General features: G+C 51.6%; 1 protein-coding gene and 1 long non-coding RNA gene across 7 annotated transcripts; one reads left to right on the forward strand and one right to left on the reverse strand.

Annotated features, from left to right (window-relative positions):
- Positions 1 to 10,695: 10,695 nt before the first annotated feature.
- Positions 10,696 to 82,785, reverse strand: RASGEF1A (RasGEF domain family member 1A). Of its 6 annotated transcripts, none has more exons than XM_070433128.1 (13): positions 82,499 to 82,785; positions 21,078 to 21,278; positions 19,104 to 19,226; positions 17,371 to 17,508; positions 16,815 to 17,036; positions 16,112 to 16,186; positions 15,626 to 15,709; positions 15,038 to 15,140; positions 14,878 to 14,957; positions 13,983 to 14,174; positions 12,992 to 13,115; positions 12,468 to 12,540; positions 10,696 to 12,207 (listed from the first exon to the last, which is right to left on the reverse strand). In XM_070433128.1, exons 2-13 carry the CDS (start codon positions 21,270 to 21,272, stop codon positions 12,183 to 12,185), a joined length of 1,434 nt encoding a protein of 477 aa, XP_070289229.1. In that variant the 5' UTR covers positions 21,273 to 21,278; positions 82,499 to 82,785; the 3' UTR covers positions 10,696 to 12,182. The 6 variants fall into 6 exon arrangements, with proteins under 6 accessions (XP_070289229.1, XP_070289223.1, XP_070289226.1 ...); XM_070433122.1 differs by having other exon boundaries at positions 15,617 to 15,709; positions 82,499 to 82,632; XM_070433125.1 differs by lacking the exon at positions 82,499 to 82,785 and adding an exon at positions 39,375 to 39,461 and having other exon boundaries at positions 15,617 to 15,709.
- Positions 40,053 to 45,908, forward strand: LOC139022089 (uncharacterized). Its single transcript, XR_011473605.1, has 3 exons — positions 40,053 to 40,323; positions 42,665 to 42,833; positions 45,612 to 45,908. It is a non-coding gene; the product is annotated as an uncharacterized lncRNA (long non-coding RNA).
- Positions 82,786 to 137,243: the final 54,458 nt, after the last annotated feature.

The following is a 137,243-nucleotide window of genomic DNA, read 5'->3' on the forward strand; positions in this document are numbered from 1 at the left end:
GCAGAGGGCACACCCAATCCCTAGGTGCAGCCCCTGGTCAGGCTCAGAGCAGGGCGGATCGGGAGGTTGCGATGCCACCCTCAGTCACGCTCAGGGTAGTGCCGATTGGGGGGTTGGGGCACCGCCCCCTGTCACACTCAAGGCAGGGTCGATGGGGAGGTAGCGGCGCCACCCCCTGTCACGCACAGAGCAGGGCCAATCAGGGGGTTGGGGCGCTGCCCCCTGTCACTCACAGAGCAGGGCCGATCAGGGGGTTGGGGCGCTGCCCCCTGTCACTTATAGAGCAGGGCCCATCAGGGGGGTTGGGGCTCCGTACCCTGTCACACACACAGCAGGGTCGATCAGGGGGTTGGGGAGCTCCCCCCTGTCATGCACAGAGTAGGGCCGTTAGGGGAGTTGGGGCACCGCCCCCTGTCACACACAGAGCAGGGCGGATCAGGGGGTTGGGGCGCTGCACCCTGTCACACTCAGGGCAGGGACAATGGGGAGGTTATGGCTCTACCCCATTACACAGAGAGCAAGGCCCATGGAGTGGGGGTTGGGGCGCCGCCCTCTATCACCCACAGAGCAGAGCTGATCAGGGGGTTGGGGCGCCGCCACTGTCACACTCAGGGCAGGGCCGATGGGGAGGTTATGGCTCTACCCCATTACACAGAGAGCAAGGCCCATGGAGGGGGGTTGGGGCGCCGCCCTCTATCACCCACAGAGCAGAGCCGATCAGGGGGTTTGGGCGCTGCCCACTGTCACGCTGATCCCGGTGCCTGGAGGCCTCACTGCTCCGCTGATCCCGGTGCCAGGAGGCATATTACCCTTTTACTATATAGAATAGAGGCCTGGTGCACGGGTGGGGGCCGGCTGGTTTGCCCTGAAGGGTGTCCTGGATCAGGGTGGGTGTCCCCACTGGGGTGCCTGGCCAGTCTGGCTGAGGAGCTGAAGGCTGTTTTCAGGCTGGCGGGTGACTGAAGCTCCCAACTGCTCCTTTTTTTCTTTCTTTTTTTTTCTATTCTGGGCCAGCTTTAGCTCTGAGGCCTCGCTGCTGAAAGCAGGTTTCTGGCCTTTACCTTCTGTATTTGATACAATGTTGCGGTCCGGCGGCTGAAGCCCGGCTGACTGAAAGCTGGTTTCTGGGGTTTTGTTTAGCTTCTATATTTGCAACATAGTTGCTTAGAGTTGCAGCTGAGAGGCGGGCAGCACAGGCAGGGAACGTTGGAGTCTGCCGTCACTGGAGCAAGCAAGCCTCCCTGTTCGCTTCAGTGCATGGCTGCCGGCCGCCATCTTGGCTGACAGTTAATTTGCATAAGGATATGCTGATTAGCCAATGGAAAGGGTAGCGGTCGTACGCTAATTACCATGTTTCTCTTTTATTAGTGTAGATATAGATTGCCAGATCCAATTTGCATACACACAGACACTTGCACGCGCGCACACACGTGCATATCTATGTATTTTTTTTAAATATATTTTTATTGATTTTTTACAGAGAGGAAGGGAGAGGGATAGAGAGTGAGAAACATCAATCAGCTGCCTCCTGCACACCCCCTACTGGGGATGTGCCCGCAACCAAGGTACATGCCCTTAACCGGAATCGAACCTGGGATCCTTCAGTCCGCAGGCCGATGCTCTATCCACTGAGCCAAACTGGTCAGGGCCATATCTGTGTATTTATGTGTACGTGAGTATGTGTATTTCAGGTGTTTTTCATGTATGTTCATAGGTAAGAATGCCTCAGACCTTCCTTTGTCATCCTTGTTGACCTTTTCTATTAAAATATGCTAGCTTATGAAATAAGTTACAAGTGTTCCTTCTTATTCTGTACCTAGAAAAATTTCGTAAGACTGGAACTACTTCCTTCTTGAATATTTTCCAGAACTCCCTGAATGCCACCTGGGCATGGACTTTTCTATGTGGAAAGATTTTTTTTATCGTTGGTTCAATTTATTTAATGATTGTAGAACTATTCAGATTTTCAATTTCTCCTAGTCAGTTTTCATTGAGTTCTTTTGAGTAAGGTGACATTTTCTAGAAATTTATACTATAAATTTGAAAATTTAGATGAAATATCTGAAGTTGTTGCAGTGTCCTCTTTTTATCTGTGTAGTATGTATGAGAGCTGTAGTGATAGCCTCTCTTTCATTCCTGATACTGTTTATTTGTGCCTCTTTTCTTGTTAGCCTTGCCACAGGTTGGCAGATTTTTCCAATCCTTTCAAATAACTGGCCCCTACAAGCCACATGTAAGAGATCCAGCTTCACATCCTCCCAAAACAGTATTTTCAATGTTTTTAATTTAGACTTTTTAATTTCTGTTGGGTATACAAAGGTGAGCAAGTGTCAGTTTATTTATATTGTTCATTATTATCCTATCTAATAAAAGAGAAACATGTAATTAGCCGTACGGCCGCTACCCTTCCCATTGGCTAATCAGGGAGATATGCAAATTAACTGCCAGCCAAGATGGCGGCCGGCAGCCAGGCAGCTTAAAGCTAACAGGAGGCTTGCTTGCTTCAGTGACGGAGGACTCCAACGTTCCCCACCTGCCGCTGCCAGCCTCTGAGCTTGCAGTTTGAAACATTGTAACAAATATAGAAGCTAAACAAAACCCCAGTAACCTGTTTTCAGTCAGCCGGGATCTCAGAGCTGGAGTCACAACAAAGTTTCAAATACAGAAGGTAAACAAAGGCCAGAAACCTGCTTTCAGCAGCCGAGCCTCAGAGAGAAAGCCGGCTCTCAGCTCCAGTGACAGCCATAGAAGGTAAAGAAATGCCAGAATAAAAAAAAAAGAAAAAAGGGAGAGGTTTGGAGCTTCAGTCGCCCGCCAGCCTGAAAACAGCCCTCAGCCCCTCAGCCAGACTGGCCAGGCACCCCAGTGGGGACCCCACCCTGAAGCAACAAGATGGCGGCTAATTTGTATACTGGAGGCAGGTGGCAGCAGGCAAGGCTGTCCGAGGTCCCGGGAACAGGATCTGTGACCCTGCCAGGCGGGGGGCAGTGCTTGAGGCTGTCCGCGGTCTGGGACCTGGATCCATGTCCTCACAAGTGGGGCGGCAGTGCTTGAGGCTGTCCGCAGTCCGGGATCTGGATCTGTGACCCTGCCAGGCGGGGGGCACCTCAGGAGGCTGCAGTCCGGGACTCGGATCTGTGACCCTGCCGGGTGGGGGGCAGTGCTTGAGGCTGTCCGTGGTCCCGGGACCTGGATCCGTGACCTGGTGGGCAGGGGGGCAGCATGGGAGGCTGTCTGCAGTCCGGGACCCGAATCTGTGAGCCTGCTGGGTGGGGGTCAGTGCTTGAGGCTGTCCACGGGACCAAGACACGGATCTGTGACCCTGCCGGGCGGGGGGCAGCGCTTGAGGCTGTGCACAGTCCTGGGACTCGGATCCGTGATCCTTCACGGCGGGGAGGCAGCCATCAGCGCCCAGGAGTGACTGTGCAAGATCCGCCTCCTGGCCCAGAAGGTGCAGGATCGCAGGGACAGCCACCGTGGCGGGCCAGACTGACGTCCTCCTGGCCGCACCACGGGGGTTTTCGGATCTGCAAAGCCAGAGGCCTCCGGTGTGCACATACCCACCTGGCGTGCGAACATCCCCCAGCACACTGTCACCCTCCCACGCCTGCAACAGTTGCAAACCAAGGCGTACACAAGTTCCCCCCGCCTCTTCACCGCACTTCCATCAACCCGGCATGCCTAACACCCCCACAGGATGTGCACACATCCCTTCTGATGAGCTCACATCCTTTGGAGAGTGTCTGGGTGTTCTGGGTGCTGAAGGTGGGCGCCTGTGAGATGACAGTGAGAGGGCGGAGTGGTGATGCCCTGTTCCCACAGAGGCCAGTGCAGCTACGAGATCACCTCTGAGGGGTTAATGCAGGTGCTGAGGCAGGAGCAGGTGCAGACAGACACACCTGGTGGGCGCGGGCGGCCCTCTCTGAGGTGCCTTCGGTCAGAGTTCAAGATCAAGAACCCAGAGGCAGAGAGGAATTCCGTCCTCTCAGTGAAACAGTGGGATAGTCGGGGCGACTGTAGAGGAGGAATGTGCACTTTGGGTGCCAGCACCCATGAGTGAAGGCTGACCTGACTGAGCCTTGCTTGCTTGGGGCCTAGCGCACTCCTGCCGGGCAACGGGTGACAGGATGTGCTTTTCCGAATTAATGAGAGAAAACGTTGATTCTCCTGCTGCCCACGAAGGTGGAAAGTGAAGTGGGGAGACATGTGGGGAGTGAGCAAGGTTCCCTGTCTGGGGGTTCCAAATCTGCTGTTGGTTTCTTTCATCACTGACTAGAGATATACAGGTGTCCCCCCAAAATGTATACACACTTTGAATACTTACTAATTCCAATGGTTTTAAGCATAAGAAAGGAACAACAATGGAGCTGTTATCTGTTAAAAGTGTGGGCACAAACAGGTAGTTGGACATTCCCTGAGGGGTCTCAGATTGGAGAGGGTAAAGGCCAGACTGAGGGGCCCCTTCTCCCCCCCACCCCCCCACCCCAGTGCACGAATTTTGTGCACTGGGCTACTAGTTGTTAAATAATAATGCAAGAAAATAAACTGTTTCATGCACTCACACTGTAAAACTACTTCTGTCAATCCGTGTATACAGTTATCGTTTTGGTTTTACTATTTCTGTTGTAAAGTGAGCTATGATACTCCTTTGTAGGTAATCAAACTTCTTTTTCCTTTTTATCTCTGTTCTGTGCCACTGTGACATATCTGTGTGCAGATTTTTTTTTTTTTTCTGATCCTGCTTGAGATTCTCTGGGCTCCTTAAATTGTTGCCTTTTATCAATTCTAAAAGATTCTCAGCTGTTATGTTTCCATTGTCTCTGCCTCCTTCTCCCTCTCCTGTAACCCTGATGACATATGTTGAACTTGTTGTATCCTCTGTCTCTTAACCAGTTTCACTTTTCCCAGTCTTTGTCTCTGTGTTACATTCTGTAATTTCTTAAGAATTGTGACCAAATGCATCTGGGAAAGGACTTCTATTTGTCCTGGCCGGCGTGGCTCAGTGGTGAAGCATCGACCTAGAACCAGGAGGTCACGGTTAGATTCCCGGTCAGGGCACGTGCCTGTGTTGCGGGCCCAATCCCCAGTGGGATGTGCAGGAGGCAGCCGATCAATGATTATCTCACCATTGATGTTTCTCTCACTCCCTCTCTCTTACTCTCTGAAATCAATAAAAATATAATTAAAAAAAAAACTTGTTTGGTTCTTCTAGAAATGAAAATTACTTTTTAAATCCAATCAGTGGGTTTAACAGATTAGACACAGTTCAGGAGAGACACTGTTTCAAACTAGAATACAGGCCAGAATGTTCGCTTCCACTGCATCACTTGGGGCAGAGCCATTTCAGGGCCACATTAACCAAATTCTCGACTTTTTTTTTTACTAGTTTTTTGACTAGAGTGATTTGTGTTGCAAAACATAATAAAATTCACTGACTTGTGGTTACAAACTATCGGGGGTAAAATTGTCCTCATCTTCATTCGTACTGAGGTTCAAAACAGGCCATTTTTTTAACCTTGGTAGGGTTGGGGTGGAGTATTTTAGTTCACCTTCACTGTTATGCAGAGGGTGCCAGCTTTATGCCCGGGGGCCTCCCATTTGACCCTTCTGAAGCAGGCTCTTCTCTATCCTCAGGGTAAAAGCTGTTTTCAGAGTGTCCCTAACCCTCTGGGTTCCTGCCTCCACTTGGACTTTTTAAATTTCACAAAACATCTGTTGATTTCCACAGGCCAGCACTCGGTCTTCCACACTTCCAGACACGGACAGGTGTGCCGGAAGCCGGTCCATCCTTGCTGCTTGACACAGTTGCTGCAGGGAAGAAACATCTGCACCCCTGTTTCAAGGGTCCTGGCGTATATGGCATACTGTTCTTGATATGTTTGCTCACCTTCTTGGTGCTATGTGTTTTAACCAAGGTCACCTCTCCGAGAAAGGTTGTTTCCCCAGGTAGGGATTTTCCCCTGAAGTTAGGGAGGGAATAAAACCCCTTAACTAAGTGCCAGGCGGGTAGTTAATCACTTTAACTAGGAACAATCACGCTTAAGCTACATAATCTTTACTCCCAGGAATGGAGATAAGAAACGCCCTAACCTTTGGAATAGAAATTGATAGGATTAAAATCAACTAGTATAAATACAGATGTAACAAGACGACAGAACCTAGAAAACAGAACCTAGTGAGAGAACCTGGCTGAAGAACCTAGAGACAGAACCTAGAGACAGAACCTGGATAGAACATGGCAAAAGATCCTGGACAGAACCTGACTACAGAACTTGGCTGGAGAACCTAGACAGAACATGGCAGGAGAACCTGGAGAAGCTGGATGGAGAACCTAGCGAGAGAACATGGCTACAGAACCTGGCTGGAGACCCTGGCTAGAACTTGACCAGAACTTCGCTGGAGATCCTGGCTAGAGATCCTGGCTAGGCTGCTGATCAACTGAACGCTGTCTCCGTGTCATTCCTTCTTTGCCGACTCCGTCCACACCTTTGGGGACCCCTGGACCTGCTGGGGTTGGACCCCAACACAGGTGCATGACTCTCTTACATCCTTGACAACGTCATTTCCTCCCCACGTTACTGCTGATCTGTACCCGAGGGTCTTGGTTGCGGGGATCTTTGTGGGGTGTTTGGCAGCTCTTCACCTTCCTCTCAGTATCATGACTTCCCTTTTGGGAGTTAAGATAGAAATGGTGCCCTAGCTGGTTTGGCTCAGTGAATAGAGTGTCGGCCTGTGAACTGAAAGGTCCCAGGTTCGATTCCAGTCAAGGGCACATGCCCGGGTTGTGGGCTCGATCCCCAGTGGGGGACTTGCAGGAGGCAGCTGATCCATGATTCTCTCTCATCATGGATGTTTCTATCTCTTTCTCTCCTTCTTCCTCTCAAATCAATAAAAATATATTTTTTAAAAAAAGATAGAAATGGTGTTGGCATAATCTGAGGTTACCACCCTGTGAGTGGGTAGTAGGTTTTTCATTCAGGAGGTAGTTTAACTCCCCAATTTGTGCCAATGTTTACATGCTGGTTAAATTTAACGCGCAGTGACTCTTCGGTGGCGCTGGAGTGTTTGTGTGGCCGGGGCTCCGCCGTCCTGTGGGCACTTAGTCCTGTGCTCCACCTTTCCCAGAAGCGCCTGCTCTCTGCTTTCAGGGCCAGCAGAGGTGCCACTGCGCATACCCAGCTACCACCACTGCTGCTCAGGACCCAGGTGCATGCTTCCTGCCACATAACATTACAGCAGCCCATCAGATGGAGAGCGTTGTAATTCCACTTTCATCACGAGAACATGGAGACATAAAAATGTAAAAAGCTTGTCCAAGGGCACTCTGCTGGGAACTGGGAACTGTAACTCAAATTGTCTTACATTTACAGGTGTACAGGTTAATAATGCGGATTCTTTTCAATTGATGGAGTTAGACATATGTTGATATATATGCGATTTGATATGTATGCTATTTTGTTGTATTGACAGCAAGCTTCAAAACTTCCTATGTCAAATTTTCTGAAAGTGTTAACATCATAGATATTTTTACGCTTAAAAATGTCAAAATTCATGTCAAAAAAAAGAACATTTGTGGGAAGTCTTAATTCATTACTTTATTTTGAAGAAAAGTGCTGCTGAATACTTCGGGAAGCTTATGGTGAACATGCTCCATCTCGAGATACTTGTGAACGCTGGTTTAAATGCTTTAAAAGTGATGATTTTTATGTGAAAGACAACATCCAGGTCAACTGAAAAAATTCGAAGACCAACAATTACAAGCATTATTGGATGAAGATGCGTGTCAAACTCAAAAACAACTTGCAAAAAGATTAAACATTGCTCAGCAAACAATTTCCGATCATTTACAAGCAATGGGAAAGATTTTAAAGGAAGGAAAATGGGTGCCACATGAACTGAACGAAAGACAAATGGAAAACCGAAAAGTCATCAGTGAAATGTTGCTTCAACAGCATGAAAGAAAGTCTTTTTTGCATCGAATTGTGACTGGCGATGAAAAGTGGATTTATTTTGAGAATCCCAAATGCACAAAGTCATGGGTTGATCCAGGTCAACCATCAACATCGACTGCAAGACCAAATTGCTTTGGAAAGAAGACAATGTTCTGCGTTTGGTGGGATCAGGAAGGTGTGGTGTACTATGAGCTTCTAAAACCAGGTGAAACTGTTAATACTGATCGCTACCGACAACAAATAATCAATTTGAACCATGCTTTGATCATGAAACGGCCAGAATGTGCCAGAAGACATGGCAAAGTAATTTTGCTTCATGATGATGCACCATCACACACTTCAAAACCAGTTAAAGACACGTTAAAAGATCTTGCCTGGGAGGTATTAACCCACACACAGTATTCACCAGACCTTGCTCCTTCAGATTACCACTTGTACCGATCAATGGCACACGCACTTTCTGAGCAGCACTTCAAAACATAACGAAGAAGTGGGAAATTGGGTCTCTGAATGGTTTGCCTCAAAACAAGTTCTATTGGGACGTTATCCACAAATTACCTGAAAGATGGGGGAAATGTGTAGCTAGCAATGGACATTACTTTGAATAAAGCACTTCTGATGTTTCTCTTGAAATTATCCTGTTTTCGTTGATTACAGAATCCGCATTATTAACCGGTACACCTGGTAGCCTGTCTCGCCTCCCTAAGGAATCAGACATACATTTTACTCACAAGGGTAGTAGGTGTATATTTCACAAATAATCTTAGTTTTGTCACAGAAGTCTCCTTGGCCTTAGTGGAGATCCTTAGCTTACCTTCCAGTCACATCTGGTCTGTAACACAGAGTTGTGCCTGAAACGTGTGTGAAGTGAGGGGTGACATTCAGTCATCATATGACGTTGTTAGCAACTGCACGCGAGGTTGGCCTCTAGCCACACACGGGGCTCCCACACAGCGAGAGCCGAGGCGTGTGCAGGAGGCGGGCGCCAGCAGGGTAATGTGGAGGGGGACAGGGCCTGGGGGAGCAGAGCGTGCCCCACCAGGAAGATGTGAGGAGGCTCCAAGCACGTGAATGTGTGAGAACAGGACGGCCCTGTCAGGACGGTGCAGGCGTGCGGCCGGTTTGAGGGTGCTGTGTCTGAGACGGTTCCTGGGAGGGGTTGTGAGGGTGAGCAGGAGCCAATTCCTGCAGAACCACTCCCCGCCACCCCCGCTGCCCGACGCCCAGGTGTGCAGTGGGGCCCTGGGCATAAATTCCAAACAAGTTCCCAGGCTGCGGGTGACAGGGAGAGCGCCAGCCAGCCAAGCGAGCCGCTGTCCACTCCCAGCCAAAGTTCCATGTTTAAGACACAGACCCAAAATGTGCTGCTCTTCTCAGATGAGATGGGTAGAAACTTCCAAAATTAACTTTATCAAGAAATCAGGAGGCCACTGAATTTAAAGACCTAAAAAGTGATGCCATTTACCCCAAATTCACATCCTCACAGGTGTTCTTGTTTGTTCCACAAGCCCCTGAGCACCTAGTGTGTGCTGACCATGGGCCCTGGGGAAGGAGGCAGCCTTCTGTCCAGTACAGTGGCCACCAGCTATCTAAACGCACACCCGGGTCGCCTGGCTGCATGTCAGTGCTCAGGGCTGTGTCACTCACAGCTGCTATGTCGCTCACGCTGCTGTGTCACTCACGCTGCTGTGTCACTCACACTGCTGTGTCACTCAATAGCTGCTGTGTCACTCATGTTGCTGTGTCAATAGCTGCTGTGTCACAGCTGCTATGTCACTCACGCTGCTGTGTCACTCAATAGCTGCTGTGTCACTCACAGCCGCTGTGTCACAGCCACTGTGTCACTCAATAGCTGTTGTGTCGCTCACGCTGCTGTGTCACGCTGCTGTCACTCACAGCTGCTGTGTCATGCTGCTGTCACTCACAGCTGCTGTGTCACTCACGCTGCTGTGTCACTCAATAGCTGCTGTGTCACTCATGTTGCTGTGTCAATAGCTGCTGTGTCACTCACAGCTGCTGTGTCACTCACAGCTGCTGTGTCACTCACGCTGCTGTAAGGACATGCAGACACAGGACATTCCGTCTCAGCACAAGGGGCTGTTGGGCAGCGCTAGTCTAGTGGGCACAACAGACCCTGCATACATTCAAATGGGCTGGTTACTCTAAGGAGCAGGAAGGGTTGGTGAGCTCTGACTGTGAACCTCGTGGGGCCCGGGCACTGTAAACAAGTGGCAGTGGGACCGGCCAGAGAAAAGCAGGTGGGAGTTTGGCTTCCCTCCTAGTCTCCTTGTCCTTCAGTCCCACAGGCCCTCACGTGCCCCTACCCCCTTGTCTTCAGTGCTCTTGAAGGCGCTTCATTACAACAGGACTGCGTTCTGCAAACTGCCCTTAGGGAGATGCCACAGGTGCCCAGCCTCCCCCGCCCCGGAAGAGACCACAGAGCCCTCGACTCTGCATGTTCGGTTAGTCCTGCAGTAGAGGAGCCCTGACCATCTCATTGAAGTTGGGTTTTCCACACTGAACATGGCCGTGTCACACAGCAGCCGCTGACATCTGGGATCTCACTCTGAGGACCGCCGACTGGAACCTGCCACCTGGGGAAGTGCTGTTTCGCACTTTTCACCCGCGAAGCCCTCTGTCAGGAAGCGGTGTGGGTGAGAGCGGCCTGCTCCCGTTGGAAAGGCCTCGGGGCCCTGGCAGAGCCGGCCGGCCTGGCTGCAGAGAACAGGCACACGAGGGGAGCAACATGTTCTTTTATTGATGCAAGTATGTCCAGTCACACCAACAGCTGACATGCTGTGTTACAGTACAGCGTGATGCTCACAGTTCATCTCAAAATACCAACACATCACAGTCAGGAGATGGACCCAACTGGGAGGATGAAGTGGCAGCACAGACAGGTGAGGTGAGCACACAACTGGGCCCCGAGACGTGGAGGCGACGGGAAACTCCTTACACGTGGACAGAAAATGCTCTAACGCGTATTCCAAATATATACTCTCAGGTTTAAGCCTTTATCTCAAATACATAAACAAAGCGATATGTACTATCAATATACAATATGTACTATCTAGGACATCTGGAAAGTGCAAAAACACTGTGACAATACAGTGTAAATATTCTCGCTCCACCCAGTTACAGGTGACGGCAGCAGCGACCACAGAGCCACCCCTTCCTGAGGCCTGGCCCGCGCCTCCGGGTGTCCTGGGAGCGGTGGGAGCAGCAGCTGGCAGGCCTCCCGCTGGAGGCGCCTGCAGAGCCAGGCGTATGGAGAGACCAGGGTGAGGAGCGCCACAAAGGAAAGCCGCCACGAGGGCCACGCAGTCCGCGTGGATGGCCACCTCCCGCTCAGGGAGCAGGGCGGCCCCGTCCACGGCCAGGACGTGCCGTGGAGGGTGCTCCGTGCGTCTGGGAGTGGAAACTGCCTCCCAATGCTGGGCAGAGTGTGTCCCACGTACACCGAGAAAACGGACAATTGCACAACTCCCTCGCCTTTCGTTATTTTAGATTTTCTATTTTCCTAAAATGTAGTTGAAGAAAGATTGGCCAGACATGTTCCAACAGAAAAATATGCCGCCAGGTGTCCCCGTGCCCCGCCCCCCCGACCCCAGAAATCCCTGATAAAGGAAAAGGAAATGTAAACTTTGGAAAGCCCGCACTCAAAGGTTTGCTTCCAGAAGTATGCGAACGAGACCTCCTGGCCTCCCAAGGCCTTGTGGGAACCTGGAAGCTGCGGCCCAGGCTTCGTGGGCCCAGGCTTTGCAGGCAGGCGCCGCCGGCCGCGGGCGCAGCGGCCTGAGCAGAGCGGGCCGCCCTCTGGGACCCTCTAAGGCACCAGCCCTGACATCCGAGACACTGGCTGGAGGGGCGTCCAAGCAGGCAGGGCTCACATTGGTTTTGGTTGGGTTTTTTAAAATATTTTCTCATTCGGTGAATATAATCAAAAGTAGAAAATAAAAATCTACACTTCATTAGGCCAAGATGTGATCATGGATGCCATCTCCCATGATACTCCTTCCCCACCCCTCCCTGAACCAGGGCGCTGCCCTGTTATTTAAAAGGAACAAAAACACTTTGCGCCAAAGGTTGATGCATGAAATAATTACCATTTTTTCCATAAAAGTTATATACAAAATGGGCCCCAACCAGTGAGGCCGCCCCATCTCCACCCAGGTCAAGGTTAAAGCTCGGTTCACGTGCGTGTCCTCGGTCGCAGGCCGCACCCACGCTTCAGGCTCTGTTGAGGAGAGTGGTCCTAGAGGGGACGGGCACAGCGGTCAGCGGCTGGCAGGCCCCTCCCTTGCGGTCGGGAGACCTGGACTCCAGGCCCCAGCCATTGGGGGAGGAGGTGGGACATTCAAACCCAGGTCCTCAGCCTCCTTCCACTGGCAGCTGCCTAGACCCCTTCCTCCCGCCGTGTGGAGGTGCCCTCGGCTGCCTTCCAGAAGGCAGGTCCATGGTGCCCGTCCCCGTCCTCTCCCCTCCTTGCCTGGGCGGCCCCTTCAGTTCTCCTACCTCAGGGTCTTCCAGCTGTCCTTCTCCATGTGGTTCTCCGGTCCTTCGCTTTCGAAGGAGGCGATGAAGAGTGCTGAGAGACGGAGGGCCGCTCAGATGCATGTCCGCATGCAGTCAGCCCACCCCGTCCCTTCTCCAGTCCTCATGGCAAGGACAGCAGGGCTAAGAAGGGACTCCGGGACCCAGGGGCAGTGGCCTCTGGCGGGGCTCGTCCACAGATCTCTGCCGTTGGAGGTCCCAGGCCCTTTGAGGCCCCGCGCTCCCAGCTACCTGTTCGGGGCCCTGCTTGGTGCCGGGTTCTGAGCGCTGGCCCGAACCTGCCTGGCTCTCAAGTGGCCTCAGAGACTGGTCCCCTTTGTCCTTATCCTTCTTCTGTCCTCTGCCCACCACCCCCCTCACGAACTCACCTGTGGCCGGGCTTGCCCTGTGTGGTGTGGGGATAGTGATCAGCCCCCCATGGAGACCAACAAGGGGGAGTCGGGGCCAGGTGCTGTTGGGGCTGCTGCCAGGCGGGGCGGCCTCACCTTCCTCGCTGTAGATGGGCGCCGTAAGCAGGTAGTTCTGAATCTTCTTGTCCTTTTCAAAGGGACACTCCACCCGCGTCCAGGTCATGAACTCGTGGATCTGTCTGGAGATCTCCCAAAATTTCTGCAGGGGCAGAGGACAGCGGTGTCCCCGTCACCTCGGTCAGGGCCAGTGTTGCTCCCTGCCCGGTGCCAGCACTGGAGGCGGAGGCTCTGCACAGCTGACTGCGTGGCCACGAGCACGTTGTGCAGCGTCAGAGCCAGCAGGCCTCCCAGAGCACACACCGTCCTGCCCTCCACCTGGGCCATCAGGCTGGCGGCAGGGTCTGCGCCTCCCCTGCTCAGGGACCCCAATAGGGCCCCACCCCTGACCCCGAGCTGAGGCAGGCAGCCCAGCCAGACCAGACAGCACCACCAATCTGAGCACGTCATGATGCCACTCTCTGGGGCCCATGTGGGAATCCATAACCCCCTCCCACCCTGACCTGTGTGAGGTGAGCACTGGACACCCAGCCCCCCCTGCACCTCTCCAACCTCACCCTGACCTGTGTGAGGTGAGCACACAGATCCCCCTGCACCTCCCCAAGCACCTTTGTCCTACCCTCCTGCCCTTGGCCAGACAGGCCTTTGCTTCCATCTGGAGTTCTGCTGCCTCATCCTCCCTGCTCGAGTCCCTCTTACCTAAAGCCTTCCTGGTTCTCCCAGTGGGACCAGTGTCAGGACCAGTGTCCTGGGCTAATGGAGGTTCCTGTGGCTCCAGGCCCTATAACTCGGGCATCCACCCAGAAGGGTGGGGCCAACCTCACACCTCGAGGTCACACAGTGCGACCACCTTGAGCTGCCAGTCCTACAGGCCCTCTGCGCAGGGCCATGGCCTTGCTGCTCTCCTGCACACGTGGGTCCAGCTTGCCCTGGGCGGCCGGGAGGCCTGCCCTGCTCTGTGCTGGGACAGCCCAGCCCTCCCTCTGGGCCACAATGGGGCTGAGCTCACCTTGAAGTTGATGTGCCCGTTGGGCAGGTGGTTGGTGTGGATTTTGTGCAGGAAGTAGATGTCCTTGACGAAAAGGTTGAACACAGGAATCACAATCTTCTCTCGGCTGCTGTTGGCCATCTGGGACCTCTGTGTGGCCCCCTGGAGGGCCGTGCGGTAGTTGCAGAAGTTGCTGGAAGGATCCATGTGGTGCTGTGTGCGGATGGGAGGGAGGGAGGGGGGAGGATGCATGTGGTGGGCAGCGCTTCCCCTGCCCCCTTTGCAGAGCAGAGAGCCCGCTGATGAGGAAGGCACTTCCCCTCTGGGCAACTGGGACTGTCACCCAGGAAAGGCCTCCCTTCCAGGAGGGGGCCCAGAGGTGCCGGCTGAGCACAAGGCCGTCTGGGTCTGGGTCTGAGCATCACAGGAGAGCTGCAGAGAAGCCGCACAGCCCCCAGGCCTCTTCCCTGCCCTGCTGGGCCTGCTCTCTCCCCTTCCTTTCAAGCCCTCCTTTGCCCCCCTGCTTAGATGGACAACTCCCAACTCCGACCAGCTCCATAGACACACATTTGCAAAAAAACGAACTCTGTGATCAAATACATCTGGGCCAGGCTGTGTGTGAACTCACCCGTCAGCCCCGGGCCACCCGGAGGGTCTAGTGCCTCGGAAAGTTGGGCCAAGAAAAGGTCCACGTCTGCTGAGTCAGCATCAACCACTGCAGGGCTCAAGGGCCCACTTTTGTCAAACTCTTTAGCAACTACCCGCCCCCCCCAAGAAGCAGCTTTAGGTGATGCCAGATCTGACTGAAGGCAGCCCAGCCCCAGCCTGCACTGCGGGCAGCAGGCCCTGGGCAAAGGGTATAGTGTGGTGGAGGCCCACCTCCTCAGGCCAACACAGGATGAAGCCGGGTGCTTACCTCCAAGACATCGAACTTGGCTGTCTTAACTTTGGACCATGTTTTCTTCAGCCGAGCCACAGGACTGAGGTTCATGCCAGCTGCAGAGAAAAGCGGGGAGAGTCAGGGCGGGCAGGTGGGTCAGAGAGGAGCTGGATGGGCAGCCCGGCCGGACACTCACAGATGATGGCCATCATGGAGTTGAAGTTCCCGATGTTGAAGCACTCCCGGGCCACGTCGATGAAGAACTCCAGCATGCGGGTCCGCTGCTTCTTCTTCACCACCTGCGGCAGCCAGCAGCCTCAGCCTGGGCCCCACGAGGGCCGTGCCCTCCACCACCCGCCCCTGAGGGCCTCTGCTTGGAGCTGCCCCAGGGCCCACAGAGCTGTCAGACCCAGGTGGCCGGGGGGCGGGGGGGGGCTGCAGAGGCAGGAAACACAGCTGTGGCGTGTCTGATGTGGGCAGGAGGATGGCGAGAGGACTGAGGGGCCCCCGATGAGCTCATAGACTGTGCTGGGCACAGGGTGCACTCCGTGATGGGTCTCCATCGCAATTTAAGGCATCACAGTCGGACGTGTGGGGGGCAGGGGGGCAGCAGCTCAAGGCCCTGGCAATGGAGTATCAGCTCCCCACAGCTCCTTATCTCCACTTGTAAATTGTCAACGTCTGAGGGGCAGGAGCACCTGAGCGTGTCTCGGGCAGCCCTGTGGGGGTGGGGAGGAGACGGCCACCCTGCCCGTGGCTGCTGTGCGGTGCGTACCCGGCACACCTCGGTGGCCACCAGCATGCTGAGGCAGTTGAACCAGTTGTCGTAGGCCTCCAGGCTGTAGGTCTTGGTCAGGTCCCCTCGGCACTGGGGAGGACACATCAGGTCAGGGGAAGCCCAAGGACGCTGCTGGCGCTGCTGCCCAGCCCTGGCCCAGAACGGAGGGGCAGGGACCTTGTCCCGAGGAGGAAACTGCAAGTGATAGTGAGTGGGGGCCACTGGACAGGTCCCCTCGGCCAGCCTGGGGCTCCACAATGCCCAGGGCTCGCCTTGGAGGCCAGGCTGGGTGCCCCAGCCCCTGGGAATACTGGGCGCCCTCCCAGCATGCATCTCCCTGTGTGGCCTCCACTGACCCCCTGGAGTAGGTGCCAGGAAGCCAGACCACATCCATGGCTCAGACACTCCAGAGGAGCTCAGGCGAGCTGCTGGGGTCTCCGCCCACCCTGCACGGGGTGCAGGTCCAGGCCCACCTGCAGGCCAGCCCCTCACCCTGTGCTTGTCCCGAGAGTCCGTGTGGCTGACGATCTGCATCAGGTCCTGGGGGTGGATGCTGCTGACCCTCTCCTGGGGCAGGCGGGAGACAGCACGGGAGTGATCAGCCTCCGGCCTCGAGGCCCCCACTCGGCGTGCAGGACGTGTTCGGAGCAGCGGTCAGAACTAGTCTGCAGGCGTGTGCAAGGGCCCCTCCTTGATCCGAGCACCCCACCAGGGGGCAATCCCTGCCCGGGCCCCTCCACAAGCACCCAGGGGCCTGGAAGGTCCTCCTCTGGAGCGGAGGGAGCAGGGCTGAAGGAGTGGGGTGGGAGCCTCGGGTCCATGGCTGCCATGTACAGGGGACCTGCTCACCCAGGGGACAGGTGGGATGAGGCAATAGGGTGGGAGAACTGGCTCTCCCCCTCGAAGCCCCTCACCTCCATCCTGGGGCCACTTTAGTCCTGGCCACCCTCCCCTCCCCTTAACACAGGGCTGCTGTGCCCCCCAGAGGCCGGGGGCCAGGCACAGAGAAACCTGGTGCTAGGTGGACACATCGGCCAGAGGCAGTGATCGGGCGGGAAGCAGGCCTCCCCGACACCCCGCCCGCCCAGCAGGGAAGCCTGTGGTGCTGACACTGAGAAAGCTGTGGGGGCTCTCATGGCTCTGGACAAGCAGGAGTCCGCGCACCCAGCCCGTCCTGAGCGGCTCGCGCACTGACCAGCTCAATGTGAGTCAGCTGCTGGGCCAGCACCAGGGGGTCACAGCACACGCCCAGGATGTCCTTCTGAGAGGCCGGGGGCTTGGCCTTGAGGATGGGCCCTTTATCCACAGCCGGCGAGCGGAGCTTCTCCCGCAGCTCCTGCAGCTGGCTCCGGGCAGCCAGGGACAGCAGCAGGCTCTGCGTCAGCTGGGCAATGGCCTTCTTCACCGTGCCGTTCTCCTGCGGGCAAGGGAGCGTGGAGGTGCCAGCACGGGCTGGCGGCAAGACCACACGTCTCAGGAGGACCCGCCCCATCTCCAGGGACATACCCAACGCGGAGCCCACATGCCCGACCCAAGCCTGCCCTGAGCACCTTGGCCCGGCGGAGTGGGGCACAGTGTGGGCCCCTCTGAGGCCCTCTGCACAGGGGCTTAGCGGGCTGTGCTGTGAAGAAGGGATCTGAGGGCCAGAGCAGGGCCAAGCTGTCCCTAAGGAACCTTCACCCCTGTCACGCGTGTACACACACACACACACACACACACGGAGCTCCACCTGAGCCGAGGGAGGCCCTCACCTCATCACACTGCATGATCCGGTGGGTGATGGCCTTCAGTTCAGCCATGGCCTTCTCGTCCTGGAAGTCGCAGGGGAAGGCCTCTGTCCACTCCTTCAGCAGCTGCACAATCTTGGCTGAGAAGGACTTCAGCATGGCCTGGGGGTAGGCACAGGTGGGGCCGACCCACCAGAGTGAGCGACAAGACGAGTGGTAAACCGCCCCAGGCCCGCCGTGCTCTGCGGACGACCCCCACAGGGCCACCGGCAGTTCGGTCATACCTGCGTTGTTGCATATTCGCCTTGGGGACCCTGAGAAAGGAGATGCCTACCCGGAGGGCTCCTGGTAGCTAACTGGGCTCACATTTTTGAAAAACAGCCAGGCAATTATTTCTAAACGGGGGTCTCTCACGCAAGCCACACGTCAGGGAGAAGCCTACACTGAACTGCCCATCTGCACTGTGTTCCTACGTTGGAGCCAAGCCTTATAAAGGAGTTCCTGGAATCCTAGTTCAACCAACAGGACTGACACTTTCCCCATCCAATCAGAGCTGCACAGCTATATCTCCATTAGCACCAGTCAGAGCCGCTCCATTCAGGCCAATCAAGACAGTGCTTTTTGGACCAATCAAACTGTGAGGGTTTGGAGTTCTCATTTGCATAAGGACAGACCAATCTGGGACCAGGGGCGGGGAACTCTCTCTATATAAATCAGCTCCCTGTTGCTTGGGGGGCTTACCTTCCCCTTCCACTGGAGATTGTGTTTCCCTGGCTGGAGCTGAAACATCAATGACTGGCCTGAGCACCCAGAGCACCCAGAGCCGCCTCACAGCCGTGCTGCTTCAGAACTGAGCTGTGACACTATCCTGAGCTGGCCCACAGCTGTGCTGTAGCCACAGCCATGCTGTTTCATAATTGAGTTGCTTGCACTGAATAAAGTTTCCTTCTTTGCCACACCCCTAATTAGAGATTCGCGTTGGCATTGAATTGGTGCCAACGACCATCAGTTGACACCCTTAAGGTAGTTCTCTTTTTCACTTAAGTGAACTCATTTTCAGAAACTCCAGGCTTCGGCCAGTGTCTGTCCCCATGGTGCCCACAGAGCCCGGGACAGCCCCTCTCAGGAGGAGACTCAGAAGGCCCAGCTTCACAGGCCTCTCCCCCAAACCCTGCCGAGCGTGGCCTCCGGGAAGGTAGAGGGAGGGTCATCAGTCCCCAGTCAGGCCAGCTCTGCGCAGCCCCAGGAGGCCCTGCCAGCTGGCTGACAGCTTGCCTGCCACCCTCTGCACCAGACCCTCGGCTTCTAACACCTCACCTAAGACCCAGGGCCTTGGAGCTGCGGAGTCTTGACCATCCTGACTGCCCACAGCCTGGCTGTGTCAGAAGGGACAACAGTGGCAAGCGGCCCTGTTTGAGTCGCTGAGAACTCCCAGGAGCAGACCCCAGCCTGGGGGTGCTGCACCCCACCCCCTAGAGGAGGCAGGGACCCAGGCCCCTCTGGCTTCTTTTGCACCAATGGAGCCAGGCCTCCACTGGGGGGTACTGGCCCTGAGCAGGAGAGGGGGTCGGGGGTGAATGCCCACCACAGCAGTTATGCCAGCACCCTGGGAGGCGAGCACACCCCAGGACATCAGGGAGGGCCCGGCCAGGCTCAGCCAGATGCTGCCAGCTGGCGCTCAGCATGCTTCTCTTGGAGGAGGCGTGGGGGGCAGCCAGGGGCACCGGACAGGTAGCATCGGGTCAGCACGCCTTTACCTTCTCAGACCCGGCCTCCAGCTGCTGCCTCTGCTCCAGGTAGATCTGCCCCACACGGGCCAGCAGGTCATGCGGGGGCATGAAGACCCGGGAGCTCAAGAGAAACGTGAAGATGTATGTTCTCTGAAGAAGAAAAGGAAAGGGGAGGGAGAGAGTGCGAAGTGTGGGTCAAGCCTGGTGGGGCCCATGCCTGCTGCTCCCCTCGGCCCTGCTGGCTCCCAAGCCCAGCATCGCCAGGCAGCGGCCATGGTTCCGCGTGGCTTACTTCACTGTGGATGCCCCGTGGATGCGAGGCACAGATCACCCCACTTCGCAGCGGCTCAAGGCCTCCCCAGTGAGCTCAGCTCCCAGCAGTCTCACTCCACGGGCTTCTCCTCACCCTCCGTCCTACCCCAAGATGGGCGCTAACCAGCCTTGGATGTTGGCAGGACTCTCCAGGCCTGGGCGAGCCTGCTGCCCAGCCCACCGTGCTCCCTGGCCTGGCTCCAAGCCTGCTTCTTCTCCAGACCCTCACTGGCCTGCCCGTGGGCCCGGCTGGTGTGGGGAGGGGGGTGGGGGTGGGGCCTATGCCTGTGTCAGGGACTGTTGCCAGGCCCTGTGCTGTCACTAACCAGCAGTGGGCTTATGCCAGCTGCCAGGCCAAGGCCCTGTTCTACCCCCATGTGCCCTCACCACCGGCTCTGCAGTGCAGGCTCGGAGGGTTCCTCAGATCTGGGCTGAAGGGAGGCAGGGAGCAACCCCAGCAGGCCCTGAGAGGGGGTTGTGGATGGAAGGAGCGGGTTGTGGATGGAGGGAAGGGGGTTGTGGATGGAAGGAGGAGGTTGTGGATGGAGGGAAGGGGGTTGTGGATGGAAGCAGGGGGGTGTGGATGGAAGGAGGAGGTTGTGGAGGAAGGAGGGGGGTGTGGATGGAAGGAGGGGGGTGTGGATGGAAGGAGGGGGGTGTGGAGGAAGGAGGGGGGTGTGGATGGAAGGAGGGGGTTGTGGAGGAAGGAGGGGGGTGTGGATGGAAGAGTAGACAGCACCCCAGGAGGGAGGTGGTGTCTGACTTGGTGGGTAGACCAGGACTCCCCGGAAGCTTCATGGTCTCCAGCACTGTCAGATAAAAGCTGGAGGGCATGGGGTGGGGGTCGTCCTCCCCCACCTTCTTTTTTAAAATAGACTTTTATTGATTTCAGAGAGGCAGGGAGAGAGGGAGAGAGCTAGAAACATCAATGATGAGAGAAAAATCATTGATCGGCTGCCTCCTGCACGCCCCACACTGGGGATCAAGCCCGCAAACCGAGCATGTGCCTGACCGGATATTGAACCTCAATGCTCAACCACTGAGCCACACCAGCCGGCTTCTCCCCGATGTCCCATAGGCGACGCCTGACTCACAAAGGCCGGAAAGCCCAGCTCTGCCCTGGGGACGAAGTGGCACCGGAAGGGCCAGCCCAGCTTGGGTCTGAAAGGGAGCAGGCAGGCCCGCTGCTCCCAGAGGCAGAGGAACCCACACGTGACAAGGGAATTCTTTCTCTCTGGTCCCGTCTGGTCCGGCCATGCCCGTCTCATGCTGAGGTGAAGAGGGCGGATCTGGACGGTAGGTGGAAGCGGCCCTGCAGTGCGGGCGCTGGCGGGTCCGAATGCTGGCGGTCGTGCAGGGCTGTCCCCTCTTCACTTCGGACTATGGCGGTTCATGCACAAAGCGAACCTCCCAGCTCAGGGATGGGACACATACAAGGTGAGGCCTCACAGACTCCACAGCACCTGCTGGCCCTTTAGACTCCTCTTCCTCCCCCGGGCCCTGCACAGAACCTGTCGCTTGCTGGCACCACCAGGGCCATCTGCCACCTTCCTGGGGGCCACAGGGAAGTCCCTCCCCCTGGCCCGCCATGCCCCTCCCCTGATACTCCCTCCCAGTCAGGCAGCAGCTTCCCCTGCAGCCCAGGTCACCCCCCTCCCCACCACAGCGTTCTCCAGGCCCAGCACTCACATCAGGGTAATAGTCCACTGTGGGGACCAGGTGCTCCATCAAGGCCTCCAGGGACCCGGAGATGAGGCGGCCATCCTGGAAGATGAGGTCCCCGGAGCCGCTGGCCCCACCTCCTCGCTCCCCCATGCCAGGCGGCACCTGTCCACTACAGCTGGGCCCAAGTACGCTGGAGCAGATGATGGACGTCTGGGGCATAGCTTCCTGCGATAGAAGAACAGGCCATAAGGCATCAAAGGAGCCTCCGCCAGGTCCCCCCTGGCCCTCACGGTGAGTAGGGTGCCATCGGACGTGAGCTCGAGCCCTGGCTGCTGTGGATCAGTCTGTTGAGCATCCTTCTGTGCACTGAGAGGTGCGGGCTCGATCCCTGGTCAGGGCAGATGCAGGAGGCGGCCAGTTTATGTGTCCCTCTCACAGCGATGTTTCATTCTTTCTCTCTCCCTTCCTCACTCCCTAAGAATCAATTTTAAATCTTTTTTAAAAAAATCATGGACATCAGCTCAAGCGGACGGGTGTGCAGCCGCTAGGTGTCTTCAGCACCTGCTCCATGCACACCAGGCCTCATTCCAGGTGACGGGACACACAGCCATGCCCCCTGGGGTTAGATCGCACTGGCAGGAAAAAGCGATGCCCGTGCCTGGGGGAGAACGTGAGCACGCGAGGTGGGGGTGGGTCAGGCCGCCTCGGGTAGGGGGCCTTGGCACACACGGATGGCGCCAGCCGTGCAGCTCTCTGGGATAAGAAAGGAACGTTTGAAGCATAGAGAGAGCAGGTGCCAAGGTCCTGAGGCCAGTGTGTGTGGAGGGGATAAGCAGGTAGAAGGGTCTGAAGAGGGACCAGCCGGGCCGTGCACACGCCCAGGGCCAGAGTGCAGCCTGCTGTTTCTCCGAAAAGGCAGGAGGTGTGGGAGCTCTGAGCACAGGAGTGGCCCGACTCAGGGTGAAGGTCACTTTGGCTGCCATGTGGAGACTCAGCAAATGAGGGACCTGAAAACCAGTTGGTGGAGAGATTGTGCCGGTCAGGTGGTGCTGAGACAGGTAGTAAGCCCGGACAAGTGGAATAGGGAAACTGAGACAGATACTTAACCAGCCCACCAGTTTACAGCCACCTAGTAAATCCCAAAATCCTATCTCCCCTAAGCAAGGACACTTAAGAGTAGATGGCTTCCCCTTTCCTCCCAACCAGAGGGTAAATAGCTTAAACCACCCTATTCAGAGGGACAGGGAGCAGAAACCCAATTAGGGCCATTTGCCAACCACACCCATGGACGGACAAAGTCAGGGGAATCAATCTCATTTTGGCTCATCAGCTTAAAGCTGGTGAATATTCTACTGAGATCCTCCCCTAAATGCCCTAAATGCTCAGCCTTGATTTTTTTTAAATGTATTTTTATTGATTTCAGAGAGAAAGGTAGAGAAAGATAGAAACATCAATTATGAGAATCATTGATTGGCTGCCTCCTGCACGCCCCCTAATGGGGATCGAGCCTGCAACCCCAGCATGTGCCCTTGACTGGAATTGAACTGGGGACCCTTCAGTCCACAGGCTGAAGCTCTATACACTGAGCCAAACCAGCTAAGGCAATGCCAGCCTTTAAAACCCTCCAGAGAAGGACCCAGCAGGGCCTCTCCCTTTCTCTCCCTCCCTTCCCTGCAGCATGTTACCTCTGCCTTTCTCCCTCCTAAGCTCCAAGGGCCCTTCTACTACCTCTGCAACTTTCTAAATAAACTCTCTTAGAATTTGCCGAACTCTAGAACCGAGGTCCAACGTCGCTGCCAACACCGCCAGCAACAGCAGAGGAGGAGGGCCGACTTCGGACACTACAGGATGGCCTCAGCCCGGCGACTAACCAGCACGGCGAAAGCATGAGCGTGGGGCTGAGGAAAGATCTGGAACGTGCGTTGGGGCATGCTGGATTCGACATGCCTATTACACGTAGATGTCGGGCAGCAGTCCGGGGACTGGATGCTCCCGTGCTGAGGCTGTCCCAGTGGCCTGGCCATGTGGGATGGAGCAGAGGGTCCCACCTCACGCCACTGTCCCCAGGGCTCTCAGGAGGCCTGGGAGAGTCGAGTCCTTGGACGGCAGTGTCCTCACTGCCTGAGGCAGCAGCCGCACCCAGAAGGGGCTCTCTGGGGATTTGCCAGCCTGAGGCCTTGAAAGCTAGCTCTCCCTCATGCTGCAGGTGTGGCCTGACCCCCCCCCACACACACACACACCTACACACACACACACACACACACACACACACACACACTCACACTCACACACATACATACACACACTCTCACACACATACATACATACACATATACATACATACACACACTCTCACACACACACTCACACACACATACACACACACACACACACACACACACACACTCACACTCACACACCCTTGCTCAGACAGCCCCACCTGGGAGGGCAGGCGGGCTGAGGTCGGAGTGGAGGAGCCGGGCCTTCCTGCCTTGGTGGCGCCATGGTCAGGCTGTGCCCTGTCCGGTCACTGGCAAGCAGGTGCCCTGCCCCAGTGCCTGCCTCCCAGGCAGCCACGTGCCCTCCCCGTCCCGGGGCAGGCCTCCCTTGGCCCTCAGTGCTGACCTTGCAATGATGCCACTGTCCCTCGCCCCAGCCTGCTCTCTGACCCAATGGGCTGAGCTCTGAGCCATTCTGGCCTCAGCTTCTCTTCTGTGCAGAGCAAACCGTAGTCGAGATTATTTTCCTGCCATGAGAGGGCCCAGGCTGCTGCCCTCCTAGGAGGGCACAAACAGAACGAACTCCCTCCCAAAGCACAGCAACTGAGCCTCCTGGCCAGACACCTGGAGGCGCCTTAGAATCCTCCGGAAACCCTTGGCCAGGAGGGCAGAGCTCAAGGCAAGTCCCGGCACACGGCAGGATGGGAAGGCCCCGGCCCACGGAGGCTTCCCTCCAGGATGGGGGCCCGGACTCACAGAACATGTTACATGCACACCCTCGGGCCCTGCGGCCTCCCGGGGTTCCGATGCCGGTTAGGCCGAGAACCGCTGACTGGAGCCGTCCTGCATTTTTCAGATGTTGAAACAGAAGCTCAGTGGGAAGGAACTTGGCTGAGGAAATCTTAGGGTCTCCAAGTCCAGTCCTGGTGTCACTACCTCCAGGAAGCCTCCCTGGGTTAATTCCTAAACTACTGGATGCTCGAGGCTGAAAATGACCTTCACATCCTCCTGCCGGCTTGAGCCTGGCCCATGGTGCTCGCTGGGATGAAATTTATTACTGGTTTGAATACAGTTTGCTGAAATTTAAGTTTGTTGTTTGTGGGATGAAATAACAAAGGCGGGCTCCCCAGGCACCTCAGCACCCTCAGCTGCTCTGCGGTGCCGTCACTGCTTCCCGGGGGGACTTGAGCCCCAGCACTCCACCTGAGGCCCATGTGCTGCGGGCATCTCCCCAACAATCACATAGTTCTGGTTTCAGAAGGTGACCCACGGGTGGTTTCCTTGGTCAGCTGGTGCTTTTTGAGTCACTGGCCTCTCCCACTGTGGAGGCTGCAGACCCTCTGGTCAGGAGGTACCAGGGAGGGGCACCATTGCCCACTGACTCACACAGTCCCTGAGGGGCCCTCACAGGGCAAGACCACCCTGGGTCCAGCCTGCAGGGGGCACAGTCTGGAGCTCTGAGTCAGCACAGCTCAGGTCGGAAGCTCTTTGTGGGGCCTCAAACAAAAACTTTAGCTTCTGAGCATTTGCAACTGCCCTACATCATGCACACAGACACAGCACACAGCGCACACATACAAAGCACACAGTGCACACACATGCACAGTGTACACACAATGCACACATGCACAGTGTGTGCAAACATGCACAGTATGCTCAGCACACACAGCATGCACACACAGCACATACACAGCATACACACATGCACAGCACACATACAGGGTGCATACATGCACATCATACACAGCACACACAGTGCACACACATACAAAGCACACAGTGCACACACATGCACAGTGTACACACAATGCACACATACACTGTGTGCGCAAACATGCACAGTATGCACAGCACACACAGCATGCACAGAGCATGCACACACAGCACATACACAGCATACACACATGCACAGCACACATACAGGGTGCATACATGCACATCATACACAGCACACACAGTGCACACACATACAAAGCACACAGTGCACACACATGCACAGTGTACACACAATGCACACATACACTGTGTGCGCAAACATGCACAGTATGCACAGCACACACAGCATGCACAGAGCATGCACACACAGCACATACACAGTATACACACATGCACAGCACACAGCATGCACACAGTATGCACACAGCATACACACATGCACAGCACACACAGCACACATACACGGTGTGTATACATGCACAGCATACACAGCACACATACACGGTGTGTATACATACACAGCACACACAGCATGCACACTGCATACACACATGCACAGTACACACAGCACAATACACAGTGTGTATACATGCACAGCACACACAGCATGCACACAGTGCACAAGTGTATGCACAGTGCGCACACATACATAACAAACACGGCATGCACACACATGCACAGTGCACGCACACATGTGTAATGCACGTGTGTGCACACCTGCTAGGGAGCACATTGCACCAAAGCATGGACAGCATGGAAGCCGCCTGGACTGAGGGCCCAGGGGCGAAAGAGGGCAGCTCAGCGGGGCAGCCTGGGTCTGGAGACTTCTGAGCCTTTCAGGAGAGGGAGAGGAGGGATCTCAGGCAGCCCCAGTGCTGGGAGAGACCCTGGGAGAGGGGAAAAGAGAGTTTTAGGGGCTTCTTGCAGATGATTATGAATGAAATTCCCTTTTGCAGCCTCCTCAAGAGACTTTAACTTGAGATTGGAGGCCCACTCCCTGCTACGGTGCTTTCTCATGTGGTTTAAACAAACTAGGGCCTTGGGGACCCAAGCCTCTCCATCGGCAGCAAAGGAGAGAGGAGCGTACCAGAGCCCTGCACACCCACGTGTACACCTTTTGTGGCCTGGGGCACCGTCCTAGTCCCAAACTCGGGTTGTGCCTGAGATGGCCTTCGGCGACAGACACCCCATCCATCATCCCAGGAGCCCCTGGTCCCAGGAGCTGCAGCTGTGGCAGAGGCCAAGCCCGGCTTTCCTCTGACAGCGAGCGTACAGCGTGCACCCAGTCAGAGCACCCAGTCAGACCCTGCTGAGAGCACCCAACGGCACAATCACTACACCTTCACATCCCTTTACACGCACTTGCACTTGCCCCCCGGGTAAGGGTGACGTCCTTTCCCGGTGCTTTTCCTGCCTCCTGTACCACAGGCCCCACCCGGTCCTGGGAGGCCTGACACCGCCCAATGGCCTCCCATAGCTGAAGTCACAAACAGCACCTGGGAAAGGATATAAATGACGGTGACTCTAAAACCCGCCAATCCCTGCAGGATCCCTGTGCCCACAGCTGCTCGGGGCAGCCCTGCCACCTCCCTGGGGTGCCCCTGCCAGGGTCTGCTCTCGCAGGGAGCTCTCAGTCCTGCGTTCCAGCCCTCAAGGGCGAGGTCCCTGCCCAGGAGCAGGATGGCAGGGAGGGGGAGGACAGAAAGAGGCTCAGGGTGGCCAGGAGGGACAGGGGCCTCGTCCTTCAGGAGCCACATGGGAGGGGTCATTCTCCGAGGCCTCTGAGGGCAGCTACCTGCTCCCACCAGCCCTGCTCCAGGGCACGTGCTGGGGAGAGAGGCAGGGCTCAGGGGCATCCACCCCCAGCACCCGGTGTCTGCAGAGCCCACCTCTCGGCCCAGACGGCCTGGTGGCCCCCGTGGTAAACACTGGCCTCAGGCACAGCCAGCTCTGCCCCAGCTGACGGTGGGTGACAGTGGGGAGGGGACAGTCTCCTGCTCAGCGGACAGGGACAGTGTCAGGCCTCCACTCAACCGTGAAAAAGAGGAGCTCTGGGGCAAGTTCCCAGGGCACAGCCAGAATTTTCGGACCCCTTCCAGACCCTACAGTCCACAGTCCGGAAATTTCAGAGAAACACGAAAGCAGAGCCAAGCTTTCTTTCGTCGGTTCGTCCTCTGGAGTTGGAGCCACTGTGTGCTAAGCGTTACACATCTCATCTCACCGGATGCAACCCCTCTCACCGGGGGCATGCAGACCCCCATTTCTCAGACGAGGACTGGCACACATCTGCCCAGGCCTGCCCGCCTCGCAGCCCTGCTCCTTCTCGGAACCGTCACCTCCCCCATCGTTGTCCTTGGCCTGCACGACTCTCTAAGCATCAGGCAGAAGCCCCCACCTGTGCACAAGGGAAAACGCTCGTTCCTGGGCATTCTGCCTGATTCCAGGAACGAAGAGGCTCCCGGAGGCTCCCCGCTTCCTGGACACCAGACAGAAATGGCCCTCAGGCCCTGGCCAGTGTGCTCAGTGGTTAGAGTATCAGCCCTCACACGGAAGGGTTGCGGGTCTGATTCCCAGTCAAGGGCACATACTGGCTGCAGGTTCATTCCCCAGCCCTGATCAGTCCACGAGTTCTCTTGCATTAATGTTTCTCTCTCCCTCCTCCTCTCTTCCACTCTCAAAAAAATCAATGGAAAAAAATATCCCCGGGTGAGGATTAACCAAAAATACATAAATACATAAAGGGCCCTCAGGGCTCATCCTGCATGAGGCCCCAGGAATCTTCCCGAAGGTGGAGGAGTGGCCAGGAGCCCCGCCCCTGCCAGGCTGTGCACAGGGCGCTTCCCTGAGGCAGCGCACACGCTCACGCTCACACACGCGCACGCGCTTCTATTTTTTAACCTGCTCAACAAAACAGAGTATTTTTAGCTCAGCAAGCTGTGAGGCATCACAATTAGCAACTGAAAATTACACACACTGCCAGTCTCCCTTCTGTTATCTGGGAGACACCGAGACGGCGCCCGGGAGGGAGCAGGTTGCAGCCCTGTGTCCCCACCCTGGGGGCACTTAATCAAGAGGCCAGACTTTGGCAGAGATGTTGGAATAGGTGCTTCAGTGGAGCTGTCTCGAGTTTCATCTGGTTCCAAAACGCTCCCGCCTCGAAGACGGGAGCAGGGCAGGCGCCACACTGCAGCTAGAAGACGCTGCAGGGGAGAGAACCGAGCTGGCTGGTTGGACCCGGCCAGGGGCAGGGGAGCCCAGCTCTGCCAGGGACCCTGGCCTCCCGTCCCATCTGCAGAGTGGACTCCATCACCTTCTAAAGGCTGACTGATTCTCTGAAGTCATGTGCGCTGGGGTGTGGCAGGAGGCGGGGTGCTCCACAGAGCCCTACCCTTGTCCATTCGTTCACTCACTCACTCATCCACGCTCACAGGCCTGCCTGGGCACTGGAGGTGCAGCAATGGAGGACACGGGCCTCCGCCCCGCGGAGCCCACAGGAGCCGGCTGCGGCTGGCTTGCTCGAGGACCACAGGAGGAGCCCTGAGTTGATGGGTTAGCAGCGGTCGGTGCCCTAAAGAGGAAGAAGACCCTGGCTTCCTGAGGAGGGGATGTCTGAGCCTGAAGGAGACTCCTGGGAAAGGAAGAGCCGGCGAGAGAGGACGGGCGGGCACCAGGCGCCAGGCCTGCGGACCTGCCCGCCTTCCACCTCATTTGCTTTCTGGAAAGTCTGCCCTGGAGCACTTCCACTTGCTCACTCACTCCAAGATCAATATTTCCTAATCGCCTGTGTCATTCTCGCTAAACGTGGATCTGTGCCAGGCTGCCCCTAACCCACCCCAGCCCCTGGAGTCAGGTCACATGGAGTCTCCTCCCACAGCTCTGGAGGGGGGAGAGGAGAGGGGGGAGCTGGTGTTCACTGATGAGTCTAGGGGCCTGTGGCAACATCACAGAGGGAGTGGTGAGGGTGCTGGGAGGCATCCTGTCTGGACAGAGGCATACAGTCACACTGGGGACAGGCTGCAGTGCACTGTGCCTGTCTTTTCTGCACTGTGAGACGCTGGCCTGTGTCTTGGGCTTCCTCCCTCTGGCCACACAAGATGGCAAGAATCAGGTTTCCCACCCCCCGCAGGCCAGGCCAGGTGGCAGAGGCAGCGGCACCACCGTATTCCCCCCTCATCTCAAGTAGTCTTCCATCCTCTGATCCTGGTGTCCCAGCTGGGCTCACAGACCAGAAAATGCAGCAAACACTGCAGACCAGCAGTGAACAGTGGCTTCACCATGGCCTCTGTGGTCCCACCTGCAGTGCAGGGTGCTGGGGGAGAGGCAGATAGAGGCAGCAGGCGCTGGGCCCTCTGGCTGGAGGAGCATAGGGCTGCCCACCCCCAGCTCAACCGCCTGCCCTCTCAGGCCCTCCTTCCTCTCCCCTCTTCTCTAATTCTCTGCTCCTGAAAGCTCAGTGTCCTTCCCTCCTCACTGCACACCACCCCCTTCCCACTCTGGAACCTGAAGTTTCTTGGAACTATTAGGACGTAGTTCCCGCTGGCCTCCATCCCCACCTGGGGCAAAGTGGCACTCGCCCAGGGACCTGCCAGTGCCAGGCCCTCTGGGAGTGTCTGCACAGGGCACAGGCAAGCAACACCTACTTGCAAGTCTTCTTGCTTAGCTCACGATCATTTCCAGAGATTCCAGTGGGTGCAAGAGGCTCTGGGAGCCAGGCCCCTGGAAGCCAGGCCTTGCATCTGCCCCAGGTGGCCCCGGGTCTGTCTGCCCTGCAGCTCAGGTGGTTGGATCCCAGAACCCTGGGGACCCACTTACTACAGCTCTGCTGCCCATCCTCCTCTGCATCCTCCAACCACAGGGATGGAAGGGCCCGACCTCAACAACTCCCAGCAACTGAGGGGTCCAGGCAGGAAGCTCCCCGCTGGGGGCTGTCCCTCCCCCTCCAAGTCCCAGGTCTCAGCTCTTCCTAACTTTGAGCTGAAATGTGTCCCCCTGAGCTCCAGAAAGCCATGGCCTAGGGGTGGCTGCTCGGCCGATGCTCGGGCTGGGGAGTGGCAGGGGTGACCCGCCTCTGACAGGACTCTTCAGTTCTCACCCTCCTCCCACTCACCCCTTTGGACTTTCCCCCAGGGAAGTCCTTGGGAGGACACGCTGGCCCCATCCCTGCAGCTCCCACCTCTGCATCCTTCCAACCCACTGGGCACTAGGTCCAGAGGGCAGCGGGGGACGTTTTCGTATAAACCAAGCTTCAAGAACTCACATTCACAGATGCCATGAGGGTGGCCAGGCTCACCCTCCCGTGCCCTCTGGGCTGTAAGCCAGACTCCAGCCAGGAGGCCGCTGCCATGGGAACGGGAGCTAGGCAGCACCTCGCCAGCACCTCCTCTACAGAGGACGGGCCCTGGACGGGACAGATGCTGATCAGTAAGGCTTTGTTGCAGATGCATGATTCATATTTTTCTTCTGAATCCCTTCCCATTCCCCAGTACTCTCTGCATTGACTGAAGGAATCTCGCCCTCTCCTCTTCGCACTCCTAAACACCAATTCTGCCGAGTCTGGGGTTTTCGTCTTCTTTTCCCTCCTTCTTTTCTTCTTTTTTGTCCACTCAGCTTCTTACGCGGCTGCCCAGGGGACAAAATGTCATTGTCCACAATAACATCCCATTATTGGGACAGAGCGGCCGAGGAGGCGCAGGGAGGGTTTCAGAGAATCCCTGCCCTTTCCCGCGAGCCACTGGCTTCCCACTCAGGTTTGTGGGGGTTGGGGGAGGGGGGCCCATGGCAGGGGAGGGGGAGGGAAGGGGAGCCTGGGGCCTCCTCTCCCCCTTCACCTCTGGCCTCTTTCCCTCTTGAGCCAATGCCATCAGTCTCCAGGGGAGCCCCCAACGCTCGGCATGTGGGTGGGTGACTCGAGCTCCTGGAGGCTGAGCGGGGCACAAGCTAGCACAAGAGCGCGTGCAAACGGAGGAAACCTTAGGGCCAGGCCTGTCACTTCTGCTGGCCCCTCCAGGTGCCTCTGAGGCGGAGGTAGGGCCGGTGCAGATCCCACCTCAATGGAAAGTGCTCCTCTTGGACCCCTTCCAGGCTCCGGCCAAGCAGGTGCTCCCACCAGGAAAGGAGGAGGACCCAGTTTCCGGGAGGGAGCAGCTCGGCAGCTCCCCTTCCCAAGCAGCATGGCCCTGAGCCCTGAGCAAGCAAGACAATGAAGGGCTGTCAGAGCTGAGGGTCCTGGAGGGCAGGGAGGCGGCCTCTCTGAATGAACAGGTGGGGGGCAGGCCTCCACCCCCCAAGCCTACCTGGGGTGCTGGCGTACAAAAAGAAAGAACACAGTTCTTTTATTTTTAAATGACATCCAATTAGGCTGATACTTTAAACAATACTTTTCCTTAAAAACAAACAAAAATCCATTCCCTTCCCTTGAATTTCATCCTCCTGTCCCTGGGACCTCACTGTGCTTCAGGAGCAGAGGCAACTGGTGCCACCTGAGGGGTCGGGGGAGGGAACACACAGCCCCCCACTGGGCCCAGAGCCAAGGCCTCGTCCAGAGGCCACAGTCTCTCAGAAACAGGACCAGGACACCTGTCCTGACCCTCCAACAGAAACCTCTCCCACCTCTGTGCCACCCCCGGTGCCACCCCCAGTGCCACCCCCGGTGCCACTCTCTGTACACAGGCAGCTTCCCTGCTCCATGCCCTGTGTCCCCTGGCCCTGGAGGCTTTCAGCCAGGCAGCCAGGCGGCTGGAACCTGCCCAGCCCCCAGAAGTCCCACCAGCACAGCCCCTCCAGCCCCACCCCCCAGGGCAGCGCACTTCCCCACACATCACAGTTCCATTTTTCTTGTTGCAGGAAGGGCCCCTCAGGGCCCTCAGAACTAGGCCCAAAGGGCTGAAGCCATCAACCTCGGTTAAAAAGCTCCGAAGCGGGGGCAGCTGGGGTCTGAACCCTGGGGAGTGTGACCATCACGATCTGATCCTAACCCAGGGCCAGCTGCGCAGACTCAGGAGAACGACGGAGAGAAGCAGGTGAAGGCCAGTGGGGGCTGCCAGAGCCCCTGCAAGATGGATGAGGTCTGGCCAGAGCCAGAGGCCCGCCGTGCAGTGCCCCTGAGGGGCCCTTCCTGAAACAGCCCGGCTCTCTCACTGCCAATGAGTGACGTTCACAGAGGACTGCCCACCTACTGGCACCCACACATCCCCACAGCGCCCTGCAAGGCGTTGCTGCCTACAGATGAGGGGCAGCCCTGGAGGCTAGGACAGCCTGAGGCCACCAGGTTGCTGTGCCCAGGAAATGGGCCCAGTGCCCAGCACAACGCAGGGAGCTCCTCCCCATGGGCCAGACAGGAGCCAGGACAACCAGAACTTTCTACTCTTCCTGACACTGGGAGATACCCAAGGAGATACTGGGGGGAAGGAATGGAAATACTGCAGTGCATTTTCTCAAGGGGGTGGGGAGGGTGGAACCATGAAGAGACAAATGCAGGAAACACCACGCCCCACACACAGGATGGCACGTCCTGATCAGAGTGTCCATCGCAGCGTTTACACAGCACAGCACCAGAGAAGCCCCGGCGGAGTCCCAGGCAGGAACGCCCAGGGCAGCGTGACATGGACACGCCCTGAACATCAATAAGCGAACGGTGAACCAAAAGCATTCACCCACTTCACAAAATCTTCCCTAAATCATGTTTGGGTTCCAAACAATCAAACTCCAATTGCAGACACATCTTTATAAGGAAACTCCTTATGCAATGTGATGTGGCTAAAGCTGTACCCAGAGAAAAATTCACAGAATTCAGTATATCTTAAAGAAACAAGAACAGAGAAAACGAATGAATTAAGCTCTTGATTCAAAAAGTTGAAAAGAGCTTCTAAACAAAACAGACATCAGCAAACTGGAGGAAGGAATTACTGAGGATAAATTAGTGGATTTAATGAAAGAAAGAGAATAGAACTTGCTGGTTACACTCAAGAACTGATTTTCTTTGAAAACACAAATTAGAAAATCAACCTCTGGCAATTCTAATCAACAACAAAAAAATGGAAGAAAGGAAGGAGAACGGCAGTGAGGGAAGGAAGAAGGGAGGGAGGAAGGAAGCTGGGAGGGAGAGAAAATGCAAAAATAAAGCTATTGGGAATGAAGATATGGAGAAGAAACTTAGAAAAACACACTATGTAGATCTGCACTAGAAGACTGAAAGCAGTTTGAACTGGGATATTATCTAGAAAATATAAGTAACCAAAATACACTAAAAATGTTTAGAACGCAAAAAGACCAATAACCATTGTACAAATTAAGTAAATTGACAGCCAACTAAACCTCAGAGAAAAATAAAAGCAAGCCATAGCCGATACAGTTTCTAAAATGAATTACTTCAAGCCTTGGAGAGTACAATGATTTTATATTATATTTAAACTAGTTCAACTACACAATTCATGTTGAAAACCTTTCCTATTCATTGTATGACGCTAACATAACTATGATTTATAAACGTGACAAATATGCCCCCTAATAGAAAATTACACGGGCCCTAAGTAAAGCCAAGGAGGAAATATAGTCAATAATCCTGTGATAGCTGTGCCTGTGCCAGTGGGAGCCATAGCAAGGGGAACACTATGTAAAGTATACGCTTGTCTAACCACTAAGCGGTACACCCAAAACCAATCCATAACAATAAAAAAGGAAAGTACAGACGAAAAATACCCTAAGCATCAAATCAGTGCAATGCACCTGAGCACATTCAAGCACAATCCAGCCTGACCCCTGGGATTCGGGCCAGGAACGCGGGATGATTTCGCTCAGAAGAGCTAATACGTCAACACGTTAACAAGCCCACGGAGACAGAAATGTGATGGTTTTGCTGAGCACAGGAAAGCTTTTGATGAAACTGCATATGAATATCCATTCTTGGTGTACACTCTTGGCGATTAATGTATGAATGGAGCGTACTATTCATGAAGAAGAATATTTACTTGAAATTTAAGGCCAAATTCAGACTTAACAGTAGAACATTAGAGGCCCTCTCATTAAAATAAAAGCAAGCCAAGGCAACTGTCATTATTTAATGTTGCTCTGCACCTTTTGGAAAACACAGAAAATAAATAAAAAATACATTAGAAATGGAGAGGTAGACTGTATCTTATGTGCTGAAATGGGATTAATTTATTGGGTTTTCCCAGGAATCCAAACTGAAAATCTGTTCCAGCTAATGAGAGAGTTCAATTATCAATTACTTAACATACATTTTAAAAAATAAATAGCTTACCTACCTGTCCCCCCTGGGTACAGGGTTCCCCATCCCCAGAGACGTTCCCACTGAGTCCACGGGGAGCAGAAACTCTAATGCTCACTCCAGTGGCCGTGAGGGAGGGGCATGTGTGAGCAGGTGCCTGCATGTTGCTGGCCCTGGGTCCCCCTGGCTCCGTGGGTCTCTCAGCCATTGGCCCGGGACACGTTCTCCCCAGTGGCCTGCTCTGTCACCCAGGTCTTCCACCCGGCCTGTAGCCTCCTTCCTGGCCCAGACACTGCACCACTCCGCCCTCTGGGCTGGGCCCGGCAGATTTCCAGCCTCCTTTAGGAACTTGCTCTCCCTCTTCTAAGGATGATGCTCCTAGACCGGTGCCCAAGGGAGAGCAGGCTCTGGGGTCAGCCAGTCCCAGAATGCATGTGGGCTCCCCCTGCTCCTGGTGCTGCTGCAAGCTCTGACCCCTGACCCCCTGGCTGAACTCGGGGAAGCTGGGCCCTGAGCGCCTTAGTTTCCCTGTGTGTAAACCAAGGAGGCAGAACCAGGCAGAAACAGGCCACACGCTGTTTCCTGACGACAAGCTTGTTCTTTCCTTTCTTCCCTCACTTATTCAGTGAACAATCACCCACGGGGCCCTGCTGACCTGTGCCTCACACTTGGAAATAGAACCCAGGGACCTCAGTGTCTGCCAGGGGAGACAAATGTAACACCACAGTGCAGTGTGAGCAACTTGGGATCAGGGGTCTTTGCTGGGTGCTGAGGAGGAACAAGGGCGGGAGAACTAATGCTAAAAAGAGAAAGCAGGAAGGGCTGCCTGGAGGAAGTGATTATTTATGTTTGTTTGTTTTTAGGAGGTGATTTTTTAGATGGGCTTCTAAGGATGACCAGGAGTTTTCCAGTGGGTTAAGCGAAGGAAAAGCAGGGCAACATCACAGGTCTCCGGCTGACACCCCAGTCCCGACAGACCTAGCCCTCCTCTGGTCTCTCTCCCGCAGCTACCCTGAAGGGTGAAGTCCAAGGAGCCCAGAGGTGTGGAGGGTGCAGGCAGCTTCCACAGGTATCACAGCTCCATCCTGCGCCCAAGTCAAACCCTGCCCATCCCAAAGCCAATGTGTGGTTCTCTCCCCACAGGGGCCTCCCAGGCTGCTCAGCCCTGGAAGACTGTGGGCCCTGGCCTGATGGGTATGTGACCTGCAGGTGAGGCTGTCCCCTGACTCCCACACCTCAGCCAGCCCCCAAGGCACACAGCAGCCAAGTCATACCTGAGGAGCGGCTCCCTCACTCCCTCCCCTCTCCAGGTGAAGCTCACTGAAGGGCCTCCCGTCTCCTTGCAGGAAGCCCAGCAAGATGGGAGCGTGGTGCTTGGACAGGCCAGGTCCAGGGCCAGGCTGTCCTTAGCAGCAGGTACAGGGGTAGGCAGTGTGGCCAGGAAGTGGCAGGGGGCCCACAGGGCGGAGCAAGCTCAGGCTCCAAATTAGCCCTCCCGGCCAGACCTCTCCCGAACCCGGGACTCTCCCGGGGCGATGCCACCTGGCTGTAGGGTGGGTAGTCTTGCCCCCGTTGCCACCTCCAGGACCCTCCACCCTGCATGTCACACACAGAAGCCCTACCTGGGGCTCCAGGAACATCCTGGATGCCTGCTCCCCAAGTCTGTCCACTGCCTCCCACCCACCCCCTGCTCCACCTGCACCCTTTCTCACCTCTCCACCTGCAGCACCGCACCCCTGCAATCAGTGAGGCCTGGGCATCACCTCCTCTCCTCCACGGCTACCTCCCTGCCTGGCGCCTCTGAGCCCCTGCACCTGCGCTGGCCCGTGTCCTCACCTGCTCTGCTCCTGACACCCGCCTCCAGGCTGACCCCTGGACACTCAGGTGGCTTCCTCCTCAAAACCCCACCGGGTCTTTTCCTGCCCGGCCCCTCTGCTCCCGCGGTCGCACCGCAGGTCTCCCCTGGGTCGGTCTCCGTGCACAGGCAGCGCACGCTGAGGCCTTCCTCGTCCACCTACCCAAGGTGCAAACAGCTGCCCGCACTGGCGGTCAGGACTCTGGGCACCACATTGTCGAGCCAGGCTGAGCAGGATTGTCATCACTGGCCCAGTGAGGCCCTCCTCTGGTGCCCGGTCTGCAGGTCAGTTCAGAGCGAGCGAAGGGGGATTGGAACAGAGGAAGCACCTGTCACACCGCTGGGTGCGCCTCCAAGGCAGGGCCTTGGGAAACAGCCATGGGCAGGCAACCTACCCTCAGGGCAGGGCCATGGCCTCCCGCCAGCAGAGAGGAAGCTGCCCGCACCGGGAGCTCAACTCTCCTGAAACCCACCGGCGTTTGTGGCCTCAGCGAATCCTGCCCCACACACGCCTCCCCTCTCTCCCACACACACCCTTACATAAGCAGCAGAAGTTTCACATGCTCTCATCTCGCCCACGTGCCCTCTTCATCACAGGCCGCCCCTTCCCTGCCCCTCCTCCGGGGCTCACAGGCGGTTCCGGACCCCTGGAGTCTGAGGAAGGACTCGGGGAATCTTGGTTTTTACCCTCCTGACTGTGCCGGGCCCAGGGCAGCCATCCTGTTTTGCACCTGCTCCCAGGACGGCCGTCTCCTGCCTCCCCTGGCCCTGTTCGCCCACAGGAGTCCCTACCGGGCTTGCTGGTGCCCTCGGCCATAGCCCATCAGGAGGGCAGTGGCGGCCGGGCCATCCCAGTCCTGAGCCCTGGGCGCCACCCACCTGGCAGCAGGTGCCCCGGGAGATGACGCAGAAGCGGGGGGGGGGGGGAGGGGGGGCTCCCTCTGGGCCAGTGGTTCCGGAGGGGACGGTCGGGTCGCACTCCCTTCCCCAGGTCTGCGGCGCAGAAACCGCTCGCACCGGGCCTGCTGCCATCAGGGGGTCGCCCGCCCGGCGCTTCCCAGCGGCTCTGCCCGCAGGACCCGCCACCTGCCTGTCCCGCCCCGCGCCCTACCTGGGACTCCAGAAACATCTCGCTGCCTGCTCCCCGCGCGATGCACTCCCCACCCTCCTCCTCGCTCCTCCCTCGGCTCGCAGCCTCCGCGGGGCGGAGTCAGGGGGGCGGGGGAGGGGGTACCGCGGGGACCAGCCGGGCCAGAGCCGGGAAGCGCCGGGCGGGAAAGGCGAAGCCAGGCCGGGAAGCGGGCGGAGGCCGGGTGGGGAGCGGGCGGAGGCCGGGTGGGGAGCGGGCCAGGGGCCGGCAGCCGGAGGGCCGCAGGGGAGGCGCAGGGATGGGCGGAGGAGCGAAATGCACGGCGCTCCGGCGGCGGATCGGATCGGTGCTGGGCGCGCCGGCTGTGCCCGACGAGGGCGCTGAGGGAAGGGAGCGGTGGTGTGGGTGGGACCCCGCTCTCAGAAAGCCCTGCACCCCCTTTCCTTTCCCGAGCACCTCCCCTCTCCTCCCTCACCTGACCTCGCTTCTCGCTGTCCACTACAGAGCCACGGAGGCGCTGGCCCCGCGCGGGGCTTGGATGCGTCCCCTGACGGGGTGCTCACTCCACCAGCTCTGCCCTTCCATTTCCTCGAGTGAACGCGGGGACACCAGCTGCTCCGGTGGGAGGACCAATCTGAGACACGCGTGGGGCGGCGCTGGCACATGACACTGAGGCTCATTCCACCCCCCCAGCCCGAACGCTCCGAGGAATCCTGTCAGGTGACAGGTCTCCCCTCCGCCGCGCTCCTGCCCCCACCCAGGCTGCCAGGTCCTATGAAGATGGGCCGCCCAAGAGCGCCCTCTCTGGAGACCTGAGCTGGGAGCCCAGAGGCTGAGTGGGGAGAGGAAGCAGGAGTGAGATCCCGGGGACCCATCACTAGAGCGGAGCAGGGACGTCCTTTCTTCCTCTCGAGGAGGAGCAGGGAGGCCCCAGAGGAGCTGAGCCAAGCCCCTGGGAGCTCAGGGGCAGCCCTGGGCGGGGCGGGAGGTGGGGACCCCTGTCAATATCAGGGGGTTCCCAGGATGTCCCCCTTTGCCCAGAGCTATAGAAGACAGCTGTCTCTCCTCCTGGCTACCCCTTCTTCTTTGCCTGCCATCTGACCAGTCACGAGATTAATTTTTGAAAACACAAGTTAAAAAATAATTGACAGCCTGATTCCCAGTTCCTCCATGGCTGTGGGCCCGGGACAAGGCCCGTTTCGGACCTCAGCCTCTGTCCCCATGCAATGGAGAAGGGGGACAGCCTCATCCCGCTATTTGCCCCGGGGAATGAGGGGCTGTGCTGACCAAGAGGGGGCAGAGGCTGGAGCAGCTCCTTTTCTTGAGCTCTGTCCCAGCCCTGCTTTCTCTACTAGGCCTGGAACTCAGCTCTCACGGCTTCAGCGCCTGCAGACCTAACCATGGGTGGGCAGTAGGGCAGAGAGGGGGCACCAGGCAGAAATGGCCACGGCTGCCCTGACTGAGGGGCTCAGTTGGTTGGAGCATCATCCTGTACACCAAACAGGTCATGGGTTCGATTCCCAGTCAGGGCACATACCTAGGTTGTGGGTTTGACCCCCAGTTGGGGCACAGATAGGAGGTAACTGATCGATGTTTCTCTCTCACATCAATCTTTCTCTTCCTTTCTCCCTTCCTCTCTCTCTCAAATCAATTAAAAAAAAAAAAACACACATCCTCCGGTGAGGACACATTTGTAATTCCTTAACTAATAAAGAATTTAAAGATTTAAAAAAAAAGAAATGGCCAGGGCTGCAGGCTGCTAGCACACCAGCCCCTAACCTTCCACACTGCCCTGCTCCCCTGCTGCCTCTGCTGCTCACGTCAGGCAAAGCTCCAGTGGCCTCTGCCAGGGACTGTGGCACCCTCAGGCCAGTCGGGCATTTGGGTCCTGGGCCTGCACGGATGGCTACAGAGCACCAAAGCGGGTGAGCCCTGGGCCTGGCCCTGGAGACGCCTCCAGCCACCTGGCCCCGCTGTCCTCAGCCCTGCCCCACAGCCTTGCAGGACATCTGGTCCCTAAGGTGTCCATAGTATTGTCTCAGGGAGCCCATGTGGGCAGTTAAAACCCCTGCTGCCACAGGCACCCCGAGAAAGCCTTCCCCTCTGCCTCTCTGTTACACAGCCAGAGGAGGTGGCGAGCTGACGTGTTGCAGCCCCAGGTGCCTCCCTGTACGGCACAGAGTGTCTCCCAGGTGTGCTCACCCACAGAACTCACCTGCTTCCCACGGGCTTCCTCGGGAGGAAGGAGGGCCCTCTGCCCACTGTCTCTGCCAGGAGCATCCTCACAGACACGATGGCCCTCTCCTTCGCTCACAGGGGTGAGCTCGGCATTTCTGTGTGCGCCTGGACTGCATCTACAACCTTCCTGGTGCCCAAGGAGGCGGGGAGACAGGAGTGCCAGCTCTACCCCTGCTGGGCGTTCCCCTGCTCGAAGCTGTGGGAGGGGCTGGGCACAGGGAGCAGGTCCTGCAGGGAGAGCCGTGGGCTCACACAGGAAGCCATCGCCTTAGTTAGGCTCCTCTAGGGAGAGTCCGAGCTCCATGAGGCAGGGCCTTCGTTTTGTTCACTGCTGTGCCCCAGTGACTGTGACATGTTTGCACACGGGGGCGTGACACCTATCTGTTGAATAAATGTGTGTGTGTGTGTGTGTGTGTGTGTGTGCAGATGTAGAAATACTAGTATACTAAGTATATCTAGTACAGGCCTTATGTCCAGAATATAAAGAACTCAAATCAAAAGTCAGAAGACCTGAGTGTTTAAAATGGGCATAAGACTTAAGAAGATATGTCAAAAAAAAAAGGATATGCAAGTGGATGATAAACATAAGAAAAAATATTCAAGTTCATTGGTTATCAGGAAGGGAAATCAAAACCACAGTGTGGAAGATGGCGGCATAGGCAACCACCGGAAATTGCTGCCTCCCACAACAAATTCAAAAATACAACTAAAAGACAAAACGGACATCATCCAGAACCACGGGGAGGCTGCTGAGTGGAAATTCTACAACTAGAAGGGAAGAGAAAAGCACACTGAGACTCAGAGGAGGTGCGGAAGTGCAGAGGTACGGAGGAGCACACGGCGAGAGCTGGCAACTGAGGACGCGGCTGTCTTTTTGAATCGGGAGGGAGTCACAAGCCCCTGACTGCTCTGAACTCCAGTTCCAGGTGAGTCTCTGGGGACCTAGACTCATACAGGAGAAACTGGACTGTCTGGCAGCGGGCAGAACTCAGAACTCAAGAGCGGCTTTCTCTCAGAGGTGCTTGCAGCGATTACCGGGATGCTGAGACTCAGGGCCCCTTAGGGCAGGGCTGAGGATCAGCCATAGCTGTTTGCTCCACCCTGTTGATTCCCTGAGACCCCGCCCCACCCAAGCTGTGTGCAGAGGCTTTTGCATATGAATGACCTGGCCCTTTGAGATCTAAACTTACCTAACAAACTGCAGCTGGGCCAGACAGACCCAGAACTTCCAAGAGAAGGCCCAAGGCCCCACAGCAGCTTGCATTGCTTCACAGCTGGGCCTCATCTGGGCACCTCCAAACCCCAAACAAGGAAGGGGAATCTGCAGATCTCCTTGTAGCTCCTGCTGGGTAGCCTCAGGCAGCAGCTAAATTAGCACCTCCTTAAATCCAAGAGCCAGTGTACCCAGTGGTCAGAGTGGGACCATCCAGATTACAACTCCTCAGATCCATAAGGGAAACACTCAGCGGGCAGACTCAGTGAGCACCAAAGCTCCACTGAAGCAAGTCTTGCCTCATAAGGGTGTCTTCAGCACGGAAGTTCTCCCACCATAGACACAGCTGATTCTCACAGCCAATTGGCCTGGAGGTCAATTCCTCCCAGTGATACCTACAACAATCAAGGCTTAACTACAACAAGACTGTGCACAAAGCCCACAGAGGGGTTCACCAAGAGTGTTCACCTCAGGTAATTGGGGAGGCTGAGCCACTGGGTCCTATAGGACACCTAGCACACAAAGCCACTCTACCAACACAGGGAAGCATAAAAAATGTGGAGACAAAGAAACAGGTCACAAATGACAGAAATGGAGGAAAGCAAACGACTGGATATAGAGTTCAAAACCACACTTTTAAGGTTTTTCAAGAACTTTCTAGAAACTGCCGATAAATTTAGTGAGACCCTCAAAAAGACTGGTGAGACTGCCCATAAATGTAGTGAGACCCTCAAGAAATCTAGTGAGACCCTCGAGGTTATGAAAAAGGGCCAACTAGAAATTAAGCATACACTGACTGAAATAAAGGATATTATACAGAGACCCAACAGCAGACTAGAGGATCACAAGAACCAAGTCAAAGATTTGAAATACGAAGAAGCAAAAAACACCCAACCAGAAAAGCAAAATGAAAAAAGAATCCAAAAATATGAAGATAGTGTAAGGAGCCTCTGGGACAGCTTCAAGTGTACCAACATCAGAATTATAGGGGTGCCAGAAGAAGAGAGAGAGCAAGATATTGAAAACCTATTTGAAGAAATAATGACAGAAAACTTCCCCTACCTGGTGAAAGAAATAGACTTACAAGTCTAGGAAGCACAGAGAACCCCAAACAAAAGGAATCCAAAGAGGACCACACCAAGACACATCATAATTAAAATGACAAGAGCAAAAGACAAAGAGAGAATCCTAAAAGCAGCAAGAGAAAGACAGTCAGTTACCTACAAGGGAGTACCCATACAACTGTCAGCTGATTTCTCAACAGAAACTTTGCAGGCCAGAAGGGAGTGGCAAGAAATATTCAAAGTGATGAATGCCAAGAACCTACAACCAAGATTACTTTATCCAGCAAAGCTATCATTCAGAATTGAAGGTCAGATAAAGAGCTTCACAGATAAGGAAAAGCTAAAGGAGTTCATCACCACCAAACCAGTATTATATGAAATGCTGAAAGGTATCCTTTAAGAAGAGGAAGAAGAAGAAAAAGGTAAAGATACAAATTATGAACAACAAATACACATCTATCAACAAGTGACTCTAAAAATCAAGTGAATCAATAATCTGATGAACAAAATGAACTGGTGATTATAATAGAATCAGGGGCATAGAAAGGGAGTGGACTGACTATTCTTGGGGGGGAAAGGGGTGTGGGGGATGCGGGAAGAGACGGGACAAAAATTGTGCACCTATGGATGAGGACAGTCGGGGGGGGGGGGGTGGTGACGGCAGAGGGTGGGGTGGGACCCGGGTGGAGGGGAGATATGGGGGGGAAAAAGAGGAACAACTGTAATAATCTGAACAATAAAGATTTAAATTAAAAAAACACCACAGTGTGACACTGCCATACACCTACCAGAGTGGCTAAAATGAAAAGGCAGACAATGCCAAGTGCTGACAAGGGTGTGGCCCAATGGGAATGCCCAGCCACTGGTGGGGTGTGACCTGGGACAGCGCAGGGAAGAGGGTCCCACCATGCGTGTGAAAGCCGAGCATATGCAGGCCCAGATTCCCTTCCCAGGTGGAGACCCACCAAAAATGCTTATTCACTCCCACAGCAGCCACATCCCGAGCACTGAGCGGTGATCTTCACCATGGCTCCAGGCGGAGCCACCAGGCGGCCCTGACAGCAATGAGGATGGACAGAGACAACCACGGCAAGGACCTCCCACCCATCACGTGGACCACAAGAAACAGGCACATCCATCCGACTCCATGCACATCCAGGTCAGAGGGTTGGCGGGGGGTTGGGGGGCGGGCTGCGGGGCTGGATGCCCGTTACCCACATGTTCACCCCCGGAAAATCACTGAGCTACACACTGAAGACTCATGCACTTCTCTGTATGTCTGTTACACTTCGGAACAATTATGTTTTAAAAATAGTTGAGAGAGAAAACAAACAAACAAACAAGAACTGGTGTGCCAGACACTGCCAACAAAGCTGTCTGCGCCCCTCCCACGTCTGCGGGGCCACCTCAGAGCAGCTGACTCAGGGAAGGAGCATCTGGGGACACTGGGCCTTGGCCTCCTTCTCCTCACGCCCCAAAGACCAAGGCAAAGGCGCCTCTGGTGCAGGCACTGCGCCCACCTTCACAAAGGTGCAGCCGGAAGGTTTGGGTTCCAGAAGATGGAAGGTGGCCAAGGGCAGAGCGATGGGCCTGGCGGAACAGAAGTAGGCAGCTGGGTGCCCCACCGGGGTTGTGGACAGGATCAGACAAAGACCCTACAAGACTAGGACCTCCAAGGCTTGGGTTTCAGGATGGGGGAGGCCAAGGGGCAGCCGGGCTGCCAGCAGCACGGGTGCAAGTTTGTACTGTGCCCCAGGGACCACGCAGGAGCAGGCACTGAGGACGAGCACTAACCACCCACCCCACCCCACTCCCTAGGAGAGCCGTTCAGGCAGAGCTCGGGTTCTACCCCTGAGTGTGAGGGGTGGGCCAGCGAGTGCCCCCAGGGCTGTCTGAGGCCTCGCTCCCGCCCTTTCCACGCCTGACCCGGTGTCTCAGAGAGCCCACACTCTGGCTCCTGCTCACAAAGAAATTAATTCATTTCTCAAAGCAGAACTTCCTTTGCACAGCTCCCCCTCGTCAGGCCTGTTCTGGAGTGAGGCTGCTGAAGCCCAGACCAGCCTCCCTGGCAGGTGCCAGTAACTCCCCAAGGTCAGACTCCGCCCAGACGGGGCCTGCACGGCCCACCTGCAGGAAGTCTTCCTGACCCTGGGAGCAGCCTCAAGGGCCTCACCTTGGACAGCCAGCCTACGCACAACATGCACCTTACGCCCTAGTCTTCCTCCCACCACCTCGCAGGGAGGGCTAGTGGCTCCCCCCAGGCCTCTCTGGAAGAATCAGAGCTCCTGTCTAGGCTCCTTGAGTCAAATGTTCTGTGTTAGATTAGTGCTGTCTGACCAGGTGAGGGTGTGGGCGAAGGAATCACCTGGGCCCTGGAACTGCACTCCTCCTTTGTGGGTTCTTCAACAATTGGCTGGTAATTTGCATTCCACTAGACCAGTCACTTAAAAAAAACACATTTTTATTGATTTTGAGAGAGAGAGAAAGTAAGAAGGAAAGAGAGAAACGTCAATGTGATAGTGAAACATTACTCAGCTGCCTCCTGCACGTCCCCTACCAGGGATCAAGCCCACAACCTGGGCATGTGCCCTGATGGGAATCGAACCAGCAAACTTTAGTGCACAGGGCGATGCCCAACCAACTGAGCCACACTGGCCAGGGCGGATGAGCCCTTACTACGTGTTAAGTTCTCAGAGACACAATCCCTGCTCTGCTCTCAGGGTTTATCTTAGGGCCGTAGGATGCAGGATGGTCAGCAAGTAAACAAATGAACAAAATTATGGCTGGTGATGAGAAAGGCTACAGCAGTGGTTCCCAAACTTATTTGGCCTACCGCCCCCTTTCCAGAAAAAATATTACTCATCGCCCCCTGGAAATTATTTTTTTTTAATTTTAATAGCAATTAAACAGAAAGATATATGCCCCCAAATGCACCTGTGGCCATCACCGCCCCCCTGGATCGCTGCAGCGCCCACCAGGGGGCGGTAGCGCCCACTTTGGGAATCACTGGGCTACAGTGATGAGAAAGGCTACAGCACGCACGGAGTGTGGGGCTCGGAGGAGGCCTCCCTGGAAGGAGAGCCTGGGGCAGAGACTGCCATGCGGGGTTGCCAGCCTGTGGAGGCACCAGAAGGGCACACCAGGCAGGGAGCCCAGCAAGGGCACATGCCCCACGGCTAGAAGGAGGTTGGTGCATGTGAGGCACAGAGAGACCAATGCGGGCGGCTGCAGAGAAAGGCACCTGGACGCTCCTGGCTGTCCATGGCTTTCTCCAGAAGCTCCAGAGGTAGGATGGAGGTAGGATGGGGGGGGCGGGGGGGGGGGCGGTGCATGCTACCTGAGAGGTGTTCACCTGCTGAGAATGCCCTGAGGATTCTGACACCTCCTCAGCACTCACAGGGCAGCTGGGCTGACAGCCTTAACCTCCTCGGGGCTAAACCTGCAGGAGCTGTTTCCCAACTGGCTGGAAGCACTTCACTGTTTCAGACTGGGTTGGAGCCTTCCACCAACAGCCTCAGGGCTGCCGGCTAGCCACCCTCCCTGCAGCCCCCCCACACAGCCCTCTGAGGCCAGCCCAGCATTTGGCCTTCTCGGGGGCTCATGCAGACCCCTGCAGTAGAGGGCTGACTTTGCAGATCAAAGCTTTATTTCCACTTGCAAAGGGGGAAACAAGACTGAGGCCATTTAGTTAGGGTGTGAATCGAGGTTAGGAACCCTCACTTCCCAATCTCTCAAAATCCACAGCTGCAGGTGGGGTTGGGGATGTGAATATTGGGAATATGTATTCCCTTTTACTCTTGAAATCAAGGGAAAGACACCATTCCCAGAAGATGTCCCAAGACTGATGGGGCAGAAACAAGATGTTGGGGAACCAGTTAGAATTGTAAGAAATATGAATCATGCTCTGTTAACCATGATTGTTTTGTTCTGACTAAAGAAGGCACATTCTCACCTGGCTGGCAGCCGCACTTGGGACCGGAGAGCTCATCTGGAGATGCAACTTCCTCCCCATCAGGGAGCTGCCTGTTATCATGGAAAGATTAAGAACCTTGTTGCAGAAACTAGAGCCAGAAGCCAGAATCGCCAGCCCTTTGAAGGCCCCAGCCCTCTGCTGACCTGTTAACTGCCCACTTGGCCTTCCCTTTGGCTACTTCCCCAGGTAATCCTGTCCTTCCACCCAATATAAGCAGCAGCTTGTGGGGGGTGCATTGCAGACGTTTGTGGATGACCTGCTGGCAGGATTGGAATAAACGCTCATATGATTCAACCCTGTCTCTGCTCAATTGGCTCAGGTAGTGACAGGCAGCTCGGACCCATTGATTGTCCAGTTACAAGACCCTCATGGTGACTGCCTCTCTCCTCTGGACCCCAACCTAGGGTTTGCCTGTCCCTGGACCCTTCCCTGCACCCAGAGGGGCCGGCCTCTGGGCTGCTGGCATGTTCTTGGGCAGCATCCAAACGCCTGCAGTATGAAATGCAAGCGTGTCTTGTGTGGACTTTGGTTACCTCAATATTCCAAAAGTCCTTCATGGAGAATGAACAGATGCCAGAATCCATGGGTCATTCCTCCGGGCACACGACGACGGGTGCAGGACCAGCCCAGCGACACAGGCTCCTGCATGGCACTGGGATCTGGGTTCAGGCAGGGGACTGGCCCCCGCTGGACTGGGGGCATGAGGCTTGTTGTGGATCCCTGAGCAAGCCCTGCCCCTCTACGGGCCTCTGTTTCCCCATCTGGACTGGTAATTTCTTAAGGGCCCTGCAGCTGGCCACCTCGATAATACAGAATACAGTCCTGAGGCTGCTGGGCAGAGAGGTAGACCAGCAGGTCAATTAGCCTGGCAGGGGGAGCTGAGCTGCTTGAGGGCCGCCCCCTCACACCGCTCTCCTCTCAGAGCTGGAGCCCCCAGAAAACAGCACACGCTCTACAGGGTCTGTGGTCTCCATGTGTGGGGACTCAGCTGTGCTGTTGTTGCTGCTCCCCATCTCCTCCGCCTCAAGAATTAGGGCCATGGGACCCCAGTCTGGGAAGAACACACTGGGTGGGGGGCCTGCATCCCTGCCTCTGGCTCCAAAGGGTCAGTACTCGTGGGTCCCAGGCAGACCCCTCTGTCCTGCCTGCTAGGGGTGCACAGGACCCCATCCTCGTATCCACTGCTCTCCCCGTCCCCTTCCCCATTAGGATGGCTCGTCAGGGCCCTGCAAGGAGAGGACACAATGCCTCCGGTGCCCTTTCTGTCCTCATTTCCCTGCCGGGGCAGGGGCTTGGCCAGGTGGAGACTGAGGTTGCTGCCCTCTGGTCAGCCAGGAAGAAGGCAGGGGCCATCCTGAATTTCAGTCCCAGAGACCAGAGTCCCTGGGAGACCCTGGGCCCACGTCCCTCCTGCTCTGTGGGGAAGGCCCAGAGGCTGGAGGCAGCCGGACAGCTGTCAAGTGCTGTGCCCATCGCAAACATGTCTTGGTCAGGTTCGCCTTTGTCTGCTCCGGGACCAGGGAAGACTTCTGGGACCTGCAACCACCTAGGGATGCCTGGGTCAGTGGCCACCCTCCCCTCCTTCCCACAAGGTCGCCTGCTGCTGCCCACAGTTCTCAGAGGAGATCCAGCCGGAGAACACACATTTGTGATCCCTGGTGAGTGTGTGTCAGGGGTAGGGGTAGGGGATGCTCAGGACCAGCTGACTTGGGTACAGTTGGGAGTGAAGGAGGTCAAACTTGCCTGGATTAGGAGGAGGCGGTCAGGGCTGGACACACATGCCCTGTGATTGCTTGGGCCAAGGCACACTGATACCCGCCCCTTGCACACCCCGGGCATGAGCTCGGCCCAGCAGGGCCCGGGGCCTGTGGGAAGCAAGAGCCAAAGAGGTGCCAGGGCCCGGGCAGGTGCCTCTGAGCCCCCCGCAGGGACAGGCTTTACCCCAGCAGGACAGGGGCCCCTGTGCTTGAGCTTCTCTATTTACTTCACTGGCCTCAACTCTTTGGGAGAGTTGCATTATGGTTTGGACGGCTTACTTATATGTTATCCTGGGTTTGGGGAGAGCAGGTCCCTCCCCGGACTTCCTCGTCCACTGTCCCATCTCCATACCTACATGCAGTCCTGCAAAGGTCCTGCAACCTGGAAAGGCACCCGGGCGCCTGGGGATCCCATGAGCACCCCTCTAGCCCTCTCTGTCTTCGCTGTGATGGACAGGGAGACCCTGACAGCCACGTGGACCTCTGAGCTGGGAGAGGCACTGGAGAGTGTCAGAGGGAGGCTGGTCGGCTGACGGGTGTGAGCAGGAGATGGGCCTCGGGAGCCGTGCCCCCCTCCCGTGCACCTGCCTGCCTCTGAGATCTGTGCAGACAGAGCCTGTCTTGAGCCAGAGAGAGAAAATGATGATGAGAAAGGCTACAGCACGGAGTGGGGGTTGGAAAAGGCTCCCTGGAAGGCAGTTCCACCAGGCTGGTGGAAGGGGACTCGATGCCCCTGGACACGAGGCGAGTCATGTGTGCAGGAGCCCATGTGGCTCTGTGCACCAGCCTGTTCCTAGAATAGCACAAACGTCCCAGGAAGGTCGTTCCCAGAACCCTAGGCTCGGAAGGAAGCTGCCACACCCTCTCCCCTCACCAGGCAGCTGCGGCCCCCTGACAAGTGCCCCAGTTCCTGGCCATCACTGAGTGGGGACCCGGGGCCAAGGCTGGCCAGGCCTGTCCTGAGAAGACCAGGTGAAGTCACCCGGGTAAGACAAGAGCGTGTGCCCTGTCCCCTCTGGGGCCCCACCTCTGTCCGGGGGACCCCTCGAGTGGACACGGCCGGTAGAGGAGTGCTCTTCATTCTTCTACCCTAGAACCCAGGAAGAGAAGGCGAGCAGACCTACCTGCGCAGGCCTCACCCATGAGCCCACACACTTGCCTAGTTTGCTTGTTCATTTTACCCATTCTAAAACTGAAAATGCACTACCATGCTCATGAGAAAATACTCCACCATACAAAGATCAAACAAAGAAAAGTACGTCCCCTCCCACCCCAGACTCCGCCCCGCCTCCCTTCCACTACTAACAGTTTCTTGTGTGCAACCTTCCCAAATGCCCCTGTGCTCAGGAAATTATTTACATGCAATACAGGGTTCGTCTTCTGAACTAAAGGGCTCACGCTCCACACACTGTTTTCAATTTGCTCTTTTCTCTGGGCAACCCCTCACATCTGTACCAGCTGCAGGGCATTCTGCTGGGTGGCTGGGCTGCCCCATGCACCGTAAGTCCCCTGGCAACAAGCACTCAGCCGTGATACAGTGACCACAATATTCCTCCACCAGCATTCTTGACCAAAGGTCTTTAGCCAAATGTGTGACCATATTTGAAGAATAAACTCCTGAAATTGAGTTTGTTGGATCAAAGATTATGTGCATTTTCAGTTTAGAGAGATATCAGAGACATGCTCTCAAAAGAGCATGGCCCCATGTCAGGGAGAGGGCAGAGTAACAACCTCCGAAAACTCTCTCTTGTCCCATAAAAGCAGCAAGAAAACTAGCAAATCTGATCAGAATCAACTCCTTTTTTTAGAACTTCAGAAATTAATCAAGGGCTTGGATAGATGAGGGAGTATTTATTGACACAGAGAAAGTAGCTGAACCTCAGTAAGAATCATAAGCTTTGTGGTGCATTAACTTGCCCTAGTCCCACCCCCAACTCATTAGCTCCCAGTGCCTCGAAGACCCCCACACACGCGTCATGAAAAGCCTGGAAGCCACTGTGGGGAGCCGAACAGGACTGAAACGCTTCCAAGGTCTCATTCCCAGAAAATTGTCATTATTTCCGCTAGTTTCCTGGAAGATCCCATTGGCATGAATCTCTGTGTTTGACCTGATTCAGAGCTCACCTGGTACAAAAAGCCTGTTCTCCGGGACTGACTGTCGGAACAATTATAGGTATGTGACTTCTCAGCTGCCTGTGGCAGTAGATAACAGTTGGAGCAAACAATAATTAAAAAGCTTAAAAGACAAGGCTTAGGGATGAGATGTCCACAGGCGCTTTAAAAGGTTGCAGTGTGTTCCTGAAATCCAGAAGGCCACGTTCATTCATTGCATGCCCAGGCTTGTGCACGTGCTCACATAAGCCCTGAGAGATCCTCAGCCCTCCCTCTGGCTGACTCCGAGGCTCTGTGCAAACGGGAAATGAAGGCTACGGCAGAGTTCTCATCTCCCAGCTGAGGGTGAGGGGTGCCCCACCAGGCACACAGGGCTCTGGGCAGAGACCGGCAGACTTTCTGGTTCCAGGCATTTAAGGAAACCTCTAAGTTGTCTTAGTTAAATGACAGCTAACATAATGAAGCAGAAACTACAGTGGCTACACACCACCAAATGCAGACTTTGCAGAACTAATTCAGAAAAGTCACTAAACAAACAACAATGACTTCAGAAAACATCCATGACAACAAACCCTGAAGAGGAGGGAGAATCTGACTCCAGAGTTGCCACATTAAATTATTTTAAATGTCCAATTTTAACAAAAAATTAAAAGGCATAAAAAACAATAAGATATGACTCACCAGCAAAAAAGCAATCAGAGCTGCCCCTAGGAAGTACATTTCACTTATTAAACAAAAACTTTAAATCAGTTACTTTAAATATATTCAAAGAAATTATGTACGGCAACTTGTGGAATGAGTGAAAATATTTGCAAAGCACACATTTGATGGGGTTCCAAACCATATAAGAAACTCATATAACTCAACAGCAAAACCCCAAATAATCCAATTTAAAAATGGGCAAAGGACCTGAACAGACATTTTTTTTCCAAAGAAGATATTCAAATGGCTATCAGATACATGAAAAGGAGCCTAGCATCTCTAATCGTTATGGAAATGCAAATCAAAACCACAATGAGATGCTACCTCAAACCTGTTCAGATGGCTATCCTCAAAAAGACAAGAGCCATCAAATGTGGGTGAGGATTGATGATGTGGAGAAAAAGGAACCCTTGTGCATGTTTCCTGGGACTGTGATTGGTACAGACACTATGGAAAACAGTATGGAGTTTTCTCAAGAAATTCAAAATAGATCCAGCAATACCCTTCTAGGTGTAAATCCAGCAACCCCAATTCTGAGTATATATCCAAAATAAATAAGTCACTATATTGAAGAGATGTCTGCACCCCATGTTCACTGCAGCATTATTTACAATAGCCAAGAGATGGGAATAACTTAAATGTCCATCAAGAGGTGAACGGATAGAGAAAATGTGGTAATATCCTAAGAAACCCAAAGCACCCATCAGAATGAATATATGCACCCCTATGTTCATAACAGCACAATTTACAATAGCTTAGATCTGGAAACAGCCCAAGTGCCCATCAGTAGACGAGTGGATAAAAAGCTGTGGTACATTTACACCATGGAATACTAGGCAGCAGTAAAAAAGAAGAATCTCTTACTCTTTGAGACGGCATGGAGGGGCTTGGAGAGTATCATGCTAGTGAAATAACTCAGTCAGAGAAAGCCAAGTATCACATGATCACACTCATATGTGGAATCTAAGTAACAAAATAAACGAAGTGGATCCAGAGACATGGAAGCAGGGAACTTTGCGGAATCTCAGAGGGAAGGCGGGGGAGGGTGGGTGGATGAGAAGTAATCAACCAAAGACCTTGCAGGCATATATGCATAACCCATGGACACAGATAATAGGGTGCTGAAGGCCTGGGGCGGGGCACTGGGGGGGATCAATGGGGGAAAAGAGGGGACATATGTAATACTTTCAACAATAAAGAATTATTTAAAATAATAATAAATAAATAAATATGTGCCGATGAGTACACAATGTATAAAGATGTAAATTTTATGACAATAAGAGCACAAAGGAGAGAGGAGGTATTAGAACTGAAGAGGAGGAAAGTTTGTGTGTGCTACTGACATTAAGTTGGTATTAATCTGAACTACATTGTTATAAATTAAGATGTTAATGGTAATCTGCCAAGCAACAACTAAGAAAATAACTCAAAAATATATATAAAATAAAAGCAAGGGAGTTTAAATGGAACTAAAAATATCTACTCGACATAAAAGAAGGCAATGATGAAGGAATAGAAGAACAAAAATGACATAACATATGAAAAACAAATAGTAAACCCTGTCTTATCAGTAATTTACATAAAATGCAAATGAATGAAACACTTCAATTAAAGTCAGAGGTTGGCAAATAGATTTAAAAACATCATCCATCTATACGCTTTCTACAAAGGACATACTTTAGATTCAAAGTCAAATAGGTTGAAAGTGAAAGAATGGAAGATATTCCATGTAAACAGTAACCAAAAGACAGCTAAAATGGCTCTATCAAACAAAACGGAATTTAATATCAACAAAATAAACTTTATCAGATAAAATAGACTCTAAGAAAAAATTATTACTAGAGTCAAAGGACATTTTCTAATGATAAAAGGGTAAATCGGTCAAGAAGCTGTAACCTAATAACAGAGCCCCCAAATTTAAGAAGCAAAATCTGATGGAATTGTGGATAAAATAGACAATTCAACAAAAATAGTTGGAGACTTCAACACCCCACTTTCAATAATGGATAAAACAACTATACCAGTAAGGATATAGAAGACTTGATCAATACTATAAACCAGTTATACCTAACAGACATGTATAGGACACTTAACAACAGCAGAACATATTTTCTCCTCGAGTGCACATGAAACATAATCCAAGATAAACCATGTGCTGTCATACAGCAAGTCTTAATAAATTTAAAATAGCTGAAATCATACAAAGTATGTCTTGTGACCACAATGGAATAGCAGAAGTCAATAACAGAAAGAAATCTTGGAAATTCACAAATACAGGGGTGGGCTTAACTCTGTGTTTTCTGTACTCACAACTGTAAACCTACTTTTATTCTACCCTGTATGTGAAAATTACACACACACTCCTAAATAACCACGGGAAAAAGAAGAAAATCACAAGGGGAATTTTAAAGTGCTAACTATAAATGAAAATGAATGCACGATATACCAAAACTTATGGAATCCAGCTAAAACCATGCTTAGATGAAAACTTCCAGCTGTAAACATCTGCATTTAAAAAGATCTCAACTTCTATCCACTATTGCACTGGAAGTTCTAACCAGGGCAACTAGGCAATATATAAGATATAAAAGTCATCCATGTTGTAAGGAAGAAGTAAAACAATCTTTATTTACAGATGACATAATCTTGTATATAGAAAATCCTAATCAACACACACAAAAAAACTTTTAGAACTAATAAGTAAGTTCAGCAAGATTGCAGAATACAAGATCAATACACAAAAGTCAGTTGTAATCCTATATACTGGTGATGAACAATCTGAAAATAAAATTAAGAAAACAATTCCATTCACAATAGCATCAAAAAGAATTAAAATTCTTAGAAATAGATCTAACAAAAGAAGTGCAAGACTTGTACACTGAAAACTACAAAACAAAGTTGGAAGAGATTAATTTAGTTTTAAATAAGGGCATCCCATGTTCATAGATTGGAAGACAATATTGTTAACATGGCAATACTCCCCAAATTGATCTTCAGTTTCAATGTGATCCCTATCAAAACTCTAGGTGCTTTTTTTTTTTTTTTTTGCAGAAATTTAGAAGTTGTTGTTAAAATTCACATGGAAATACAAAGGACCTAGAATAACCAAAGCAATCTTTTTAAAAAAAAAAAAAAGTTGGAGGCCCTAGCTGGTTTGGCTCAATGGATAGAGCATCGGCCTGCAGACTGAAGGGTCCTGGGTTCGATTCCAGTCAAGGGCACATGCCAGGGTTGCAGGCTCAATCCCCAGTGTGGGCCATGCAGGAGGCAGCCGATCAATGATTCTCTCTCTCTTCCTCTCCCTTCCTTTCTGAAATCAATTTTTAAAAATTATATATATATATGGCTAATATGCAAATTGTGCAGTTGCTGTCACAATGTTTGTCCAAGCTAGCATCAGTTAAGGCACTATGATGTGTAGTGGCCACCAAGGGGGCGCACGCACAGATGAGCAGGCTGCGGGGCGGATCAGGACCCCGCCACCAGCCCAGCCAGGGCTGGAGGGAGGCAGGGGACCGGAGTAGCAGCGGGTGCAGAGCCATTGGACCTCCCCAGGTGCACAAATTCATGCACCAGGCCCCTAATGTGCGTGTGTGTGTGTGTATTTTATATATATATATATATATATATATATATATATATATATATATAACACATATATTTTTTTAAGTTGGAGGACACACTTTCTCCATTTCAAAACTTGCTACAAAGCTACAGTAATCAAATCTGTACAGTAGTGGTACAAGAATAGACATATAGACCACAGGAATAGGATTGCTAGTCCAGAAACAAACCCGTATATCTATAAAAATTGATTTTCAACAAGGGTGGCAAGGTAATTCATGAGAGAAAGCATAATCTTTTCAGCAAATGATACTAGTGGATAGCCATATGCAAAAGAATGAAGTTGAAACCCTACCTGACACCATGTACAAAAATTAACTCCAAATGGATCTAAGACCAAGCAAAAACCATAAACTCTTAGAAAACACAGGTGTGTATCTTTGTAACCTTGGATTAGGCAATGGTTTCTTAAATATGATACCAAAAGTACAAGCAACCAAATAGAAAAGAGATGAACCGGACATCACAATTTAAAACTTTTGTGCTTCAGAGGACACTATAAAGATATTGAAAGGCAACCTCCAAAATGGAAGAAAATATTTGTATACCATATATATGATAAGGATGTAATATCCAGAATATATATAGAACTCTTACAATTCAATAAAAGGCAAATTAAAATTGTGCAAAGAATCAGAATAGACATTTCTCGAAACATGCAAATGACAAATAAGAACATAAAAAGTTGCTCAACACCATTAGTTATTAGGGAAATGCAAATCAAATCCTCATGAAATACCACTTTACACCTATTAGATGACTATAATAAAAAAGGTGAATAACAACAACTATTAATGAAGCTGTTGAGGAATTGGAACTCTAGCATGATGCTGGTGACAATGTAAAATTGTGTAGTTGCTTCGGAAAACAGTCTGGCCGTTCCTTGAGATTGTAAACATAGAGTTGCCAAAGAACTACCAGCAATTACAGTCCTAGGTCTATAGCCAAGATGTTTGAAAGCTCATGCCCACATAAACACTTGTAAGCAGATGTTCATAGCGGGATTATTCGTATTAGCCACAAAGTGGAAACGACCAGTGTCCATCATCTAATAAATAGATAAACATGTAATATATCCATAGAGTGAACGATTACATGGCAATAAAAAGAGAATGATGTTCGTGTTTCATGTATGAAGCTTGAGAATTTCATTCTGAGCAAAAGATACCAGACACAGGAAATGTCCAGAATAGGCAAATCCACAGAGTCATAAACTTGATAGTGGTCACCCCGGGCTAGCAGGTGGGGAAGGAAAACTGACTGCTAATGGGTATGGGGTTTCTTTTGGGGGTAGTTAAAATGTACTGCAATTAAGTAATGGTGATTGTTCTATAACTCTGTGAATATACTAAAAAACCCTGAATTATTCACTTTAAGTGGGTGAATTTTATTATGTAAATTATATATTTCAATTTTTAAAAGCATAAAGAGGTGGTCCAAGTTACATTCCTAGGCCAGCACCCCAATTCCCCTCAACATTCACAATAAAGTGATAATGATCTCATTGCAGACTTAATTTGTATTTCTTTAATTATGAGCAAGACTGAGGTGGAGGAAAAAAGGCATTTTTTCCTTCAATTGCCTGTTTGGAATCTTCCCCTATATTCAACTGGCTGTGGATGTTTTTCTTATCATTCGCTGATTACATGCTGGGCACATGCCTTGCACCACTCTAGGCACTAGCGATAGTCATGAATACAACAGACAAGTCCTGGCTCTCATGAGGCTTACGTGGTGGAGGGAAGACACAAATACTAAACAAAGAACCAGGCACCAGCTGGCAGTAAGTGCTGTGAAGAGAACTAAAGGGGCTTTGCTGGTTACGTAGGCCGTCAGGGAAGGCCTCTCTGTAGGATGACTTCCCAGCCAAGACCTGGATGAAGATTCCATGTAGATCCCAGGGACCATCAAGTGCAAAGGCCCTGGGGCAGAACCATATGTGGCTTGCAGAGAAGAGGCCTGTCCAAGGCCAATGTTGCTGGGGTGGAGTGAGGGTGGTAAGAGGCGAGAGCAAACCCTGCTGGGCCGTGTAGGCCAGGATAAGGGCTTGCATTCGTTTCCTAGGGTTACAGTACACCTTACCACAAGCAGAGAGGCCTAAAACAACAAAAGTGTATTCTCTCACGGTCTGGGAGCTAGACGTCTGAAATCAAGGTGCCAGCAGGGCCATGTTCCCTCTGAGGTTCGAGGAAGAGTCCTTCCTTGCCTCTCCCTCGCTTTTGGTGGTTGCCAGCAATACTGGGCGTTCCTTGGCTTATAGATGCATCGAGTCAGTCTCTGCCTTCATGGTCATGTGACCTTCTTCCCTCCGTGTTTCTACTGTCTGCTTCTCTTGGTAAGGACACCAGTCACTGGACGTAAAGCCGACCCCAATCCATATGGTCTCTGCAAACACCTACTTCCCAATCAGGTTACATCACAGGCTCCAGATGGACATGCCTTTGGGGGACACTATTCCCCCCCCCCCCCCCCCCCCCCGCACAGGCTCCCCTTGAGGCCCTGGAGTCCGCACGTGTCTGCAGCGTTCCCGGCCCCTTTCATACATCCGCACACTCCCTCCACTTCCCGCTGGAGGATCTGAGCGAAGAATGACACCATCTGATCAAACCACTCTGGTTGGTTTCTGGAGACCAGACCAGGGGGCAAGTGGGAAGCAGGAAACCCGTTAGAAGCAAAAACCCATGTGCCCGGGGAGTAGGCTGGACGTAGGAAGCAGCCGTGCAGGAGTGAGATCGGGAAGATTCTGGACTTTATTGAGCAGAAACAGAGGATTTGCTCAGTGCTCAGATGTGGGTTTGGGAGAAAGAGAAAGAGAAATGAAGGTGCTGTGGCAACTTTAGGCCTAAGGAAAGGAAGCAAAACCTATGGATTTGTAAGAGCACTTTTATAGGAAGAAATCCTCCGACTTCTAGTTGAGATGGTGAACTGGGCACATGCATTTGCTTTTTACCCTCCCTGCCTCCGTGAGAGAGAAGAGAGCTGAGGAAAAGCTGTGGGAGAGGGGGCACCAGCGGCCAGGTGACACACTTCTGGAAGACGGAAGGCAGATGGCTACAGGTGGGTGGGTGCAGCCACAGAGGAGCCCAACAAAGCAGGAAAGCCGCCTCCAGGGAGAAGCAGGCTTAGAGGCAAGGCCACGTGGAGGTCCGGCCCAGGAGGGCTCACCTGTCCTAATATAGGACAAGTGTAGGTCATTACTGGGCTGGGAGGCGGGCAGACACCCCATCGTGGGCTGCCCTCTAAGCCAGCCTCCTGTGTGGAGCCAGGCACCCCAGGTGGACCCCCCTGTGTCCTGGCCTAAGGGGCGGGGTGGCGCAGCTTGCAGCAAAGTGCTGACTACCCCACCTCACTGCACCACGTCTGCCTGGGAATCCCGGGCAGGAAAGAGACGCTGTGGGGTCAGAGGGAGCGCTCACCAGGCCCCAAGTTACCTCCTTAAAATGGGCAGAAGGCATGAACAGGCAGGAGAGAAGCACGGACAGCAAGAAAGGAATGGCCAAGGGAAGAACCAACCCCGGAGGAAACAGATACTTGAAGCAACAAAAGAAGTCTTTTTCAATTGATTTATTGGAGTGACATTGGTTAATAAAATTATCCAGGTTTCAGCTGCACAATTCCATAATACATCATCTGTATATTGTATTGTGTGTTCGCCACCCCAAGTGAAGTCTCCTCCATCACCATTTATCCCCTTTACCCTCTCCTACCTCCCTTCACGCCCTTCCCTCTGGCAATCACCATACTGTTGCCTGTATCCATAAGTCAACAAAAGAAATCCTGGAAGAAGCTAACCACTCTATAGATGGGGCCTGTGTGTGGCGTCCACCTGCCCTTCTTAAAAACCTCAGTGGCTTCCCACTGCTTCGAGCGGAGGAAACCTGGTGACTTGGTTGCAAAGGCCCAGACTCACCGGGTGGGATTCCCCATTGCTGTCGAGTGGCTCTGCTCCCTCCCCCACTGGGCCTCCCAGGGGCTGCTCCCTCTGCTCAGAGTGCTCCTCCTGCTGGGCCTCCCTGGCCCCCATTCCCTGCCAGGACCCACAGACCTGGAGCCTTCTCTCGGTGGCACTTCCCAGGTCACAGCTATGCTATTCTGGGGCCATCCGCCACTTTGCCTCTAATTTGGAAGAGGCGCTCACAGTAACTGACTTAGCCCAGGATGCTTGCGGGCAGCTGTGTGCTGTGCTCCTTCAAGTCTGGCCCCCAGGGCAGATTTTGAGTAAGATAGAAGGCAGACTAATAATTTACTCTTGCCTTAGCCAGTTTGGTTCAGTGGATAGAGCGTCGGCCTGTGGACTGAAGGGTCCCGGGTTTGATTCCAGTCAAGGGCACATGCCTGGGTCGCGGGCTGGATCCCCAGTAGGGGGCGTGCAGGAGGCAGCCAATCACTGATTCTCATCATTGATTATTTCTCCCTCTCTCTTCCTCTCTGAAATCAATAAAAATATATTTTAAAAAAATAATAATTTACTCTCAGTCCTCAGGAATCTGTGCTTAACGTTCTCAAGAAGCACCTCTGCCCCCAAGGAACTGAAGCCCCGGGTCTTGGCCAGGCTTCCTAGGAGGGCGGGTGGGAATGGATGGGGTAGGAGACTGTATCCTGGACCGGAGGACAGAGGACCGGCCAGTAGCCAGGTGGTGCTAATTGAGGTGTTGGCTGCAGGGTCTGATAGTTCCTTAATCAGTGAAAGTGTGGCTACAAATGCTTCCATTTGTGGGTTTAAAGTTTATTGTTAAAGCAGGATTATTCAGTGTTCTTCTCAGGCAAAGCCCCTGAAGGTGGCCACACAGCTGCACAGAACACCCTGCAGCCTGTGAGGTCCCAGAGCTGCGCCCCCCCTGGGGGAGCTGTCCCACCTTTGATCTCTCTGAACCTCAGTGTCTTCTTCTAGAAAACGCAGTGGGTGATGTGCACCCAGGAGGGCGGTGCAGCCAGCCCAGCACCTCCTCCTGGCACTGCACACACACAGGTGAGGCACAGGTCTCGGCCGGAGGATGATTGCAAAGGAGGGGGGTCCCTGCCACAGGGAGCTCAGAGCAGCTGGGACTGTTCCGCCTGGGGTGGTGCAGAGCCGGCTCCCAGCTCAGCATGCACCTGACATCACCACCAGGAGACCGTCACCCAGCACACCAAGGACAGCCCCGTGTCTGCCTGTTGTCCGGCGTAATTCACTCTCAGAGTGTCCCCACCCCCACCCAGCAAGACTGCTATGAAACAGCTTCCCGGGCTCCACCCCCGCCTCCCTCTCCCCTCCCCCCCCCCCCCCCCCCCCCCCCCCCCCCCGCCTCTCCCACCCCTCCGTCTGACTACACCTGAGTCCCAGGGCTGTGGCCCAGGAATCCGCTAAAGTGTAGCCAGCCTGGAGAACCCCTCAGAAGGTGAGCCAGCTGCCACAGGGGGCCCTTCACTCTCAGCCCTCACCTGGCCCCTAGATCAGGCCCAGACCATCAAAGGCCTCTGAGGGGCATGTGGCTCAGCACTTTTCCCACCTGCTGCCAGGCCCAGGGCAGTCCCTGCAGGGCAGGGGAGAGGGCCAGAGGCTGGGTGGGTGGCTGGCCTGCTGGGGCAGGATGGGAGGACTGGCAGGAACCTGGAGCAGCAGAGGCTCTTGCGCCTGCTTAGCACTGGGAAGGCGGTGGGGAGGGGCCCCTGCCCCAAGGAGCAGAGTGAGAGTGGGCAGTGCCTGGGCATCACACACAGCAGTGCAGACTGGATTGCAAAGCCCATGTTCCGGGGGCACCTCCCTGGCCGTGGGGCATGGAAGGTAGTGGTCACCCCTCGAATGGACCAGGCCATGAGGGAAGGGCTGGGGAGGCGTTGGAAACCCAGACATCAGCAGGGAGGGCTGTGAGAAGAGGCTGCTCTGGGGTTGGGGCCTGGCCTCCCTTGTCCTTCGATCCCACTTCTGAGACTTGCTTTCCCTTCCCACCCCCAGTCCAGACATGCAGCTAGGATCCGCCGGAGCAGCCACCGCGGCACCCTGAGAAGCCCACCCACCGAAGGCCCCTCCTGTCCCTGAGGTGGGGAGCAACCCCGTGCTGCCTGCCTGCACCTCCCAGGCGCACGCCACCCCCCCCCCCTGTGCCCCCACCACCATACTGTGATTTGGGGCTTCACCTGGAACTCCCCAGGAGGCACAAACGCTGGAGCGGGAACATACCACACTTGAATTGAAAGGAAAAGCAAAAGACACAGCTTGGTTTCCTGTTCCTCACTGGCAACAGGGCAGGAGGCGCAGGTGTACACACACCTGGAACAGGCAGTTGTGAAAGCTGAGATGTCAACCCAGGGCTCACAGCCGTGCCATCTCACCTCCCCGCGTGGCCGGGGGACAGCGCAGCCCCGACCACTGTGCGACCCGAGCAGACAGACTGTGCTCGCTGTGGAGGCTGCAGGGCCCGAGCCGCGGGACTGTCCGGGAGGGGTTTCTGCCTTAGCGCTCAGCTCAGCGACCTCACTCAACCCCACGGGCTCCCCGGATGGACCATGGGCGAGCACAGGGCGGTGCTGGACAAGGACAGAAGCCTGCTCCGGCCCAGCGCTGCCTAATCCAATCACACGCGTCCATGAAATTGGGAGCCTTCCCACTGTGGTCAGAGAAAAAGGTGTGACTACAGAGCGGGGCAGAAAGATGGACTGACACCCCACTGTTGGTGTGGGAGCCGCGTGTGAGGCCTGGAGGGGCCCTGGGAGCCGAGGGCCGCCCTGCCGACAGCCAGCAGGGAGCAGAGCCTCCGTCCACGGCGTCTAAATGGCAGGAAACGGTCCTCCCCTTGAAGCCCAGGAGGAAGGCCAGCACCGTGACCTCAGCCCACTGAGCTGCACTGGCCTCTGACCCACGGAACCGTCTGATGATAAATGTGTTACTGCAGCCGCCATGTGCATAGCATTTTGTTAGGGCAGCTGCCTGCACAACAGGTGCCTGGGACCATGGCAACCAGCTCTGCTTCAGAGCACCCGGGGTCCTATACACCGCCTGGCTCAGTGCCACAAGCCCTCGGGGCGCAGCCCTGGAGGCCACCCATGCCAGCAGTCAACCTGCGGCCACACACACACACACACACACACACACAGCTCTGCCTCTGTTCCTGCCATGCCAGGAGCTGGCCAGGATCTGGCACCATCCCCTCCTCCCTGCAGGGCTGCTGTGAAAAGTGAGGCCATGCAGACAGGACCTGCAATGTGTCAACATGCATTGGTACCTGGCCAACGTGCTCCCTCCAGAAATGCCCCCGTGATCCCAGCTGTCCGAGGAAGCGGAGCTGAGCGGAAATGGCCAACGTGCCAAGCCCAGGAGTCGGAGGGGATGCAGAGAGGGCAGCGGTACAGAGGGAGGTCCCCAACTGTGACAATGGCACCGGATCCTTGTGAGGGGGCCTGGATGCTCCCTCTGGAGCTGCCATGGTGCCTGCTGAGGCCACACTTCCTGGGGCTGCTCCTGTGGAGGGCATTGGCAGCCCCAGCCCCACGCCCCTCCCGCCCGGGCAGAATGCCTCAACAGGCACCTTCCCTTTGGGCTCCGCAGGCCCAGCCCGGACTTTCTCAGGCTGCACCTGGGATCTGCACGCTTCCTGTCTGCTCCTGCCTCTGCTCTTCTCCATCTCAGGGCTCTCCAGCTCCCTCTCTCTCATACGTCTAGTCTAGTCTGGCTCTGCTTCTCGAGGGCCTGGAACTGACACCCCACGCCCATGTCACACCATTGCCATACCACGCCGAGTCTCTTGGGCCTGAGCAGCAGGACTGGGTGGGGGACTGGGAGGTCCAGCAGGCGGCCCTGCTCAGCGGACAGCTGGTGGTGCCCCTCATGAGGCTGTGTTTAATAAGCAGAGTGCCTTTTCTTAAGCAAGTCTGGAACCATTACTGTAGCTCAAGATCACTATGGGGGGAGCTTCAAGCATCGGTTCTCCCTGGTGACCCCAAAATCATAGCTAAAGGGAGGGACCCAAGGAGGCAGCTTCTTCATGGCATATACGCAATGACCTGAGAGACGCTTGGCATGTCCGCTTTGGGGTCTGAGCACATGAGGCCGCTGGTGCGGCTGGTGGCACTGTCCCAGCCAGGGGCTCCCGCCCCAGCAGCCTGGACGCCGAGCACAGCAGGGAAAGTTGGGGACTTTCCTCCTGGGCACAGGCTCCCAAATTCCCAGCATCTGGAGAGGAAGCCAAGAGGTCACTGGGGTTCCCAGCAGGTCCTGGGAAGTCCCCGCAGATGAAAGCCCTGCCGGCCCAGCCCTCTGGCGGGGCTGAGGTGGAAATGACAGAGGGAAGTCTGGGCTGCAGGAAACCCTCCCAGTGTCACTGACCGGCCACGCCGCCCAGCACCCGCACCTGCCTGCACCACCACCCCGCTCGCTTTGGCTCATTCGATGTCCTCACTGCCCCAGTTCGCTACCTGCTCGGTTTCACGTCTTCCTGCCCCTGCCCACTGCCACCACCTTTCCTTGCTCGTCACTCTGGGTCTGGACCCCTCCCACGCCTCCCCCCCCCCCCCCCCCAGGAATGTCCTGGACAGCAGTGAGGGCTGAAGGGGGACGCTGACTCTAACGCCAATGCAGTGCCCGGCTGCACCTTTGTGCAGTTCGTCCCAGGGCGAGGGAGCATCTGGGGGACCCGTCCTCCTCATCTTCTCTTACACTGGAAGCTCCTGGGGGCAGGGGTTGCTCCTCACGGAGCCCCTGAGTCCTGCCATCCCCCTTGTGGGTGCTCAGTGTGCCCTTGAGGACTGAATTAAAACATCACAGCTTTGACATTCACTTGTCACAGTCACTCCTGTGAGGGGTGCTTCCGGCCCGTTTTACAGGAGTGCAAGTTGGGGAGTGAGATGTAAAACAGTCTGTTCAAGATCAACGTTGAAACCAACGCCAGAATCTTACCTCACAGGCAACTGGAGCCCGGTGCTAGGAGTGGGGGTTGGGGTTAGCTTCTGGCTCAGCACCCTTTCTCCTCTCACCTCCTGGCCTGCCCCTTACCCTCTCCAGGTTCCTCATCTGTGAAATGGGGCTGGAGCAGCCTGCCCGCGGGGTTATGAAGGAACTGGATGCATGAGTGCGGATGGGGTGTCCGCCATGCCCCACATGGAGCAAGCCCAGGTAAGCCTCGGTGTCACCATCCGTCCTCTACCCAAACCCCAAGCATATCCAGGCTGCCCGAGGTGAGCCCTGTGCCCACAGCCCGTGTTGGCACTAGGAGGGCAAGCCCGCCCGCTTGTGCTGGGCTGAGGGAGGAGCAGGGACTGCAGGGGCTGCAGAGGCTGCCTGTCTCTCTTCCTCTGGCTCCGGGAAAAGCCCAAAGGTCACTGCTGGCCTGCGCCTCAGCTTCCTCCCATTAGCCTGTGCCCAACACTCTATTCCCCCGGGAGGGGCAGGGTGAAGGCAAGTGCCCAGCTGTGGGGGAGAAGAGGAAGGTCAGGGGGTGCGGTACAGGGTGTGGTGACCTGCAGGAGGATGAGACACAGCTGGGGGGGGCGGGCGGCGATGCAGGACAGAGGCTGCGCCCAGCTCTAGTCAGGGCAGCCACAGGGCAGGGCTGGTCTGGGTCAGCGTGCATTAAGGACCACGCAGGCCTTGACCCAAAGACGCAGGGCTTTGCTGGGACTTCAGCACCAGGTCCTGGACTGAAATAGCCCAGGGCACAGGGTCCCAAGAATCAGGCCGCTGGGGCGGGAGGGGAGGCCTTCAGGTGCAGTGGGTAAGCAAAGGCCCAAAGGGGTGGGGCTGAGGGTGGGCAGGGGCCAGGAAGGAGGATGGCACCTGTGGTACAGTTAAAACCATTAGAGAGACACTGTGGGTGACAAGAGAAGGGGCGGGAGGGAAAAGGTGTGGTGGGCAGCAGGCTAGGTCTCCCTGGACGGTGAGCCCTGCTCTGTGGGTGAATGAATGGTCTCCCTGGACAGTGAGCCCTGCTCTGTGGGTGAATGAATGGTCTCCCTGGACAGTGAGCACTGCTCTGTGGGTGAATGGATGGATGGCTCCCTGGACGGTGAGCCCTGCTCTGTGGGTGAATGGATGGATGGCTCCCTGGACGGTGAGCCCTGCTCTGTGGGTGAATGGATGGATGGCTCCCTGGACGGTGAGCCCTGCTCTGTGGGTGAATGAATGGATGGCTCCCTGGATAGTGAGCACTGCTCTGTGGGTGAATGGATGGATGGCTCCCTGGACAGTGAGCACTGCTCTGTGGGTGAATGAATGGTCTCCCTGGACAGTGAGCACTGCTCTGTGGGTGAATGAATGGATGGCTCCCTGGACGATGAGCACTGCTCTGTGGGTGAATGGATGGATGGCTCCCTGGATAGTGAGCACTGCTCTGTGGGTGAATGGATGGATGGCTCCCTGGACAGTGAGCACTGCTCTGTGGGTGAATGGATGGATGGCTCCCTGGATAGTGAGCACTGCTCTGTGGGTGAATGAATGGATGGCTCCCTGGACGATGAGCACTGCTCTGTGGGTGAATGAATGGATGGCTCCCTGGACAGTGAGCACTGCTCTGTGGGTGAATGAATGGATGGCTCCCTGGACAGTGAGCACTGCTCTGTGGGTGAATGAATGGTCTCCCTGGATAGTGAGCCCTGCTCTGTGGGTGAATGAATGGATGGCTCCCTGGACAGTGAGCACTGCTCTGTGGGTGAATGGATGGATGGCTCCCTGGACAGTGAGCACTGCTCTGTGGGTGAATGAATGGATGGCTCCCTGGACAGTGAGCACTGCTCTGTGGGTGAATGAATGGTCTCCCTGGACGGTGAGCACTGCTCTGTGGGTGAATGAATGGATGGCTCCCTGGACGATGAGCACTGCTCTGTGGGTGAATGGATGGATGGCTCCCTGGACAGTGAGCACTGCTCTGTGGGTGAATGAATGGATGGCTCCCTGGACAGTGAGCCCTGCTCTGTGGGTGAATGAATGGATGGCTCCCTGGACGGTGAGCACTGCTCTGTGGGTGAATGAATGGCTCCCTGGACGGTGAGCACTGCTCTGTGGGTGAATGAATGGTCTCCCTGGACAGTGAGCACTGCTCTGTGGGTGAATGAATGGTCTCCCTGGACAGTGAGCACTGCTCTGTGGGTGAATGAATGGATGGCTCCCTGGACAGTGAGCACTGCTCTGTGGGTGAATGAATGGTCTCCCTGGATAGTGAGCCCTGCTCTGTGGGTGAATGAATGGATGGCTCCCTGGACAGTGAGCACTGCTCTGTGGGTGAATGAATTGTCTCCCTGGATAGTGAGCCCTGCTCTGTGGGTGAATGAATGGATGGCTCCCTGGACAGTGAGCACTGCTCTGTGGGTGAATGAATGGATGGCTCCCTGGACGGTGAGCACTGCTCTGTGGGTGAATGAATGGTCTCCCTGGACAGTGAGCCCTGCTCTGTGAGTGAATGAATGGTCTCCCTGGACAGTGAGCCCTGCTCTGTGGGTGAACGAATGGATGGCTCCCTGGACGGTGAGCACTGCTCTGTGGGTGAATGAATGGATGGCTCCCTGGACGGTGAGCACTGCTCTGTGGGTGAATGAATGGATGGCTCCCTGGACGGTGAGCCCTGCTCTGTGGGTGAATGAATGGCTCCCTGGACAGTGAGCACTGCTCTGTGGGTGAATGAATGGTCTCCCTGGACAGCGAGCACTGCTCTGTGGGTGAATGAATGGATGGCTCCCTGGACAGTGAGCACTGCTCTGTGGGTGAATGAATGGTCTCCCTGGACAGTGAGCACTGCTCTGTGGGTGAATGAATGGCTCCCTGGACGGTGAGCACTGCTCTGTGGGTGAATGAATGGATGGCCCCCTGGACGGTGAGCACTGCTCTGTGGGTGAATGAATGGATGGCTCCCTGGACAGTGAGCACTGCTCTGTGGATGAATGAATGGATGGCCCCCTGGACAGTGAGCACTGCTCTGTGGGTGAATGAATGGATGGGTCCCTGGACAGTGAGCACTGCTCTGTGGGTGAATGGATGGCTCCCTGGACGGTGAGCCCTGCTCTGTGGGTGAATGAATGGATGGCCCCCTGGACAGTGAGCACTGCTCTGTGGGTGAATAAATGGTCTCCCTGGACAGTGAGCACCGCTCTGTGGGTGCAGTTTTGCAGCACCAGATGTGCCCTCTGCCACCTGGGACTTGCCCCGTGCTAGGAAGGGTCAGGGGCTCCTGCCCCATGCACCCCCTCCAGGGGCTAAGTCTCTGCCCACATCCACCCAGGACCCACTTACATGCCCCTTACACATCATGAAGGGGACCCCTGTGGTGTGTGCCCTGGGCCAGTAGGGAAAGGGGCGGAGCTGCCTGGGCCCTGTGAGCAGACAGAGCCTTCGGACCTGAAGTTTCCCAGGTGACCTCCCTGGACCTGCTGGGAAGCTGTCCACTCCCCACAGAGACCCACACAGACACCTGCCAGGGCCCCTCGTCCCAGGAGGCTGCGAGATTCTGCTCACTCCGTTCCCTTCCCAAAGCCTCGGAAACCACACAAACATACAACCATCTGGCAAAGCCCCTGGTAAAAGCAACAACTTAACTTGCTATATAACGATGACTAGTTCTCCCCGTACTTCTGGGTGGGGGTCCCAGGTCAGGCACTGGCTCCCGCAGTCCGAGGCTTGTGCTCTGCCTGATGGTCCAGGGTCCGGGTCCTAGTTCTGACCCCAGGGCTGCACAGCTTGTCAGCTCTCTCAGCCTCTCTGGGCCCACTCTGCTGCTGTGGACTGAAGAGCAGCCTCAACTCAGGCTCCGTGAGAATGAAAAGCTCCTCCGAAGCACTCCCCTCTCATCCCACCCAAGTCGGGATCCTTTGTCAAACGGTCCATTCAAAGGCCTCCCAGTGCAGCCTCCTCCGATGCAGGGCGATGCCAGCAAGACAGTCAGCCCCGGAGTGTCCCAGCCCCTGGATGCCCATGATCGGGAATCTAACGGATCGAGGCTCTGAGTCACTGGGCTCAGTGGCACCTGAGTGACTGTCTGAGCAAGTGTGTGGGGTGACAGGTGTGGTCTGGAAGTGAGCTCCCCCATGCCCTGGCCCTGGGCCAGCCACAGCCACCCCTGGAGGGTGTTAGGGAAAGGCAGGGCCCACAGCCCCCGAGGGACCATCCCAAGGGCGCAGTCACGTGTCGGGGAGAGATTCCGTCCCATATTCTGTGACTGATGCTGAGAGTCGCTGAAAGCCACTGGCCGCTCTCCAGGGACCGACACAAACACGAAGAAAAGAAGAGCTCCTGTTCTATGTTGAACTCAAAGGTCCCTGCACTGCGGCCTGGTGAGCATCCGGGTCCCAACTCGGTCCACTCTCTGGGTGACCTGGCAGAGCAGCACCTGGGAGTGGCTTGCACTCAGGAGGGCTCAGTGGGTTCAGCAATGCAGGCTGGGGTCTGGGAAGGTTCCAGAACCAAAAGAACGGGTCTAATTCTTGTCCAGGCCTGAGACCCTGGGCTGGGCTGTTTGGTATTGAGAAGTGGTTCTCAGACTTTATCACGAACAGAATCCCCTGGAGGGCTTATTAAGATGCATTAGGGCCCCCTTCCCAGTGTTTCTCATTCAGCAGGTCTGTGGTGGTGCCTGGGAATCTGCATTTCTTTCCTTTCTTTTCTTTTTTTAAATTTCACAGAGGAAGGGAGAGGGAGAGAACGATAGAAACATCAATGATGAGAGAGAATCATCGATCAGCTGCCTCCTGCACGCCCCACACTGGGGGTGGAGCCTGCAACCCAGGCATGTGCCCTGACTGGGAATTGAACCGTTGGTTCATAGGTTGATGCTCAACCACTGAGCCACACCAGCTGGGCAGAACCTGCCTTTCTAACAAGGCCCAGGGGTGCTGGTGCTGCAGGTCCTGGGATCCCACTTGGAGGATCACTGATGTAAAATCCCAGCTGGGTGAGAGCCGGGATAGCAGGAAAAGGAAGGTGCTGCACACAGAGTCCAGAGCCCCTGCTGGCCCAGCCAGAGGCTGCCTCTGCCTCGGGGTCAGGCCGGCGGGGCAGGGCTAGGAAGCAGGGGCCTCAAGAGTACGACCCTGCAGCCCACACGCACTCGGACAGGCGGTCCTGGGAGCCTCAAGAAATGCACTCCTCCTGCCTGGGCCCTGCCTGTCACTCTGCTGCTCTCAGCACTTCACCTAAGGGGACACTCCCGGGCCCCCGCCGGGCAGAACCCCAGTCGTTGGTCTCACACCTCCGGACCCCCCACCAGTGTAGACTGGATGTGATGTGCAGCCCGCCAGGCAGACGCTTGTCCGGCCACCTTTGTGGCCTCAGCACATTGCTGTAAGGCAGGTGGCACCTGCCAGTTCACACGTTTAACAGACATGGCGGTGCGTGGGGGGCGGGGAGGAACAGGAGGCTGCCTGGACGCTGGGAACCCTTCCTTCACGCACCACTACACCCTCGCTGCTGCTACGGGTGCCCCCACGCTGAGCCACACACTCCGCTGGAGCAGAAGGAGCAGGTCAAGGCGGGGTGTGCATTCGACACCTACTGGGTTCTTCTGGCCAGTGAGTCAGAGACCCCATGCTTACTGCCCGTGACCCACCCCAGCACCAACCCACCCACAAGGGGCTTCATCAGACCTTGCAGGAGGCACAGCAGGACAGGGGCAGAGCTCAGATCCCTGAAAGTCAGCACGGATGGGACGGGTGCTGAGCTGGGGCCCAGAGCCAGGGACCTGCCAGATACACCCTCCCTCACTGCCTTGACCCCACAGGCCTCCGCCTAGGTCAGATCAGCTTCATCTCACATTTCCACCTCCTCAGGCTCTTCGCTGTGAATACCCAGCTCCTGCTTGACCCCCAGGTGTGCCTGCCTCCCCAGTGCTCTAGGCCCAGCGTCTCTACAGCTGTGACCTCGGCCATCTGATGGAAGTGCCACTGGTCTGACGCCCTGACGTTCCCAGCCGTGCAGAGGCGCCCCTGGTGTCCATCAGTCGTGGGCCTGCTGGGGTCTGCACCGCCCCTCCTCCCCTCTCTCCCAATCTGAGCACAGATGGCTCACGTCCATAACGTCACGAATGGACAGGGAAGGACAGCGGGTGCACTTCTCCCCGCACCCCAGGCAGGTCTGCTCTATGCATGCTCTTCACGCCCCTCCAATGTGCGGGCATTTCTGCTACAGCAGGGCCAGGTGTCGGGGGGAGAGCCTCCGCTGCTGAAGGCCATCCCTTAACATAGCAGGACGGATGGGAAAGCCAGGTCGGGCCGGCCACCCCCGTGGGTGCAATGTCATAACCAGGGACTGGTCAGCCATGGTGACAACCACAGCAAACACCGGCACAGTTCACAAGGCCGCAGAGTCCCCGCAGGTAAAGGAATACGACAGTCAATAGAGAGCGGTGCCTGGAACAATGGTAACCACCTGAGGAAAAGGAGTGTGGCTGGGGGCGCCATGTGTTGGCAAAGGGCAGAATGAAGCACGTGTCTTGCTTTGTTTGATACGATTTCGGGAAAACCAAACAGCCTGGTTGATGAGGGAACATTCTTTACAGAGGGTTCCACAGACGCCTCTGGGAGAAATGACATTAGGAAGAAAACCCTGGTGCCACCTGGACTCCCACCGAGGTTACCAAAGGCTGGAACCGTCAGAAGGATGAATGAATGATGCCAGGATGAAGGTCTACACCCGAGGCTCACAACCACCACAGCCCAACCTGACGTGGTCTACTCGCTACAACGCCACGCCAGGAACGGGCAGCACCACGAAGCATTCTTGCCAAAACAACATAAATCCCCGCAAAATGAAGTTGTTGTGCTAAACTCCAGTTCAGAAGGAAAGGGAGTGGAGGAACTAGCTCAGTGACATCGTGAGGAAGCAGACACAGAAGTCGCAAACACAGGACCTTCTACGAACAACTCACCGAGGGTCTTCACGCACCGATGGCTGTAAAAAGGCAGTGGGCGAGGGAGGGGCTGCTTTAGATTAAAGAGGTGTTTGTGTGTGTGTGTTTTTAATCCTCACCCAAGGATTTTTTTTTTCTCATTGATTTTCAGAGAGAGGGAAAGACAGAGAGAAACACCAGTGTGAGAGAAACACATGGATTGGTTGCCTCCTGCATGAGCCCTGACCAGGACTCCGGGCCAGGGAGGAGCCTGCAACCTAGGTACGTGCCCTTAGACGGAATCAAACCCGCAACCCTTCGGTCCACAGACTGACTCTCTATCCACTGAGCCAAATCGCCTAGGGCAAGATTAAAGGGGTTTAAGGAAAATAAAAACCAGGTGCCCATATGGGTTTAATTTGGTTACCAGTTTTACAAACCAACTGTATAAAGGCATTTTCAAGATAAGGAAAACGGAACATGTACTGGGTGTTAGGTGATAGCAAGGAATGGCTGCTAATTTTGTGAAGTGTGATCATGATCGTGTGGTTTTGTTCGAAAATGGCCCTGATTGTTTTAGAGGTCCACGCTGGAGGACAAAGCCCACCACACTGGGGGCACGGATTTTGTTTCAATACTTTAGCCAAAAAGAAAAAGAACAGGATCAAAGGAAAAGAAAAAAAAGATGAAGGGCGGGAAGGATGGAGGTGAAAGAAAATTATTATGCGAAGCGAGCTGGTAAAATCTTAACTGCTGGATCTGGAAAGGGGAATATGGGGGTTCATTTCTCTATTCTCTTTACCTTTCAGTGGGTTTGAAAATGTTCATAATAACAATTAAATTTAAACCGTGGTATCAGCACATGAATATGTAGTCAGAGCAACACAGCAAACGAGAAAATCTAGAAATAGCCGCAAACACATATGGCAGCTTAGTCCATGGCAAAAGTAATATTTCAAATCGGTGAAGAAAAGGCAATTATTTAATGAGTGGTGTTGGAAAAATGGGTGGCCATCTGGAAAAAAATTAATTTGGAGTCCTACCAGATGGATCAAATATTCACATTTGAAAAATGAAACCATAAACCTCTGAGATAAACGAGAGAATCTCTTTATAGTTTCCGAGTAGAAAAGCCCCTGAAATTACTGGTAGACAATCATTTTTGACCTACAGAGACAGTAATTTCACAAGGTTAAACCTAATATGTATTTAAAAATACATTTTAAAAATCATGGTTCTGGCTACATACATTTTTTTAAATTCTTCATGCAAAAAGCACAACAGTAAACATACAGTAAACGAGGGGAAAGATCTGCAACTCATACTCCAAAAGTTCAGTTTCCTTAATATATGTAGAGTCCTCCTATGAATCAATAAAAAACAATGCCATAAACCCAACAGAAACAGTGTTAGTAATACAAACAGCAGCTCACAGAAAAGAAAATACGGGTGGGCCTCATTCTTAGAAAGAGAAACGCTAATAAAATTCCAACGAGATACCATCTCTCAGCCATCAATTTGGCAAAGACAAGGGGTGGAGAAACAGGCGCTCACATACTTCCACAGCAGGAGATCCGTGACTATGGCTCTGGAGGAGAGTTTGGCAAAGTCTAACAAAATGACAAGCGCACCTCCATTTCACCCCGCGATTCTCTTCTACCAATGTGCTCACGCGTGTCCCAAATGTCCCATGTGCAAGCATGCTCCCTGAAGCCCTGCTGATGAAAAGAGAGTGCACAGGTCTGAACGGCCATCTCTCAGTGTCTGGATGAACGGGTTATGAAACACCCATCGGTGGGAGACCAGGCAGGCGTTAAAAGCAGCAAGGCCGCCCCATGTGCACGGAGATGTTTCGCGTGTGCATCACCAGGACTAACGCACTGCACGTGTTCATGGACCTGAACTGTCCGGAGAGTCCTCAGAAAGAGAGAGTCACCAGGCCTGCAGAGGAGCCGGGAGCTGCAGGGATGGAAGGAGAAGTGGGCCCTGTCCTTCTTAAATACATTAAAATAAATGCAGCACCAGGACTTACATTAAGGAGAGGGCAGGGGAGAGGGAAAGGGAGGAGGAAGAGAAAAAAAATTTCAGGTGCAGCCCTGGCCAGTTTTGTCAGTGGTTGGAGTATTGGCCCGCAGACCTACGGGCCACAGGTTCAATTCCCAGTCAAGGGCACGAACCTTGGTTGCAGGTTCCTCAGCCCCTGTAGGGGTGCCTGCAGGAGGCAACCAATTGATGTGTCTCTCTCACTTTGATGTTTCTACCTCTCTTTCTTTCTCCCTCTCCCCTAGAAATCCACTCTCTCTAGAAATCATTAGAAATCATATCCTTGGGTGAAGGTCCAGTGGGTCACCCAGAGTGGCCTCCTCAGAGTCCCTGTCCAAGTGGCCATGAAGAGGCCATGCCTCTCTCTCCGCTTCCCAGGGCACCTCAAGCTCAGCACTAGTCCTTCTATCTCAGCCCCTTCTCCCAAGCGGCAGCCCCAGGCCCTCCCCGGAGGAGGTGCAGGGCTCTCACGTTGGAGCTGAGGACATAGTGGGGGTGGTAGGGCCCTTTCTCAGAAGGATCACACATGGACATGGATGAGCTGTGAGGCGCTATGAGACTCCAGCCAAGCCACAGCCACCGGCTCATCCCCGTGACACATCATCCGTGGCCCAAGTACCGGCTCCCTTGGCGTTCCCAGCCACGCCAGCATTGTCTGTCGTGGGACTCGCTGTGCCCCCTGCAGGCAGACCCCTGCCTCCAGGTGTCACTGTGGTCTCTTGCTTCCTCCTTCCTTCAGGGCCTTGCTCATGCTCTGCCTCCCTGGGGGAGGAGGAGGGCTGCCCTAACCACTGCTCACACTGAAGCCCACACCCCTCCTCCTGCCCCATGGCTCTGAGCCTGGCGCACAGGTCCTCACCTGCACCTCAGGGAATGCGATGACCAGGCACCTCCCAGGTGCTCTGGTTCTTCACTGGCTGTGCCTGAGTCCCTCTCAGGAGAGGAGTGAGCGACACCTCAGAGGGTGGGTCTCACAGCTCCAGAGGCCAGAGTGATGGACTAAGGGCCAGGCCTCGGCCACCCGGCCTCAGGCAGGGATCTCAGGCCCTCAGAACCTTGGCACTACCCGGGTGACAACTTTCACAGTCACCTTGGACAGGCTTGTGTCTGATCGCCCCTCCACATCTTTCTTGCCTGTGGGCACCTGGGTGCCACCCCTCCTCCAGGCCTCAGCCCCCATCTCTATCCTATTTGGCCAGCACCACTGTCCTAGGAAAGGACATATTTCTGCCCAGACCTCCCCCCCCGCCCGCCTCCCATGCCCAGTAGTGAGTGACAGAGCGCTGGACAATGACAGCTTCCAGAGCTCATGCACCCCCACCCCCCACCCCAACTCCACACCGTGCATCAGGCTGTTTGTCATTGTTATTCCTCCAACAACGTGTCCATCTGCATCAGGGTTCCTCTTCACTGGGTTTCCTCGGGGCGTGTTGGGCCTCACACTGGCCATCCCTGCTGGCCTGGGGGCAGGGCGTGCCCCTCAGGACTGACACACCTGTAGGGCCACAGTCTGCTCTCCCCGCACTGTCCAGGGCCAGGCAGCCAGTGCTTCTGACCAAGACACATAGAGAAGCCTAGAGAGGGTGGTGGGCTGGGGCCAGGACCTGGGCCTCTGATGTCAGAGCTGTGAGGTCCAGCAGTTGCAGTGGCCACTGTGGGAGGACATGTCCCACCCGACGGGAGAGCCACATCTACACAGGCGAGTGCAGGGTTGGGGGGGCGGGGCGTGTAGGCCGATGTGCACACGTGCATGGAGCACCTTGTAGAGGCCTGCCTGCCTCTGAGCCTCACAGGGCCTGGGGCTCTGGAAACACTGCTCTAGTCAGCCTGTCCCTGAAAGATGGGAAACTGAGGCACAGCTCCGTTTACTTAAACTCAGCGTCATCCAAATAGGTGGGCATGGGGGTGTTTAACCCTGAGGTGGGAGATTCACGCATGGGGTGCAACGCCGGCTCTGGCCAACGAGCCTGCCCTGTCAGGAGGCCAAGGTGAAAGGCAGGGGCAGGGTGAAGATGCCCTCCTGGTGGGCAGCAGGAGGGTGAGGTCAGGGCCTTCCATCGACCCTTCCTGAGAGGAAGGAGCACCATTGGGAGCACAGAGGAAGAAAAGTCCCAAGTGTGTGACTGGGAAAGCAAGGAGAATGGGATAAAGGGGGGTGAGGGTCTGGGCAGGGAGCCTCAGAGGGGCCCGGCAGGGGTGGGGGCGCTGCTGGGCCCAGTGCTCTCATGAGCCAGACCCACAGCCCCCTTTGTGCCAAACACAATCACAAGGCCCCTCGAGACCTGCCCGCCGGGCTCGGCCTCTCCACGCCTCCCTCCAGGTCAGTCCATGTGGCACCACCTGAGCTGCAAGGAGCCAGGGACAACTCATGGGCCCAACTGCAGGCTGCCCAAGGGAGATCCCGGCGTCACCGTCACTGGGCACGACAACTTGGTGATGAGACAGTGGCTGGGGCCCGAGTGCAGGCCCTAGACCCAGGCCAGGGCTCTTCCACCTCCATGGCCCTCACCGGCCTGGGGACGGGCACCCTCACGTCTGGTGGGCTCCGGCCAGCCGTCTCGGCTCTCGCGTCCCTGGCCTGCCTAGCTTCCTGCCATTGAGCCCGGGGCTGACAACCATGACTGTGGGTCAGTCCTTCCCTGGACAAACTGACAGAGTCCCTTCATGGACCGCCCAGCACTCGGGGAGCAGCATAGTGCAGATGGCATAGATGGGCCCGGGAAGATGGCACCTCACAGCAAAGTAGCCTGTGCTGTGTGAGCCAGGCCACAGGACGAGAGGGCAGAAGCCAGGAGCTGGGAGACCGAGGGAAAAGCAGGTGACGTCTTGCCTGAGAGTGGTGACAGTGCGACCTGGCCATGCTGCTGGGGCCAACCAGATTCCTAGCCCTCCTGCTGGCATGGGGCACATGCCCCCCCCCCCGCACCCCCCCCGCCTGCAGGCATGCTGCACAGCTCACACCCTCAACCTTCTCCAGAGGACTGGAGGGGTCGGCTATGGGCCGCTGACAAGCACAGAGGACCAGAGCCCAGCTCCCTGCCTCCGTGACACAAGCTGGTGGTTCAGTCTCCACTGCCGTGTCCCCATGGGGTTAGGCCAAGGTGAGACTTTCAAATCTCCTCCCTTTCCCACCTGCTTGCTCACCCGCTGGCAGGTGTCCCTTGAGAGCACACCCTCTACACCTCCGGCATCAGCATCCCCATCTCGGCTCTGTGCCTGAGGACCTGACCTACGCCAGGCCCTTCACAGGCACAGTGAGCTGAGCGGACGTAGGCAAAGCCCTTGGAGAGATCCTGACATGCAGGACACGCTATACTGACATTTCGAGTCCCTGGTGCTCCTAGAGTTCCCTGAACTCGGATTCCAATGACCACAGATGGTGGAGGCCTCCCTGCTGAGCCTGGAATCTGAGGTGCAAATGTGAGTTCAGGCAAGCACGAGGGACAGGGACGAGGGACGGGAGTCACAGTCAAGGGCAGGAAAGGCAGCGGGTGAGCCAGCTCCGGTCCTGGCCATGGGGAGGCTCCGGGCAACAAGAAGGGCACCGGAAGGTCAAGGGAGCACCCAGGAAGCACACTGCCCACTCTCCAAAGTGCTCCTTGGCACAGAGGGAAACCCCACCCCTGCCTTCCCTCAGACCCAGAGGCTCCTCTGCAAAGCTGGCTGATGATGCCAGCATTAAAAAAGGCGTGTGGGGCATTAAGTGAGGTCAGGTCTTACTGAAACACACAGTAGAACCTTTGGGGCAGCGGGCTGTTCAGGGCCCCCGGCCTGGTGCTTGTGTGTGAATGTACACATGCGTGCACGCACACACACACACACGCACACACACCCAGCACACCAATACCCTGAGCCTGGACAAGGTGGTCCAAGGGCTCTGGCCACCACACTGCTGCCTTCCTTCCTCATCCCTCTGCAGTCTCGCACCCTTCCTGGCAGCAGTCCTTTGATGGACACCCCTCCTCTTTGCCTCCTCGAACAGTATCCCTGGCCTCCTCACTGAACAACAGCTCTTTAGGGCCAAACTCTGGACATGCCTGGCTGTGCCCCGGGGCCGTGTCCTGGTGACCACCCTGGCCAGAGAGCGTGCTAAACCCTTGGTCTCTGCAAGACCGCGGGCAGGGCAGCTCCCAGACCTGACCTACTGATGCAAGGAGAAACTGGGGACTCCACACCCCACCCTGGGGAACCCCCGTGGTCCTCAGGAGGCCTGACCACCGCCCCCTGCCTGTAACCCCTTTCCCAGGCGCCTGCTCCCTGGCCCCTTTCCCATCTCCAGGGCCAAGGAGGAGGCACCTGCACACGAACTTCTCAAAGAACTGGGCTGTCCAGACAATCACCGCGACACACGTGCAGGGCCAAGATGGCTGTCCCCACCAGTATCCCTCGTTATAATTTTATCACTGGATTCCATTGCCATCTAATACCCAGGATGATTTATTCTTTGATCTAGTGAGTGCTTTAAACTTTCCAAATATGAGACGCTTGAAACTGCATTTTGTTATTAATTTCTATCATAACTGCATTGTGGGCAGACAGCATGGTCTGAATCACCATGTTTCTCTGATAAACCTTCGGGTGTTTTCACAGCTCGTCTGCAGGCAATTTTCGGGAAAGTCCCCTCGCTGACTGCAGTGTTTGCTTGTGCACCTGGGCCCATTAGCCGCTGGGGGCGTGGCATGTGTGGTGGGCGGCTCCCTCCAGGCCCTGCCCCATGTGGGATGCCCACTTGTGACAGCGGTTCTAGCTGCCTTGGTCCTTCCCAGAGGAGCAACTCGCACCCTGGACAACCTTGCTCACTGTCAACCCTCCCTCCCGAGTCCTTCCAAACCCCACTTTGCTGGCCCAGCAGTGACCTGGGGCTCCAGTGCCCAAAAGTTTTCAGAGACACCTTCAGCCACACTCACCTTGCTGGGGGTGAGCTGGGCCCCCAGGCCAGAGGAGGGAGGCCACAGGCCTGGGAGGGCCCCCCTGGGGTGGGGCCCAGCAGGAAGGGCCCTGGCCTTGGATGGGCAGTGCATGTAGACCATGGGCTCTCCCCAAGGCCAGCCTGATGTTCTCCTGCGAATGGCCTCAGCCTCCCGCAGGGCCCACCCCCTACTACTAACGACAACGGAGTGACTCACTGGCGCAGCCTGTTCTGCCATTACCTCCTGAGAGCCATGGAGGCACCACAAGCTTCTCCTCTGGGAGCCTCCAACCCCATCCAACCCGGTCCATCCGCCCTAATCCCCTCATCTCGCCGGTCCACACACCCAGCCTCCACCCTTCTTCCCTGTCCCTCAGCTGAGGGAGGAAACCTGGGTCCTGGCTGCCGGGGCCCACCCTCTGCAATCAGCACGGGCGAGGGGGGGGGGGGGGCAGACCCAGGCCTCAGAGGAGGCGATCCCTGAGAGGGCTCCTTCAGAGTGCACAGCAGGGAGGGGCTTGCGCAGAACCAGCTGTGGGGAAGTTTCAGGCAGAAGTATGGGCCTCTGAGCTGGGTTTCTACAGTGACAAGATGGGGCTCCTCACCTAGGAAGTGCCCGGTGCCAGGGCTGGGCACATCCCCCACACCCGGGGCCTTCCCTGGTGGCCGGCTGTGTCTGTGTAGGCCATACCCAGATGGAACTGAGGCACCGAGACAGGCACATTGGGCGTCTGGATGCCAGAGTCTCAGCCTCACGGGCAAACCGGGTCAGCAGAGGGGCCCATCCAGTGAGCAGCCTTAGCGGGGGTGGCAAACAGGCTCGGCAAATAAACCCGTCAGAATGCACGTCCTCTCCCAGCCCCCTCAGCTTCTGGGTGAGCCAGCCTCCTCCACGAAAGCTACTCTTTGTTAACAGAGTTGCCATGGCAACTGATCCAGGAGAACTCTCTTCAAGGTAGCATCTGAGGGTGACACTTGGATAGATGGAAGTGGTGGTGACAACAGGCAGGAGCCTGGCCTCCCAGCCCACCCCCATTACTCCTTCCTGAGCAGGTCTGGGTCACCAGAGACCTCCCCCTTCTCAGTCCAGAGCTTCTGGGTCTGCTCCCCTGTCCTCTCCCTGAATGGGGGTAGCAACATGGCCCAGGCCAGGCACATCCCTCATCCCTCACCTCCTCACCCCCACTCCCCAGAGGCTCCCGGGCACAAATGGGTGCCCCTCTGCCCCCCACTCACAACTGTTCACAGACTTTGCTGAGTCTACCAGTGCAGCCACCATTTCTGAGCTTGGGGTCCAATTGGGGCCAAGCCAGGTATAGACACAACGATCCCTGAGAGGGCTCCTTCAGAGTGCACAGCAGGGAGGGGCTTGCGCAGAACCAGCTGTGGGGAAGTTTCAGGCAGAAGTTTCAGGAGTCACAGACCGATAACTGTGCAGGGGCAGCACACAGCAGAGGCCTGGGGCCCCTGGCACAGATGCCCATGCAGAAAGGCACCCCAGGAAGGCTGGGAACCAACTAGGTGGGCAAAGAGGCACCTGCATGGAGCAGGAGGTCCGAGCATCTTTACGAGAAGGTTAAAAAGGTCACCTGACTGTGCTGTGAAAAGGGGTTACAGCGGAGGAGGCTGTGCAGCTGTCAGGCCAGGGGAGGGCAGCCCGACCTGGGGAGGCGGCAGTGGGCAGGGACAGGTAGGGTGGGTAGAAGACAGGTCTGGGGTGGTGGGCTAACCTGGCTGATGACTCAGTCCATGCCAGCGGGTCTGGCAGAGGCACAAGGGAGACCCCAGCTGCCCCACCTGCTCCGATGGGGAGCAGAGGGCAGGAGAGGTTCAGGGAACCATGACAGCTGACAGGCTGCCCGTGGTCACCTGGAGGCATCCAGCAGGCACCAGCTTGAATGTTGACAGAGCCCAGAGGTCAGGAGGGGCTGGTACGAGTTGGAAAGGGATCAGCACCAAGGAGGGAACAGAAGCGGTGGCTGGGAGGAGAGGATACAGGTCCAGTTCCTGAGGAATGGCACTGCGCCCCGGGAATGGAGGCCAGAGGCCATGGAGGCCCAGGGCTGAGCCTGCAGAGCCCAGGCAAGGCCCACCTGGGAGTAGGGCCAGTGACTGCCTGCAGATGTCCACAGGCCCGAGAAGACCAGTTCCCTGGAGAGAAGGGGGCGCCCCAGATTGGAGTGGGAAGTGAGGGTGTGGAGTGAGCAAGCAGAGACGCTGCAAACTCCGTGTGTGCAGGGGAGGACAGGAGGGTGGAAAAAGCTGGAGAGAGAGACCATGAGAAGGGGTGGTTGTTGTGTTTAAGCTGCAGAAGCTGCACGCAAGTAATTCCACCCGCCAACTAGGGCAGCAACACCTCACCTAGGAGGAGGTGATGCGATCGCTGGACAAACGGAGAAAGTGCCCCCCGAGTGCCCAACACTGTGCCCCATGGGCTGGCTCCCTGACTCAGGGGCATCACCCACAGGAGAAATGGGGTGCTCTCCTCTGAAGAGTCAGGGAGACTCCCAGAGGGCCAGCCTGGGCCCCTCCCCCCTGAGTTGGTGCTTGCCCGCTGCTCCCTGAGCTCACCTGCACCACAGACCTCCGCAGCCCGCTCAGAAGGGACAGGGCCGGATGTGAGCTCCGGCCACCGCTCTGGGCAGCACAGGCTCAGCCTGGCCCTGGCCCAGCGCAGGTGCCCTGGGGGGAGGGGCAAGAGGCTTCCTCCTTCCTCCACATCCCAGCATCACTGCACGGACCCTGGGAGCCTCCCGCCAAATAAGGGAGGTGGAGACGCTCCCAGAGCAGGACCACTGGCACCTGTGTGGTTCTCAGGACATGTAGACCTTGCAGATGAGAGCATCACACTACCCACCAGAGGCCATCATCCTGCCCCCCTCAGCAGGGACAGCCAGGGGACAGGAGCATTAGACCTCGCCCACCCTCGCGCTGGCAGGCATCAGGGAGAATGCTGGCATTGTCACACTCTGGGTGACATGTCCCACAAGCCTCTTTTCAGGGCCTGAGGCCCATCCCAGGAAACCCATTCCCAAGGCCCTCCCTGCCACCGGGAGCCCGATCTTCCTTCCGTGCTGGCCCTGGCCCTCGAGCGCTCTGAGCAGCCAGGACAGTGCGGGGGCTCTCCCTTCCACGGTTCCTACGCCACTGCCAGGCTGACCACTGCTCACCTGCCCAAATCTGGCTCCAAGTTTGTTAGACTGGCACTTCCTGGTGTCCCCAGCTCAGGGGCTTTCTGAATGGACCCTTGGAGACGAGCCCCTCTGGGCCAGGCCAGGGCATCTTTTGCGTCCACTCCCTGACACATACACATGTATACACAGCCCTGTGTGCCCGGGAACAGGTGAGAAGGTCATGCCCTCTGAAAAGAGAGCAGAATGCCCTCCTCAGACCCCTCAGGACAGAGGGTCCGGACATATGACCATGGGCATCAGAGACCTCCCCCCAGGCAGTTTCCCTGCTGGTGCCACCACAGCCTCCATGATGACGGCCGCCCGCCCCCTCCCTCCCTCCTCAGACTGCCTGGCAATCCCGTTGCTAAGTAAACACTCATCAGATGGAGGTGGGCTCCGGAGGGCAAAGGAACAGGCGGCAGCCTGGAGTGGGTAGGAGGCACTGGAGGCAGCTCTCAGCGCTGAGAAAACCAGCCCTAGCGACCAGGGCTGCAGCAGATGGCCTCGGGAGGGAAGGGGGGGGAGGAGGAGTCCCAGCAGAGGCCCAGGAGGATGGGCCAGGACTGGGAGCCAAACTGAGTCACGACCACCTGGACAGGCCCGCTCTACATCTCAGTTCCTTCCACCAAGGCCCTGGGGCCCAGCCCCGTGGGGAGGCCAGGGGCCCCCTTCTGGGGGAGAGTCCCACAGAATGTGCATCCTACACCAGCCCCCCCTCCCCCCCCACACACACACACACCAGGGCACTGGTTGGGCCTTAAAGGCCCAGCTGCTGGCCCTGCACCTTCACTTGACCTATTTGACAAATTTGGCTTCTGTGGCACATGTGACTTGAGAACAGGGTTCGTGGCTAAAAACCAACAGTCAACCAAAGCCACTACAGTCCTGCTCATCCTGCTCATGATTCTGCAGGGGACAGGGGTGCTCGGGGACTCTCGGGCCACACCTGAGCATGTGGCCTTGGCGTGCTCTCCTGCAGAGGGCGAGGGGACAGAGTAGGGGTCTGCTGCTCACCTGCCTGGGGGGCCACTTGCTAGAGACACTCTCCCCCCTCAGCCTGGGCCCACCAGCCCCTGGCCTTGCTCAGGCCTGCCCAGCACAAACTGCACAAACGCTGGTGGGCCCGCATTTCGCATTTCTCCCGCCTCCTCCTCTGCCTGCAGTTGCTAAGTTACGCCAAAAAAATCCCTCTGCTCCGTGTGAACTGTTCCATTTCCACGATTTTCCAGGTGGAAGGAAGCCATCAGGCTGACAGTTCGAGAAAAACAAACTTGGTGGCTGGCTCTCAGGCACCCGGGCATAGGTGGGGACACCTGCTTGTGCTCCCAGACCCAGCGGCCATTTGCAAGAGTGCACAGCTGCCCTGGGAGTGTCGCACCGGCACGCGGGTCCGAACTGCTCCCTCCTTCTCGGGAGCCTGTGGGTTCTGCTGCCAGCCCTGCCCCGGCTGCTGGGTCACCATAACCCACGTCTCAGGAACAGAAAAGCCAAAGCCGTCCACTTCCTCCCACTCAGGACCCCACCTCCTGTTCTGGGCTGGGGTCCTGAAGTGCCACTGCAAACTGTCCCCATGTGTCAGGGAGGGGAGTTCCCTGAGTCACTGAAACCGTGGGGTCATTCTACAGATGGGGAAACCGAGTCTCGGAGAGGCCTGCAGATGTCAAGCCCTGTGGCCTCCGGACTCCCTAGTTCTCTGCTTGTGACAGGAGCTGCCCCTGCTCCCTGGGCCTTTCCAGGCAGGGAAGAGCCTGCCCTGAGGCTGGGCCGTAACTGTCCGGTGGGAGACCCTGAGGGGCAGACCAGGCGCTGCCTCTGTGCGGTTCTCCCGCCGGCCAACCTGACTCCATGTCCTGGGCTCCTGGGGCAGGTGGCCATCTGGGCCCCTCCCTCACTCCAAAGGGCAGGAGAAGGATGACCACGCTGGAGGAGGGTGGATCAGATGGGACTCTAAGCAGGGAAGCAGGGAGCCCCAGCCACCACCGCACCTCAGCCCCCAGCCGCTCCGGGAAGGCAGGCAGCATCCCTGGGGGTCCACCAGCTTCAGCCCTCACAAGCAGCCAGAGATGCGGGGGCCAGGGCCTGCCGAGTGTCGCTCATGGACAGCAGTGAGCCCCCTCCCCATTCACACAGGCAACCAGAACGAGCTGTACTGCCCCAGGCCCTGCTCCCTGCCCGGCCTGGGGCGCAGAGAGCACGGTCCTTCAAATGACCCTGCCCACGGCGGGGGGGGGGGGGGGGGGGGCGCCTCGCCCTGGTCCAGGTCACCTCCCCTCAAATGCTGAGCTCACCCCCAATTCCTCGCCAAGCAGCAAGGGAGTGCAATGCCATCGCGGGGCCCAGAAGGCAGATGAGCAAATGGAAACTTCCAACTGCGCAGCGCCGAGCCCCATGGATTCCCCAGCCCCGCTACCCTGCGGGGCCCCGGACAGCGGACCTGCCAGTGGGTGCCCACGCCCGCCTGCCGCGTGCGCTCCCGCCACGGCCAGGCCGAGCCCGCCGGTGCCCCACAGGGTCGCGGGACTGGGGATCCCGGCTCCGTGCAGCCGCGGTGAGCCCTCGGCATTCCGCGCTGGGCTCCAGCCCACCCTCCGCCACGCGCGTCCCCAAAACCGCGCCGGCAGCCCACGCCCCGGCCCCACGACGGCCGCGCCCGGCAGAACCCTGGGCCCACGCACGCCCCGCCCGACCGTGGCCGCGACCGGAGGGGACGGCCCGCCGGCGGGGAGACCGAGGATGGGCGGCCGCTGCCTACCTGGGTCCGGGCCAGCGTAGCTCCCGCGCCACCCTCGCGCCGCAATCGGGCCCGGAGCAGCGCGCGGCCGGCGCCGGCGGCTCATGCTCCGCGCCCGGGCACCCGCCCACCCGCCGCCGCCTCCGCGCTGCGCCAGCTGCGGGCAGATCAGCTCCCTCCGCAGCTGGCGCGGGGGAGCGAGAGCGAGCGAGCGCGGCGGGGGTCGCGGAGCCGGCACAGACCCGGCGAGAAGCAGGGGTGGGTGGAGGTGCTGTCGCTCCGGGAGCTGGCGGGCGCCGGGGGAGGGAGGGCGCCGGGCCGGGGCGTGGAGAGGGAAGTGCGGGACGAGGTGCCCCGAGAGGTGGAGGCTTGGCCAGGAAGCTGGGCGGGGTCGGTGTGGGGGTCGGAGAGGGAGGCGCGGGGAGAGAACGCGCCAGGCTTTCATGTTTTAAAGTATAAGGTGACGAACAGCCTAAATTTTTATCAGTGGCACATCCTGGCTCCTTGGACCAGCCTGGCCACCCTATCAGCTTGGCGCTGGGCTCGTACCCCCTGTGCAGATGAGAAAACTGATGCTTAGGGGAGGGAAGTGACCCTGCAGGCTCTCAGAGCTGTAAGTGTCAGGGCGAGGGTCCAAAATCATCGTGAGCCCCAGCCGGTTTGACTCGGTGGATAGAGCATCGGCCTGCGGACTGAGGGGTCCCAGGTTCGATTCTGGTCAGGGCACCTGCCCGGGTTCTGGGCTCGATCCCCAGTAGAGGGCGTGCAGGAGGCAGCCGATCAATGACTCTTTCTCATTATTGATGTTTCTATCTCTCTCTCCCTCTCCCTTCGTCTCTGAAATCAATAAAAAAATATATTTTTTTAAAAAATTGTGCTTGATTGATTTTCAGTGAGAATATTGGTAACCATCCACACCTTGATTTTCACTGTGGGAGGGTTTTAGGTTACTGACTCTTATTCTTTAATAGATACATGACTGTGCAGATACTTGTTCCCATGTCACTTTTGGTAAATTGTGTTTTTTTTAAGTTTCCTTGTTGCCTACAGTTTCTGATTTACTGAGCAGTTGCTCATAACATCCCTGCATCATCCCTCAGATGTCTGTAGAATCTGTAGCCATGTCCTGCTTTTCATTCTGATATTGAGAATCTTTGTGTTTTCTTTTTTCTTTTCTTCCTCAGTCTTGTTAGGGTTTTGTCAATTTCATGATTTCTACTTTTGGGGGATATTAATTATCCTCTTTTTTTCCAGTTTCTTAAATTGGAAGCTACACTCATTGGTTTTCAACCTTCTTTTCTACTATATACATTTAAAGCTATACATTTCCTTTTAAGCACTATTTTACTGTCTCAAATTTTAAGAGCATTTTTCTCATTTAGCTCAAGATATTTTTAAATTTCCATTTTGACTATTCTTATGGCCTATGGGTTATATGGAAGGGTGTTCCTTAGTTTCCAAATATTAGGGGATTTTCCAGTTACTGTCCTGTTATTGGTTCTAATTTAATTATACAACACGCAGAGGATATACTCTGACTGATTTCCACACTCTGAAGTCTGCTCATACATTCTTTTTTTTATTTTGTTTTATTGCTTAAAGTATTACAAAGAGTAGTACATATGTCTACTTTTTTTTCCCTTGACCTTCCAGCAGCCTCCCTTACCCCCCAGTGTCTTGTGTCCATTGGTTATGCTTATATGCATGCATACAAGTCCTTCGGTTGATCTCTTACCCCTTCCAACCCTCCCCGGCCTTCCCACTGTACCCCAGAATATGTTCTGTTTGGGTAAATGTCCTGTATGCCCTTGAAAAGAATGAACACTCTGTATATGTCAGTTAGGTCAGATTGGTTGATCAAGTCCAAGTCTCTGTTGTACTGAATTGTATCTCACATTCTTTCAGTTCCTGAGACAACCCGAAAGCCCTTCATTGAGTGAATGAATAAACAAACCATGGTACATCCAGACAGCTGAATTCTACTCAGCAACAATGTGACTGATTCTCACAAGCATTATGTAAAGTGAAAAAAGCCGGGCTCAAAATGATTGAAACTGTGGGATTCCATTTATATGACATTCTAGAAAAGGCAAAAACTATAGAGATGGAGAACACAGCAGTGGTGCCAGATGTCTGTGGTGTGGAGGTGGGGAGGGGTAGCTCTAGCATGGGGAAAATTTTAGGAGCCATGAAAGTGTACCTGTATCTTGATTTGTGGTGGTGGTCACATAACCCTATGCATTTGTCAAATTTTTAAGAAGCTGTATACCAAAAAGAGTGAATGTTACTGTATGTAAATTTTAAAATAATATTTAATCACTAGGGGCTTCTGTGACCACCCTGTCATCTCTCTCTCTGTTCAGATGTTGTCCACAGATTTTGTTTTCCCCTCCTTTTTGCTGTATCTATTATTATTGGCGGGGGGGGTGGGGGGTGGAATCAGGATGATTCATTGCTGCCAATGACTAGGGCATTGCCACTATGCCAGGAGGAAGAAGTCTCTAGGGCGCACAGGGGAAGCGGAGGGAGCAGTGAAAGCCCCGTTGCAATAGTCAGATGGTGAGTGGCGCTGGCTTAGACCAGGACAGTCACGCTCCTGGTGATGAGAAGTGTCTGCAGCTGGACACGTACTGCAGCTAGAGCCCAAAGTGCTTGGGCAGAGAGCAGGGAGGAGGCACAACCGCTGTGCCCCCGCACTCCTATCACCCTCCCAGTTAAGGAGCGCCTCCAGGGGCACCCGCCCAGCAGGACAGGGCGGTGTTCTGTGTGCTCCTTACTTTGGGGGAGCTTTGGGGTGGAGGGAGTTCTGCAGGTAACAGTTCAGCCACCCCATTCCTGTCACACTCAGACATGGCTGGGCCTCAAATGCCCCTCCCCCCACCCCCCCTTCACCCCACCTTTAATAAGGAAACCGAGTACTGCATTTCAAATGTGAGGCCGCTACAGTCACAGTCACATCACAATGTTCAGTGAAATCTGTGTTACTATGGTTCCCATTCCTTTTCATTTAGAATCGGAATAAAATTGTATTTCAAATACCGTTTTAAAAAAATAAGCAATAAAAGACTTCCCAGCACAATGGGTGCACCAGCTGACAGCGCTTTCCTCCCTTCCTGTCAAACCAGGTCACCGGGAAGTCAGCTTTCTCCCTCCTGCCTTCACGTGCCTCCCCTTCTAGCCTCATTTCCGAAGAACAGGTTTTCAGTTGTTCCCTTGCCAATACCCTAGTTTCCTTGCTCCTCTTACCTTTGTGTCCCCCGCCTGGCGAGACTCCAGTGACAGACAAACCCAACTGTGCCTTCTCCAGACATCCCCGCGGTGTCTGGTGCTGCTGGAGGCGGCCACACAGCCCTGCTGTCAGGCTGTGCACCACAGTGAACTCACCAGCCGGGGAACTGAGAGCTCAGCACTACTCAGCCATTCTCCAGCAGTTCACTTGCTCCTTTTCTTTTCTTACTTTCTGTTTTTAAAGATATTTTTATTAATTTCAGAAAGGAAGGGAGACAGGGAGAGAGAGAGAAACATCAATGATGAGAGAGAATCATTAAGCTGTTGCCGCCTGCACACCCCACACTGGGGATGGAGCCCACAACTCCAGCATGTGCCCTGACTGGGAATCGAACTGTGACCTCCCGGTTCATAGGTCGACGCTCAATCACTGAGCCACGCCAGCCAGGCTCTCGCTCCTTTTCTTAAACCGTGAAGTAAGTCACGGATGGAGAAGTGTATGAAGTATGTGTACAGTTTCAAGAATAATCACAATGAGAATCCACCTGGCAGCAGGACTTAGGTTAAGAAGTAGGGCAGTGCCAGAATGTGAGGAGCCCCCTTCGTGTTCTCCCAGGGGTTGCCCCTCGTACCCTCTCCCCACCACCCGCCTCGCAGAGGTAACCATCATCCTGATGATACCGAACCCAGGGTCGTTCGGCTGCCTGTTGCTTGAAAGCCAATAATCAAGAGACAGGAGCTGATGGGAGGAAAATTCAGTTTATTCAAAAGCCAGAGCTTGTCATCACAAGGACCATCTTAACACCTGTCGCTTTAATTAAACGTCCAAACCTGTAAGAATTTTATGAGCTTCTTCAAGCCAAACCGACAACAATTTCCAGGAAGCAAAATCTCAACGGATTGAGAAAATGCTCTGGAAAATGGCAGTTTTGCACCTTCTCTTATACCTCAGACTCAAAGGAGAAGATGGAAGGGGTTACATGAAATGTATTGGTGATAGAGTAGGTAGGCGGGAGACATTTCTGGGATTGAATAAAAAGTAAAACGAATAGACACACACTTCTTTCACATTTGTGGGTACAGAGTAGTTAGCAGTCAGCAATTAACCCAATAACAGTAACAATGAGGGGATTTGTGGTCTCTGCTCTGGTGCAGTTGGGGGTCTGGAAAAAGGGCGTTCCATAGGTATGTTATCATAGATGCAACTAGGTAACAGACAGGCTCAATTAGGTAAAGAATGACCTTTGTCAGGGAAGACAATGGCTTGGGACATGACTACCCGCCCTAACTCGCTTTTAGCTAGAAAGTGTTCATTTCAGACCATCTTATGTGGCTGCTTTAGGTCTCTGAGTCTGTACCTCCCTTGAGTTTGTCGGGTTTCCTATGCGGCCCCTTTTTCGTCCAACATTTCAGTGCAGGCCGGGGTTGTTGTTTGCTTTTTAATGTGCCTCTTGTTACCTTTTTTTTTTTTATTGCTAAAAGTATTACAAAGGGTATTACATATGTGTCCTTCCGCCCCCCCCCCCCACCCCGCCCTCGACAATCCCCTGGCCTCCCTTACCCAGGTGACTTTTTTTTTGTTTGATTGATTGATTTCAGAGAGGAAGGGAGTGGGAGAAAGAGATAGAAACATCAATGATGAGAGAATCATTGATCGGCTGCCTCCTGCACGCCCCCTACTCAGGATTGAACCCACAACCCGGGCATGTGTCCTTGACCGGAATCGAACCTGGGACCCTTCAGCCCGCAGGCCGACGCTCTATCCACTGAACCACACTGGCCAGGGCCAGGCAGGGGTTTTAGGAGCGGGGCCAGGAGAAGCAGAACAGAGGAACTGGAGGGGTTGTGAGCCTCATTGGAGGGTGCGGGCTGCTATGTGTGAGTCAGCACAGTCTGCTCTGCTAACGTCTTGTCAGTCAAAGGCGAGCAAATCTCCTGGAGCTAAAATGCCCGAAGGCTGGAGTTGGTTCCTTTGAGGTTAGCTCCTAGAATGTTTTAAGCAAACAGGTTGTGTATCTGTAGCTACATGTGAATTTACAAGTCATCATTTACAGAAACAATGTTAAAAGAATGATGGGGTGCCCTGACCGGTTTGGCTCAGTGCATAGAGCGTCACCTGAGGACTGAGGGGTCCCAGGTTCGATTCCAGTCATGGGAATGTACCTGGTTGTGGACACATCCCCAGTAGGGGGTGTGCAGGAGGCAGCTGATCGATGTTTCTCTCTCATCGATGCTTCTAACTCTCTATCCCTCTCCCTTCCTCTCTGTAAAAAAAGCAATAAAATATATATTTTTTTAAAAGAATGATGGGGTTGGTTACACTAATATTTATTCCCATGCCTCTATTTTAAACTTCCATTCCTAGATATATGCCTGTTTTCGGACTTTTGTGAATGGAATTTAAGGGGACCAAAGTTTTGCTACCCAAAAAATACCTCTTGGGATAGTGATTTTAAGCTGGTTATTAAGAAACAAAAGACTCAGCTCAGCCAGTGTGGCTCAGTGGTGGAGCACCAACCTATGAACCAGGAGGTCTGATTCCCGGTCAGGGCACATGCCTGGGTTGCAGGCTCAATCCCCAGTAGGGGGTGTGCAGGATGATGATTCTCTCTCATCATTGATGTTTCTCCTCTCTGAAATCAATAAAAATATCGTTTTTTTAAAAAGACTCTGAAGGAACCTTTGACGCCTTTACTGCCTAAGAGAGCCAGATGGAGAAATCTGCTTCAGGAAGGAAACTGTAATAACCTTAGCATTGGACAGGAAGAAACCAAGCAAGGGCCTGTTAACAAGACCACCACTTATGGCCCATTGTTTCTGAGTTGCCTAGCAAAAACCTGGAAATTGCTTATTTTCACTTTTTAAATCTAAAATCCCGTTCTCCTTTTTCCAAAATGTTATATAAAATTTTTTTTAAATAAAAAGAAGAAAAAAATCAAAATGTCATATATACCCAATTTTGCCTCACTATCTCAGGAATTTGGGGGCTTCTGTGAATTCCCTGTGTGCATGTATTAAAATTTGATTTTCTCTTGTTACTCTGCTCCACATTGTTTGAATTACTAGCCCAGCTAGAAGAAAGTAGAAGGGAAGAGTAAAAGTATTCTTTTATCCCCCACAGAATCATATTCTATATTTTCTACTGTCACTTGCTTGTAGCATCAATATTATGGTTGTGAGATTCACCCACATGGATGAATGTAGTTTATTCATGTTGACTGTTGTTGGTATTATTACATGTTCACTTGGTCTCCATTAGTAGGCATTTGGGGAGCCGACATAGTTTTGCTATTATTCATTTATTCACTGAACAAATATTTTTTGAGCACCTACTATTTGCCAGGCACTACTTTAGGCATTGGGATGGAACAGTGATCAAAACAGGTAAAATTCCCTTCTATATGGGTATTCAATAAGCAGAAAAAATAGATCATGGAGAACGAAGATGGCAGTGTAGGTAAACACCAGTACTCGCAGCCTCCCACAACCACATCAGAATTACAACTAAAATACAGAACAACCATCATTCAGAACTACCTGAAATCTGGCTGAATGGGAGTCCTACAACTGGAGAAGTAAAGAAAGCACAGGGAGACTGGTAGGAGGGGCAGAGGCGTGGAACAGGCTGTGCCCTTTTTTTAATTGGAAGAGATATCTCTGCTGCAGAGGCTGCCTTGAGGAGCAAGGGGTCCAGCCCCACACCAAACCCGTAAGACATGGTTTCAGTGCTGGGAAGAGAAGTCACTGTAACTTTAGGCTATAAAAACCAGCAGGGATTGTGGCTGAGTGACATGGAGAAAGGCTGCTGGAGACCCAGGTAGTTCCTCTTAAAGGGCCAGCACATGGACTTACTCAGACTCATCCCTCTGGGTTCCAGCACTGGGGCAGCAGCTTGAAAGGAACCTGGGACATTCAAGGAACTGGATTGTTTGGCATCAGGGAAGAATTCCGGGACAGCTTTCTCCCAGACAAGAGTGCTCACGGGGGTCATTTTTTCTATGCTGAGACCTCCCCATCACAGAGCTGACTCAGCCATATCGGAGTTTCCATCAGCTTAGCTCTCGTGATGTCTTTGTGATTCCCTAAGACCCTGCCCCATCCAATTTGCAGTTCCACCCAACTGTTTGCAGCAGTTTTTCCATATGAATGACCTGTCCTGGCTCAGGCTTCAGACTTTCCTAAAATCTCTCAAGCAAGCAGGAGCTGGCATCAGCGTGCCCTAAACCTATCAATAAGAGGCCCAAAACCCAGCACTAACACCAGCCTGCCTTGCTTCTCAGCTTGGCCTCTCCTGGGCACTTCCAAATCAAATACAGGTAGCAGCCATCTGCAGATGCTTTGTAGCTCCTGCCTGGTGGCTGACTTTGCACCTCCTGGAAGGCCCCAGAGCCAGTGCATTGGCTGGACAGCTTCAGACCATACCAGATTACAACTCTACACATTCACAAGTGACATGATCAAGGGGAAGACTCAGTGAGCACCAAAGCCCCACTGAAGCAAGTCCTGCTCCATAGGAGTGTCTGCTGCACAGCAGCTTTTCCACTGTAGTTGCAGCTGGTCCTCACAGTCAAATGGCCCAGAAGTCCATTCCTCCCAGTAATACCAACAGCAATCAAGGCTCAACTACAACAGGACTGTGCACACAGCCCACACAGGGGCACACACTGAGTGCCCAGCTCAGGTGACTGGGGAGGCTGAGCCATTGGGCCCTACAGGACACCTAATACACAATGTCACTCTACCAATTCCAGGAGACATGGCAGCTCTACCTAGTACATAGTGACTCAGAGTACCCATCTCTATAACACCCACCCAAAAAAAAGAAAAAGAAAATAGACCAATTATATTGTATGGTAAAAGATGAAAATACTAATTAGGAACAAAAGCAGAGAACGATGAAAAGTACCAGAGTGGGATGATGCATTCTTTGGTATTTCCCACTGAGTTGACATCTAAGCCAAGACTGGAAAGGGGTGGAGATGGTGCCATGTACCACCTGGGCATGGTGTTTTAGCAGAGGAAGGAGTCCATGCAGCAGACTCAAGGCAGGACTAATACAGAAGGGTCTGTGCAGTGCAGTGCAGTTCTAACTACCCAAGAGGTACTAACTACCCAGAGTTAGGACAGAGTTTATTAAGGACATAGTCCCCACAAGATTCCTCTTACTTCAGACACCAACCACAAGCTGAGGGGTCCCCAGGCCACCCAAACTACTGACCAACTGGTTAAAAACATAGAGGGGTCCATGACTCACTCAAGTTTGATAATTCATTAGAACAACTCACAGAACTTAGATAAGCATTGTACTCATCATTACAGTCTTACAATGACAAAAAGGATTCGAATCAGAACCAGCCATAAGGTCTCATAGGATAAGATCCAGGAGAGCCCCAACAAGAAGATTACACGTCCTCCCCTCAGAGTCAGGCTGTCACCCTCCCAGCTCAGTGTATTGTTAACCAGGAAGTTCACCTGAGCTTCTGTCCAGAGTTTTACTTCTGTTTCTAGGGTTTTATTATGTAGAAATGATGGAATCATCCATGTCCATGTGGTTCAATCTTCAGCCCCTTTCCCCTCCTCAAAGTTGGACAATTGTCACCTGACTCAAAGCACCAACCCTCTAGTCACATGGTTGGTCTTTCTGGCGTAACTGGCCTATTATGTATCATGTGTGTTAGAAGAAGAGTAAGCATGGCCAAGAATAAAAAGGAGCTGCAATCAGAGCGATAATAGAACTGGATTCCTCTATTTTATTACCTGTGTTCTGGAGCCTAAGTGCAAGAGCTCTCTCAGATGTAGGCTGGAAGTGTACCTGCTGGGTCACAGGAAGTGCCCAGGTTCAGCTCTACCGGGAAATATCCAGTTGTTTTCTAAAGTAATTATACCAACACTAGAGGCCCGGTGCACAAAAATTTGTGCACTCGGAGGGGGGTCCCTCAGCCCGGCCTGTGCCCTCTCACAGTCTGGGACCCCTCAGGGGATGACAACCTGCTGGCTTAGGCCCACTCCCCGGGGTATGGGCCTAAGCTGGCAGTCAGACATCCCTCTGGCAGCCCGGGAGCCCTTGGGGGATGTCCACTTGCCAGCGGGGAGCAGGCCTAAGCTGCAGTCAGACATCCTTAGCGCTGCTGAGGAGGCGGGAGAGGCTCCCACCACCACCGCTGTACTGGCAGCCGTCAGCCTGGCTTGTGGCTGAACAGAGCTCCCCTTGTGGGAGCGCACTGACCACCAGGGGGCAGCTCCTGCATTGAGCGTCTGGCCCCTGGTGGTCAGTGTGTATCATAGTGACCAGTCATTCCCAGTCGTTCTGTTAGGGTCAATTTGCATATTACCCTTTTATTATATAGGATAGAGGCCTGTGCACAAATGGGGGCTGGCTGGTTTGCCCTGAAGGGTGTCCCGGATCAGGGTGGGGGTCCCGCTGGGGTGCCTGGCCAGCCTGGGTGAGGGGCTGATGGCTGTTTGCAGGCTGGCCACACCCCATTTAGGGTGGGGGGTCCCCACTGGGGTGCCTGGCCAGCCTGGGTGAGGGGTTGATGGCTGTTTTCAGGCTGGCCACATCCCCTTTAGGGTGGGGGTCCCCACTGGGGTGCCTGACCAGCCTGGGTGAAGGGCTGATGGCTGTTTGCAGGCTGGCCAAGCCCCCCCCCAGTGGGGACCCTCACCCCATGGAGGTTTGGCCAGCCTGGGTGAGGGGTTGATGGCTGTTTTCAGGCTGGCCACACCCCCTTTAGGGTGGGGGGTCCCCACTGGGGTGCCTGGACAGTCTGGGTGAGGGGCTGAGGGCCATTTTCAGGTTGGCCAAGCCTCCCCGGCGACGGAAGCTCCCAGCCTCTCCTTTTTATCTTTTTTCTTTTTTATTCTGGGATTTATTTACCTTCTATAATTGAAATTTTGTAGCCTGGAGTGGAGCTCAGAGCCGGCCAGGACGGGCCTCCTGCTCGCTCCAGCTCCGTGGCCAGGCCGGCTGAAAGCAGGTATCTGGGGTTTATTTACCTTCTATAATTGAAACTTTGTTGCTTTGAGTGGAGTTCAGAACCCACCGCAGCAGCTGGAAAACTTGGCTTCCTCCATCATTGGGGGAACCAAGCCTCCTGCTTGCTTCAGCTCCGTGGCTGCCGGCCGCCATCTTGGTTGGGTTAATTTACATATAGTTGCTCTGATTGACTGGTGGGCATGGCTTAAGGCATAGCAAAGGTACAGTCAATTTGCATGTTTGTCTTTTATTAGTGTAGATATATTCCTAGCAGCAGTGTTCTAACTTGCTGTCAGTAGAATAATGTCTCCTCAAAAATCAGTGCATATGCTTCCTTACATCAATAAAAGGGACTTTGTAGATGTAATTAGTTAAGGATCTTGACATAAGGAGGTGGGTTTTTTTGGGGAGGGGGGGAATGTAATCTAATCACAAGGGCTCTTATAAGAGGGAGACAGGAGGGTCAGAGTCCTAGAAGGTGTGTGGGAAAACAAACTTTTCTTTACCCTCCAGGTTTTTCTGGCTTGTTTGGTAATGAAATAGACATGAGGCAGATCAGCAAGAGAAAATAACCAAATTTAACGTGTACATATGTATCCCACATACATGAGAGAGTCAGACACCTCACATGCAGGAGGTATAGCAATAGAAATGGAACATGTGTAGTAAGACATCCTGAGGCAGGGATTGTAGGTAAAGTGCATGGGGGCTTCAAAAGGTCATTGTAGGATGGAAGGAAGAGCAGACCATTAGAAAACAGAAGTTTGCTCTGCCCTATAGATAGATCAAAAAAGTTATCTCGCCGAAACTGGTTTGGCTCAGTGGATAGAGCGCCGGCCTGCGGACTGAAAAGTCCCAGGTTTGATTCCGGTCAAGGGCATGTACTTGGGTTGTGGGCACATCCCCAGTAGGAGATGTGCAGGAGGCAGCTGATCGATGTTTCTCTCTCATCGATGTTTCTAACTCTCTATCTCTCTCCCTTCCTCTCTGTAAAAAATCAATAAAATATATTTTTTTAAAAAGTTATCTCTGATCATCTCTTATGTGCAAGGCCTCTAATTCAAATTATTGTAGGTAATTAAGGGGTGGGGGCAGAAGCTTCTCTTGAGCCTGTGGATAAAGTTGCCTTTAGCTAAAAACAATCTGCATACCACACAGGCACGAACTGGGGTGACTTGTTCTGGACCCAGTTTCCTCCTCTGAAACTTCCCAGAAAATCTCACATTCCAGAAGTTGGGTTGGTAGATGGTTCTATATTTTATTAATCTGTCCAGTATTCAAAAAAAGTTTGGTCCAATTAAACAGTTGTGCCCCATTTCAGGAGGCAATGGTGCAGGTGGGCTCCCAAAGTTAAGCCTACGGTGCAAGCACTCAGGTATTTTTATGAGGCATCTCTATGAAAACAAGAGAAAAACAAAAGTTAATCAGTAGATCAGACTGTAATTTCAGCTTCTGAGTTCTGAATGCAGGCAGTCAAGATTTTCAGATATCTGTCATCTTCAGGTGGAGTGGAGACAGGCAGTGATAACAGTCAATAGATTCTCCTGGTCAGCAGTTTGATGGTCTCTGGTGATTTTTCTGCAATAGACACAAAGATTGTTCACAGATGAGCTGTTCTCTGAAATCTATGTCAGGTTGCCCAACTTTATCTTGAATTGCCTTGGAAAAGGACAATTTTGGTTCTCAATTATTCCAAGTCAAAGATGAGAAAATGAAAGTGTTAGTTTGGATAAGTGCAGACAAATTTTTTTTTATTTTTTTTATTGATTAAGTTATTACATATGTGTCCTTATCCCTATATTACCCTCCATTGCCCCCACTCATGCCCTCACCCCCCTGTTGTCTGTGCCCATTGGTTAGGCCTATATGCTTGCATATAAGTCCTTTGGTTGATATCTCCCCCTTACCCCCACCCTTCCCTACCTTCCCCCTGAGGTTTGACGGGCAGACAAATATTTAAAAAAACTAGAAAAATTCAGGATCCAATCCAATTTATAGGTAGAAAAAATAAAAAGCTCAAAGGACAATGAATAGCACTAGGATCTAATATCCACAAAGGTATATTATAGTTTTTATTGAAACAAATTTTCTCTCTAAAATCACACCCATCTTGCCCTAGCTGGTTTGGCTCAGTGGGTAGAGTGTCAGCCTGTGGATTGAAGTATTCCAGGTTCTATTCCAGTCAAGGGCACATGCCTGGGTTGTGGGCTCAATCCCCAGTAGGGGGCATGCAGGAGGCAGCCGATCAATGATTCTTTCCCATCATTGATGTTTCTATCTCTCTTTCCCTCTCCCTTCCTCTTTGAAATCAATAAAAATATTTAATAATAATAAAATTACACCCATCTTTACCAAATTAAAATTAATTTATTTGCAAAATAAGTCAGTTCAATAAACTTGGCCTAATTATAACTCCAGCAAGAATAGTAATTAACTGGGGGGCGGGAGGGGGAGGCGGAGTTGTAGTGGAGGGGTGGGTCAATTGGGGAAAAAGGAGACATATGTAATACTTTAAACAATAAATAAAAAAATTTTTTTTAAAAAGAATAGTAATTAACCACATAGGCTCTTTTAAATCTGCTTTGCTGGACTTCTTCATAAGGAATCTTCAGATTGAACTTAAAAAGGCTTCTCAAGGCTAAGAAGCCAAGCCACATACTCGCCATCAGACTTCACCTGCAATACCTATAGTCCTGGAGTTAATTCCTCTCTTCTCAAGTTTCTCCATGTATTCTTAAGTGCTTCCTTTGCATCTTCCAGGAAGCAACCTTTGTTCCATGCCTGGAAAGACTGCTATGAACAAGTTAGAAAGATATCAGGCTGTTTTCCCAGGGAGAGCTTTTATTGGCTTCCAAAGACAATCTTTTTTTAAAAAATATATTTCTTTATTGATTTCAGAGAGGAAGGAAGAGGGAAAGAGAGATAGAAACATCAATGATGAGAGAGAATCATTGATCACCTGCCTCCTGCACGGCCCCTCCTGGGGACTGAGCCCACAACCCAGGCATATGCCCTTGGCAGGAATCAAACCCAGAACCCTTCAGTCTGCAAGCCGACGCTCCATCCACTGAGCCAAACCGGCTAGGGCTGACAATCTTGATTCTTTAAAGCTTTCTAATCATATCTGAGTCTATGCATGTCTCTCTCAAATATGACATTCCAGTCAAAGCCTTAAGAATTAAGTTCTGGAGTTCCAAAGTGGCAGCAGAGTAAGTGGAAGCTACACTGACACTCTCCCAGAACCAAACCGGGATTACAACTAAAAAATAGAAAAAAAATTCTGAATAATCAACTGAATACTAGCTAGAGAGAACCCTGATAACCAAACACATAAAATGGAGACCACATAGAGACTGGTAGAAAGTGCAGACATGAGAGGGCTGGCTGGGCTCCCACAGACAGTAGCAGCTGAAGTTCCTGAAGGATATTTCAGCTGTGGGGGAGGGAGGGTTCCAACTGAGAACTCTGGGATCAAAACCCCAAACTGGGCTCCCCAGCTTAGAGCACCAGAACTGAGAAAGGTGCCTATATAACATCTAGATGTGAAAATCAACAGGTTGCTGTCTGCCAGGGAAAGACGGCTGGAAATGCAGGCACCCTCTTAAAGGGCCAAGGCACAAAATTTTGTGTGCAGCCACTCTCCTTGGGCTCTGGCAGAGGAAGAACAGAGCTGTGTGAGGAGAATCCAGGGTTGGGACTCTGTAGTGAGAGCTTGGAAGGCAGCTACCCTGGTTTCCTGTGGTGAGTCATTCCATCATACTGCAAAAGACATCTTTCTCCAGCAGACCTTTAACAATCAGGCAGCTTTTGCCTGAGGAGGTAGCAATTGTCCCACCCTATTGGAAAAACCTCTCACCCCAACCTGTGGAATTTATGCCTTGCTGTGGTCACTAGCCTGAGGCTAATTAAGATTGAGAATAACAATAAGACTGCAGGCAGAGGCAGAGGCAGATCTCTGGAGGCTTTGAGTCTTTGATCTTCTCCTGGACCTAGGCTTAGGAAAAACAGATCTTGGTGCACATCTTGGTCCTTTCCAAAGTCACCTACCCCAGCAGAGGGAGCCACAAGCTGTGGATTACTTATAACTCCATACAGTACTCAGGACTAGTCACAAACCTTGTCTGACATTGTCCTTCACCAGAGACTGGGAGTTGTAACAGATCTACCTAACACATAGACACAAACCCAAACATGCAGTCAAAATGGCGAGACAAAAAAAAACAAGCCCCAAACCAAAGAACAAGAGAATTCTCCAGAAGAAGAACTAAATGAAATGGAGATAAGAAATGTATCAGGTATAGAATTCAGAATAATGATTATAAGGATGCCCAACAGCATGAGAAAAAATATAGTAACTGAAAAATGATCAGCCAGAAATGAAGAATGACATAGCACTAATAAAGAACACATTGGCCGAAACCGGTTTGGCTCAGTGGATAGAGCGTCAGCCTGCGGACTGAGAGGTCCCGGGTTCGATTCCGGTCAAGGGCATGTACCTGGGTTGCGGGCACATCCCCAGTGGGGGATGTGCAGGAGGCAGCTGATCGATGTTTCTCTCTCATCGATGTTTCTAACTCTCTCTATCTCTCTCCCTTCCTCTCTGTGAAAAATCAATAAAATATATTTTAAAAAAAAGTCTTATAAAAAAAGAACACATTGGAAGGAATACAGAGCAGATTAGGGGAAGCTGAGGATTGGATCAGTGAATTAGAAGACAAGGTAGAAAAATAATTTAATCAGAGAACCAAAAAAAAACAAACAAAAAAAACTAGGAGGACAGCTTAAGGAGCTGTGGGACAACATGAAACATAATAACATTCTCATAACAGGAGTACCAGAAGGTGAAGTAAAGGAGCAAGGAATAGAGAAAGTGTTTGAAGAAATAATGGCAGAAAACTTCCCTAACCTGAGGAAAGAAAAAGTCACACCAGTTCAGGAGCCACAGAAAGTCCCAAGCAAGAAGAACCCAAAGAGACCCACACCCAAGCACATCATGATTAAAATGCCAAAAGTTAAAGACAAAGAGAGAATCTTGAAGGCAGCAAGAGAAAAGCAAATTGTTACCTACAAAGGAGCTCCCATAAGGATGACACCTGATTACTCATCAGATACTCTATAGGCCAGAAGAGAAAGGCATAAAGTACTCAAGATAATAGCCAAAACTGGTTTGGCTCAGTGGATAGAGTGTCGGCCTGCGGACTGAAAGGTCCCGGGTTCGATTCCGGTCAAGGGCATGTACTTGGGTTGCGGGCACATCCCCCATGGGAGATGTGCAGGAGGCAGCTGGTTGATGATTCTCTCCCATCGATGTTTCTAACTATCTATCTCTCTCCCTTCCTCTCTGTAAAAAATCAATAAAATATATTAAAAAATAAAAATAAATAAATAAATAAATAAATAAAATGTCCATACTACCTAAAGCAATCTATAGATTCAACGTAATTCCTATTAAGCTACCAACACATATTCCATGTAACTACAACAAATATTCCAAAAATTTATATGGAAACAAAAAAGACTCTGAAAAGCCTCAGCAATTTTGAGAGAGAGAGAAAAAAAACAAAGTTGGAAGCATCACACTACCTGATATCAAACTATACTACAAGGCCATAAGAATCAAAACAGCATGATACTGGCATAAAAAACAGACATATAGATCAATGGAACAAAACAGAGAGCCCAGAAATAAACCCATGCCTTTATGGTCAGTTAATATTTGATCAAGGAGGCAAAAATATAAAATGGGATAAAGACAGTCAATAAATGGTGTTGGAAAAATTGAACAGAAACATGCCCAAAAAAATGCAACTAGACCACCAACTTACACCATACACAAGAATAAATTCAAAATGGATTAAAGATTTAAATGTTACACTTGAGAGAACCAAGATGGCGGCATAGGTTAACGCTGGAGTTTGCTGCCTCAAACAACCACTTCAAAAATACAACTAAAAGACAGAACGGACATCATCCAGAACCACAGGAAGGCTGGCTGAGTGGAAGTTCTACAACTAGGAGGAAAGAGAATAACATACCGATACTCAGAGGAGGCACAGTGCTGAAGTGAAATACTAAGGTGCGGAGTGCATGTGGAGCGGGCTGGTGGCGAAGGGCGCAGTTGTTGTTTTCAATCGGGAGGGAGTTTCAGACTCTGAGCTCCAGATCCGGGCAAGTCTCTAGGGACCCAGACTCAAACGGGAGAAGCAGGACTGTCTGGCTTCGGTCGCAAATCGAAGGCAGCTTTCTCTCCGAGGTTTGCAGCGTAGAGACTCTGAGAGGCAGAGCCCCTGGGGACAGAACTGAGAGCAGCCATAACTGCTCGCTCTGCCTGCCCTGTGGATCCTCTGGGACCCGCCCCACCCAAGCCCTTCACAGAAGCATTTGCCGGACAGCCTTAGGCAAACGCTAGATAAGCACCACCCTAGAGATCCAGCACAGAAGCTCTCCCACTGCAGACACAGCTGACTCTCATAGCCAGTTAGCCTGGAGGGCAAATCACCCCCAATATTGCTGACAACAATCAAGGCTTAACTACAACAAGACTGCGTACAAAGACCACAAGGGGGTGCACCAAGAAAGCATAAAAAATGCGGAGACAAAGAAACATGACAGAAATGGAGGATATAGAATTAAAAAACGCACTTTTAAGGTCTTTTAATAATCTTCTAGAAACTGCCGATAAACTTGATGAGAGCCTCAAGAAATCTAATGAGACCCTCGATGTTGTGATAAAGAACCAACTAGAAATTAAGCATACACTGACTGAAATAAAGAATATTATACAGACACCCAACAGCAGACCAGAGGAGCGCAAGAATCAAGTCAAAGATTTGAAATGCGAAGAAGCAAAAAATACCCAACCGGAAAAGCAAAATGAAAAAAGAATCCGAAAATATGAAAATAGTGTAAGGAGCCTCTGGGACAGCTTCAAGCGCACTAATATCAGAATTATTGGGGTGCCAGAAGATGAGAGACAGCAAGATATTGAAAACCTATTTCAAGAAATAATGACAGAAAACTTCCCCCACCTGGTGAAAGAAATAGACTTACAAGTCCAGGAAGCGCAGAGAACCCCAAACAAAAGGAATCCAAAGAGGACCACACCAAGACACATCATAATTAAAATGCCAAGAGCAAAAGACAAAGAGAGAATCCTAAAAGCAGCAAGAGAAAGAAACTCAGTTACCTACAAGGGAGCACCCATACGAATGTCAGCTGATTTCTCAACAGAAACTTTGCAGGCCAGAAGGGAATGGCAAGAAATATTCAAAGTGATAAATACCAAGAACCTACAACCAAGATTACTTTATCCAGCAAAGCTATCATTCAGAATTGAAGGTCAGATAAAGAGCTTCACAGGTAAGGAAAAGCTAAATGAGTTCATCACCACCAAACCAGTATTATATGAAATGCTGAAAGGTATCCTTTAAGAAGAGGAAGAAGAAGAAAAAGGTGAAGATACAAATTATGAACAACAAACATGCATCTATCAACAAGTGAATCTAAGAATCAAGTGAATAAATAATCTGATGTACAGAATGAACTGGTGATTATAATAGAACCAGGGACATAGAAAGGGAATGGACTGACTATTCTTGGGGGGGAAAGGGGAATGGGAGATTCGGGAAGAGACTGGACAAAAATCGTGCACCTATGGATGAGGACAGTGGGTGGGGAGTGAGGGCGGAGGGTGGGGCGGGAACTGGGAGGAGGGGAGTTATGGGGGGAAAAAAGAGGAACAAATGTAATAATCTGAACAATAAAGATTTAATTGAAAAAATAAATAAATAAATAAATAAATAAATGTTAGACTTGAAGCCATAAAAATGTTAGAAGAAAACATAAGTAGTAAAATCTCAGACATTTCTCACAGCAATGTGTTTTCTAATATATCACCTTGAGCAGGGGAAACAAAAGAAAAAATAAACAAATGGGACTAGATCAAACTAAAAAGTTTTTCCACAGCAAAGGAAACCATCAACAAAATCAAAAGACAACCACTGCCGAACCGGTTTGGCTCAGTGGATAGAGTGTCGGCCTGCGGACTCAAGGGTCCCAGGTTCGATTCTGGGCAAGGGCATGTACCTTGGTTGCGGGCACATCCCCACTGGGGGGCGTGCAGGAGGCAGCTGATCGATGTTTCTCTCTCATCGATGTTTCTAACTCTCTATCCCTCTCCCTTCTTCTCTGTAAAAAATCAATAAAATATATTTTAAAAAAAAAAAAGACAACCACTGAATGGGAGAACATATTTTCACCAATGATACATCTGATAAGGGGTTAATATCCAAAACTTCTAAACAACTTATAAAATTCAACATAAAAAAAACAAACATTCTAATTTAAAAATGGGCAAAGGACCTGTATAGACACTTCTCCAAAGAGGACATACAGATGGCCTGTAGACATATGAAAAGATGCTCAGCATCACTAATCATCAGGGAAATGCAAATTAAAACCCCAAGGAGGTATCACTTCACACCTGTCAGAATGGTTATCATCAATAAATCAACAAAAAACAAGTGTTGGTGAGGATGTGGAGAAAAGGAACCCTCATGCACTATTGGTAGGAGTATAGATTGGTGCAGCCACTGTGGAAAGCGGTATAGAGTTATCTCAAAAAATTAAAATTGTAACTGCCTTATGACCCAGCAATTCCACTTCTGGAATATGTCCAAAGAAACCTGAAACCCTAATTTGAAAGAACATATGCACCCCTCTGTTCATTGCAGCATGATTTACAACTAGAGGCCCGATGCACGAAGATTCGTGCAAGAATAGGCCTTCCTTCCCCTGGCTGCCGGCACCAGCTTCCCTCAGGCACCTGGGACCTGGGCTGATTCGCTCCGGCTGCTGCCACCACCCACCAGGGGCATGCTCCTAGCCACGCCGTAGCCGCTGGGAGCACGCTCCCACCCCTGGTGTGTGTCCGCTGGGGCTGGGGGCAACATGCAGTCCCTCCCTCCCATCTGTGGGAGCAGCTCCTCCTGAGCGGTCCTGATGTAGCCTCCTCCTGAGCCGCCCAGCTAATTTGCATATTACCTGTTTATATATAGAGATAGACTAGAGGCCCGTTGCCCAAAGAGATTCGTGCAATAGGCCTTCCCTTCCCCTGGCTGCCGGCACCGGTTTTCCTCCGGCACCCGGGACCCAGGCCTTCGCTCCGGCCGGAGCCTTTAGTCTTCACAGCTCCAGACGGAGCCTTCAGTCTTCGCTCCGCCGCTTCGCCCCTACGTATGCAAATTAACCACCATCTTTGTTGGGTTAATTTGCATAGTCTCCTGATTGGCTGGTGAGTGTAGCGGAAGGACAGTTAATTTACATGTTTGTCTATTATTAGGTAAGGTGTCTATTATTAGGTAAGATAGCCAAGATTTGGATGCAGCCCAAGTATCCATCAGTAGATGAGTAGATAAAAAAGCTGTGGTACATTTACACAGCAGAATACTTCTTAGGTGTAAGGAAGAAGGACATCTTACCCTTTGCCACAGCATGGATAGATCTGGCATTATGTTAAGTTAAATATGCCAGTCAGTAACCAAAGGACACACCAAAGGACACAGACACTAGAGGTTGAGGGCATGTGTGTGTGTGTGGCGGTGGGGGGGCGGGGAGGTCACCAAGGGGAGATCAATGGGGGAAAAAGGAGACATAGGTAATACTATATGTAATATTTTAAACAATAAAAAGAGTCAAAATAATAAATATATATGCCAGTCAGAGGAAGACAAGTACCATACGATTTTACTCATATTTGAAATCTAATGAACAAAAGAAACTAACAAAACAAAAAAGAAACAGACTCATAGAGAAATGACTGACTGCTATCAGAGGGGAGAGAGGTCGCCAGGATTGCTGAAAAAGTTAAGGGATTAAGCAACAACAACAACAAAACCTCATGGACAGACAATAGTGCGGTGATTAGCAGACAGAAAGGGGATGGGTAGAGGTTAAATTGTGATGGACGGACATTTGACGGGGTGGTGAACACACAATACAATATACAGACTATGTATTATAGAATTGTGCACCTAAAACCTATATAATTCTATTTAGCATTGTTTATAACAGCAATACATCTATAAAAATAAAATAAACAACCCAAATGTCTATCAAAATGGAAAAGTATAGCCCTACCTGGTTCGGCTCAGTGGGTAGAGCATTGGCCTGTGGACTGAAGGGTCCCAGTTTGACGCTGGTCAAGGGCACATGCCCGGGTTGTGGGCTCGATTCACAGTAGGGGGTGAGCAGGAGGCAGCCGATCAATGATTCTCTCTCATCACTGGTGTTTCTATCTCTCTTCCTCTCCCTTGCTCTCTGAAATCAATAAAAAAAAATATATATTTTTTAAAAATGGAAAAGTGTATATAAATGATCACTGTTCAACAGTTTAGATATGAAATCATCCTATATGCATTAATATGGCAAGTTCTCGAAAGATTATATTATTAAATAGAGAAAGCATGTAGCAAAAACCTGAATACACGGGATATTGTTTATTTTAGAACACCATTTGTGTTACTCACAGGTGAAACCCAAATCATACAAAAGCAAACTACACAAAAAACTGTCTGGAGGGTTACATACTCTAAACCAGCGGTTCTCAACCTGTGGGTCGCGACCCCTTTGGCAGTCGAACGACCCTTTCACAGGGGTAGCCTAAGACCAACCAGCATATCAGATATTTACATTACAATTCATAACAGTAGCAACATTACAGTTATGAAGTAGCAACGAAAATAATTTTATGGTTGGGTCACAACATGAGGAACTGTATTTAAAGGGCCAGAAGGTTGAGAACCACTGCAGTCTAAACCATTACCACCTCACCTGTGGGGAGGGCCTCGGGCTTGGCAGCAGAGAGTTTGCAGCCATACGAGAGAACAGTTTCATTGTTCTAAATAACAGAACATTTTCATGTATTATTTGTGCATTTAGAAAATAACATATTCGCCCTAACCGGTTTGGCTCAGTGGATAGAGCATCGGCCAGGTTCGATTCCGGTCAAGGGCATGTACCTTGGCTGCGGGCACATCCCCAGTGGAAGGTGTGCAGGAGGCAGCTGATCGATGTTTCTCTCTCATCGATGTTTCTAACTCTCTATCCCTCTCCCTTCCTCTCTGTAAAAAAATCAATAAAATATATTTTTAAAAAAAGAAAATAACAAATTCTAACTATAAAGGACTTGATTTGGTCTAAGGCAAAGAACAGGCATACATGTAAGCACCTGATGGGTCTTAGACGTGGGTTCCTGGGCTGGTTCCCAGCGTGAAGGCCCTCCCAGGGCAGAAATAAGAGGAGAGAATGCAAGTCTGCCTGGTCATGGGAACGAGAGATACCTTGTCCTGGGGCAGAGGGTGTGTGTGTGTGTGTGCGTGTGTGTGTGTGTGTGTGTTGACAGAGAGGTGTTGGCATTCACTTTGTGACTCTGAGACATCAATGCCCTGGTTTTCCACATGATGCCATCCTTTGTGCTGGCAAGAGCATGACTGAGGTGACATTTTTTAGCACAACTCCTGCTACTTTGTTCTGGATTCTCTTCCAAGCTGCTGATCCCCACTCTGCAAGGGTTGATGCTGAAATTTTCCTGATCTTACCAGAAGGTGTCAGCAGAATGTTTTAGAGTCACAGCACCCAGGACTCCAGTGACTTCCTCCAGGGGTCCCTCGATGGCTTGCTGACAGAAACACTGAGGGTCTGGGGTCACCCAGCCGAGCCACCGGGAGTGACAGTGCAGGAAGTGAGGTTGGCTTCAGGGCTGCCACCTGGCCAACAGGAAGTTAAGGCTGCCAAGGGAGAGATGTGCCCTCATTTCTGAAATGCTGAGGTATACAAGTGTGTGTTTCAAAACTGATTAAATAAACCACTTCTCTCCCATCAAACCCAAATGCCTAGTGACGTCATATAGGGAATCTGGGGTGGGGGGAAGGAGGGAGGCAGGAAAAGGCAGTGCAGTCTTCTTATCACTCGTCACTCCTCAGGTAAGGTAAATGAAATGGAGGCTGCTCCAACCCAGTTTATAAATGCTCCTGGGACACCCCCATTCCCACCCGTGGGCAGTCCTGCCACCTCCTCAGACATCCATGCCCCTTCCTGACCAGTCTGACTAGACTCTAGGAGAACTCCACCTGCCTCTGTGTGCTGTGTCCCTGGGTCATTGCATGTCCCTCAGCCCAACCTGGTTAGAGCTGGGCATCCCTATGGACTCTCCAGGTCCCTCTGGCTCCAAACCCGTGTTAGAAGCCAGCACCCAGGGCTCATCACAGAGAACCACAGATGTACGGAGTCGCTGCTCCCCTGACCCCGAGCCTCCACTGACATCTGTAAAACAGAGCCACCTCTGGCCACGTCACAGAGTTCCTTCAGAGCCTAACGGTGTTAGCCGTGAGGAGCCCAGCCTGGTGCGTGGCCCCGCAGTGGGCTGTTCCTTCTGTTCAGTGTCTGACGCCCCTTCCACAGCCCCCACGTTAGGACTATGCTTCCTGCCATTGACAGCAGGCTTGACAGTGTAGCTTGTTTGGGTCAAAGACATCTGAGTGGAAGTGACATGTGCCTCTTCCAAGCATAACATAAGGAGCCATTGTGCTGTTCTCCCATTGCTCCTGTCCCTCATCTAGGAGACCTGCAGGTCCCACATACCGGCTGCTTCTTCATCCTGAGGCCCTAACTGAGCAAAGCTGAGGCCCAACTACAATGGACTTTTGATGTGAGTGAAAAGTGATTCTTTGCTGTCATTACTACTGAGATTTGGGGTCATTTATTTCAGCAACACCTAAGAGCCTACACTAACGGATGCACGCATATAGAGGGCCAGTGGTGTGTGTGGGTTCCTTACTATCTCCCCTTTAAGGTTGAAGAATCCATTATGCTTAGTATAATGAATTAGGAAGATCAATGCTCCAAGGTTCAGAGGCAGGGAGGGTCAAGGGCCTGTTTGGGAATAGCAGGGGGTGGAGGACAGTGGCTGAAGTACAAGTGCTGGGAGTGATGTGGTGGGGGAAGGGATGGGCAAGTGCAGGACCCTGGATGGCAGGCTTGGAGCTGGGATTTTATCCCATAGGCTCAGGCCTGGCAGGGAACGGACTTCATCGATATATGCTGAGGTATTGGGATTATGGGTTGAAGACCTAGAGCAGTGATGGCGAACCTATGACACGCATGTCAGAGGTGACACGCAAACTCATTTTTTTGGTTGATTTTTCTTTGTTAAATGGCATTTAAATATATAAAATAAATATCAAAAATATAAGTCTTTGTTTTACTATGGTTGCAAATATCAAAAAATTTCTATATGTGACATGGCACCAGAGTTAAGTTAGGGTTTTTCAAAATGCTGAAACGCTGAGCTCAAAAGGTTCGCCATCACTGACCTAGAGGAACCAAGTTGTGTTGCATTCTTGTCTATGTTTCAGTGTAAAAACAGTGCCATTACTTATCTTCCACGTCTTTCAGTGATACTAAAATTTTGTGAGCACCTTATTTTGGAGGGGGTGTCACGTACCCCATTTTAGGTGTGCCAGTGGGGGCCATGCCGGTTATCCCACGGTGTTAGCAGGTGACAGGTTCAGTGCGGCCCGTGGGACACGGTGGAGGTGGGATGGGGTGGACCAGGAGATCGAGGACTGGAGGCGGAGCACAGGTGCATTAGTCGGTGTAGGTGGGGTGGGCTGGATGCGGGGCAGAGCCACATGGAACTACCTCTGTCCTTGCCCCCAGCCCAGGCTTCTCCACAGGACGGCGACTATCATAGGTCAGATGTGACAGGGGCTGGGACTCCTGCAGAAGCCTGCAGTGTTTGTCTAGCACGAATGAGAATGTTATCTCCTAGAAAGGACACGCTCTTTAGCACACACGATGATCATGAAAGATATTTGGCATGATAAACATGAAGCCCTGCCACAGAGATCTGAGTGGAAGGAACACAGCTTTGTGCTCCTTGATAATTTCATGGTTGACTTAACTGTTCTTTTTCTTTTGATGATTTTTAACTGATTTTTAGAGAGAGGGGAAGGGAGAGGGAGAAAGAGAAAAATATCAATGTGAGAGCCAAACATTGATCCGCTGCTTCCTGCATGCTCCCTACCAGGGATTGAGCCCATAACCCGGACATGTGCCCTGACTGGGAATGGAACCGGCAACCTTTCCATGCACGGGACAATGCGCAATCAACTGAGCCACACCAGCAGGGCAGCCTAACTGTTCTTTTTTGTTTTTGTTTTTTAATATATTTTTATTGATTTTAGAGAGGAAGGGAGAGGGAGAGAGAGAGATAAAAAACATCAATGATGAGAATCATTGATCATCTGCCTCCTGCATGCCCCCTACTGGAGATCAAGCCTGCAATCCATGCATGTGTCCTTGAGCGGAATCGAACCTGGGACCTTTCAGTCCGCAGGCCAATGCTCTATCCACTGAGCTAAAGCAGCTAGGGCCTAACTGTTCTTAAGTGATTATAAATAACACTGGTGAACATATAAAGTGAGGGTGTGCTTGAAATGCTCTTACTTTTTTTCCCGCCAGTTTTTCTCCGTGTGTGTGTGTGTGTGTGTGTGTCCTAAAAGATTCAAACTCTTGATTTGAAGTGCAACTTCCCAGGCTTAGGCTTTTTCTGGGCACTGTCGTTTGTGGGAACATGTCTACTTTTGCCTGTGTAGGAGGGAGAGATTGAGGAGAATATAGTGATGATGACGACGACGACGACGACGACGATGATGACGACGACGACGACGATGAAAGAACTACCTGCATTTCCAAGCAGTCCTCCTGGCCAGGCTGGCTGAGTGCCTATATTCCACTCATTGTTTTGTTGAATTCTCTCCACAGCCCATGAGGCAGGCACAGCCACCTGGACTGTGCATTCCATGAGGGCAGGGCTTGTTACCACTGCATCGAAGCATCTAGAACATACCTCGGTTGCAGGTTCAATCCCCAGCCTCAGTCAGGGTTCAAGCAGGGGACAACCAATTCTCACATCAATGTGCCTCTCTCTCTTTGTCTGTCTCTCTCTCTCCCTTCTCTCTCCCTTCTCCCTCCCTTCCACTCTGTCTAAAAAATCAATGGGGAAAATATCCTTGGGTGAGGATTTTTAAAAAAGAAAAGACAGGCAGGGGAATGGCATTAGAGAAAGGCATTTTGGAAAGATACAGGAAGAACTCGTCAATAGGATAAGCTGCATGTTTTTAAATGGATTGTGATTTAGGTTGCACAACAATTTAAAAACTCTTGCAGCAGTATTTCCCAAAGGTGGCCACACACGCTCTTTTCACAGTGTTACATGGACTTGCCTCCATCCAGAGGTGGGGCCCAAGTCTCCTGCCCTTGAGCCTGGGCAGACCTCAGTAATTGCCTAGACCAACTTCTGAGATGGTCCTACCAGGCAGCACAGCTTTGTCCTGGCCCTCTCTTGGGACATGAACCTTGAAAGTCTGAGCTGACAGAAGACTGACTCTCCTGGGGCTACTATGCCGGGACTCATTTAGAGGCCACTGAGGTAGAAATGCCTGAGGATGCCATGCCCAGACCACCAGCTGTTTGCATCTCCCAGGCAACAACTGCCAGACATGGAAGTGAGGAAGGGAGGAATCAGTACCATTGGGTGGGAAGAACCAGAACCATCAGGCGATTCCCATCTTGGTTTTCACGCTACCCCAGCTTCTGCAGAGTGGACAGAAATGGGAAGGCCACACCAGAGCTGCTCGAATTGCAGCTTTGTGAGCCATATAAACATTGCTATGGTTTCTCATGCTCTTGGTAGAAACGGTGGCCTGGAGGTAGACGAGGGGGTGTGGACAGTGGAGCTGCTCCACATCCTGCTACACTTGCCCACTAGTGCTGCTGTCTAAAAAGCCCCAGCCGCAGTGTGACCCCTGTACCCCTGGATCTAGCACTCCACCTCTCCACCTGTCTACAGCAATGCTATGGTACTATTCCGTCCCTCCAACAAACGGGTAAGCCCACTGCCTCGCTTCAGCAAGGATCCCTTCTCACCCCTACAGCATCACGTTCCCTCTCAACTGGATCATTAATACCAATCACGAATACCGTTTTATTAATCCTGACCTTAAAAAAAAAAAATACTGTCTTGGAGCTTCAGGTCAAGATGGCAGCGTAGGTAAACATGATCCTCGCATCCTCCAACAACCGCATCAAAATTACAACTAACTTGCAGAACAACCATCATTCAGAACCACCTGAATTCTAGCTGAACAGAAGTTCTACAACTAAGGATGTAAAAAAGAAGCCACATTGAGACTGGTAGAAGGGGCGGAGGTAAGGAATGGGCTGGTCTCACATCCACACATGGCAGTTAAAAATCAAAAGGGATATCTCAGCTGCAGAGGTTCCCTCTGAGGATTGAGGAGGTCCCAGCCCCATACCAGCTCCCCCAGCCCAGGGTTCTAGTGCCAGGAAGAGAAGTCCCCATAATTCTGGCTATAAAAACCAGCAGGGATTGTGGCTGAGTGAGACAGCAGACAGCTAGAGTCCCAAGTGTTCCTCTTAAAGGGCCAGCACATACTTACTCAGACTCATTCACTCTGAGCTCCAGTGCTGGAGCAGTAGCTCAAAAGGCACCAGGGACATATGGGGAGAAATGGAACTGCCTGGCTTTGGGGAGCAAGCAGGAGGCAACCAAAGTTGGAGAGGCAATTTTCTCCCAGATAGAAGTGCTGGCCAAAGCCATTGTTTCTTTCTGGAGCCTTCCCCCTACAGAGCCAGCAGGTGAGCACCAAATCTTACTCTCCATCAACCTAGCCCCATTACCTCTGCCCTGATGATTCACTGAGACCTGCCCTACCCACCTTACAAGCTCATCCAAGCTGTTTCCAGTGGCTTTTCTATATGAATGGCCTGTCTTGGCTTATGCTTCAGACTTTCTTAAAATCTCTCAAACAAGCAGCACCCAGCCTCAATATGCCCTGTACCTCTTGCTAAGCAGCCTTAGGCCCAGCCCTAGTGGCAGTCAGCCTTGGTTTCCAGCTTGGCCTCTCCTGGCCACCTTCAAGCCTAGCACAAGCAGCAGCCATCTGCAGATCACTTTGTAGATCAGGCCATGTGGCCCTGGGTAGGACACAGGTGGTAGCTGAACATGGTCTGCAACACCAACGAGGTCCCAGAGCAGGTGCAACCAGTGGATAGCTTCAGACCACGTCGAAGCACCATGCAACCACCTCCACAAGTGACACACTCAAGGGCAAACTCAGCAGGCACCAGAGCCCTGATGAAATAAGTCCTGCTCTGTGGGGTGGGCCCCGCACAGCTGATTCTCCACAATGGTCAAAGCCAGTCTTTGCAGCTGATCAGCCTGGGGGTAAATCCCTCCCATCGATGTGAAAACAACAATCAAGGCTCAACTACAACAGGAGGGTGTACACAGCCCACAGGGGTGGGTGCACCTGGAGTTCCCAGCTTGGGTGATCTGGAAGGCTGTGCCACTGGGCCTCACAGGACACCTACTACATAAGGCCACTTTACCAAGCCTGGGAGACATATCAGCTCTATGCAATACATAGAAACAAACATAGGGAGGCTGCCAAAATGAGGAGACAAAGAAACATGTCCCAAGTGAAAGAATAGACCAAAACTCCAGAAAAAAATCTAAACAAAATGAAGGCACGCAATCTACTAGATGAGGAATTCAAACCACTGATTATAAAGATGCTAATGAACTTAGGGGAAGAGTAGATGAACTTAGCAAGAACTTCAACAGCATAAAAAATCATATGGAAAGCATAATGAAGAACCAGTCAGAAATGAAGAATGCATTAACTAAAATGAAGAGTACATTATAGGGAATCAACAGTGGAGTAGATGAACCAAAGGGTCAAAGCAAAGATTTGAAAGATAAGGAAGCAGGAAACACCCAATCAGAACAGAAAAAAAAATGTGGATAGTTTAAGGCGTCTCTGGGACAACTGCAAGCATACCAATATTTGCATCATGAGGATTCCAGAATAAGAGAGAGAGCAAGGAATTCAAAACCTATTTGAAAAAAAATGACAGAAAACTTCCCTAACCTGGTGAAGGAAATAGACATATAAGTCCAGGAAGTACAGTGAGTCCTAGACAAGATAAACCGAAAGAGACCCACCCCAAGACACATCATAATTAAAATGCAAAAGGTTACAGATAAAAAGAGAAACTTAAAAGCAGCAAAGACCATTAGTTACCTACAAGGGTGCTCATATAAGACTGCCAGCTGATTTCTCAACAGAAACTTTGCACGCCAGGTGGGTTTTGGCAAGAAATATTCTAAGTGATGAAAAGCAAGGACCTACATCCAAGATTACAGGAGTCATCTCTCAGTGACCACCCTACTTAACATTGGCCCAGCACCCTTTCTGCAACTTCTTTTATTTTTCTTTGTTGTCCTTTTTTAATGTCTGCATACATTTCCTTTTTATTTTATTTATCCTACACACACACACACACACACACACACACACACACCAGAATGTGTCACCAGAGAAAGAATTTCTTTGTATTTTTTCCCTGCTGTCACCCCCCAGCACCTAGAATAGTGCCTGGATATAGTAGGTGTTCAATAAATATTGTTGGAAGATTTTGCTCGGGTCTCTAGTGTGATGTGCTTTTATGAGCAGCCATGTCATTATGACTTTGCGGTGGCTTTCTCTTGCACTTTAAACATGGGATCAGCGAGCTCTGTCAACTCACCTGTGACCCTCCCACCCAGGGTTTCATGTTATATAAGGTTCTGCTTCTATTTTTTATGGTTTAAACCACTTTCATTTGGATTTACTGCTACTTGAAGGCAAAACCATTCAATGTTCATTGGGAAATTGCATGTAAGTAATTAAAAGTTGGAAATAACCAAAATTATAAAACTAATTACTAAAGCATTATTTTGTGGGATCCTGTTCATGAGGGCCTCAGACCCTCTCATATATGCAGAGTTCCCATACATACATATGTATTATTGATTATTCTCTCTTTCTAATCTGACTCATGTCCATTTGATTATTAGACCAGCAGGAAGAACTTAAGGGTAGAGGAAAGTGTCCCTCCTCCACTGCTGGCACTGTGAGCAGGATACACTCACTGGCTGGAACCCTGTGCTTACCCTTGAGGAGATCCCGAAGTGTCTGACACAGGCCAGCAGAAAGTCGGGGTGTATCATGTCAGCACACCCCCAGATCTCTGTCTGCAGGATCCAGTGGCAGTGAATGTGGTGAGAATTTTTTCATTCTTCTAAATTTAGATTGACAGAAGAAAATATTTCTGAAACTAGTTTCTAGGGATTAGAGACTCTTGGTCATTTGGTATAGCACTTGTGGGCTTTATTAATTATACTAGTGGCCCTGAGCATGAATCCATGAATGAGTAGCTCGCTGCTGCTTGCCTCAGCTGGCCTCCCTGCCCACCACTGCTTGTAGCTCTTCGCCACATTGTGGCTCGCTGCCCCACCCTCCTGTAGCTCTCTGCAGTTTGTAGCTCACTGCCCTGCCTTCCTGCTGATTGGTCGTTACGTGTCACAGCGAAATGACCATTTGCATATTACCTCTTTATTATATAGGATATATGGCTAAGTGCCCAACCTTCTGTCCGACCGGTAGCTATGGTGCACACTAACCACCAGGGGGCAGATGCTCAATTCAGGAGCTGCCATGACACACACTGGCAATTTAAAAATAAACTGCACCACAGACCTGGTGCCAACAAACCAACACTCAGCTTCCCCCAAGTGGGACTCGGGCCCCACCACCACCCGGTGTGACACCCCACTGAATCACAACCCACGCTGCCAAGACCCCATGGCACAAAATGTGGCCCACAGTCCAGCCCAGCCCAGAAACGGTGGCTGTGGGTGCCAGGTAATGACACCCAGCTTCCACTCCCTAGCGACTAGCCTTCTTGTAGTTTCTTCAGCCCAGAAACCCAACTTGCTTTATAGCCAGGTGAAAACATTTTACAGTTTAACCAAATGTTTGTGAAGCATTCTCACATGCCTCATCTCATTTGATCCTCACAGAAGTCCTGGAGTAGGTAGATAGGAGACTCAGTAGGATCCTATTTTCTTTTCTTTTCTTTTTTTTTTTAATAATTAAATCTTTATTGTTCAGATTATTACATTTGTTCCTCTTTTTTCCCCCCATAACTCCCCTCCTCCCAGTTCCTGCCCCACCCTCCGCCCTCACTCCCCACCCACTGTCCTCATCCATAGGTGCACGATTTTTGTCCAGTCTGCACCCCCTCAAGAATAGTCAGTCCATTCCCTTTCTATGTCCCTGATTCTATTATAATCACCAGTTCATTCTGTTCATCAGATTATTTATTCACTTGATTCTTAGATTCACTTGTTGATAGATGCATGTTTGTTGTTCATAATTTGTATCTTTACCTTTTTCTTCTTCTTCCTCTTCTTAAAGGATACCTTTCAACATTTCATATAATACTGGTTTGGTGGTGATGAACTCCTTTAGCTTTTCCTTATCTGTGAAGCTCTTTATCTGACCTTCAATTCTGAATGATAGCTTTGCTGGATAAAGTAATCTTGGTTGTAGGTTCTTGGTATTTATTACTTTGAATATTTCTTGCCACTCCCTTTTGGCCTGCAAAGTTTCTGTTGAGAAATCAGCTGACAGTCGTATGGGTGCTCCCTTGTAGGTAACTGAGTCTCTTTCTCTTGCTGCTTTTAAGATTCTCTCTTTGTCTTTTGCTCTTGGCATTTTAATTATGATGTGTCTTGGTGTGGTCTTCTTTGGATTCCTTTTGTTTGGGGTTGTATGCGCTTCCTGGACTTGTAAGTCTATTTGTTTCACCAAGTAAGGGAAATTTTCTGTCATTATTTCTTCAAATAGGTTTTCAATATCTTGCTGTCTCTCATCTTCTGGCACCCCTATAATTCTGATGTTGGTGCGCTTGAAGCTGTCCCAGAGGCTCCTTACACTATCTTCATATTTTCGGATTCTTTTTTCATTTTGCTTTTCCGGTTGGGTGTTTTTTGCTTCTTCGCATTTCAAATCTTTGACTTGATTCTTGCGCTCCTCTGGTCTGCTGTTGGGAGTCTGTATAATATTCTTTATTTCAGTCAGTGTATGCTTACTTTCTAGTTGGTCCTTTATCACACCATCGAGGGTCTCATTAGATTTCCTGTACATCTCATCAAGTTTATCGACAGACTCTAGAAGCCTCTTGAGAGACCTCAAAAGTGTGGTTTTGAATTCTATATCCAGTAGCCTGCTTTCCTCCGGTTCTGTTCTTTGTGGCCTGTTTCTTTGTCTCGGCATTTTTTTATGCTTCGCTGTGTCGATAGAGTGGCTTTCCGTGTTAAGTGTCCCAATTACCTGAGGTAGACACTCTTGGTGCACCCCCTTGTGGTTTTTATGCGCAGTCTTGTTGTAGTTAAGCCTTGATTGTTGTAGGTAATTACTACTTGACCTCCAGGCCAACTGGCTGTGAGAATCAGCTGTGTCTGAAATGGGAGAACTTCTGTCCTCTAGTGAGGTGCTAATCTAGCCTTTGCCTGAGGCAATCTGGCAAATGGCTCTGTGCAGTGCTTGGGCGGGGTGGGTCCCACGGGATCAACAGGGCGGAGGAGGGAGCAGTTATGGCTGCTCTCAGTCCGTCCCCAGGGTCTCTGCCTCTCTGTCCCAGCAACCGCTGCAAACCTCAGAGGGACCAAAGCCAGACAGTCCCGCTTCTCTCGTTTGAGCCTGGGTCCCTAGAGACTCGCCCGGATCTGGAGCTCAGAGTCTGAGGCTCCCTCTGGATTGAAACAGACAACCACGCCCTCAACCACCAGCCCGCGCCGCTCACACTGCGCACCTTAGTATTTTACTTCAGCACTGTGCCTCCTCTGATTCTCGGTTCCTCCTAGTTGTAGAACTTCCACTCAGACAGCCTTCCTGTGGTTCTGGATGATGTCCGTTCCGTCTTTTAGTTGTATTTTTGAAGTGGTTGTTTGAGGCAGCAAACTCCGGCGTTAACCTATGCCGCCATCTTGGTTTCTCCCCTATTTTCTTTTCATTAGCTAGAAAACAAAGATTTAGAAACTTTACAGACTTGACCTGACTGAAAAGAAGTAAGACATGGTGGAACTTGAAAATGATTTCAGGTTTTCTCACTGAGCAGAATATAGTCAAACACTGCTGCAGTTAAATATTTTACCGTTTTCTCCCTGCATGATCCTATATAATAAAGCCCTAACTGGTTTGGCTCAGTGGATAGAGCACCGGCCTGCGGACTGAAAGGTCCCAGGTTCCATTCCGGTCAAGGGCATGTACCTTGGTTGCGGGCACATCCCCAGTAGGAGGTGTGCAGGAGGCAGCTGATCGATATTTCTCTCTCATCGATGTTTCTAACTCTCTCTCTCTCTCCCTTCCTCTCTGTAAAAAAATCAATAAAATATATTTTTTTTTTAAAAAAGCTAATATGCAAATAGACTGAATGGCGGAACGACCTGTGGAACAACCGGTCACTATGGCACACACTGACCACCAGGGGGCAGACACTCAACGCAGGAGCTGCCCCCAGCCCGCAGGCCCCATGTCAGCCAAGGCAGGTGCCAGTGAGGGCCCCCCGATCACCCTGTCAGTTACCCCAAAGATTGGCCCTGATCGCAGGCCACGCCTAGGGACCCTACCTTATATATGGGGAACGGTCTCTGAGATTTAAAAATTAAAACTTGGCAAGGCTACTCTAACACTGAAAAAAACAGGATGATGCAGCAATGACATGCATGGACTCTGGCTTGCACATTTTGTGGTCAGCCCTGATTCGGACACTTATAACTGTGTGACAAAGCCAATTACTTAACTTCTCTCTGCTTCAGTTTTTCCACCCATGAGGTGGGGAAAATGGCACTACTGCCTCAGAAGGATCATGTTATGTACTACTTTTTATAATCAGGGCAAAAAAAATGTAGCTGCCCATACAGCAGCAAGATACCTTTCACCTGGAGTGGCTGCCGGCGAGTCCCGACGGCGGCGGTGGCGGCGACTGAGGGGACGGGGCGTGGAGCAGCTGTGGCGGCGGCAGACAGCAGCGGAGCAGCCATGAGGGCAGGGCCCAGTCACCGACATGTTCAGCTTCGAGAGGAGTTCGAATCAAAGATGGCGGCATAGGTAAACACCAGCTATGCCGCCGTAAACAACCACTTCAAAAATACAACTAAAAGACGAACAGACATCAACCAGAACCACAGGAAGGTTGGCTGAGGAGAGACTCTTCAACTAGAAGGAAAGACAACAGCACTCCGAGGCTCAGAGGAGGCGCAGTGTGGAAAATTTAAAGGTACGGTGGTGCGGCGGTGCGCGCGCAAAGCGGGCTGGTGGCTGAGGGTGCGGTTGTCGTTTTCAATCAGGAGGGAGTCTCAGACTCTGGGCTACAGATCCGGGCGAGTCTCTAGGGACCCAGACTCAAACGGGAGAAGCGGGACTGTCTGGCTACCGTCCCTCCGAGGTTTGCAGCGGTTGCGGGAACAGAGAGGCAGAGTCCCTGGGACGGACTGAGAGCAGCCATAGCTGCTCCCTCCCCCCACCCTGTTGAGCCCGCCCCTCCCAAGCCCTGCGCAGAGCCATTGGCCAACCGCCTCAGGCAAAGGCTGGATTAGCGCGTCCCCAGAGGACTGAAGTTTTCCACACAGCTGATTCCTACAGCCAGTCGGCCTGGTGGTCAAATCCCTCCAGTGTTAACTACAACAATTAAGGCTTGGCTAGAACAAGACTGCGCACAAAGACCACAAGGTGGTGCACCAAGAAAGCATAAAAGATGCGGAGACAAAAAAACATGACAGAAATGGAGGATATGGAGCTAAAAATCGCAATTTTGAGGGCTTGCTATAAACTTGAGCAGAGCCTCATGAAAACTAATGAGACCCTTGATGCTACGATAAAGAAATTAGAAAGTAAGCATACACGGACTGAAATAAAGAATATTATACCCAATAGCAGACCAGAGGAGTACAAGAATCAAACCAAAGATTTGACAAAAAACACCCAACTGGAAAAGCAAAATGAAAAAAGAATCCGAAAGTGTGAAGATAGTGTAAGAAGCCTCTGGGACAGTTTCAAGCGGAATAATATCAGAATTATTGGGGTGCCAGAAGATGAGAGACAGCAAGATATTGAAAACCTATTTCAAGAAATAATGGCAGAAAACTTCCCCCACCTGGTGAAAGAAATGGACTTACAGGTCCAAGAAGCGCAGAGAACCCAAAACAAAAGGAATCCAAAGAGGACCACACCAAGACACATCATAATTAAAATGCCAAGAGCAAAAGACAAAGAGAGAATCTTAAAAGCAGCAAGAGAAAGAGACTCAGTTACCTACAAGGGAATACCCATACGACTGTCAGCTGATTTCTCAACAGAAACTTTGCAGGCCAGAAGGGAATGGCAAGAAATATTCAAAGTGCTGAATACCAAGAACCTACAACCAAGACTACTTTATCCAGCAAAGCTATCATTCAGAATTGAAGGTCAGATAAAGAGCTTCACAGACAAGGAAAAGCTAAAGGAGTTCATCACCACTAAACCAGTATTACACGAAATACTGAAAGGTATCCTTTAAGAAGAGGAAGAAGAAAAAGGTAAAGATACAAATTGTGAACAACAAACATGCATCTAGAAATCAGGAAAGATGGCGGCGATATAGGCAGACGCGTCCCAGGTCTTGTCCCGGAGCAAACGGAGTAAGCAGCTGAAACTAATAACACCCACCCCGAATTGGCAAATTTACTCAGCTGGTGAGACGGCTTGCAGCCTGGAAGGGCAGACCTCCCCTGGAAAGGTTAAAAACCAGGGATCTGGGCAGGAAAGTTTGCCAGACCTGAGCCCAGAGGGTCGGAGGGAGACCGCATGGCAGACAGCCGCGTCTCTTGGGACAGACACAGACCCTGACCAGGGTAAGGAGTTCCGCGGGTTTGCTGGCGCCAGGAGATTTGAGATTTGGATTTTGTGACTGCGGAGAACTGAGACTAAAGGGGGCATCCTGAGGAACTGATCAGACCATGCAGTGCCCATAAGAGAGGAGCGTTTCCCAGACCGCAGGTCCAAGCAACAGCAGCCCCCTGAGCACCGCAGCCTCCTGATCACCACAGCCTCCTGATCACCACACCCTCTGTCTGTGGAACAGCAACTGTACGTGAAGCCTCCCCCCACCAGCCAGAAGAGCCAACACAGCTGTGAACAACACCCACCAGAGGAGCTGCTGCCAACTGGAAAGCAGCTGCTACCGCAATCATCTGAGCAGCAACCACAACCCAAGGAGCCCCTGCAACCCAGGGAGCAGCCACTGAACATCTCAACATCTACATATGTCAGCGAGATCAAACATGGGTAGGCAAAGAAACCCCCAAAGGAAAGAAAAGGAGGACTCCCCAGAAAAGCAGCTAAGTGAGACAGAGATATGCAACATGACGGAAAAAGAATTCAGAATAAGGTTCCTAGAGTACATGCACCACATGTTCAAGAAGCAAGAAGAAACAGATGAAAAACTCAACTACTTATGCAAGAAGCTAGAAGAAACAGATGAAAAAATCAACAACTTAAGTAAGTCCCAAGAAGAAATGAAGAGTGACATAGCTTCAATAAAAAACTCCATTGAAAGTATCAACAGTAGACTGGGAGAAGCGGAGGACCGAATTAGTGAATTAGAAGACAAGGAAGCAAAACACACTCAAACTGTACGGCAAATGGAGAAAAAAATTAAAAGACAGGAGGAGAGCCTAAGGGAGCTTTGGGACAACATGAAACGAAACAACATACGAATAATAGGGGTGCCAGAACAACAGAAAGATGAACATGGATTAGAAAACCTATTCGAAGAAATAATATCAGAAAACTTCCCTGAGGTGGGGAAGAAAAAAGTCACACAAGCCCAGAGAGTTCCAAACAAGGTGAACCCGAAAAGACCCACACCAAGACACATCATAATTACCATGGCAAATGTTCAGGATAAAGAGAGAATCTTACAGGCTGCAAGAGAGAGACGGAAAGTAACATACAAGGGATCTCCCATTAGATTATCAAATGATTTCTCAACAGAAACACATCAGGCCAGAAAAGAATGGACGGAAATCTACAAAGTGATGCAATGCAAAGGACTGAATCCAAGAATACTCTATCCAGCAAGGCTATCATTCAAAATTGAAGGGGAAATAAGAAGCTTCACAGACAAAAAAGGGCTAAGGGAGTTTATCACCACCAAGCCAGCCATGCAAGAAATGCTAAAGGGACTGGTCTAAACAGAAGAAATATCAAGCTCAGAAAGAAAACAGCCACATACACACACACAAAAAAAGAAATGGCTTCAAACAAATACCTTTCAATAATAACTTTAAATGTAAATGGACTAAATGCTCCAACCAAAAGACATCGAGTGGCTGAATGGATAAAAAAACATGACCCATACATCTGCTGTCTACAAGAGACCCACCTCATTAGAAGGGACTCACACAGACTGAAAGTGAAGGGATGGAAAAATATCTTTCACGCAAATGGAAAGGAAAAGAAAGCTGGGGTAGCAATACTTATATCTGACAAAATACATCTCAAAGTGAAGGCCATAACCAGAGATAAGGAAGGCCACTTCATAATACTAAAGGGATCAATACAACAAGAAGATATAACCCTGGTAAACATATATGCACCCAATGCAGGAGCACCCACATACATAAGAAAACTTCTGGAAGATATCAGGGGAGAGATCGACAACAATACAATCATAGTAGGGGACTTTAATACACCACTGACATCACTGGATAAATCCGCTAGACAAAAACTCAGCAAAGAAACAGCAATCCTAAATGACTCACTAGATCAGATGGACTTAATTGACATCTTCAGAACACTTCACCCCACAGCTGCGGAATATACATTCCTCTCAGGTGCTCATGGGACATATTCAAAAATAGACCACATATTGGGTCACAAGCAAAGTCTCCACAAATTCAAGAAGATTGAAATCATAAAAAGCTTCTTCGCAGACCACGATGGCATAATGTTAGAAATAAACTACAATAAAAACAACCCAAAATACTCAAACACTTGGAAGCTGAATAGCATGTTATTAAATATTGATTGGGTTACCGATGACATCAAAGAAGAAATTAAAAACATCCTGGACACTAATGACAATGAAAACACAACAATCCAAAACCTCTGGGACACAATGAAAGCAGTCCTGAGAGGAAAGTTTATAGCTCTACAGGCCTATCTCAAAAAACAAGAAAAAATGGTAGTCAATCATCTAACTCTACAACTCAAAGAATTAGAAAGAGAGCAACAAGAAAACCCCAGAGTGAGCAGAAGGAAGGAGATAATAAAGATTAGAGCAGAAATCAATGAAATAGAGACCAAAAAAACAATACAGAAAATCAATGAAACCAAGAGCTGGTTCTTTGAAAGGATAAACAAGATTGACAAACCCCTAGCCAGGCTCACCAAGAAGCAAAGAGAGAGGTCCCAAATAAACCAAATCAGAAATGATAGAGGCGAAATAACAACAGACCCCACAGAAATACAAATGATTGTTAAACAATACTACGAGCAACTCTACTCCAACAAACTGGACAACCTGGAGGAAATGGACAAATTCCTAGAAAAATACAACATTCCAAAACTCAATCAGGAAGAATCTAAAAACCTCAATAGGCCAATAACTATGGAAGAAATTGAAGCAGTCATCAGAAAGCTTCCAGCAAACAAAAGCCCAGGGCCAGACGGCTTCACAGGGGAGTTCTACCAAACATTCAAGGAAGAACTAAAACCCACCCTCCTCAGACTACTACAAAAAATTCAAGAGGAAGGAACGCTTCCAAGCTCATTCTATGAAGCCAGCATCACCCTAATACCAAAACCAGGTAAAGACATCACAATGAAAGAGAATTACAGGCCAATATCCCTCATGAACATAGATGCCAAAATCCTCAACAAAATCTTAGCAAATCGGATCCAGCAGTACATCAGAAGGATCATACACCATGACCAAGTAGGATTTATCCCTGAGATGCAAGGATGGTACAACATCCGTAAATCAATAAATGTGATACATCACATAAACAAATTGAAAGAAAAAAACCACATGGTCATATCAATTGATGCAGAAAAAGCATTCGACAAAATCCAACACCCATTTTTGATAAAAACTCTCAGAAAGGTGGGAATAGAAGGATCATACCTCAACATAATAAAAGCCATATATGACAGGCCCACAGCCAACATCATACTCAATGGACAAAAACTAACACCATTTCCCCTAAGAACAGGAACAAGACAGGGATGCCCACTCTCACCACTCCTGTTCAACATAGTCCTGGAAGTATTAGCCATTGCAATTAGGCAAGAAGAAGAAATAAAAGGCATCCAAATTGGAAAAGAGGAAGTAAAACTGTCCTTATTTGCAGATGACATGATATTATACATACAAAACCCTAGAGACTCCATCAAGAAGCTACTAGACTTAATACATGAATTTGGCAATGTAGCAGGATACAAAATTAACCCCAAGAAATCTGAGGCATTTCTATACACCAATAGTGAACTTTCAGAAAGGGAGATCAGAAAAACAATCCCATTTACCATCGCACCAAAAAAATTAAGATACCTAGGAATAAACTTAACTAAAGAGGTTAAAGACCTCTACTCAGAAAACTACAGGACGTTGAAAAAAGAGATAGAGGAAGACATAAACAGATGGAAGAACATACCATGTTCTTGGATAGGTAGAATCAACATCATTAAAATGTCCATACTACCCAAAGCAATCTATACATTCAACGCACTTCCCATTAAAATACCAATGGCCTTCTTCACAGATCTAGAACGAACTCTCCAAAAATTCATCTGGAATAAAAAAAGACCCCGAATAGCTGCAACGATCCTGAGAAAGAACAAAGTAGGTGGGATCTCAATGCCAGATATCAAGCTGTATTACAAAGCCACTGTTCTCAAAACTGCCTGGTACTGGCACAAGAACAGGCATATAGATCAGTGGAATAGAATAGAGAGTCCAGAAATTAGCCCGAACCAATATGCTCAATTAATTTTTGACAAAGGAGGCATGAACATACAATGGAGCCAAGATAGTCTCTTCAATAAATGGTGTTGGGAAAATTGGACAGACATATGCAAGAAAATGAAACTAGACCACCAACTTACACCATACACAAGAATAAACTCAAAATGGATAAAGGACTTAAATGTACGACAGGAAACCATAAAAATTCTAGAAGAATACAAAGGCAACAAAATCTCAGACATATGCCAAAACAATTTCTTCACTGATACAGCTCCTAGGGCAGTTGAAACTAAAGAGAAAATGAACAAATGGGACTACATCAAAATAAAAAGCTTCTGCACAGCAAAAGAAACCATCAACAAAACAACAAGAAAACCCACCTCGTGGGAAAACATATTTGCCAACGTCATATCTGATAAGGGCTTAATCTCCAAAATTTATAGGGAACTCATACAACTTAACAAAAAGAAGATAAACAATCCAATCAAAAAATGGGCAAAGGATCTAAATAGACACCTTTCAAAAGAGGACATTCAGAAAGCCAAGAGACATATGAAAACATGCTCAAAGTCACTAATCATCCGAGAGATGCAAATCAAAACAACAATGAGGTACCATCTCACACCTGTCAGAATGGCCATCATCAACAAATCAACAAACGACAAGTGCTGGAGAGGATGTGGAGAAAAAGGAACACTTGTGCACTGCTGGTGGGAATGCAGACTGGTGCAGCCACTATGGAAGGCAGTATGGAGGTTCCTCAAAAAATTGGAAATGGAACTCCCATTTGACCCTGTGATCCCACTCCTAGGAATATATCCCAAGAAACCAGAAACACCAATCAGAAAGGATATATGCACCCAGATGTTCATAGCAGCACAATTCACCATAGCTAAGATCTGGAAACAGCCTAAGTGCCCATCAGTAGATGAATGGATTAGAAAACTGTGGTACATCTACACGATGGAATACTATGCTGCTGTTAAAAAGAAGGAACTCCTACCATTTGCAACATCATGGATGGAACTGGAGAGCATTATGCTAAGTGAAACAAGCCAGTCAATGAAGGAAAAATACCACATGATCTCACTCATTCATGGATAATAAAGACCATTACAAACTTTTGAACAATAATAGATACAGAGGCAGAGCTGCCTCAAACTGATTGTCAAACTGCAGTGGGAAGGCCAGAGAGAGTTGGGGGGCAGGAGGGAGGGGAGTAAGAGATCAACCGAAGGACTTGTATGCATGCATATAAGCATAACTAATGGACATAAGACACTGGGGGGTAAGGGAGGGTAGGGGTTTGTCAAGGGGGGGGGGGAAGGATACTTATGTAATACCCTTTGTAATACTTTAAGCGAAAAATAAAAAAATAAAAAAAAAAACAAACATGCATCTATCAACAAGTGAATCTAAGAATCAAGTGAATAAATAATCTGATGTACAGAATGAACTGGTGATTATAATGAATCAGGGACATAGAAAGGGAATGGACTGACTATTCTTGGGGGGGAAAGGGGAATGGGAGATTCGGGAAGAGACTGGACAAAAATCGTGCACCTATGGATGAGGACAGTGGGTGGGGAGTGAGGGCGGAGGGTGGGGCGGGAACTGGAAGGAGGGGAGTTATGGGGGGGGGGGGGAGAGGAACAAATGTAATCTGAACAATAAAAATTTAATAAAAATTAAAAAAACAAAAAACAAAAACAAACAAACAAACAAAAAAAAGATGCCTTTCACCTGTATGAAAAGTATGGTCACTGGTGCATGCAGTGTCCCAGATTGTGAGAGGGCACAGGCTGGGCTGAGGGACCCCCGCCCCCTTGCATGAATTTCATGCACCAGGCCTCTAGTCTACAATAATAATCTGCTTCATGTTGATATTTATTGCTGAGTTGCTGACAATTACCTGAAAGAGAAGTTGGGGTGCTTCACTGGGCTGGAAAAAGTTTAGCTAAATCAGAAAGCAGGTCTAATTAAACAAGTTGATACATATATATATATATATATATATATATATATATATATATGGCTAAGTTGACTCGTGCATGGGCGATACATATAAAGCTCTCACTGATGCCAATCACACGCATGTGTTTCAATCTGTCATTGTCAATCGTGAATTTGGTTGACACTTCTATTATAGAGAAAGGGTGAATAGCAATATTAAAATATATCTTCTAATTAATTTCCTTTCAATGTGCATGAACCCATGTACCAGGACACTAGTACACACACATACATACATACATACATACATTCATACAATAAAAAGTGAGGTCCTTAGTCACACTAGTCACATTTCAAGTGCTCAACAGTCATGTGGCTAAATGGCCTCCATATCACACAGAGCAGCTGTAGACCAAGGAAAAAAGAGTGACTAAAATCCTACTATCTTCAACTGCCACTCTGAAAGGGCTGCCCTGGGGCTGTCTGCTCTAAGCCACTGCCTTTCTTCTTCACTCTGCCTGGAGGGTTAGAACCTGTTACCTAAGTCTTGCTTGTGGTAAATACTCATCATGTTACTTCAGAATAAGGTTCAGTTTCCTTTAGAGCAGCAGTTCTCAACTTGTGGGTCGCAACCCCTTTGGGGGTCGAACGACCCTTTCACAGGGGTCGCCTAAGACCATCAGAAAACACATATATAATTACATATTGTTTTTGTGATTAATCACTATGCTTTAATTATGTTCAATTTGTAACAATGAAAATACATCCTGCATATCAGATATTTACATTACAATTCATAACAGTAGCAAAATTACAGTTATGAAGTAGCAACAAAAATAATTTTATGGGTGGGGGTCACCATAACATGAGGAACTGTATTAAAGGGTTGCGACATTAGGAAGGTTGAGAACCACTGCTTTAGAATATTTCACTTGCATACGGAAGGAAGTGCAGCCTTCTGACATGGTAGCCATCCACTTTAACCCTGTGGGTGTAATATTTCTCTGAAGGGAGGCACAGAAAACTTCCTTTAACTCTATTTGTCACATCGTGAAATTTCATCCCAAATGGATTATTTCACACTAAAATCACTGTGATCCAACATGAGATTTGAAAGCATCCTTTAAAAAGTTTTATAAAGCCTTTATAGAAATACTCTCTCATCACTGATGTTTCTCTCTCTCTCACTCTCCCTCTCCCTTCCTCTCTGAAATAAATGAAAATATTTTTTTAAAATAAAAAAAAGATAGTCTCTTCAATAAATGCTGTTGGGAAAATAAATAAAACAGGTTACATCCAAAAAAAATGCAACTAGACCATTACCTTACACCATACACAACAATAAACTCAAAATGTATAAAAGTCTAAAATGTAAGTTGTGAAATCATTAAAAAAAAATCCTAGAAGAGTCAGGCCAGGATAGTTCAGTGGCTGAGTGTCAACCTATGAACCAGGAGGTTACGGTTCGATTCCCCATCAGGGAATATGCCCTGGTTGTGGGCTTGATTCCCAAAGTGGGGCATGCAGGAGGCAGCCCATCAATGATTCTCTCTCAATCATTGATGTTTCTATCTCTCTTTCCCTCTCATTTCTTTTCTGAAATCAATAAAATTAGGTATTTTTTTAAAATCCTAGAAATATATATAGGCAGTAAAATCTGACATCTTTTAGCAGAATTTTCACTAATACATTTCCTAGGGCAAGGGAAACAAAGGAAAAAATAAACAAATGGGACTACATCAAACTAAAAAGCTTCTGCACAGCAAAAGAAATTACTAACAAAATGAAAAGGGAGCCCAGACTGTGTGGCTCAGAGGTCAAACCAGGAGTTCATGGTTCAATTCCCGGTCAGGGCACATGCTCAAGTTGCTGGCTCCATCCGCAGTAGGAGTCATGCAGGAGGCAGCCAATGATCCTCTCTCATCATTGATATTTCAACTTCTCTCTCCCTTTCTCTTCTCTGAAATCAATAAAAACAAATATTTAAAAAATGAAACAGAGCCCACAGTATGAATGTTAATTTCCAAAATATATAAAAGACCTCATACAACTCAATACCAGGAAGACAAACAATTCAATTAAAAAATGAGTAAAGGACCTGAATAGACACTTATCCAAAGCGGACATACAGATGGTCAATACGCATATGAAGAGATGCTCAACGTCTCTAATCATCAGAGAAATGTAAGTTTAAACTACAGCCTGGTTGGTGTGGTTCAATGGTTGAGCATCAGGAGGCCACGGTTAGATTCCTGGTCAGGGCACAGGCCCGGGTGCGGGCTCAATCCCCAGTACGGGGGCATGCAGGAGGCAGCCAATTGGTAACTCTCTCTCATCATTGATGTTCCTCTTCCTCCCCCTCCCTTCCCCTCTGAAATCAATAAAAATATTTTAAAGAATATATAGCACACACCTACCCACACAAAATATATTACAGTGATACTCTTAACAGAAATTTATGTAAATAAACCACATATTTTGTTACTTCTCAGATCACAAAACTTTAATACTCCCCACTGACTCTATGTTATCTTCAAATCAAATTTTTTCTCAAATTTTGCAATATTTATCACTTAAAAATGGTATGATAATAATTTTTTGCAGAGTTGGAAAGCACCTCAGGTGTATCTGTAATTTTCTTGTCCAAAAATAATGAAAGGAAATAGTCAACTCAAAATGTCAGTGGCTGCCCTGGCTCATGTGGCTCAGTAGGTTGGAGCATCATCCTATACACCAAAAGGTGGCAGGTTCAATTCCGAGTCAGGGCACATACCCAGGTTGTGGGTTCCATCCCTGGTCAGGCACATATGAGAGACAGCCAATCAATGTTTCTCTCTCACATCAAGGTTCTCTCTCCCTCCCTTTGTCTCTAAACAAAGTCAATATCTCTTACATTTGTACAATATCTGTAACTTTCTGTATGTCCTAATATTCCATAACTTTTTAAAAATATATTTTTTATGACTATCATCAACAAATCAACAAATGACAAGTGCTGGAGAGGATGTGGAGAAAAAGGAACCTTCTTGCACTGCTGGTGGGAATGCAGCCTAGTGCAGTCACTGTGGAAAATAGTATGGAGTTTCCTAAAAAAGTTAAAAATGGAACCTCCCATTTGACCCACTAATCCCACTTCTAGGAATATATCCCAAGAAACTAGAAACACCAATCAGAAAGGATATATGCACCCCTATGTTCAGAGCAGCACAATTTACCATAGCTAGGATTTGGAAACAGCCTAAGTGCCTATCAGTAGATGAGTGGATTAGAAAACTGTGGTATATCTACACAATGGAATACTACATTGTGGTAAAAAAGAAGGAATTCTTACCATTTGCAACAACATGGATGGAACTGAAGAGTATTATGCTAAGTGAAATAAGCCAGTCAGAGAAAAATAAATATCACACGATCTCACTCATTTGCGGAATATAATGAACAACATAAACTAATGAACAAAAACAGAGCCAGAGCCAGAGAAGCATCGATCAGACAGTGAAACCTCAGAGGGAAGGCAGGGGAGGGTGGGGGTAAGGGGGAGAGATCAACCAAAGTACTTGTATGCAAGCATATAAGCCCAACCAATGGACAGAGACATTAGGGGCTTGAGGGTATGAGTGCGGGGGGGAGAGGGGGGGATAAGGACACATATGTAATACCTTAATCAATAAAGGAAAAAAGACATTATATACCTTTAATTTACAAATTCAATACTAAGCATACAAATGCCATGTCTTATATTCCAGATTCTATTTGATTTCTTTATAACATTTGGTAACATTGACTGCTTATGTCAATCAGTTTATCTAGAAATAATCACATCACATTTGCTTAGAAGAGTTTGTGGAAGTGATTCTCCCTCCATCAGAGAAGCGTCGTTCCCAGAGGAGCAGTAGCTTTATTCTTCTATATGCCAATAGCATAGTATCAGGAATATCATAAACAGGCTATAAGAATTTACTGAGTATGATTAAATAGTGAATAAACATATTAATGAATAAATAAAAATATATTCTTTTTATTGATTTTAGAGAGAGGAAGGGAAATAGAAACATCAATGATGAGAGAGAATCATTGCTCAGCTGCCTCCTGCACACACACACACCCCCCTCACTGGGGATTGAGCCTATAAACCAGGCATACGCCCTGGACTACAATCAAACCTGGAACCCTTTGGTCTACAGGCTGAATGCTCTATCCACTGAACCAAACCAACAAGGGCGGTTGATTCTTGTATATGCCCTGACCAGGTTTCAAACCACAACCTTGGAGTATTGGGATGATGCTTTAACCAACTGGGCTAGCTGGCCGGTTACATTTTTTATTCCTATGTTTATCAATATCCTGCATAATGAAGCAATCCCTAGCATGTGCCAAAGACAGTTTTTCTGGTACCATTATGAATTCATGAATTTTAACAGAGTCTGTATTTTTACCCACGATAGGTTTTATTCTCTTGGCTCAAATTATCCAATTTTTGGCCAGCGGGAGGTCTTCACATTGGTTCTTGGCTTCCTTGGTTTAAAGTACAATAAATACTTCATTAAGTGGATCCACCAAAGTTTATCAACTGGATCCTTAGTGATGGGTAACTGGGTTGTTTCTAGTCTTTTTCTGTTAGAAGTGGTGCTGCAGTGAATAGCCTTTGCGGGCATCTTTTCCCTTTTTGACCATAAGGGTTGAACCATTTAATATTTCCACAAACAGTATTGGAGAGTTCCTGCTTATTATCTACAACCTTGCCAAGGAAAGGTGTTAGCAAAATTCTGTTATCAATATGATAGGTATTTTAAGTGTTATTTCATTTAAAATTTGAGTTTGTCTTAGCACTCCTGCAGGGAACCTGTCCACAGGGCTCAGACATTTGGTGGGAGGAGAGAAACTCCTTGTAAACGTTTCAAATCAAAATTAGATATCACATAGTCTGAATAGTCAGCTATTTCTCTAACGCCGTGTCAGAGACAACAGTGATTCCCTTCTCCGTTTCCCACTGCCTGCTCCCAGAGGACATCATTTCCCTGTTTGGCATTTCCCCACCTGAGCTCTGCCAAGTCACCTCTCATCTCCTCTGAGTCCTGCATCTCGCCCTCAGCTCTTACATCTCCACATGGGTCTCATTTGCAGCGGTGACTCCTTCATCAGCTTGTGTCATTGGATACAAGATGTTTGGTCAGGCTTTTCAGGTGCTTCATGGCAACAGTCTTCTTACCCATCCATTTGTGTTGTGTGTGTGTGTGTGTGTGTGTGTGTGGTATCTTCAAAGTGATTCTTTGATGGTTCCTTTTCCTTAACTCATCTTGAAGGTGAGTTTTCCTAAATCAAATTTGTACATGGCATTGTGTCAGGGAGAACCAAGGGCTGTGTGATTGAAGTTTTTGTATATAATCGTGTTTCTCACCTTAAAAGAATATGATATCATTGCCCAACTAGGTGGCTCAGTGGTTGAGCATCTACCTATGAACCAGGGGGTCACGGTTCAATTCCCATCAGGGCACATGCCCAGGTTGCGGGGTGTGCAGGAGGCAGCCAATCAATGATTCTCTCTTATCATTGATGTTTCTATCTCTCTCCCTCTCCGTTCCTCTTTGAAATCAATAAAAACATATTTTTAAATGATGTTATATATATGAGAAGTTATAAAAGCAAGGCATATTGAGGCGCTAATAAATAAGGCCCGTGCATTCATCGGTAAGGCCTCAACTTGTGAAGCAGAGCACACATCTGAGACGCCATCTGTGGACCTGAGTCTGCACCTGCAGCTCAAGGGTGCAAACTGTTGGCCCCAGGTGTGGGCATATCCCCCTGACACACCCTGGGTTCACTTTTGCCCTCAAGTTTAATGATTTCCTTGCTTTTGTTTGTAGTTTTACCACATTTGTGTGTATCCTGAAAGGGCTTGCCCTTGAACACACTCTATCCAAGGCCTTGTGCCTGTGTCTTCCTCTCAGAGGCGTAGGATTCAGCCTCAGCAGGGGGGCCAGTCTCCTCAGACGAGCCTTTTCAGCGTTGTCTTCCTTATGATCAGACACTAGCTGGCGAGGCGGGAGAGGGGGGCGGGTACAAGACTGTCAGCAGGGTTTTATACCCACCCCACCTTGGTGCTTCCCGGAGAGCTAGAGCCCCAGCCTGCTCCCTCTCCTGACCCCGCAATCATGTGCCAAAGGGACTGGAAATAACCGACACAGTGCCATCCTCTATATTTAATCAGCTTCACGTTTTTCATTAGCACATCATCAGATTGCTGACCTGCTGACCTATTTATCCAGCCCATCGGGTAGAAAAATCTCTAAAATCTAAAAGGAAAGCTCAGCCTTTGGAAGTTAGTTTTGTATTTGCAAAATGTACAAAGTATTAATAAAATCTTATAATGGTGAATGCTTTAGAGTTCATCGATTTACAAGGTGACTCAGAAAACCTGGCTGTCAATTTGCCTGCTGTCTGCGCTGTTTTTGCCCCTTGGGGATGTCCCCGTGACCTAGTTCTATCTGACCTCACAGAAGTTCACACCTTTTCATTCTGGTAGTGCTGGTTACCGTAATAGTTAAACCAGGCCATTCAGTCTTGTCTTTGGCACATGGTTTCTACTTTCCTGCCATGTTTGCCTCAAGATCCATTTTAAGCTAAAAAACAGCAACTGCATGTCCAAGCAAGGACCGTCTCCAAGCCCGAGTGAGGAGGACTGGAGTGGGTTCTCAGCCAAGGGCACTACACAGACTCCTGGTCCAGGATCCTCAGTGTCAGCTGACGTCTCGGGACAACTGTCCCAAGGAACTGGTGAAGGCTTCTGGGGCTCTTAGTTCAGAAGAGAAAGGAGGCAATCATCACAGCTCTGTGCTGGGGCTCTGACGTGTGTTTTGGGAAACCATAGAGATTGGGGCATTGCTGCATCGTGTGTTGGCACTGCATTGCCCTCGGTGTGCAGGCGGAACTGTGCAGGGGAACGACGTCACACCTCAGGCCCGAGCCCTCCACTGACCTGCCCCATGAGCAGACAGCGCACTGAGAGCCGAGGGGGCCTGCTGCCCGCCCCCTGGTGAGATGATAAATGACTGGGCTCATGCCTGCAGGCACATTTATCCAGCCCACAGGATAGGGAAGCTCACACGTCTGCAGGGTCATCCTCTGCTTCAGCCCTGCCTGAAGGGACTCTTGGTATCAAGAAGAAACGTCACAGCCCTAGCTGGTTTGGCTCAGTAAATAGAGTGTCGACTTGTGGACTGAAGGGTCCAGGGTTCGATTCTGGTTAAGGGCACATGCTAGAGTTGCGGGCTCGATCCCCAGTAGGGGGCATGCAGGAGGCAGCGGTCAATGATTCTCTCTCATCATTGATGTTTCTATCTCTCTCTCCCTCTCCCTTCCTCTCTGATATCAATAAAAATATATATTTTAAAAAGAGAAGAAGCTTCACATTTTGAAGCGGCCCTGCTGTAGCCAGCCAGAACAGTTCACCTACCGCACCTTCAGCCTGCTCCTCTCCCCAAGGCAAGGCAGCGAGGCACAGAAGGCACTTGAGCCAGGCTGGACACCTGTGAGTTAGACCCACGGGGACTGAGGGGGAACTCTGGTCAAAGGGCTGGAAGGCGGTCCCAGTCATCCTCAGAGCTGTTTGCCTGGCACATTGCTAAGCATGCCCCATAACTGACGCTTCTGTCAGAGGGCTCTAGGGTCTATCACTAGGACTTATAAAGCTACTAGGGGCCCAGTGCACGAATTTGTGCACCTTGAAAGGAACTGTGGGCCGAGAGGCTGGGGTGGGCACAGGGGTGGATCTCAGCCCATCCTCCATGCCCCTGCCCGGCCCCTCCCACAGTGGCCCCCAGTCCCCTCTCTGCCGGCAGTCCTGCTTCCACAGCTGCTGCTCCCATACGCTGATGGTGTGGAGCAATTGGGGCCAGCGCCGTCAGCGATGTGAGCAGTGGCTGCTGCCCCGAATGCCCCTCAGGAGCAGGGGGAGGTGGAGAAGTCCTCAGGGATGATAGGGGCTGGCAGCAGCCACTTGCACCCGCTGATGGCACCGAGCGATCAGGACCAGTGCCAGGCACCAGCAGCAGGTGTAAGCGGGGCCAGCACCAGCAGCAGGTGAGCGACGGGCGGGACCACGGTGCCCAGGAGCAAAGAATTTTCAGTAACCACCAAAGGCTCGCCCAGATGACAGTGACCAGCGCCTTTTGGTCTGGCACCCCCGGCTCACCTGCTCCACCGTTCCGCTGGGGCTGACGCCCACCATGTTTGGCGCTCTGCCACCTGATGCCAACGCCCACCATTTCTGCATGCGCCCCCTGGTGATCAGTGCACATCATAACAACCGGTTGTTCAGTTGTTCAGCTGTTCTGCCATTCGGTCTATTTGCATATTAGAGTTTTATATAGAGAGACTAGCGGCCCAATGCACAAAAAAAATTTGTGCACTCCAGGGGGTCCCTCAGCCCGGCCTTTGCCCTCTCGCAGTCTGTGACCCCTCTGGGGATGTCCACCTGCTGGCTTAGGCCCACTCCCCGGGGATTGGGCCTAAGCTGGCAATCAGACATCCCTCTGGAAGCCCAGGAGCCCTCGAAGGATGTCCACTTGCCAGCGGGGAGCAGGCCTAAGCTGCAGTCGGACATCCTTAGGAGAGGCTCCCTCCATCACTGCTGTGCTGGCAGCCATCAGCCTGGCTTGTGGCTGAGCAGAGCTCCCCAGGAGAGAGCACAATGACTACCAGGGGGCAGCTCCTGCATTGAGCATCTGCTCCCTGGTGGTCAGTGTGTTTTATTTATTTATTTTGTAATATATTTTATTGGTTTTTCACAGAGAGGAAGGGAGAGGGATAGAGAGTTAGAAACATCAATGAGAGAGAAACATCAATCAGCTGCCTCCTGCACACTCCCTGCTGGGTATGTGCCCACAACCAAGGTACATGCCCTTGGCCGGAATCGAACCCGGGACCCTTGAGTCCGCAGGCCGACGCTCTATCCACTGAGCCAAACCGGTTAGGGCGGTCAGTGTGTTTTATAGTGACCAGGCATTCCCAGTCATTCTGCTGTTAGGGTCAATTTGCATATTACCCTTTTATTATATGCCTGGTCCTAGGGTGGCGGCTGGCTGGTTTGCCCTGAAGGGTGTCCCAGATCAGGGTGGGGATCCTGCTGGAGTGCCTGGCCAGCCTGGGTGAGGGGCTGAGGGCCGTTTTCAGGTTGGCCACACCCCCTTCAGAGAGGGAGGTCCTGCTGGAGTGCCTGGCCAGCCTTGGTGAGTGGCTGATGGCTGTTTGCAGGCTGGCCAAGACCTCCAGCAGGACCCTCACCCCATGAGGGTGTGGCCAGCCTGGGTGAGGGGCTGATGGCTGTTTGCAGGCTGGCCACAGCCCCTTTAGGGTGGGGGTCCCCACTGGGGTGCCTGGCCAGCCTGGGTGAGGAGCTGATGGCTGTTTGCAGGCTGGCCACAGCCCCCAGCCACCCAAGCTCCCAGTGGAGGCTGGCTGGAAGCAGGTATCTGGGATTTATTTATCTTCTATAATTGAAACTTTGTTGCCTTTAGTGGAGGTCACAGCCCGCCAGGGCAGGCAGGAAGCTTGGCTTCCTCCATCGTCGGGGCAACCAAGCCTCTGCTTGCTCTAGCTCCGTGGCTGCCAGCTGCCATCCTGGTTGGGTTAATTTGCATATAGTCGCTCTGATTGGCTGGTGGGTGTGGCTTGGGCATAGCAAAGGTATGGTCAATTTGCATGTTTCTCTTTTATTAGATTAGCTAGTGTCCCCTGCTAACATTTACATCTTACCACCCTTTGAAATAACATTGCAGTAAATACCCATCAATAATTATCTGTGTGTACCCTTAATTGTTTCTTAGAATAAATTTTTGGTGATAGAATTATTGGGTTTGTGTAATAATTTTGACACAAACAGGCTGCTACCAATTTGCACTTTTACCAGCAGTAAAATAGCACTTGTGGTTCCTGAGCCCTTGCCAAAGACATATTTTATAGTCTCTATGTATCTTTGTCAATTTCATAGATGAAAGATTATGTCTCTTTGTGAAATATAAAAGGTTCCTATAAAAGTATATTGGTTGGCTATTGCCAAAATACTGTACAACAAACAGCCACACAGTCTGTGGAGCATAAGATGAGATTTTGTTTCACATTGATGCACCTGTGGGTGACTGGATCACAGCCAATAGGCTTGACTCAGCCCAACTCTAGCATGTGCTTGGGTCTTCTTCGTGGGTCTCACTCTCCTGGGACCAAAGGGCAACCTGGATATGTTCTGCGGGCAATGACAGAAACACAGGAGACTCAGTCTCTACTACATCACAGCCACAGGAGTTTCAAAGAAAGTCACCTGCCAAGCCAAGTGTCAAGGGGAAAGGGGTCCATGCCCCTTACCATGATGCCACAGTGGCTGGATGCCACTGCTGAAGGCAAGTGAAGCATCCAGATCAGTAATTCACACACAACTGTGAAGCTGAACACTGTCCCATGCCCATGAGCAGCACTTCTTCCTTGGGAGTACTACCTGCCTGGGAGTGCCTTGGGCCAGTGGACAGATTGAGGTATGAATATCGGAGAAGGTAAGTTCTGAAGCAACAATGAGCTTGTAACACTTGGAGAACCGCACTGGAGCCAGTGTGAGCAGAGCAAGGAACAGGGAAGGTGGGAGGGAGCCAGGAACCCATGTCACAGTGACATGCTTCCATTTAAAATGTGGGGAGAGTTGACGGATCCAGAGCAGCAACAGGGAGAATGTGTCCTTGGGCTCTTGCCGTTGAGAGCAGACAGTGGAAGCAGTGGGAAGCGATGGGATGCAGATGCAGACTACACAGGAGATGGGAGGGAAACGGGGCAAGGTCTGGGCCTCCAGGGAACAGTGGCTTGGAGAGTCAGCACACAACTGAACACCATGGCCTCATTAACTTTGCGTGGGGGGTGGGGAGGGTCAAGGGAAAAAGACGAAAGTCCAAGAGCTAAGCCTACTTTCTCCAGCTGGAGGAAGTGAGATTCAGGGGGTCCATGGAATGTCACCCCAACCTAGGTAGGAACAAGGCTCAAGAAAGAGGGAGGGCGAGCTGGAGATGTGGATGAGAGATGGCTGAAGTGAGGGGTTGGTAGGTTCAACCCCTCAACCACTGTAAGTAAGGCACCAAGTCCACTTCTCCAAGAGGCTCTTTCTTCCCCTCATGGTCATGGAGGCCCCACAACTGCCCACTTCATTGACCAAGGACAATACTCCCCCAGACCACACAGTCCTAGGTTCCCTCCTGTGGCTCAGCATTGGGCCAGACTTCCTCCTCCTGACAAAGGGACAGTCCCTCAGAAGGCTCCTCGCTCTGCTCAGTATGTCCTAAAAAATGTTATTATTTTGAGAAAAAAAAGAAAGGAATGACTATTGGGGAACAAACAACTTTGTTTTCAGGGACCAGGAGTCAAGGACCTGAGAGGCCAGTGTAGGTCATAGCCCCTCAACTGTTCAACTGCTCCCCAGATACCTGCGCCTGGTGAGGTCCTGTCCTTTGGTCAAAGCGCCTCTCTCTCCTAAAGGCCCGGGCTGTTTACTGTCACTATAACAACACTGCTCCCTGGGCGGGGCTGTGGGGGGCGTGGCCAGGAGGCACTATTGTGATGCTCCCAGATGGGAGCCTGGAGTTGGCCAGTCAGGGGCTGGTCGGGTGGGGCGGGGCCAGCAGGGCCCTGCAGTAAGGCAGTTGATCTTCCCAGTGACTCCGATCTTCCCACTGCTTCCACTGTCTGCTCTGAACTGCAGGAGCCCAAGAACACATTCTCCCTGTTGCTGCTCTGGATCCCCGTCAACTCTCCCCACGTTTTAAATTGAAGCATGTCACTATGACATGGGTCCCTGGCTCCCTCCCACCTTCCCTGTTCCTTGCTCTGCTCACACTGGCAGTTCTCCAAGTGTTACAAGCTCATTGTTGCTTCAGAACTTACCTTCTCTGATCTTCATACCCCAAAGCCTGGGGCTGGTGGGGTGGGGCGGGGCCAGCAGGGCCCTGCAGTAAGGGAGTTGCAGGTCAAAGACTCCATTTGAAGCCCACTGCTAAGCCCTGACAAAGACAGAGGGAGAGGGATGGCCCTTTTACCACTGTATGGGATCACCACGGGGAGCTAAGAGGTGCTAAGAATAGGGACAGAAGCTTCAAACACACTTTCCCCTGGCAAGGCCACTAACACCCACATTGTATAAAAATAGTCTACCTCTGGCTACTCCTGTGCCTCCATACTCCCCAAAGAAACGTATTCTGCCCTGACTGGTTTGGCTCAGTGGATAGAGTGTTGGCTTGCAGACTCAGGGGTCCCAGGTTCGATTCCTGTCGAGGGCATGTACCTTGGTTGCAGGCACATGCCCAGTGGGGGGTGTGCAGGAGGCAGCTGATTGATGTTTCTCTCTCATTGATGTTTCTGGCTCTCTATCCCTCTCCCTTCCTCTCTGTAAAAAATCAATAAAATATTTTTTTAAAAAAGAAAAAAGAAACGTATTCTTTAAAACCCATGGAACAGCCCTTGCTAGTTTGGCTCAGTGGATAGAGCAATGGCCTAAGGACTTAAGGTTAGATTCTGGTCAAGGGCACATGCCTGGGTTGCAAGCTCGATCCCCAGTAGGGGGAGTGCAGGAGGCAGCCAATCAATGATTCTCTCTCATCATTGGTGTTTCTATCTCTCTCTCTCTCACTCTCCCTCCCTCTCTGAAATCAATAAAAATATTTTTTAAATAAATCCTATATAATAAAGAGCTAATATGCAAATGGTAATCACACCCCCCCCCCCGCATGAATTTCGTGCACTGGGCCTCTAGTAAATAAATAAAACCCATGGAACCTCGACAAACAACAAACAAAGGCCAGAAGACAATGCAGGATTGACATCACTAATCTTTCTCTCAGCCTTTCCCGGAGGACCAACAACCGCTTGCTAGGGTCACTACGGTGCGGTGGAGAAAGAGAAATAATCATACTTTTTAAGGATTACAGGACGCTGGCTCTGAACTGACTCACCATTCAGAGTAGGGGCTCAAGGAGGACAGGTGACCAATGAAGCTGGTTTTTGCAAGACATTATTTCTTTTTTTTTCAAATGCAGTTGACATACATATTATATTAGTTTCAGGTGTACAACATAATGATTAGACACTTATATGTTACAAAGTGATCATCTCACTAAGTCTATTACCCATCTCACATCATTACAATATCATTGACTGTATTCCCTCTGCTGTACTTTACAGCCTCCTCCTTTTTTTTTTTTAATCCTCATCCGAGGGTATTTTTTTCATTGATTTTCAGAGAGAGGGAAAGACAAAAAGAAATGCCGATGTGAGAGAAACACATTGATTGGTTGCCTCCTGCATGAGCCCTGACCAGGGCCCGGGCCGGGGAGGAGGCTGCAGCCTAGGTATGTGCCCTTAGTCGGAATTGAACCCAGAACCCTTCAGTCTACAGGCTGACACTCTATCCACTGAGCCACATCGGCTAGGGCCCTCTGACTATTTTTACAACTGGGTATTTACACCTGTTCACCCTTCTACCCAAGCCCCCTCATATCTGGCAACCATCAATTTGTTCTTTGTAGCTATGAGTTTGTTTCTGTTGGTTTATTAAATTTTGTTGTTTTGTTAATCCTCACCTGAGGATATTTTTCCATTGATTTT

This window comes from Myotis yumanensis, unplaced genomic scaffold, assembly GCF_028538775.1.
Source record: "Myotis yumanensis isolate MYYU_CA2020_CCGP unplaced genomic scaffold, mMyoYum1.0.hap1 SCAF_13, whole genome shotgun sequence".
Classification (NCBI taxonomy): domain Eukaryota; kingdom Metazoa; phylum Chordata; class Mammalia; order Chiroptera; family Vespertilionidae; genus Myotis; species Myotis yumanensis.

Coding starts and splice junctions, on each gene's coding strand:
- RASGEF1A (XM_070433122.1), bottom strand. CDS start 21,272: ATGCCCCAGACGTCCATCATCTGCTCCAGCGTACTTGGGCCCAGCTGT. Junction 19,227..21,077: donor CAGTGGACTATTACCCTGAT/GTGAGTGCTGGG, acceptor TTTCTTCTTCAG/AGAACATACATCTTCACGTT. Junction 15,710..16,111: donor ACTCTCGGGACAAGCACAGG/GTGAGGGGCTGG, acceptor TGTCCTCCCCAG/TGCCGAGGGGACCTGACCAA.